Source organism: Hippopotamus amphibius, chromosome 12 (assembly GCF_030028045.1).
Source record: "Hippopotamus amphibius kiboko isolate mHipAmp2 chromosome 12, mHipAmp2.hap2, whole genome shotgun sequence".
Classification (NCBI taxonomy): domain Eukaryota; kingdom Metazoa; phylum Chordata; class Mammalia; order Artiodactyla; family Hippopotamidae; genus Hippopotamus; species Hippopotamus amphibius.
The window spans coordinates 43096421-43240599 of NC_080197.1; the positions used below are offsets into that span (position 1 = coordinate 43096421).

A 144179-nucleotide genomic window follows, 5' to 3' on the forward strand; every position below is an offset into this window, starting at 1 on the left:
GTAACCACGGTGGTGTAGAAAGTAAGTTGCCAGGCCAGAATTTGAACCCAGGCAATGCTCCAGGAACTGTTGTCAACTACACATGGCATCTTTCTGGGAACTGGAAAAGGAGAAATGGAGTCTTTCATCAGCAGTGCCCTCATAAACATTTTGCATCTCTGAAGTTAAGCTGCATGGTAGTGAAAAACCCTGGCTTTATAAAGGCTCTTCATTCCCAAGAGGGCATGCACAGTCTTTTCATCTATCACCACATTATTATGTCAACTTTTGAGAAACCAGGTTAACCGCCCAATGGAGACGTGGCAGGTATCTGTCCTGCGAGGTCCTTGGTGAAGCCCCACAGTTCTCTACAGAAGCTGACCACTGTGGCCTGAGATATCCACCATCAGTACCACGCCACTGAATTAAGGCACTATCGCCAGAAAGCCCTTGTAAAAATGGTCCTGTGTAACCTGTGAAAGTTAACATTAATTCATTCATAGTATGCAAATGTACATTAAAGCACACATACTTAGGGGCCAGCAGAGATCAGACACGTAAAGGAAATGATGGAAGGAGGCGCGCTGTAGTACAAGAGGGGGTGGTGGGGACTGTGGCAAATGGAGGCAAGCATGTCCACTCTAAATGAGCATGCTGGTACTCACATCAAAGTGACTGTCACCACGGCAATAACAGATGTGTTGTTTTACAAGCATCTAGATATCTGTGGGTGATCTCTCCCTAAACTATTACAAGGAAAAAATGGATCTGTGGGCTGGAATTGGTCTGCAGGAGGCTGGTGTGAAACCCTGTGCTGAGATCAATGTATCATTTCCTTAAAGCAGAGCTACCCAAGGTGTGGTCCCTGTACCAGTGACATCAACATCACCTGGCAGCCAGTTCGAACAGCAAGATCTTGGGCCCCATCCTAGAAATCTTGGATCCAAATCTCTGGGAGTGTGACCCAGGTTTCTGGGCTTAACAAGCTCTTCAGGTGATTCTTTCATGCACCAAGATACCAGTGGCCCAGATGCAATAAGTACCAGATGTACAGGGTGTGGGCAAGGAGTCAAGAGCAAGATCTGGGGCTCATCAGGAAGAAGGTCTCAGTCCTCACGGTCAAGGAACAGGAAAGGGAGGGCGACATCTCAGAAAGCATTCTGGGAGCTCAATGAACAGGACCATTACATGTGAGGCCCCCGGGCCCTTGCACAGCCTCTCAGTGGCTCCTCCTCCAAAGCTGAGATGTCGACTCTCTGAGCCTGGTACCCCCCCCCCCCCAATTCCCAGGAAAGTAACACTGTGTTCCCGTATTTGCACAGCACTGTCAGGGTGAAATCTGTTCTGAAGCATGTCTCCAAAGTTGTCACCGTGCTCAACTAATTAGTCAAAGGCTTCCATCTGCCTCGCGGCGCGCCCCACTTTTCATATTAATTTTTTATGCAAATGTGATTCTGGGGAGGAATGATGTCAAGCAGAGTGATAGGTAACTCACTGGAGCCAGGACAGGATGCATGCAATCTGCAAAACCTCCAGAAAGGTCGCTTTGAACTAAGCTTTTGTATTTGGGCTTCTCGGAAGCTTAATAATAACTTTAATTAAAGTCATGGGAATGCCTGAGATACATATATATATATAATATATACATAAAGGAGGTATTGACCTAACCTCCCCATTGTCATCTTAACTATATAAAAAGCTGGCCACCAAGCCAATCATTCAAGGCATAGTTCAATTAATTTCTCCTTCCTTCTTCTTTGATTCCCCCTCATTTTTTCTGCTTAGCCATGTAATCTTATTTTATTCCCTCTTTTTATTATTTGCTTCCTTCCTTTTAAAAAAGCTATCTTTCAGGAACAAATTCCATTGTAGCAGTGACCTCGAGGATGATAAGGCAGTAGATTAAAACCCAGGAATAGCTTGAAATGCCAGGGATGATTTGAAAGAAAGGGTCAATTGTCTAGTATTAATTCAGTAATAACTGGGGAGACATTATTCTTATTGCCTCCTTCCCGTCAGAACTATCTGGTGTCTGACTGAAGTTCAACACCACTGCAGGGGAGAGTAAAGCAAAACTTGGATAGAGGCCAATTCTGACTCCAATACTGACCCCATATTCAAATTCTAGCTACAGATAAGTCTTTGTGGTGATGAAAATGAGACTCAGAGTTCTGATCATTTTCTTCCCTCTGTATCAGGTAGCTAATGCTGCATACAAAGCATGCCAATAGCTTAATGGCTTAAAACAACAGTCATTTATTTAGCTAAAAATTCCCATGGTTCTGCTGATCTGGGCTGGGCTCTGTCACGTGATTCCATCACATGGTCAGCCAGTGGGTTGCCTGTGGAATCACTGGTCTAGGATGGCCTCACTTTCTGTTCACCACTGCTGCCTACAGAGCCTACCTAACTTCTGGGGAGACTCACAGAGATAGTACGACAGACACTGTTGGCACCCTGCCCCAATCCCTGGTATCCCTTTGGTGAGTTCCTTGTGCCCATCCCCCCAGGTGAGCAGTGCTTTGTTGCTAAGGAGCAGCCCCTGTGACTCTACTCAGAGGGTTGTCCTTGGGCTACTGGAGCTGGCAGTTGTGAGAACGACATCCACGTTTTTTTTGGCTGTGCCCCGCAGCTTGCAGGATCTTAGTTCCCTGACTAGGGATCTAACCCAGGGCCCAGCAATGAAAGCGTCAAGTCGTAACCACTGGACCGCCAGGGAATTCCTAAGTTACATCCTCCTGTCTGACCTCTACCCAAGAGCATGAACACCCAGATCACTTACTCAATGGAGATAAACTCTGGGGCATCATTAATGCTCCAGAACACCTCGCAGGATCAGGTTGAGGCTGGGAATTTGCTGGCAACTGCACCTTTGCTCTGCCTCTTCCCAGCCCCTTCCTGCTTTCCCACCTCCCTCCTGAGAGAACTTCCTTAAGAGATCATCGGCTCATGTACCCTCATCTCAGGGGCTGTTTCCAGAGAGATGGTCTAATTCAAACATCTTACATGGAGCACAGAGCAGCCCTGTTCACCTGTGGGATGTGTATATGGTTTCTTCACAAAAGTTCACACGAAGAGAAGTTTCCTAGCAATAAGAGTTGAAAATAAAACCCACCTCATAGAGCCTGTTTATGTCACTGAAAAGACAAATACACAAAGAAACGAAGCAACTTCTTGGATGTCACACAGCCCCCTGAGGATGGAGCACAACCCAGGCTCCATCAGCATGAGTCACATTCTGTCACTAACATGGGAACTCCCACTGGATTCCCCAGAGAGTCCACACCCCAGAGAGAGGGAAGGGCAGTGGTCTACAGCCTGGGAAACAGGCTTCAGAACTGGCTCAGCCCCTGTGAGCCTCTCTCCCCACCCCTCTTCCTTCTCCCCCTCTTCTCATCCCCATCCCTGCCCTCCTTCCTCCTGCCTCCCCTCCCTTCTCCAACTCTGTCTTTCTCCTTCCCCACCCCTTCCTCCTTATCCTCTTTCTTTCATTTGTGTTGTTTTCCACCTTTCCTCCCCCTCCTCCTCCCCTCCCCCTCTTCCTTCCCTCCCCATTCCTCCCATCCCACCTCCCCCTCCCTCCCTCCCCCGACTCTCTTCAGCTCACCATCAGCATCAGCATCTTCCTCATCATCTTCATGATCATCGCCATCTTCTCCAACATCCCTTCCCCAGAATACTTCTCCTTCTACTACTCTCTGTCTACGGTCACAAGTAAAGGCTTGTGAGCCAGTGATCTGGCTCAACACACAAATTTGGACTGACAGTTATGAGGTAGCTGCTCCAAGGCATTTCCGTCAGCAGGAATGCCATCTTGGAGATTCACGGCCACAAAACTGGAAAGGCAGAAGCAGCAGCCCTTCTCCGCCAGAGGAGTTCTGTTGGCATTGCAGTTTGCACATCCACAGATCCGCAAGGCTTGATTTATCGAAGGGGAGATCAATGTGAAAATACTGTCAAGCTTTGGGAACTTGGAAGATATTTAGATCACTCCCCTCACGTACATCATATTTATGAAAGGAAAAGGAAGTGTGTGGATTATAAATTAGAAAAACCTGGAAGGAAAATCTCTATCATTTCCAAACTCAGTCTTCTATGAACTTCTTTCCAAAAGGTTGAGCTTGATGGTAAATACCTTACATTGATCAAGTATGCCTTAATTTCTGGCTTCCAAACAGCCCTCTGCAAAAAAGGCCTCTCTCAGGAATTCCACCTGGGCTCCTCCAGATCTGTCCATGCCCATGTTTCTGCCCCTCCTCCACACCCCACCCAAGGGCAACCACCAAGTCCAACCCTTACACACTGAGAACTGTTGAAGTCAGAGAAATCAGTGTGTCTTTCCATCTTTCTGTAGATAAAGAAACTGAGGCGCACAAAGGCAAGGGTTATACAGAAAATCCAAGAAATGAACCAAGGGCCAGCCTGGTCTGAGGGTCCCAGACCCAGCTCTACTAAAAGTTTCCTTTGTGACCTCGGGCCAGGCATTGTACCCTTGGGGCCTCAGTGTGGTTAATCATAAAAATTGCCACAGTTGTTTGCGCTTCCCGGTATCCACGATCTTTGTGACTTTCCTGCATCTTCCATTGACACAAGGAGTCTATTTCCTGGCCCCTTCATCTGGGCTGGCCTCGTGATTTGCTTTGGCCAATGGAATGCAGCAGGATGGCAGTGCCAGGTCTGAGATGAAGCCCCAGGGCCCTTGCACACTCCCTTTCTTGGAACCCTGCCCTGACATCACGTGCAGAAGCCCAGGCTACCCTTTGAGAAGATGAGAGACCACATGGAACCCAGATAAGCCAGCCCAGCCCAGCTCTTCCTAGACTAGCCGGTTCCCAACTGAGTGGGTGCTGCCCACAAATGCACAAATTTAGCCCAGGCAGACAATAAAAACTGTCCAGACAATAAAAACTGCCCATCCCAAGTGTGTGACCCACAGTATCATGAACTAAATACATGATGGTTATTTCAAGCCACTGTCTTAGGGTGGTTTGTTATGCAGCAAGATGTAACTGACATACTCGGTTTCTTCATCTGCACAAAAAGGGCACATAAATATCTCATTTTTTTAAGGTGGTTTTTGAAAGACCAAGTCGATAAAAGGTTAAGATCCAAAGTCGAGCTATCGGATGTGGTAGCCTCTAGCCATATGCAACAATGTAAATTTAAACATAATTAACTGAAATTAAATAAAAGTAAAAATTGACTGCCTTAGTCACACCATTCGCATTTCAAGTGTTTAATAGTTACACGTGGCTAGTGGTCCCTGAATAGACAGCACAGGTACAGAACGTTTCCATGATCACAGGGCGCTGCACTTAATGGTGCTGGCCTGGAGCCTCCAAGGAAGCGAGCATCACAGCAGATCCTACAAGGACAGCCAGACCTCCTGTCCTCCCCCCTCCCCCTGCCTGGACCGCTCCCCCCCCCCCCCCCCCACCTCCCGTCTCCACTGGCTCTCCCAGCACATCCTGCTCCACAGTGAGCATTCTCATATATCCTTGGAATTTTCACACCTATATTTTGAGTCTTCTGCTTTACCTAAAATATCTAAATCCTCAAGGAGTCTTTGGATTGACTGCAAACAAGTTCAGTATTTTAGTAAGATAGTGGGGGAGTGAGGCTCTCCAGGTAGGAAGGTCTTCAGATAGATTACAAGCTTTCCCTCCTTTGGGGGATTGTCCTAGTTTTCATTTTCAGTATATTTTTTCCATGTTGATTAGCTTGATAGCTGACTTTATCTGCATTCAATCCTTAAAGAGGACTGACGATTGATTTTCTGTACTTGTGTGTGTACATAGGAAGTTTCCTCCCAATTCTCTTTCCATTTTTTTCCTCTCTCCAATGCCCAGGGCTTCCTCTGACTTCAAAGAACTAGAAAAGACTCAGAGGAAAATGGGTATCTGACCTAATTAAGCATATAGATTGAGATTTTTCTCTCTTGGTTGATAAAAAATTCCCTTTTCTTCACAAGCCTCATTCCGATTTCCTGGGTAAAGGAGACTCAGAGAATTACCTTCCTGCTACCCCCTGAAGAAGCATTGTCCCTGCAAGAAGCCCAATTCAGGGAGGGCAGGTGGGGCCCCTGAGACAGGGGAGGCAAGTGGGGGCCATTAACAGGAGGGTTGGGGACTGCACCGTCTGGCTGTGAATCCCAGTTCAGCCACCTCCTACATCTGTTGGGTCCTTGGTCTAATTACTTAATCTTCCTGTGCCCCGGGTACCACATTCATAAAGTGAGCATGGCAAATGCTCTTATCTGGTAATGGTTTGATGGATGAATACAAGAGAAGCCCTGAGAACAGTGCCTGGCACAGAGTGAGTGCTCAGGGTTGCCAAAATGGACATAGTGCACTGTCCAGGTCCTCTGGGATGCAGGGCACTGGTTCTGGGCATCCACCCTCCAGCTCTGTGTGCTTTGCTGCTAACAGCTTGCACATGAAACCTTCTTCAGAGCCCTGCCCAGAGCCATTTCACCCACTCAGGCAGGCAGCCTGGGTGCCAGGTGTCATCTCAAGCAGACAGTTACTGATGGGGCAGCAGTCACGAAGCCCAAGTACCTTGACAATGAGTGTAACTCACACTCCAGAGCTGCCCTTGGGGTGAGGATGAGGCTGGGGCTTTGCCTGTAATTGCTGTCTTGCTTCTTCCCCTTTTCTGTCCAGCTTCCTCTGCTCCCAGGTTTCCCCCTGAGAGCACTTCCTTAATAAAACGTGTGCACATGAATCCTTATCTCAGGCTCTGCTTCCAAGGAACCAGACCTCGATGGTAACTATTACAATTATTATTATGATAACTATTTTTTTAATATTTATTTATTTATTTATTTTGAGGTACACCAAGTTCAATCATCTGTATTTATACACATATTCCCGTATTCCCTCCCTCCCTCGACTCCCCCCTCCCACCCTCCCCGTCCCAGTCCTCTAAAGCATCATCCATCCTCGAGTTGAACTCCCTTTGTTATACACCAACTTCCCACTGGCTATCTATTTTACAGTTGGTAGTATATATATGTCTATGCTACTCTCTCCCTTCGTCTCAGCTTCCCCTTCACCCCCTACCCCCCCAAACTTCGAGTTCTCCAGTCCAATCTCTGCATCTGCGTCCTTGTTCTTGTCTTGTCACTGAGTTCATCAGTACCATTTTTAGATTCCGTATACATGAGTTAGCATACAATATTTGTCTTTCTCTTTCTGACTTACTTCACTCTGTATGACAGACTCTAGGTCTATCCACCTCATGACATATAGCTCCATCTCATCCCTTTTTATACCTGAGTAATATTCCATTGTATATATATGCCACATCTTCTTTATCCATTCATTTGTTGATGGGCATTTAGGTTGCTTCCATGTCCTGGCTATTGTAAGTAGTGCTGCAATGAACATTACAGTACATGTTTCTTTTCAGATTATGGTTTTCTTTGGGTATATGCCCAGGAGTGGGATTACTGGATCATATGGTAGTTCTATTTGTAGTTTTTGAAGGAACCTCCAAAGTGTTTTCCGTAGTGGCTGTACCAACTTACATTCCCACCAACAGTGCAGGAGAGTTCCCTTTTCTCCACACCCTCTCCAACATTTGTTGTTTCCAGATTTTGTGATGATGGCCATTCTGATCGGTGTGAGGTGATACCTCATTGTGGCTTTGACTTGCATTTCTCTGATGATTAGTGATGTTGAGCATCTTTTCATGTGTCTGTTGATCATCTGTATGTCTTCTTTGGAGAAATGTCTATTTAGGTCTTTTGCCCATTTGTGGATTGGGTTATTTGCTTTTTTGGTATGAAGCTGCATGAGCTGCTTGTATATTTTGGAGGTTAATCCTTTGTTCGTTGTTTCGTAGGCAACTATTTTTTCCCATTCTGAGGGTTGTCTTCTAGTCTTGTTTATGGTTTCTTTTGCTGTGCAAAAGCTTTTAAGTTTCATGAGGTCCCATTTGTTTATTCTTGATTTTATTTCCATGATTCTAGGAGGTGGCTCAAAAAGGATCTTGCTTTGATGGATGTCATAGAGTGTTCTGCCTATATTTTCCTCTAGGAGTTTTAGAGTGTCTGGCCTTACATGTAGGTCTTTAATCCATTTGGAGTTTATTTTTGTGTATGGTGTTAGGAATTGTTCTAGTTTCATTCTTTTACATGTTGCTGTCCAATTTTCCCAGCACCACTTATTGAAGAGGCTGTCTTTTTTCCGTTGTATACTCGTGCCTCCTTTGTCAAAGATAAGGTGCCCATATGTGTTTGGGCTTACTTCTGAGTTCTCTATTCTAATCCATTGATCGTCCTTTCTATTTTTGGGCCAGTACCATACTGTCTTGATCACTATGGCCTTGTAGTATAGTTTGAAGTCAGGAAGGCTGATTCCACCAACTCCATTTTTCCTTCTCAAGATTGCTTTGGCTATTCGGGGTCTTTTGCGTTTCCATACAAATCGTAAGATTTCTTGCTCTAGTTCTGTGAAAAATGCCATTGGGAATTTGATCGGGATTGCATTGAAGCTGTAAATTGCTTTGGGTAGTACAGTCACTTTCACGATGTTGATTCTTCCAATCCAGGAACATGGCATGTCCCTCCATCTGTTTGTGTCGTCTTTGATTTCTTTCATCAGTGTCTTAAAGTTTTCTGCATACAGATCTTTTGCCTCCTTAGGCAGGTTTATTCCTAGGTATTTTATTCTTTTTGTTGCAATGGTGAATGGGAGAGTTTCCTTAGTTTCTCTTTCTGCTCTTCCATTGTTAGTGTATAGGAATGCAAGAGATTTCTGTGCATTAATTTTGTATCCTGCTACTTTACTAAACTCATCAATTAGTGCTAGCAGTTTTCTGGTAGAGTCTTTAGCGTTTTCTATGTACAATATCATGTCATCTGCAAAGAGTGACAATTTTACTTCTTCTTTTCCAATTTGGATTCCTTTTATTTCTTTTTCTTCTCTGATTGCTGTGGCTAAAACTTCCAAAATTATGTTGCATAATAATGGTGAGAATGGACACCCTTATCTTGCTCCTGTTCTTAGAAGGAATTCTTTCAGTTTTTCCCCATTTAGAATGATGTTATGATAACTATTTTTATTATTGCAGTCATGCCATAAAAAGTAATTTTGATTCATAATTTCTGCAAGTGGACAGCATTCAGCACTTTCCAAAGCACTTTCCTTTTCCCCTGTGTCAGTCCCTTGTTAAGAGCAGATGTTTCTGGGAACAAGAGATTAAATGACAACCCCAGTCCATTCCCTCATCTCTTCCCTCCCGTGGCTCCTCCCAGCACAGCCAGGACCTCCTGTGCCATCGATGATGCAGACACATTAGTCCATATGACTAAGCTTGATCCTCTCCCAACCCTCTTTCAAACAGCAATCTCCTGAGCCCCAGGCTGCATACATTCTAGCATGATCCATCCTGAGAAAGACAAACCCTGGGGAAAGAACCCCATAGACCCTGGGTAGAAATGGTTCTGAATCTTAAGTATTCTTCAGAATCCTTGGAGGGGTATCCTTAGAGGGCAGTTAAAACACAGACTCCTGAATTCTGCCCGCCCCCCCCCACCCCCGCCCCAAGGGGTCCTGATTTCATAGGTCTCGGGTGGGACTGAGGATTTGGTACCTAACAAACAAGTAGGTGATGCTATTGTGCAGACCTAATTGGAGGAATATGGACCTAGAAGACCCCTGGCTCCATGGGGAGGGGCATGGCTGAAGGGGGTGGGGGCAAAGGGGGACTGTCTCTGAGGTGCAGGGTCCAAAGCAGGGCCTGGCTGCCTGGCTCTTGAGTGGTATATTCTTGAGCAAATAAGAATGTCCACAGTCATTCCAAAACTTATGAAAGGCAGAGTCTGCAACATGGCAAGAACATACTGTATCAGCTGACTGTTGCTGCTGTAACAAACTACCACCAACTTAGCAGCAAAGCAACACAAATTTATATTACAGTGCTGGAGGTCCCAAGTCTGAAAGGGGTCTGATGGGGTTAACATCAAAGGCTGTGCTCTTCCTGAAGGTTTGAGGGGAGAATCCACCCCTTGCCTTTTCCAGATTCTAGATTCCACTTTCCTTAGCTCCTGGCCACATCAATCCAATGTCTGTTTTATCATCACACCTCCTTCTCTGACTCTGACCCTCCTGCCTCCCTCTTGCCTCTAAGTCCAGGCTTCCACTTTCTCCCTCCAAATCATGTGAACAAGCTTGGGCTGGAGTGCTGGAGGGTGAGACACTGCATGGAGTGGGGATGAGATATCCCAGCTGAGGCCACCCTAGACCAGTTAGCCCCCAGACCTTCCAGATGCCTACAAATGCTACTGTGAGCCTAGCCAGGCTTAGGAGGAACAACACATGTTTACTGTATTAGGCCACTACATTTTGGGGTGGTTTCTTAGGCACAGTGGCTAATAGACACACACCCTGAGTGGAGGGACAGTGGGCAGTGTGGGTTCCTTAACCAGGCCCAGCCTGCAAATGTCTCTCACATGGTCACCACACAATACATTAAGAATCTGGGGGAAATTGCCTTAAATTTCAGACCTATAGCTTATTGTAAAATATTAGGAGAGCTCACAGAAAAGGAGAACACGGAGGCCTTCTGGGATACTGAGGACGTTCAGGTTCTTGCTCTGGGAGCTGGTTGTACTGAGTGTGTTTAGCTTGTCAAAATCCATCAAGCTGTACACTTAAGATTTTACCCTTTTCTGTAGATATGTTATACTTTAATTAAAAGTCAAAATAAAGTGAAATTAGTTAAAATAGGGCTCTTGTTCAGTCTGGAGCAATGACACAAATGGAGGGGCTTGATGAACTGAACTCCCTCTTCCAGAAGCCCAAGATAGAAAGGAAGCTTGAGCCCTGGCCAAGCAGCCACAGTTCTCCCTTTATCCCATTGCCCTACACTTGACTCATCATGTCAGCTGCCTGTTTCCTATAAGCACCTGAGCTTGCCAATTAATGAAGGAAACCTCTTGTTAAAGCATGTTACAGATGTACATTTTACTCAAAATAGCCATGTGTTCACCCATCACTAAGTTTCTGGATCCTTCTTTTTTTAAACTATTTTGGCAGTACCAACTGGCTCCCTCTTCCCTAGTGGGTCGTTGAAAGGCAGCTGCCTAAGGAAGGAACGTGTTCCCAGACCCACTTGCATCCAAGGACGGCCATATGACCAGGTCTCTCCAGTGGAAAGTGAGTGGAAGTGGTGAGGGTCCCTTTCCCTTCCAGTCCTGGGGGTAAGAAGCAGTTGGAGCTGATCTGCAAAAACACCAAGACCCAAGATACATTGGCCGGACAGAGCCTGGGTCCATGAATCAACATGTAGAAGAAAACCATCTGCTGATTGGCACATCCCAACTGGGCTCTCAGGTGGGTAAGCAATAAACCTTACATCCTATTCTGATAAGCCACTGGGATATATTTGCTTCTGCTGCTAGAGTCATCCTGATTAATACGCTATTTCATCCCATGGTTATTCATGCATTCACTCATTCAATAAATATTCATAAAATCTCATATGCAAGGCACTGTGCCAGCTTCCTGCCTTCAAGGATCTTATATGCTGGCTTAAACATAAGGCGAACACTGTTTGCCTTCCTATGTGGCAGCCCATGGATAAGTTACTTTACAGACATTAGAACACGCGATCATTATGCTCATTCTACAAGATGGGCGTCACAGTCCCTAATTTATTAATGAGGGACTCGAGGCTTAACGGAGTCCGGGAAACAGGACTTTCTGACTTAAACACTTGTGCTTTCCCCCATACATTACACTGCTTCCTGGACAGGAAGTAAGATGCACACACAAGAACTGTCAGATGAGTTACTGAGGGTTAAATGGCTCGAGAGAGCAGTGTTGAAATGCTGGCAATGCTCAGAGATCACTGACTATTTCGATATTCACACTTTCCCCGGGCAACCCTGCCCACTGATTTGGCTACTTCTGTCTGTGCTCTGGCTGTGCCCCATCTTGGACTTCTCTGATGGTGATACTTTGGGGGTCAGAAAGGTCCTGAAAAGCTCTGTAGCCACCAAAGTACATCAAAGTGGCAGCACGTTTAAGAACTCAGTAAATCAGTAACTGCTGCACCCCTGTTGTACTGAGCGACAGCTCTCGGCATTGCTTTTTGAAAACGCCCCTTTTCCCTCTATGAAATCGTCTTGGTAAAGCCTGGCTGGATGAGACTATATCTGAAATGTATGAAACCATAGAAAGCATAGAATGATCTTATAAATTATTCTCATTCATTCATTCATTCATTCAACAAATAATAACTCAATACCTCCCCTGTTCCTGGTGATATGCCCATTTTTTATCTGTATCTTAATTAATTTCAGGCACATTCTACTCAGGAATATTTTCAGCATCCTAAGTTGGCTGTAAAATTGGAGGCTTTGCATTGCCTTAGATGTAAATACCAGGGGAAAAAAAACCACACGCAGTTAACAGCATCCAGAATCTTCAGATCTGACAACTTTCCCCGTGATTGGATTGGAATTTTACGGAAATGGACAACCCATGGACTTCAAGGCTTCCGGTCTTAGTTAAAAGAGATACAAATTGCTTCCCCAGTGCCTTTCCTCGGGGGAGCTGCCCAGGATAAAATGCTGAGGTTGCATGAATCCATATCCAAGCAGAAATTTGAGGCAGATGCCATTATTTTTTCATGTAATTTTAATGGGCTTGCTTTGAAAAAAACAGCAGTGTGTTTGTGCTTGGGTCCCTGGTATTTTAAATTGGCTTCGGTAAGGACTCCTTATGACAGCAGAGCAAGACCAGTTGAGAACCAGATGTTACTTAGACATTTATCAAGAGTTCCCTTCCACGTAGGTACTTAGCCTTTCTTCTAATATGAGCCTTTGCTATTTGCTCAGCTCAGAACGATCTCTGTTTCCTCCACTCAGGAGTCAACACACACTTGAACTTCCCCAGTGGTGCACTGGTTAAGAATCCGCCTGCCAATGCAGAGGACACAGGTTCGATCCCTGCTCCAGGAAGATCCCACATGCTGCAGATCAACTAAGCCCGTGTGCCACAACTACTGAGGCTGTGCTCTAGAGCCCGCAAGCCACAATTATGGAGCCCACGTGCCACAACTACTGAAGCCCGCGCGCCTAGAGCCCGTGCTCCGCAACAAGAGAAGCCACAATGAAAAGCCTGCGCACTGCAACAAAGAGTAGTCCCCGCTCGCCACAACTAGCGAAAGCCTGCCCACAGCAACAAAGACCCAACATAGCCAATGAATGAATGAATGAATGATTTAATTTAAAAAAAAAGAGTCAACACACACTTACTGGCACCTGTTCCATGCCAGCTCTGCGCGAGTCTGGGGATAAAGTGTTGTGTGGACGGCGGTCACTGCCCCTGCCTTTTAAGGGGTTTGCCTTCGAGCCTGTGTTCTGCTAAAGATGCTTCTCCATCCTTCAGTTCATCCCCATCCCTCCTTGAGGACTGTCCTGGAGGGCAGTCCAAGTCTTATCTACGTTGTGTCTCTAGCGGGAATTACAATGCCTGGACTTTGGGGTAAGGGAGGCTGTTCAGCCCATATCATTGAATGAATAATTGAAGGTTCCACAGGATAGTTTGCCTAGATGGTATAAAAGGAACAGTCTATTTTATATGTCACACGAATAGCCTCAGTTTTGCTGCCTAGGGCCTAAAGATGAAAAATAAAAAGACTGAAATACTCTCCTAGAAGCTCTTATTTCTGTTCCGCAAGGGAAAAGATGTCTACTTGTTCCTTCATTCAACAAATATTTACTGAGTGCCTGCCAGGGGCCAACGCTGTTCTAGGGCTAAGACAGACACGCCCTGCACTAGCAGAGCTAACCTGCATGTGAGAAGGGGTGACAGGCACCAGTACATAAATCAATAAATAATGTAATTTGTGACGGTGATAAGCAGCACTATGAAAAAAACAAACAGGATGTCCCAGTTACTATTATGTCATAACAAACCACTCCAAAAGCTGATGGCATTAAACATACCATAATTACGCTCAGGGATTGGGTCGTTCAGACATTTGGCAGGGCACAGTGGAGATATACTGTCTCTGTCACGATATCTCGGCTTTCATCTGGGAAGATTCTAAGACTGGGGTGCTGGACCACTGCAGGCTGAAGGCGTCTCACGGGCACATCTGGCGGCTGATGCTGGTTGTCACCTGGGACGGGGGCTGTGAGCACCTACGGGAGCACCTGCTCTGCGGCTGGACCTTCCTCCCAGCATGGTGGCCTTGGGGTAGCTGGCCTTCATCCACGCAGGCTCAGGGCTCCAGAAGCAAGTTTCCCAGCAGGCAAGGCAGAAACTCTACCACCTTTACTTAATAACTTGACTTCAGAAGTGATGACTTATGCAGGCTCATTTCTGCTGCATTCTATTAGTTTGAACAGAGTCTTCAAGGTTGGACCAGATTCAAGGGGTAGGAACTTGGGTCCCATCTCAGAATGAGAGGAGTGTCAAAGAATTTGTAGACTTGGTTTAAAACTGCCACACAGATAATGTGACAGTGATGAGGAAGTCAGAGAAGGCCACGCTCAGAAGGTCACTTTTGAGCTGAGATGCAAGTGACAAGAAAGCTATCCATGGGAATTCCCTGGCGGTCCAGGGGTTAGGACTCTGCGCTTTCCCTGCAGGGGACCCAGGTTCCATCCCTGGTCAGGGAACTAAGATCCTGCCAGCTGCACAGCATGGCCACAAATATATACATATATATAAATTTAAAAAAGAAAGCCATCCAGAAAATGATGTGGGGGAAGTGCTTTCCAGACACAGGAAACGCTGCTTATAAGAAGCATGCATTTTGTTCAGTTCCCTGAGTAGGGCAGCTACCCAGTGCATCTGATCATGTCTAGGTGATTAAGCCTGTCTAAGGTTGAGGCTCAGTATACAGAAACCCTCTTTCCCACAGATATAAGCCACATTCTCCAATATCAGCTTTATTTAAAAAATCCACCTCCATCTGCCATTTTTAAAACCTTACTTCTCAGTTGGTTCAGAACTTGGGTGGGGAGGAGGGATAACCTATATGGGTGCCCCTCTTAAAACCTACAGCAAGTGGGGAACTGCTCCAGGAAGCTGGAGGAACATCCCGGGATGTAACTGGTGGGTCACAGCAGCAAATGGAGACGCTCAGGATGGGGGCTGGTGGACACAGCAAGTGACAGATGCCTGTGCGGCCCTGGGGCTTGGTTGTATCATTCTGCATTTGGGGCCTCAGTGTTATGATCCGTGCAGGTGACTTTAAGTCTCAGGTGCCAACCTCACCGGGCTGTCACCCTGATGGAGGCTTTGTCCATCGGTGAGTAGATTTATTTGTGGAAACAAGGCTGTGAGCAAAAGTGAGTGCCTGAGCGAAGGTGCTGACCTTTGCTCCAAGGCACAACCTTACCATATGCCAGGTAGACAGCAAGCATCATGGATAGATACACGAGCATGGTCTCAGCAAGGAGCAGCCTCATTAAAGGCAAGGTCTGCATGGGGTGGTCTCAGGTGAACGCTAAAGATTACATGCAGCTTGTTCTTGTAAAACTTCCATATATCCAAGGGACACCTGGGGAAGGTACTTCAATGCCTATAGTCCAGTAATAACCCATGGTCACTATGTCAGATTTCTATTGCTAGATAACCTGTGGATTGAAATAGCTATTTGTTCTTTTTCATGAGTTTCTGGGTGTTTCTATTGACCTGGGCTGGGCTTGGCTAATCTCAGCAGGGCTTCTTCGTGTGTCCACTCTCCACTAACTGGTGAGCTGGGGGCCGGCAGCTCCATCGTGGCCTTGGCTGGGATGCCTCCGCTCCACGTGCATCTCAGATGCCTCCAGGGTAGCTGGGCTTGTCCTCTCAGCAGCGGCGGGGGTTGCAGAAAGGAGTGGCATCGTCCATGTGCTGTTCAAGCCCCTGCTGTGTCCCATTTACTACTGTTCCACCAGCAAAAGCAGACCACATGGCCAAGTGCAGAGCCAGTGCGGGTAACACAGCCATCGTCACTGACCTGCCCTCTCAGGCACCAGGACCTATCAGCTGCGGGGCTTTGTTGAGTTAAGAGGCAGAAGCAGGGGTGGTTACAGTGGAAAAACTTGAGACAACCGAGGGGAGACTGAGAACCGCCACCAGCGGCGCCCCCCTCCACCCCCAACAGACTCTCTTTTAAATCAATGTTGACCCCATATTTAAAGAATATTGCCATGAAGGAAAGACATTGTGAGCTCGCCCCGGTGCCCACGTGTCTTGGTCCAGAGCCGGTTCTTCTCTCTGCACCGGGCCAAGCCCATCATGAAATCCCCAGGGACACAGAGCACAGGTCTGGGGAGGACATATCTTGGATCCTGTGCCAGTTGCGACCTAACCGACTTAGTGTCTTCAAGTTCATCTTTAAAAGGGGAGACGGAAAGCACAGCACGGGGCACCGAGTCAACAACAGCCTTTTACCCTTATGGTTATTATCTGGGAGGATGAGGGAAATGGGAGAGTGGAAGGAATGAAAAGAGAGAGGGGTGCAGAGATCCATTAGCAGCGACAGGAATTACTGGAGCTGATTTACTGATAGTGGGAAAGGGCTTGATGAATATTTGAGTAGTTTACTGGGATGAAGAAACACCTCGCTCAGGAAGGAGAGGCACTGCACACATGTGGCAGATAGCAGCCCATGCAAGAAAAAGCTGACTGGTGGACTTGAGATGGAAGCTTTCCCTCCCCTTTTCCAGCCCTCTCTGGTCATGTCCCCTGGGACAGGCTTGAGGATAACAGACCTCAGGACTTGGGCCCTTAGGCTTGGGGCAAAGGAGGGGTAATGATGTCCCAGGCCTATTTTTTTCCTTAATAGGGAAAAGCTTATGCTGGAAGACTGAATAGCCAAGCCAAGTAGATACACAGCTTCTGACATCGGACAGGGCTGTGCCAACCCAACTAACAAATGACACAAGGGACTCGGGCGCAGGGCTGCCATATATAGGTGTGTATAGTGTGCCTGAGGGAGCCATTCACATCACAGACTATGTAAACATTGCTCTCTGATGTTGTACAGTACACAAACTGCACAGCTGTGCACGCCTGCCCTGCTTAGGTGGAAACTTGTAAAGTATTAAGCTCACGTAGAAATTTTCCAGGTTCCTTTGGTATTAGTCCTTTGAAACACTAACAACTTTCTCTAGACAAGGCCTGATACAAACTGGATACAAAATTTAGAATAGTTTTTCTACTAAACAATTTTTCTTCCTGAGAATTCTGCCAGATCTGAGATTGTATATGATTTCCCAGGCTCTTTTAGAGTGTTTCCATTCCATGGTTGACGTCCCATCACAGCGGAGTGAAAATGACACCCTGTGTCTTCCCAGCTGTCACTGCTACTGCTGACGTGAGTGCTGTATTCTAAACTTCTTGCCTCTTGAGTTCAAGTCAATCAAAAGCACCTCTTCCTATTCTTCACACGAACTGCTGAGGTCTGTGAGTAAATGAAGGTGGGGCGATGATTCTGATTTAATCAACAAGGAAACTATCCCAGGGAGTTCTGATGTGAAGCCTAAGGCTTCAGAGCCCTTCAGCAGCACAAGTGGGTTTAGAAGCTCTACTCCTGGGCTTCCTTCCTGGTTCTTTCCATTGGAACTTAAAACTATGAATACGTGATTTAGGCGATGATGACTATACTAAGCTTTATGTATCCATTTGTTGTTCAAATGAATGGTAAATAGAGTAGACACTTGACACTTGGGAAAAATATGTTCCAAGGTCCTTTGTGAGTCTACAAATGTTCAAATACTATTAAAGCTATAATTTTCGAACTAGGTGAGGGAGGTGTGAGGTCAATGCCCTCTAGACATTTTTGTTGGAATCATGAAGAAGTGTGTATAGTTTAAGAAAAGAACATTCAACATACCAATAGTATTTTTTTTTTAGAGTGTACAATTTGGCATTTTTGTTCTTATTAGTAATGTATATATGGCAATCCCAATTTCCCAATTCATTACCCAGTGTTTTTAATATAAGCCATAGAATGCAAAGGTCAACAAAATCTTGACGGGTGGGAATAGAGAGAAAATGAACTGAGAGCACCTTTCAAAAGACATAATTTAAAAAAAAAAAAAAAACAGCTTGAGTAACTGTCTACTGAAACATGTAATTTTTCCCATAAGAGACAGTAAATTATAACTGAAAAATTTAAGTGACTCGTTCAGACTCTTGCATATTCCATAAATATAGGATTAAAGTCACAGATGTGAACTTCTGTTGAGTAAGATACTTCACTCTTTAATTTATAAGAAACTTTGACTTTCCTACTAAGAACAGTCTCCCACATATCTCTGTATTTTCTTTATTTCCATAGATGCACCAGCAGCTGAATTTCTTGGGGGAAGGGCAATTTTAAGGGAGAAGAAAAGCTATTGTTTGGTTGAATTGCAGTAGCATTTAGGTGTCTTTTTGTTCCAAAGAGAAAACTCCAATCACACAGGCTGGAATGATATCAGAATTTACTGGCTTAAGTATCTGTAAAGTCCAGGGGGACAACTGGCATGATTCAGATGTCCGCACCATCATGAGGGCTGTAGCACTTTCCTTCTGCAGTTCTAGTGGTTCTGTCCTTGTCTTCAGGCTGGCTCCTCTCCTGACATCAAGAAGGCTTCAAGCGGCTCTGAGGGCTTCCATCTACTTCCTTGTTGATAAAGAGAAGTGAGACAAGGAGAGAGTCAATCTTGATCTTGACATTGCACTCTGACTCCAGTAGACTGATTGTAAAAGGGGCCTCGATTCTCCACCTCTTCCTGAAACTATGCCCTCTGCAATGGGAGCTTGTAGGTCCTCCCATCATGAAGCCTGCTTTTCCACCCCTTGAATTTAGGCCACCTTCATGACTTGCTTTAGCCAATAGAATATGGTAGAAGTGACAAGGGGCTAGTTCTGAGCATAAGCCTCATGAAAATCAAATATTTTCACTCATTTGGAATGCTGTCTCCACCCTAAGAACAAGCCATGGTTACCCTGATGGACAATGAGCGACCCCATGGAGCAGAGAGGAGCCATCTCTGTTGAGGCCAACTTCAACCAAGCTATGGCCAACCAACCCCATACATATGAGAGTCCGGCCAGGAGCAGCACAGCCACTTCCTGACCTGCAGGGGACCACAGACACATAGGTAAGCCTGGCTGAGGTCAGCAGAACCATATGGCTGACTTGCAGTTATAACAACTGAGTTTTGGGGTGGTTCGTTACATAGCAATAGCTAAATGATACACAGATCTTCTAAGGTTGTGTTGATTGCATTGTTTTACATCACTTGGTCACCCCTAAACCAATCACTATGGTTGACTCTAATCTAATCAACGCTCGTCTTGAGCTGGGATGGGGAAGTAGAAGTGGGAACGGAAAGAACATCACAGATTATTCGCAAGGGGATAGGAAACAGCTGGGGAGTGGGGATGGCGAGGCTGTGGCAACAACCTATCTACTACCATTGCTTCAAAAGAGCTCCCAGCTGGGTGAAGATGGAATGAGACGAGGGTAACGAGTGTCGTCCCCACCACCTCCCCACCCCCCCACCCCGGCTGGGGTGGAACGGCTCTCACCCAAAAGCCAGGCTTGCAGCACATTCAGATTAAATGTCCTGCCTGAATAAAATTACAGGTTACTAACAGGTCTGAAATTTCTGGTTGCTTGAAAATTCTTGAAACGAATGTGTCAAATCCACCAACGTCAATGTTTTAAGTGCTAATGGTTTCTCACACTCCATATGAAAAAAAATTAAAAGACCAAATTCCATATCTTTTAAGCTCCGAAAGGCTTCGAAAAAGAGAGCTGACGGCACTAAGTAGGGCACATTTTCCCACGCGTATCCAGTGCAGACTTTCAAGGCCCGTAACTCACACATCATTTTTTCTAGGAGCTTTGCACAGCCAGGGATTCCTCCCGCAGTCCCTATCAGTGCCATGAAACCGCCTTGTAACTCTGTTTGGAGTTAAACTAAAACACCATCAGATTTTGCTTAAATAAGCTTTTTAAAATTTTCGGTTCTAGGTTTCATTGAAATGTAACTGGAAAAACATTAAAATCATGCTTAACATTTTAAAAAAAGGAAAAGAAAGCATATGCAATATAAGCACGCTAACCCGACAGGTATAAATGTTGCAAAAGAATCACCCAAGACAGGGACTTCCTGGTGGCGCAGTGGTTAAGAATCCACCTGCCAATGCAGGGGACATGGGTCGACCCCTGGTCTGGGAAGATCCCACATGCCGCAGAGCAGCTAAGCCTGAGCAACACAACTACTGAGCCAGCGCTCTAGGCCTGCAAGCCACAACTCTGAGCCCAAGTGCTCCAACTACTAAAGCCCGCATGCCTAGAGCCTGTGCTCTGCAACAAGAGAAGCCACTATGATAAGAAACCTGCGCACTGCAACAAAGAGTAGCCCAGCGCGCCACAATTAGAGAAAACCCGCAGCAACAAAGACCCAGTGCAGCCAATAAATAAAATTAATTAATTAATTTTAAAAATATATTAAGAAAAAAGAATCACCCAGGACAAAATCAGCAGTGGCAGTTCGACTTCAAAGGGCAAAGAGCTACCATTAAGGGGAACAGTATTTCTTTCCAGTTGGGGGAAGAAATAATCATAGGATTTCCATGTGTCCACATCCCATGCACTGAATTTTCTCTTTTGCATCTCCCCTATGCTTTTGGACAAAAGCAGAAAAAGAGCTAAAGCATGTGTGTACTGGGAGAAGTGAGCTGCAGTCCTGAGAAAACAGTTTAAAGGAATTTTAAAAATAGTATTCGTAAGCAGTCAGGCTTTTATTATTAGACAGCATATCAGAGCTTAGGGGAAGCCTCTGGTAACCGATGAAAGAAGGTAACTCCAAGGAATTTTGGTGTGAAAACTGGCCAGAGATTGGACTGGATTTAACATTAAAAATTCTGTAGACTGGCTCACTCATCAAAACTTAAGGAAAACTGGATTAGATAAAACAGCTGTGAAAAACAGGACATGTGAATAAGGGGTCTTTCATCTTGAAAATGTTCCTATAACAACATATTTAAAGCGACCTTAGTAGATTGTTGTGGTACATTAACTGTATTGATAGCCCAATTCATCACAATTGCCTGTCTCTAGGCCCTTGACTCTGTGCTATGACACGTGATGCACTTTGGCCAATGGGGCCGTAGCAAACCTGACACACATAGAGGCTTGAAAAGTGCTAGGTGCTTTCTCTTTCTCTCTTGAATCCCTGTCACCCTCATGTTGACAAGCCCAGGCTCGTCTGCTGGAGTCAAACGAAGCCCACAAAGTCATCTCAGCCTAGTGGGGTTTGAACCCATGAGAATATTGCATCCAGAGAATCTGTGAGAAGATACAGTCTTAAAATCTTTAAAGGATCTTTTGTCTGACTTCGCCTCTGCTACCAGAACCTGAATTAGTTATCACTTGGGACATAACAAATTATCCTAAAACATAGCTAATTAAAAAACAGTAAGCATTTATTATCCCATGCAGTTGCTGTGGCTCAGAAATCTGGGTGCAGCTTAAAGGGGTGGGTCTGGTTTGGGGTCTCTAATAAGGTTGAAATCAAGATGGGTGCAGGCAGCTGAAGGCTTGACTAGGGCTGGAGAACCTGGTTCCGAGATGGCTAACCTACAAGACGGTGTCAGGACACCTCAATTCTGCACCACTTGGATGTCTCCATTGGACAGCTTGAGTGTCCTCACTACATGGTCGCTGGTCTCCCCAGAGAGAATGATCCAAAAAAACAGCTCAGAATTTATGGTGTCTTACACCACCTGTTAACATCACAAATCGGTTTCACAGATTAGCCCATTTAATGTGAGTGGAACCTCAGAGTGATCTGAATTCGAGGACATCTTGGAGGCTGACTGCCACAGGCGATTTTGCAGATTTAGATCTACAAGTCAGTACTCAAAGCCCTGTATGCATCCCCCTTCGAGATCAGTCTTTTGCATTACCTGAATGGCCTCTCGCCTCACCAGCTTGCCCCAGGGAATGCGACTTCAATAGTTTGTCCTAAAGTCTGTGGACTCATTGGCTACCACAGCCAAATAGCAAGATCTCAGTCCATCCCTTTCCTTGTATCTCTCTAGTGGTCACTAGCATTGGCAGTGGGTAGTCTTTTTTGTTTCATGTTTAATCCTTCCTAACCACTGCTTCTGTCAACTGCAGTTGCCTCTCATACTCCACTGGTCCACGTGGCTATTTCTGCATGGACTTGTCTTGGGGACCTGTTCTCTCTGACGCTGCTGCTGTTGCTGCCCCTGCTACCTGAACCTCCATCCCCAGATGCTCTGATGTTGAAGAGGCTTGCAGTGGGTCATGTTCTCAGAGCCACCAGCCACTCCCTGAGCTCTGGTGAATGGAAGGAACCCTCTTTCACTTTATGTGTGTGCATGCATGTGTGTGTGTGTGCGTGTGCACATGCATACGCGTGTGTGCTTGTGTATAGAAGCACATGTCCCTTAGTGAAATGTATTTCACCATTTTAGTCTACACCTCCCTCCTTACTGTGATGCAGAGGAACCCCTACCAGTTGGAGCTTTCACACTAAACCTAACATTTCTGCTCCCCTCTCCAAGCCCAGATACTGAGAATGACCAATAACTTTCCTTACTTTTGGAAATTTTCTTTTCCCCTCTTAACCTTAGCACCACTTCCTGCAATCTGGCTTCAACTGTTCCACCCTTCAAGTCTATCTGCTGTGTCTCTACATGTCTGAAACTTGCTTGTGATTCATAAGTTCTTATTCTCTTTGTAGTACAAATAGATATATCTATTTGACAGATAGATTGATGGTAATAATATTGAAAGTCTTTGTTGGAATATCTTATAAAATTGTTTAAAGGAACTGAGCTTGGGGATGATTTGTTACACAGCCATAGCTAACTGATACACAGATCTCCATAGAGTGAACTTACCTTCTGATTTTTTTATTTTATTGTCTTTCTTAGCATTAGGTTATTTCATATGTATGAAACTTTTAGTTTATAGACAATTAATTGCTCCCCCAATACATATACCTTCCTTTTACGTGTATCCCTCCCTGTCTGATGCTTTTATAGTTGCTTCCACCTGAACCTCTGCTCCCGTAATTCAGGACTAGATCTGAGATGGTGGTACAGAGCCAGTGGGGCTCAGCTCCTGGTCTCAAAGCTGTGTCTGTGCCACCCACCTCCCCATGCCTGCACTTGCCAGCAGTGGGTCTGATAGAGGAGGAGGAGGAGACAAAGCTCTTCCCCATGGATCCCCTTAACCTTTGCAAATCAGTCAAGGGGACATGCCTACCTAGAACCCTTGCTTCAATCTCTGTATCATGTAGTATCTGGTTTTCTGGAATTCTCTGTCCTCATGGCCTCAAGCTCACTTCCTGATGAGGACAGGCCAGGCCAGGAGTTGTGCACCTCTAGGCCCCAGGTTGGCCAAGGGCTGGCTCTTTGGTATTGGACTGAGGTGGACAGAGTTGATTGTATGGTCTGAGGAGACCACACATGAACAAGGAGACTCCTTGTGCTGCAGGATAAAGACAGGGTTCTAGGAGAAAGGGTGTGGGCTTTGGGCAGGAGCCCAGGAGTGAGGGACCACCTCTCCTCCACCACCACATTCCCTGGTGCAGAACTCCGAGAGGGTAAGGATTCGAAATTTGAGCCTGGCTTTACAGCTTGCTACAAGGTCATATTTATCAAGGTAGAATGCTAGAACGTACTTTATTTAGTGGTTTGTTACCTGGATTTATAACTGGTAATATTTAGAAACATAATATGCAGGTACGATTTGTACCATTGCACTGGGTTGTATAACTCTTCAGGTTGGGTATGGCTAAATGCAGGGTTTGAGGTGGAGGGGCTGGTGGTGCTACTTCCAGAAGCCAGAATATCTCAGCCTCAACTCCAGGCCACATAAACTCTCACTGCACTTGCAATTAAAATTTACTAAAATTAGATCATGTTGCCACCAGGGGAACTGTAAGAATGCCCTAATGAAATCACGACCTAAACGTCCAGGCTTCTCCCAGATATGATTAACAAAGATCAAGAATGCAGAATGCTTTTCCCATTTAATTAAGAATTTTATGAAGTAGGAGTCTTCATTTAAGCAACTAAGCACAAATGTCAATCCCTGTATTTAAGTGGATGCCTAATTTGTTTTAAAATTCAAAAGTCCAGCATTTATGAAAACCTTAGTCTGAATTATATGATGCGAGAGGTGGGCTGATCACAGAGGCCCCTTTGTCTACATGTGCCTAAAAAAGCCAGGTTTACTTTCAAACATGCTTTTAGCTGTAAGTTATTGGAGTGGGTCCTGCCAGCCTTGGTAATTAAATTTAGGGGGAAAATGGTCTCTGCCTAGGAATTACCGTGCCATGTAGGAGCTCTTTGATCTAATTCCTACCACAATTTAAAGTAATTTTTATTATAGAAATTTTCAAACATATACAAAAACAGATTGTACAATGAAATGTATGTATCTATCCCAGTTCAAAGATTATCAACATTCTTTTCAATTTTTTGTTTGGTGGTATTCTACAATTCCACAGTTCTCAAACTGAATCCTCTTCCTGACTGAAGGGTTTCTTCTTGGTTTGGGATTGCTTTGACTTTATTTCTTTATTTTTCTTTCTCTTGCCACCTGTGTGATTTTTCTTTGTGCCATCAGAAGGATGGGGACGGCAACCAGCACATAAATACATGCCTTCATTCCAGTTAGGGGTTTTCACAGAATTCACGTTTGGACAATCTTCTCCCCTGAATCATTGTGCAAATGTTTCCATTGTTAACCAGAAAGGAAAATGCTTCCAGGAAGAAACTGGAAAGACGACATCAATTTAACACTGCCTTTGGGGGTTAGCTCGAAATGACAGGACAGCAGGAAGCAGTAGAAAAAGCTTCCTCCCAACAAGTGAAACTAAATGATTTTGAGAGCTGCTCCCAATCAGGCGTGGTATTGACTAGGCCCTGATGATGACCTATGAAAGACGGCCTTCTGGTTGCACTTGGTAATTTGTTTTTCTAACCAGGGCGTCTTAGCTGGAGTTTGGGAAGACTGAACAGCCCCTGCGTAAATGACAGTCACCCAGAGAAGCCCGAGAACTAGCTCCTTTCATTTATTTAGGCTGTAATAAGCCCTGTCCTGCCTTTCCTTGTCCAGGAGCCGGTCAGGGATCAGGAGTCTGGCTACCGTGGCCTCTGTTCCCACCTGCTCTCATCAAGGGGCAGGTTCCCACCTGTCCACGGCCTCTTCCAGGGCCCTGCTCCTCCCTGTTCTCCCACCCATTGCTGTGAAGTGCTCTTGCATTGTGAGAGGTGAACGCTGTTCTGCAAGAGAAAAAAACTCCCTCACCTCCACCAGTTTTGCTGACGAATGTGGGGGTGGGGGCGGGGTGGGAATAGACTGGATGGCCCAAGTTCAAGGACGAAAGCTGAAGGCCAGTGAGCAGCAGTGGGATGACGCCACTGAGGAAAGAAGGACAGGAAAGGCAGGGATGTGTACAAGCCAAGAGGGCCTCTGGGCCTCCGTGTGAGGCCGATGTCACCCGGCCTGAGGGGTAGGCCATCCTGGAGCAGGAAGGAAACCTCGACACCCGCCTCTGGGCTCCAGGTACGTCTGAGGCTGATATGAGCCAGACGTGGTTCTTTCTGGTGAAAGACAAATTCCACACATCTTTTCAGCTGCTGCAAGGCCTAAGGGAAATACTTCACAAAGAGGAGTCAAGGAGGCCTGGTTTCTCGCCTCATGCCTCGCCCCTCAGCCCTGAAATGGCTGCTGGGTCTGGCCTGCACTCTGGGCCCTACTTGGAGGCCCAGAAGTTGAAGAAGCCCTGAGAAACAGCCCTGAGAAGGCCATTCACGGGACTTTAGCTAAAGGTTTGGCAAGGCTACAAAGGCTCCTTAGAGTGTGGGAGGAGGGCCAGGGAGGTTTAAGAGAGCTACGTCCCACCCCATCCCCCCAACAGTCCCCCTCACCGCCCCACCCCCCACCCCCCGGCTTGTCACCATTCAGTGTCACTCCACCCAAGGGAGTCAGCTGCTTTCCTTCACCCTCCTTCCAAAGACGTCGCTTCTCACAGGAAACGATAAGCCGGCCTCTCTCTCTCTTTGCCCCCCAACCCCCCAATCCCTTCCTTGACTTATTTTGCCTGCACCATCCTATTTCTACTCACGTCCAAACTCATTTCTAAAGGTGTCATGAGTTGGAGGCCAAAGTGACTTGTGTATGTGGAAGAGTTGGTTTTCTCAGTCTAATACCCGTTTACCTGGAAAGGTGGGAGTTTCTCTGTGGTTACAGGGAATAGCTCTGTTCATTTCCTTCCTGACTTCTGAACTCGGTCTGAATAAATGAAATACTAAGGAATGGCAATAAAACTCCCCACAAACATCCGAAATCCACCCTAAATAAGAGTTTTCTTGCACATTTGGTCAGTCTGAGTGTGGGAATCTTACTAGAAATGGCTGCGGTGTGCTCTCCTTGATCAAGCTTTCTCAGGAGCTATCTCTACAGGGAGGTGCCTTCCTCTTGAGTGCGGTGGGAGGGGGCAGGAAGGAGGACACGAACCTTAAACACCACGTAGCTGGGAAGAGGTCTGGCCTGGGAGGCACTCAGATTCAGCCCAGGTTTCTCATTGGGTGAACAGCCAAGCTCTGGGAAGCCAGTGGTCCCCCGGCTCCCATTCACACTGCACGCTACCTCCAACCCAAACGACCTACAGTCATGGGATTTTTCTAAGGGGAAGCCTGAGTTTTCTAACTCATGAGCTGCTTCTCTCTTGATTTCTCATAAACCTGTGTGGCAAATAAATCTGAAATTCGGGGAAGGAATGCAGTTCTGCCCCCAGCTGAGCAACCCTTTCAGCTACCCAGGCTCTGGCGGGTTAACCAAGTACAGTTCTGCAGTTGGGAATGCAGGGTCTGGGATGCTCCACCAGCGAAGACTTTCTCTGCGGGAGGGGAACATAGAGAAAGCGGGGGCTCTGGCAGGGGAAGGGCTCCTCAGAGAAGAAAGGGACGGAAGCAGGATCAAGGGCATCGCCACATCTCCCCAAAGAGCAGAGAGCGAAGAGCTGGTTGACAAATGCATGTGTGAGGTGACAAAGCCATGTTACAAGGGCCATACGGTCACAAAATACAGAGCTGATTAAGCAAGTGCTCATCAAATAGAACTTAAGAGCCCAGGTGATACGCACTCAGGCCACCAGCTGATGGGTGCTCCCTAAACTCTCCCACCTGCTGAGCTTCTCCAGGGTGGGCCCCGGGTCAGGGGTTCCTGAGGAGGTGAGAAAATGAGAAGCTCCCAGCAGAGAAGCTGTGTGAGATTTCCTGCTCATGTGAGACCCCATCCTTTCTCCCTGCCCCAGCCAACCCTCTATCTCTATGCCCCAGGGGCTGGCTGAGCTGTTACATCAAAGTCCAACCCTCTTCCCTTCCTGACCCTCTGAGGGCCAAAGGCCCCATCTTCCTGTAGCTGGAAGACACTCTTGGACCATCTTAGGTCTCCTGGGTGGTCCGGACAGCGATGACGCAGACACACAGAAGGGAAAGCCTCCTTCCATCCTCCTCCACAACCTTTACTTCCTCTGCTAGGGTCTGGCTTTTTTTTTTTTTTAATCCATTCATCTGTTGATGGATATTTAGGTTGCTTCCATGTCCTGGCTATTGTAAATTGTGCTGCAATGAACACTGGAGTGCATGTGTCTTTTTTTTTTAATTAATTAATTAATTAATTTTATTGGCCATGTTGGGTCTTTTTTTGCTATGCGCAGGCTTTTTCTAGTTGCGGTGAGCGGGGGCTACTCTTCATTGTGGTGTGCGGGCTCCTCATTGCCGTGGCTTCTCTTGTTGCAGAACATAGGCTCTAGGCACATGGGCTTCAGTAGTTGCAGCACATGGGCTCAGTAGTTGTGGCACATGGGCTTAGTTGCTCTGCAGCATGTGGGCTCTTCCTGGAGCAGGGATAGAACCTGTGTTCCCTGCATTGGCAGGTGGATTCTTAACCGCTGCACCACCTAGGAAGCCCAGGGCCTGGCTTCTGAGTACAACTGTACAGCAGTGCGAAGGGGAAGGTAAAAAGAGCAGAAGTGATGTTGTAAGTGACAAGACAAATCTTACACTGAGGTGTTTACCAACTCCAGGTGAAGGCTCCAGTTTGAGGAGCTGAAGGTAGGGTGGCAAGATGTGGCCTGAGGAGAAATACAGCTGTGCCTGGTGGACTGGGGACAAGAAGCAGTTCTTGTTAGCAGAACCTGGGGAAGAGACCTGCTAAGTGAGTGCTTGGGCAGTTGATGCTGGGATCACAAGAAAGGGATTCCTTCTCCTCTCCCCTACAAAACAGTCATGTTCACTACAAAAAAGTCATGATGCTTCTTGCTCAAGTGTATTCTCCATGGGCAACTTTAGCAGGAATTGAGTCTGGGGTTCAAGTTTGAAAGAGCACACTGTGTTCACATGGGCCCCTCCAACATTCAGGTGAAATGTCGTGGCCTCATGATGGCCTAAGTGACCCAATAAGCCACCCTCTCTTTATCCACAGCCTTCCTTATCCACGTGACTCTGCTGTACTTTTCAGTAAAGAGGTAGAGTCTAATTCCCCACCCCTGGCATCTGGGAGGCCTCCTGACTCGTTCTGGTGGACAGGACACAGCTTAAGTGATGATGTGTAAGTTCTGAGCCCAAGCGTCAAGGGGCCTTGCTAGTTTCCTCCTGACACAGGTGACTTTCATGAGCCTCGGCTGTTGCCATGAGACCACGCCTGGGCTTTGCTGGAGGATGGGAGGCAGTCGAAGCAAAGCCATCCCAGCCAACCTTCACGCATGAGGCCGGTCAAGTCTGCAGAGCCGCCAAGACAGCCTGAGGCTGTTCCGAGACGTGGGGGCATACGCGTATTCCCGTGTGCTACTGAGCTTGTGTGTGTGTGCCATGTGTTACCGGGAACAGATGTATTTCATGTATGCCATTCTGGGAGTCAGGTTGGAGGTAAAAAGAAAGGAATAGGGAGTGGGGGTGACAGAACAACCTGGGCAGGGGCTCCACCAGGACCAGAGGGGCGGGAACATCAGCCTGGGTTTGGAGGCTGGTAGAGGAGGTCCTACAGGCCGAGTGGCCAGCACACACCCGAAGCAAGTGGAATGTTCCAGAGACAGGGCTCAAAACTGAAGTCCCCAACACAAGCAGGCACTGAGACCAGATAACGGTGATCAGAACATAAGCAGGCAGTGCGGTCCAGTGGGCCAGAGGGACCAGACACTGATGAAAGGGCTGGGTCTATGAACGTCAGGGATACAGGTGGAGGGCGGGGGGTACAGGGAGATTGACAAGAGTGAGCTCAACAAGCAGAGGTCAGGCCAAGAAGTCAGGGAGTCAGAGAGAGGTCGGGCCTTTTGAACCCCCTCATTTATTTCATCCACTAACGAGGCTTGGGTTCTGACTGAGGTGAGCTCCAGGGTTCCCGGGTTCAGAACATAAGCAGCAGATTGATTTCCAGGCGTGTGTGGTGCGGAGTCCCCAGCAGGCGACAGGGTGCTGGAGCTAGATGTCCATGTGGGTGCAGACGTCTCAGCAAATCTGTCTCCACCGGGGTTCTCAACCTCTCATGGACATCAGAGCCCTCATACCTGCTCTCAGTGTCACATGAAGGCGACTGGCCCTGAATGAGAACCTGGGGGGTGAGACTCCTGAGGGCTTAGTTTTGCAAAACAGAGAATCCAGAACAAGGGACCAGAAACGCACTTCCGGGCAACCAGGGCCCAGCACTGGCTCAGGACTAGGTGAGCCTGCAGATGGAGGACATCGTGGGGAGGGCAGGCGGAGAGCCACCCACACACAGCGGGGGACACGGGCTCGGAGCTGCTGGCGCATCTGACACACCTGTGTTTACCTGAATAAAAACAATTAGCCCTTCAAATATTCCCTGTAATATTCACATCACTCATAATAAAGGTCAAATCTGCTGTCGACACACAGTAAATAATGTCAAAGCTAAAACTGATTTTAATCCCCAAATATTTGGAGAAGGGGTTATATCTGAAATTATCTAAGACTGTAAGCCAAGAAAAAAAGAGCTTATTTTGACTCTAGCAGAACTAGTAAAAAAGGATATTCTTTTACCTGCAAAGCAGGCTCCTCCTGGAAAATGTCTTCAAAAGGTCTTTCAAAACCCCACTGTGTACTCTCATGCTCAGCTTTCACAGAGTAATTTTCTGAGGAATCCTAGATAATTTCCTAGCATAGAAGGCATCTCACAAACCAGAATCCACCTACCTCATCTCTCTCTCATAAACATGACAATTTAAATACTTATTAGAAATTCAGCTAAAATATGAGAATTCTTCAACAATACAGCTCTCTGTAACTTTATATATACTCCCTACCTACTGACCATAGTTTATTTAAAAGAACAGCAACAAAGTGACCCTTTTTAATCGTCTGCATTGACAACTTGTTAAGTGTGTGTAAACTAAAACTGGTTCTCATAAAGGCACATATTAGGGAAATGCATGGGTTTAATTTGTGGCCTTTTATATTTTGTTTCACTTAACACTTTTATGACACTTCCTATTTGCCAGGTACTGTCACAAGTGCTTTAGAAATATTAATTTAGTTAATCATCATAATAACCCTGTAAGGAAGCACTATTATTACCTTCTTGAGGGAACTGAGGCTCAGAGAGATTAAGTAACTTGCCTGAAGTCACGTGCAGCTAGAGCTTCAAGTCCAGGCAGGCTTCCTGCAGTCTCAGTTATGAGCCAGCACCCTAAGCTGAATCTCTTGTTTTTCCTTCTTCCTAAAAGAATCTTAGAGTCAAGGGTGGTACCTATAAACCATCTACAGAGGATGGTAGAGTAAAAACTGTTTTCCTTCCCTCTCCACAGGGGTAAATATAAGGCAAGAGGCTTCATTCCAACTTCACAAGCCTCCTTTTGCCTGAATGTCACAGTCACGGCACCCTGGCGTTCTGTCCTCCATGTTTCTAGAATCTTCTTGCTTCTCTCCATTCCCCGGCCCCCTTTGATCTTTGCCTGCATTACTCACAGCCCTACCCTCTCCTCCTACCTCCAGTCTGATCCAGTCTATCCTTCCCTATGTTCAGAAAGATGTTTTTAAAACACGAAACTGCTGTCTCGTTGATCTCAAATCTCTTCAATGTCACTGCTTTATTCTGTGGATAAATTCAGCCTAATACATGAAGTGCTCCACATTCCTGCCTGGCCCATTATCTCGCTCCGTGGCTGGCACACAGCAGACAGCCTCGCTCTCCCACCGGTACCCTTCACTGGAGCCGTATCAAGCTGTTCCCAATGTTATCCCCCTGCTGTTTCTCTCCTGGAATTCCCTTCATCCCTATCCCTTCCCTCTTATTTGCGTCATCAGTCTACACTAGGTAATTCTAATGCATCCTTCAAAAGCCAACCCAAGCGTCACCTTTTCTTCCACCTGAGACTGATCTAGATGACCCTTTCCACTGGTCCCGTAGCAGCCAAGGCATTTCTCTACTGCCCTTAACACTACTGGTTGATTCCTGTAGAGGCCCCTCCCTGACACACCACTTACTTAGATGGGTACTACTCAAAGTAGGACCTGCAGACCACAGCGTCAGCATCACGTGGATGCTCCTTGGAGAGCCAATTTCTCAGGCCGCGCCCAAGACGCACCAAATCAGAACCTCTGGGGTGGAGGCTGGCAATCCACGATCCTCTGCTAACAGCAGAGGAACATAGCACTGGAAGCTTCTGAAAGCACTCACCTTGTCTCCTAGCACCTCTTACTGCCTGGGATGAAGCAAAGAAATCATGAAGACCAATGAATGAATGAACGTTGAGTTAATCCTCTGAATGATTCATTAAACCTGATCTATCTTTCCTGGGGAGCTACATCATCCAGGAAACACTAAATACTTACACTCTTTAGTCCACTAACGCCTCCAAATATCCTTGGAATTGAAATTTTTCTTGAGTTTTGAATTGGATAAGGTTCAGGTGTTCTGAGGGTTTGTTTCAGCACTACTGGAAGAGGTGCTGAAATAATTTTAAGTTTAGAGCTGGTTAAGGCAAGCACAAAAGTAAAAATTCCATAAGATGCACAGACTGTCTCTCAAAAGTACATTTTTATGTATTCTATCAATACGATAGCCGAAGATGGTACCCTCCATGTCAAGCTTTGAAAGACCTCAAGCTTCCTTAAATAGTCATTATCTTCCTTTTGATTACTTTCTGATTAGTCTAGGAAGGAAAATGCAAATTGTACAGCCACAGGAAAGACGGCCACGTATCATAACATGACTTCATAGGCTTTCCCAGTTTCTCACAAACCAGTCTTTATGCTGTATGCTGGTCAGGAAGATTTACTGCAGCACTTCTTGTTAAAATTAACAAGGCCCACAGTGAGGTAACACTTCACACCACTTGGAATGGCCATCATTAAAAAGTCTACAAATAACAAATGCTGGAGAGAGTGAAGAAAAAAGGGAACCCTCCTACACTGCTGGTGGGAATGTAAGTTTGTGCAGCCACAGTATGGAGGTTCCTCAAAAAACTAAAAATAGAGCTGCCATATGATCCAGCAATCCCACTTCTGGGCATACACCTGGGCAAAACTAAATGGAAAAGATACATGCACCCCTATGTTCACAGCAATACTATTTACAATAGCAAAGACATGCAAGCAACCTAATGCCCATCAACAGATGAGTGGATAAAGAAGATATGGCATACTACCACACATACAATGGAATACTACTCAGCCATAAGAAAGAATGAAGTAACGCCACTTGCAGCCATATGGGTGGACCTTAGAGATGATCATACTAAATCAAGTAAGTCTGAAAGAGAAAGACAAATACCATATGATATCACTTACATGTGGAATCTAAAATATGACATAAATGAACTTATCCATGAAACACAAACAGACTCACAGACATAGAGAACAGACTTGTGGTTGCCAAGGGGGAGGGAGGGAGGGGAAGGGATGGATTGGGAGTTTGAGATTAGCTGATGTAAACTACTATATATAGAATGGATAAACAAGGTCCCACTGTATAGCATAGGGAATTACAGCCAATATCCTGCAATAAGCCATAATGGAAAAGAATATGAAAAAGTGCGTGTGTGTGTGTGTCTGTGTGTGTATGACTGAGTCACTTTGCTGTACAGCAGAAACACATTGTAAATCAACTATATTTCAATCAAATAAATTAAAAAAAATAAACTAATATTAACAAGGCCACTAGTATGACTTATTTTTTAATTTTCCCAGGTACGATTTCATTCCTCTAAAACAAACTAATGTAAAAGAGATAGTTTATGAAATACAAACTGTTCACTGAGGTTATAAAAACAAAAAATACTTAATTTTGAAATAATTTTCTGTGCTGCTCTTGCACGAAATGAAAAAATCATCCTTAAAGTCTAAAGCACAGCCCCTCTTCATTTCACTTAGCTTCGTTACTACCGAGAACAGCTTACGGAGCAATCAGTAGGAGCAAACTAATATTTCAGTGGTAGTGGTCTAATAGGCAACTTTAGTTACGTCCTATACGCAGACTTAAAAGTACAGATCTGACAAAGTAAACGGTTGGTGCTTTGTTTAACTATGTATCTTGAATGAGGGACTTGTTAGATGGCCAAGTATAAAATAGTGGCCTACGATGGTAAAATTGCTGTCCAATGGATATTTCAGTAAATGGGCAAATAGAAAACTACCATTATAAGGACATTTGAGATCTGCACAAATAGAACTCTACCTTCCCCAGAACCCTCACTCAAAAAAGGCTCAGAAGAAGCAACAGTGGGGAGATGCCCAAGTTGGGAAAATGTACCCAAAGATTCTTCAGTGACTCATCTACAGATGCCAGTCTTACATTGCCTGATGTGTGGCAAGGTCAAACACTGTCTTCCTCTCTTCCTCACAGGTATTTTATTCTCACCTACCTGACCATATCTTGGTTGAGAAACTTTTCTCACAGGTGCTTAGGTTGGTTACAGAAATAAATGAAGAGATTCTATTGCTGAAATTTTCCCTCAGTTTAAGTTTTGTTAGATGATCTATTTTAAAAAGCGGAGGACAGGGCTTCCCTGGTGGTGCGGTGGTTAAGAATCCGCCTGTCAATGCAAGGGACACAGGTTCGATCCCTGGCCCAGGAAGATCCCACATGCCGCTAAGCAGCTAAGCCTGTGTGCCACAGCTCCTGAGACTGTGCTCTAGAGCCTGCGAGCCACAACTATTGAGCCCATGTGCCACAACTACGGAAGCCCACATGCCTAGAGCCCATGCTCTGCAACAAGAGAAGCCACCTCAATGAGAAGCCCACACACCACAATGAAGAGTAGCCCCCCCCAACACAACTAGAGAAAGCCCGTGCGCAGCAACTAAGACCCAATGCAGCCTATAAATAAATATTTTTTTAAAAAGTGGAGGATAACATGAAGTTTTGAGCAAAGGAGTTGGTCAATAAATGTAAATGGCTCAGAAAAATATGCTGAAATCTATTAATTATTGATAGAAATCAAAAGCATAGTCATCTTCTACTGCAGCATCTCAAAGATACACACAGTCCTCTCTAACAAACACTCAAGGTACCACAGGTTTTCAGGGCCACTTGCTTGTTTTGGCCTCTAAGTTTCTCGCTATTTAGTTCCTTGGGAATGCTCTTCTCCTTCCTGTTTTTTCCCAAGTCCACGGCTTTTGTAGGCAAGCCAGAGTCAACTGGGAAGCAAGTGCAATTTCAGTGACATGTTGATCCTGAGTGCCAACAGAAGAGGAGGATCATTTCCAACTGTCCTGGGATACTGAAAACAGGCACATGTGGATTACATTTAAGGAGGACCAGATGAGATCATGGCAAAGACTTCCCAGGATTAAAGGTCTTTTCAGTTCAGGTTGTATCTGTAATTAAGTTGATGAGAATGGGTATTTCCAGTTCTCTTACTCTGGAATAATTCCAAAAATTCTTTGAGCAGGTATGCTATAGAAACTGAACCGTGAGTAGATGGAAGTAGTTAAGCAAATACACAGGGTTTAACAATAAACTCTAGTATAAAAGTAACAGAAAGCTGTAGTAAAAAAAATATATATGAACTACAATCTGTCATACAGAGTGAAGTAAGTCAGAAAGAGAAGGACAAATATTGTATGCTAACTCACATATACGGAATCTAAAAATGGTACTGATGAACTCAGTGACAAGAATAAGGATGCAGATACAGAGAATGGACTGGAGAACTCGAGGTATGGGAGGGGGCGGGGGGTGAAGGGGAAGCTCAGACGAAGCGAGAGAGTAGCACAGACATATATATACTACCAACTGTAAAATAGTCAGTGGGAAGTTGTTGTATAACAAAGGGAGTCCAACTCAAGGATGGAAGATGCCTTAGAGGACTGGGGCAGGGAGGGTGGGGGGGACTCGAGGGGGGGGAGTCAAGGAAGGGAGGGAATACGGGGATATGTGTATAAAAACAGATGATTGAACCTGATGTACCCCCCAAAAAAAATAAAATATATATATATATATATGTACATGTATATAAATATATTATGTACCTATATGTACATAATATAATTATATATGAGTGTGTGTGTGTATACATGTAGTTGATACAGGGAAATATAATGGAAACCTAGTTGAGGACATAAAAATTATATTCACAACTGTCATATGACATTGATCTTTTTTATTCCTCAACATAAGCTATTATATAACACAGCAGGAATAAGCACCTCTGGTCACCTCTAAAGCTAGATGTGACCTGGTATCAACAGCCCTGAGTACAGGGAGGTCTACAGACATGTGAGCGATGACACCATCAGAAGGCCCGCAAACCACAACCCCATGACTGGAACAGAAGAAAGTCCATTCACTCCTTTTCATCAACTTCATGTCAGCCTTCAACAATGCAATTAACATATTCATTGTTCTTTTATGCTTTTCCTCTCAGACTTTTACATCTTTAGGGATCAAGGATATGTGAATAACTCAGCAAACAAATGCTCCTGCAAAAACTATCTCTGTAAAATATAAGTGGCACCAAAAGTACCAGAATGAATTTTTCACTATTTCAAGAGACCTAAGAAAAATGCTAGTAAGGAAAACATCTATGAACCAGTTTTATTTTATTTTCATTTAACATGATTATACACATTCATGTGTCTAACAAGATCTGCACTGTTACATTAAAAATACAGTACAATAACATTCAGCATGAGGTACTTCATATTTATATATTTTTCCTTCATAAATAATGCTGTAAGCTACTGAATTCAAGCACTCTGATGCACAAGTGGCTAGTGTCTTGAATTAGCGAGCTTCTTTAAACACCTTAAAAAAAACCAAAAAGACAGTTCAGTGCAATAATTATGCAGAAATTAGACCATTTACTTAAATACTATATTAAGATATGCTTAAAGAATGTTACACTAGAACTGCTAGCCTAGTTCCCCTTATCCCCAGGATATAAACAATGACAAAGACTGCCAGGTACATTGGGAAAAGCATCTACAGGGCACTGTCTCATAACGTTGTGTTTATATAATATACTACAGTTGCCTGCCTTGTCAGAACAATGGTTTCTAGGTTTAAAAGCTACAAAATTTGAGACTACCAAAGAAAATAAAGCAAGCACACGAGCCTTAATTCCATGTCATTGAAAATGCAGAAGGGAGAATAGGATTTAAAAGATAAAATTTTCTTCTTTTAAATACAATTTTCAAATGTAACCCACAGCTCTTGGCACTAGCCAATCAGATTATGGACGCATTTTTTTCTTTTCTTTTTCTGGTGATAGTAATCAACATAAAATTAAGTTCTTCCACACCCAGTGTACAGGGTCTCGGGTGGCTCTCGCCCAGCAGTTCCCCAGCCTTTGAAGGGCAGCTACTAACAGGAGCAGTTGACCGTGGCTGTTACTGAATGAACAATCTTCCCTCTAAGGTTATCACACCCACCGCAACAATCTGATATGATGAAATTAGTGCTAAGTAAAGTTTCTTCTCCTCTGGCTTAAAAATGAGTGCCTTCCAATCAAGTTTATAAGTCTACCAATTTGTAAGGTAGTTATCTATGAGTTACTGAAATGTTTAATCATAATATATATATAAAACCCTTTGTAGAAGTATTTTCTAAATGGAAAATGTACCTTTGTTTCAGAGATGGTTTGCCAAAACTACTATCTGCCATCTTGCTAATAAGAAATCATTGTTAGATAATTTTGGAAAGTTGTCCTGGGAGTACTTGTCTATAATCACCATAACAGCTTTTGATCCTCTACGCTAACAGACATAGGTAATGGCAAAGATGATGACAGCATTTCCTGTCATCCAGTGTTCTCCTCTATCAGGGAAGCCGGCCGAAGCAACAAGCCCAGTCTACAGGGGGAGAAGTGGCCCAGAAGCACAGGCAGTCACTTGCTGGGGCCCAGCTGGGGCCAGCAGGGGGACAGTTTCTGTCCCCGCCCTTACTGGCCAGGCCGGGAGGAGACAATTCCTGAGCCGGCACGCACCTGCACGCGCACAGGCACCCACGCGTACACCCACCCCAGGACTAACCCCTGCTCCAGGGCCAGCTTTGGGCTCACAGAGCAGGAGAAGGAGGCGGCCAGGGGCCACACTCTGGGTGGCGGGGAAGCCATCTCAGGATCACACTGGGCAGAAAAGCTGCCCAGAACACATGGATACTTCAACTGGGAGTGAACACAGTGGACACCACCAGGGTCACGGGCACTAAGCCAGCACAAGCCTTCACTGAAGGAATGTTTTGATGAGCTTTTCCCTCCTTTGTTTACATTATCCATGGACAAATAAGAGAGCTGGATGTGACGTTGAGGCAGTGAGTATTAGGTATCATCAAGTGCATCGCTCTAACCATTTTTCAAAAACCCTGCAGGCATATATTGGCACTTTAAGATGGCCAGAGGCCAGATTCTAGCAGTCCAGGAACAGGACAGAATTATAATTAACTAAGAAAATAGAACGTGGTCAAAGAAGAGCCGGTGAAGTACATTTCAGATTAAAAACAAACAAACAAAAAAAATCAATGAATAAAAGTATCTTATTACATTAACATGTGGCACTACAAAACTAATTGTTATTCCATTCATCTAAAGAATCGTTTGGTCCTCTTTTCATGGGATAAAGGGAATAGGAATTCTATACAGTACAACTTTTGAAAACCAGTAAATGTCAGGGATCAGAAGCTAAACAGGGAGAAAAAAGTTTGACTTTCTCAAACTCTGTATTATAATATGCCATCAGCTATTTGTCGTATGGGACTTTTTTAGGCTTCCTTTTTAAACCATTTTAGTTTAAATTAACAGGCCTGGCAACTTTTTTCTAATGATAATAAAATTTTATAATTTAGTTACTTCTAAAAGAAGTCTCTGTACTGCAATATTTTGTCTTCTAAATTAAAATATAAATCTGTTTGTAGCAAAAGTCAGGACCTAAAACTTCCAATTTCTTACTTGCTTACTTTACATCGACACTTTGTGGTTTAAATCTTAATCTTGCGAATTTAGGATTTAAGAAAAAGTAATGCCCAAAAGTAAAATATTTAAAAGGAAATAAAATAAGAAGGTAAACATGACTACTGTCTACTTTCTACAGTATTACTTATTATCAAGCAAAACATCTTTCAAAATTGTACACTGAGGTTTATCTGTTTTGGGGGCAACGAGGGGTTCTGTTTAAAAATAATTCTTGTTATTGTTATTTTAGACTATTTCTATTTAAAATAAAGCCCAAAAGGGAATCTGAGGTGATCCAAAAATTTTCCTAAGAGGGACAAAACTGGGAGGTCAGTGGGGAAGTTGGAAAAGAACGCAAGATCTCCCCAGATGTACAGATGCAACTCTAAGAACAACAAGCCTTGATGAGAACTTGGCTCTTTTAGGCATACAGTTAAAAGCTGAATGCTGCATTTTTGCCTGTACATAATTAAAAGGTTGAAAGAAATTAGAACCTGCCTACAGCTCCATTCGGTACAAATTACCTGCACTGATCGCGTATCTGCAGCTGAGCTAAGCATCGAGCAAGTAGGAGCCCGGCGTGCCCCTCAGAGCCCGCACTGCTCGGGGAAGCGCGCTCAAGCATAGAATATAAGTTCTGGGATCTGCCCTCCCTGCACCCCGGTGCCGTTGGTGCTATCGGAGGAGCACTGGAACTGCACGGTGACTTTGCCACACTGAACTTCCGTCATGCCTTCCTGTCCAAAGTAGCTGAGTTCATTGCCGTCCAGGATCACGCTGGCCGTGTAGAAGGTGTCCGGCTCGATCTGCACCGGGTACTCAAACCACACGGGGAAGGTGTTGCTGGAGCCGTCTGAGAAGTACTTGCTCAAGTTCTGCCCCAGGACGACGCCCTGCCGCTTGAGTTCGATCTTGGCACTGTACTCGGCCGAGCCACAGCTGGAGCCGTACAGCCCGAAGCCCGCGATGAACACCCGCTTGTCGACGGCGAACTGGATGCTGTCGCAGCGGCCCCGGTAGCGCCACTGGTTGCTCCGGTAGGCGCAAGACTGGAAACGGTGGCAGCGCTGGGGGACGAGGCCCTTGCGGGCTTTGCTCACGAACTGCAGCTCGGGCTTCTTGGCCGCAGTGTACCAGAGGAAGATGTCGTTGGTCTCGTTCAGAGTTAAGACTCCGGACTGCGCAGCACCGTTTGCAAAATCGTCCAGGGCCATGGTCGGTATGCGGATCAAGTAGAGCGCCTTCCCGAGGACCTTGCGCTTGTTTTCGATGCTCAGAGCCAGATCCTGTCGCTGGCACTCCACTTCAGCCCAGTTGAGAGCTGCCTCGAAAACCACGATTTCTTTGGCATTCAGAGTTTCCCTGCGGAGAATACTTTCTAGTGTCTGGAAGTCAATATCGCAGAACCCCTCAGACTTGAGGGCCAGCTCGGCCTGGGCATCGATCACCTCCCAGCACCGCTGGGTCAGGTCTGGCTCCTCAAACAGGCAGCTCTGGGACAGGAGGACACAGGCGTTCTTGGCGCTCAGGCTGGTCTCCAGGAAATTGACGCAGGCCCGGGCGAGGTGAGGGACGATGTACTTTTTGGCAGCATAAAGAGTGGCCAAGACTGTGTCAGCAGCCAAGTCAATTTCATCACAATAGATGTATCTGCAAGAAAGCAAAGCATGTAAATGGAATTTTCACAAAATGAGCGTGTCCAGTTAGAAAAGATGCAACTACTTTCAAGTTAGTTCCAAGAAAATCACCTTATGTGACAGTTATTATAAACATTAGATGTTAAAGCAACACCTGAAATACATTCATAAATTATTAATATTTCAACTTAGTAGAAAGTTTGTATAATTAAAGACAGGAACTTCATGTAACCATTCTAGCCTCTATTTTAAAGCTATATTCTGTGTCCTCTCAAAGAAAAAAAAATAGAAGATACTATAACTGAGAAATGACGGAGATCAAAGATAGTGACTATTAGGGAAAAAAATAGCAAAATTCTATTATATATACTATATTATATTTACATAAAAATAATCCCCGTATGTTTTAGGAGAAATATATGTATATAGTTTTACTTAAAATTTTTTCTGCACATTCAGATGGAAACAAGAAATGATTGCATCTTGATGCTTTTAACTAAAAATGACTTGGATTTTCCTTAAACATAAAACTTGATCTTAAGATATTTTTCAAGTAGCTCTAAGTACAATGGATTTTTAAACATGGGCTCCAATGCTATCTTCCATTAACTTTACAAAGAATCCAACACAGGCTTTGTATCTGGCTTTTTTTTTTTTTGTAACTCTAAATTCTTTCTTCTCCCCCACACATTCCTTCCACCTTCAGAATTAAAGAATACATTATTTCCAGATATATTTAATTAAAAGACAAAGTAAGAATGTCTAAATATGCACTATTTGTGTGCTTCTGAGAAGCGTCCCCATTTCAGGAGATAAGACACTTCTTATTGTTTTGGGGGACAGTGGCAGTCTTCCAAGTTGGTATGTAAAGGTAGAAATCATCTGCTGCTTTTCAATGCTATGGCTGACTAAGAGACAGTCAGTGAGAACTGCACATGGGTAAAAAATACATACTAATAACATAATTTAAAATTTTTTCTAGCTAAGGTGTTTAGCTACTTGCTGTGAAGTTTTCCTTAGTGAAACACACATAACAGGAAATAAGCAATGGCTTCTGTAAGAAAGTACAAAAATGTAAAGATGGCAATGAGAGAAATGACCATAATCACAAATGGAATGTGCATTTTTGCTCCCAGGAAGCCCTTACTCTTCTCTGATAGACTAAGACAGCTACTGCCAAGACAGCAAGACCTCTTGACTAAATACCTGCAGCAGTGATGCTTTGAGCAGAGCACCAGGACCATGGGGAGCATTCTGCAGCACAGTCAGCACTTTGTAGCTCTTACCCAGGAACTGGCAAGTGAGCAGCCTTCCCTTTTTCTTGACAACCCCCTTTCCAGCAGTACTGGCTACTCACCCACAATGCAGGGGTGAGGAAGACCTGGCCTCCTCTATCCCCAGAGACCACGCAGTGCTGATCAAGCACAGCATGACAGGAAGTGGCACCTGCTCCATTTCTGATTCTTACCACTTTATGTGGACTGCACATGTAATTTAAAAAACCTGTATCAAGATATAGTCTAGGTAACATATTTATAAGAAAAGATGCTTGTCAAATGAATTAAATGGCTTAGGTGAAATGGAACTTTGTGACTTGTACTCAGGTTTCCTAATTATGTACACACATCTGCAGCAACACAACACTATTGACTACAGTGATGCCAAAATGCTGAACTAGTGTCAGCGTTCTCCTCTGCACCAGAAACAATGTCAAATATACAAAGCTAACTTCACGGGGAAAAACAACACACAAAAATCCTTACAGGTAAAATTGGTTTCTGTACATATATTTCTAAAAGATTACAAAGGTCACAAAGTGTCTGTTGGTTAAAAGTAGTGGACTGGTTTATGTTCTGGCACTTCACACACTCACTTGCCTTTAATTTCCCTATCTCCCACTGTGAAGATTCTAAATAGCAGCAAATGGATTTCAAAAGTATACTACAAATAACGAATTAAACACTTTAAAGTTCTGGAACTAACTATAATTCTTATTTTTCAGTAGTCAGAAGACAATATATATCAACATTTTAACTGTTTGTGGGGTTGCTGTCCAACTTGTTGACCCAATGAATAATTTTTTTCAACAAATATTTATTAAATGATTTTAAACTCAAAATTCCCATGGCAGCAGATAACCCTAAATTCTGCTACACTTTGGTATGCTAGAATAAGGATCAATAAAAATCACCTAAATATTACTTAGAATAATAATGCATCCTAACCACACAGTAGACCATCATACCATCCAGCATCAACACAGGTCAAAAAAGCAGATATAGGTCAAAAAAGCAGATTCTATTTATCTGGTTAACAGGTACAGGATTCTGAAAAAGACCCATGAGGTAGAAAACTATTTTTTACATAGATATACATCTTAGAACTTTACATTTCTGTGTGACCAATTAAAGTTTTTCTGCACAAATCCATATGAAACTATAGAAAATCATTCATACCTTTCAAAAATTTCTCCTCTGCTACAAATGCTTCTTATCCTTGAGAAACAGTATCTGACTTTATGTGAGAGCATGTGTATGTATGTACGTATCAAGATAGATAATTTCGACAGACAATAAGTTCTTTACTTGCTGACAGGAGACATAAACTCCTAGAAAACTTAAAACCTCCTAACTAGTAGTATTTAAATAATACATAAAATTTCTGGAATTGTGAAGCAAAAATATAATTTGTCTTTTTAAAGACATACAGTGCTTTCAGAGAGAACGTGCTCTATTAGAAAATATACCAGAAAATTATTTTTCTTCAATTATAAGTCATTAAAAATGAAATCACTATACGTGCCATTTGCCCCCAAATCCCATGCCAAGGTGTGATTATAAATGCCTGCTTCATTCCACATGCTTCCCACGGAAAGATGCACATGAGTTTTCTTCGAAAACATTTACAAGGTAAGCAGCACCCTCTTTCTTCATCAGCCTCTCTTTTCTATTACCTGGAAGTTATACTTAACTGTGAAGCCAGCAGAGCACAAATACAGCATAAGCAAACTCTTTCTAAACACACGCATGACACTTACTTCAGCATAGCAAGAAACGCAGCAGGGTCGACATCTGGTATACGGATCTCATCTTTGTCCTCAGCAAGTTCTCCATAAAACATTGCATGGAACACAGAGCTCCCAACAGCTAAAACATACTGTGGAGAAAGGGAAATCTTATTTCATGCACTAAATTGAAAACATTTTCAGCAAATCAATCCAGAAAAACAACTCTAAGCAATCAGGTTTAGCTCTTAGCAATCCAGAGCACCTAACACCTGCTTTACCAACAAATCCAAAGTGCAGAAGATCTGGCCGTGAAAGCAAAAGGCAGAAGTTCATGCAAACCAGTCTCTCTACTGCTAATTATCAAGCTTTAACAAATTAATGCCCAAGTTGCCTCATTATTAAAATAAATAAAATAAAAGCTTATCTAACTGATTTCTAGCCGACGGGTAAACATATGACTTTCCTAACCTATCACAACGAGTTCCCATGACTGGAGAGCTAAGAGGGCATGTTTTTGTGTGGAATATAAAGCAGGGGAGAAGGAAACAAAGAAAAAAATTAAGTGTGGCCAAGCCCCTCGGGAGAGGCTGTGCTCTCTCCGTGATCCGGTGAAGCACATACTGCCTGCTATAAGCTGCCCACCCCAAGTTCCAGACTCAGGGAGAGGGTCCTTCTTTGTACATCTCAGGACTGAACTGGTAATGCAGCTGTTGCTTACTTTGTGTCCTGGCAACCGCTGAGTCCCACCTGGTGGCCCAACCACAAAATGTACATCTGCCATCAAATCATTATTGAACATCACTGCATTTCTAGAAACAGAGGCAATGTATTAATTCTCAGCATTTTAACCACCCCCCCCAACACACAGAACCCACAAAAGAGTCACAAGCTAAACAACAGTTTAATCACTTCAGGGTAAAACTAGAAATAAAGGTTCCAACTATACAACTGTGTTTATAACCACTGCAAACACATGCAAGTAACTAAAGTTTAAAAAAAAAAAGTTATCCAAACTTTTCCTTAGACTTAAGGACAAATAAAAGGCTTCTATCTTCTATAGCCCACAGACACAACCCTGTCACCTAAATGGTACAGCTTCCAAAAACATTTTTATCTAAGAGGAAAACAGCTGTACTGTTCTGGAAAAGATACAAGGCAGTTTTCCATTACCAATATAGCTTCTGGTAAAAGAGGAGACACAGATTTACGTTAAAATACATTACAGGTTGTGCAAAAGCAGAAACTTCAACACAGGAAAACTTTTAAAGTAAATATGCTGGCCCAGCACTTACCTCTCTCTAATGGTGGGATAAAGACCCTGCCAATTCGGGGCCGGAATAAGGTTGTTGTTACTGAGATTCTGCTGGTGGTACTGCTGGACAGTAGTGCTGCTGGAGTTGGCTGGTTTTTTTCGGGGGAATATATCAGCAGCCATCTTCTTCTTCTTTTTAGTCTTCAAGGTAATTATTTCATAACAAACTGGAGGCAACTTGCTGCCGCTGCTGCCGCTGCCGCCGCTGCTGCTGCTGCTGCTACTGCTGGGATTTGTTTTCTTTGAGCTTTTCTTGGACCTGTTCTTTACCGTCTCTGGAAGCATCAAGAAGAAGGTGAGACATTTCATGTTCTTTTCCTTGTCATCTACCATGAGTACAGTAGGTCTCTCTTTATAGCCAGGTATCCCAAACTGACGCGAGCATCAAGGAAAAGAGGGCTAGCACGAGCTAAGATGAAAACAGAAACCAACAAGCTGATATTTTGCTTCTTTTCTCAGCCAGGCAAGGTGACCTTTTTACTATGCTGAATTAGAAACTGGTTTTAAGTTTTATCCAGTACTGGGTCTGTTAAATACATCCCCATCATGATTCCCGTTTCTCTTATTTGCTCATAAAAATAACCCAGTTTCCTAGATCACCTGAAAATGCTACACTGAGAGCAGATGACAGGCAGAGAACCGTAGCACTTGTTTTCTGAATTAGGTTAGCAAGATGTGCTGGAGCCGCGTGAGTCTGTTCAGCCGGCTGAAGTTGTGTGGTGAATGGATCGGAGGAGAGTAGGTATTACAGCCCTGCAGATGGAGTCAGACAGCCAGTGCTCGGAGCCAATAGCTGAAGTCACCAATCATGATTGGACCAAGCAAAACAGTGACACCTATTGTAGCGTGCACAGTTCTGATATTAAAGGAACAGCAGTTGCATTCTCTTGGCTATTATATTACTGTACATTTAAATAAGAAACAACCTATGAAATATATTTGAAAACAGGAAGAGAAGAGTTTGTCTACAGATTTCTCTTCAGTAGATGTGCATTTTTATTTCCTCAGTTAAAAAAGCAGCATCAACAAACAAAGAGTAGGGACTGATATCTACTCTATGTTTCTAGTAAAATCTTTATCCTGGCAGTAGTTAGTTTCTAGTCCTTCAAACAAAATCCTCCATTCTACCAGCTAAAAGGGATTATTAACAGCAAAATCATATTAAACACATTTACTACAGCTTAATGGGAAGGAATGAAATTTTTCTTTTTCCTTTTTTAGTCTCTTTGAATGCAAGTTATAGTCTAGTGTAAAATAAGAGATGAGGTCATGTGTTCATTTTACCTCCCAGTGTTTTCTAGCTCTATAATGATCTTTGACAGGAGTCCCAGATCACAAAACACTGTTAATTAGCCTAAAATGATACCGGTAGGCTTAGCTGCATTGAAACATAAGACACATTCTGGATGTAAAAGTAAGATTCAAATGAGACAAAGCTGGTAATCAGTGTTTAAAGGTTGTAACTCACTTAAAATATGTGAAATGGGGGCCTGTTCAGGACTTCAAAAAAAATCCAACCTAAATGCCATGGTTACATTTAGGCTTGTCGCAGTTTTGAAGAATATAATCCTTAAATTCTAACACAAAACCAATAATAAGGCTATCCAAAATGATACGTGTCTTGATGCTGCTAGTTAAGAGGCAAACAGGTTCTGTCTGCTTCGATTTGGAACAATGCTAATTACTATGTGGTTTTCAAAGATGTGACTCCTCCAACAGTTTCTCCTGCTGCAGGTCCCACACAGGCGCATTCCTTTCTAGAGGGGACTAATGAGGAGACTGACGCAGGATGGCTCTTGCTGGTTTGAAGGGCAGCGGCCACGTGCTGCCCCCACCTGACGCACCTTCATGACCACAGCCCTGCGTGCTGCACCACATCCACTTGAATGAGTTCCTGAGTGATGGCCCAACAAATAGGAGCTTTGGTTGCTGTTACAACCGACAATCTACTAAAGACAACACAACTGAAACCAAACTTGAAGTCCCTGGGACCCAAAATCACTAAATTGAACCAAGGAATATCCTCTTTATTGTCAACATTATTATTCTTAAACCTGTTTACAAAGCCACTGCAGGACAGACTGTGAGCAAAGAGAATCATGGTCTTTAACACAAGTTGTTCACCCCCATTTCACACAGGCCCTGAAGTGCCGCTTATTTACCACAAGTACCGTATTCCCAGTCACAGGGCTCACACACACACACTTCCAATCACCTGCAAACACATTTCACCACATAAGGAGGGGGGTGGGGGTGGAGGGGTGGGTGTGTGTGTGCGGTTAGAGAGAGAAACATGGAGAAAGGCACAAAAAAGAAACAAGTGAGTTCCTATTAGAGATAACTTTTCAGAATATGATTAAAACCAAAGGACCTCTCCTGCCCAAGTGCTACCGAACTTCCTGACCACCACCCTCCTAGGAAAGCCCCCATGACAGGGAGCTCCTTTTGACTGGGATTCATCCCCTGTGTATTTCTAACAAACCTAGAAGCTGGCTTTTCAGGTCAGAAGTAATCAATTAGAATGGAAGCGAAATGGTTTTGAGACAGACTTACCAGCAGCTGGAAAGACAAAATAAGAAAAAGCATAATAGGCAAACACAAGAACTTAGAAGTTTTGTGGTTTTTATTCATTCAAAACCCTTCACCAGAAAAGCCTCCCAAAAAACACTGCTTATATACCGCTAGAATAAAGGGAAACGTGCACATAATAGTTTAAGAAAATTATATAATATTTTAGAAAATGTTCTTTTATAAAATTAAAAGTTTCAGTTATTTAGAAAATTAAGCTTTGCAGAGCAGCTTGGAAATATGAGTTAAACTGCAATCACGTAGAACAATGCTGCAAAGAGGGGCCTTGTCCTTATTTGCAGGTGTGGGGACTGATGAGCATGGCTGTTTCAAAGACATGTTTTTTTCTGGTTTTGTTGTTTGCTTTCTAAATGATTTTTTTAAAGTTTTGTTTTCTTTTTTTTTGATGTGGACCATTTTTAAAGTCTTTATTGAATTTGCTACAATATTGCTTCTGTTTTATGTTTTGGTTTTTTGGCCGGGAGGCATGTGGGATCTTAGCTCCCCGACCAGGGATCGAACCTGCACCCCCTATACTGGAAAGCAAGGTCTTAACCACCGAACCGCCAGGGAAGTCCCGAAAAACATGTTTTTAACTACAAAAAAAATCCAGTTTTTAAAAAACAAGAAAGACATTTTAATTTTTGTAGCCAATCTGGAAAAGCATGAAAATGTTAATAAAATCAAGACAATGAAACGATTACTGAGATCCACCTTTCTGACCACGATGATAAGGCAGTTAACAAGGTCCCTGCTACTGCACGTGTGGTCCAAGGAGCAGCAGCAGCATTTCTTGGGAGCCTGTTAGAAACCCATGATCTCAGCCAGGTTCTGCATCAGAACCTGCATTTTAACAAAACCCTCCAAGTAATCTGCATGACACTCAAGTTTGAGAAAACCTCATACACACGACTAAGGGGATGTTACAGTGTCTTCCCCCGAGATCCAGTATCAACATCTGGAGTCACATCTCACACTCAATTTTCAAATGAATGGACAAATAATTGAAAATAATTTAATCTTGAACCTTCCTGTCTTGCTCTGAAATTCTGATTAGCCCCTAAGTATCAAATTCTATGATTCAGATGTGAAGACAGCCAACTGAGAGGCCCCCAAATATTTTTCAATTCTCAGGAAAAGAAGCTTAAGCCCAAATTACTTTAAAGGGCAATGACAGAGACAATTAGTAGGAAAAATAAAGGATTAAAAAATGCTAAGTGTGAAACAGATGAACCACCTAATATTTTAAATAATTTACTTCACAATTCTATTTCAAGAAACTAGCACTGTGGTACAGCACAATTAGCAACCAAATAGCCTGGTTCAGTCCCGGCTCAGCCGCTACAAATTAAAGAGCTGTGTGTGCGTGCGCAAGAAGGGGGTAGGGAGAGTGTCGGAACCAATCATTTAGCCTTTAAAGCACCTACACAACGAAGAGGTTCACCCAGAATTGATGACTGTTTCTCAAACTTTACCCTCAATCCACATTAAGAAATCTATTTTGTATTCAGACCTGGCACTAACACACATAAACACATATATCTGCACACAAATGGAAAGACAGGTCACAAAACAAAACTTACGGATAGCATGTTATGAAACACTCTGATATTCTGTTTTATTCTTTTCTTTTTAATGTTGGTTTTTATACAGTCCATTGATTTCATGACCACAGTTTAAGTAACACTGGTCTAGATTACTTCTAAGGACTTTTAAGGCTTAACATCCCAGGGTTCTTTCCTATCAGGAATTGGGACTGGGGGCCACCAGGTAAGGAAGAAGGCAAGGCTGCAGCAACTCAATGGAGCCCATGAAACCCCTCAAATCACATGCAAAATTGGGAGTTTGCATTTATTTTTGGGGGAAGAAGAAGCCATATCTGTCTTTCAGAGTAATTCACGATGCACCTTGAAATGAAACACAAATAGTTAAAACCTCACCTATTGAATCTGTAACCCATAAACATAACCCACTGGGTTGAAGAATAGAGTACCACCCCAATTATCTACTGTCAAATTTCACCTCTAAATTTTCTTTCTGACTAGCATATCACTTGTTCCTACACGTCCTGAATTTTAAAGCTGTTATGAGACATGGTTAATTTGCCCTAATAAAGTAAATAGGTCAAGTCAAGAAGCCCATTAATCTTTTATAAAAGTATTCTCAAAACACAACACGCTGATCGTGCAGTGTGTTAGGTGTCGGGCATGCAATGGTGAGAGGAACCAAGCTTAAAAGGATAGCTAATTGAAGTGGATTTCATATAATTTTATAACTGCCAGAAAGTTCCATCACCTGTATCTCTTTCCACTCAATTCCCAATAATAACAATATTATGAACAGAATTTAAGCTCTTTTAGATCATCCTCTTCACTACTAGAAGGTTTGCCAGACATCCTACCTTTATTTGGTATTGTAGAATCCTGTTTATTCAGTTTGGGGACTTGAGTAAGGTTTGGAACTAAAAGGGACTATAGAAATCATGTAATGCAACTCTGTGCCACAGATAAGGTAACTAGGGGTCCAGAAGATTAAGGGATTTGTGAAAACTCCACAGTTCGGTCGTGGGGCTATGTCTGGACTAGAATGCAGATTTCCTGACTGTTTGCTTAATGCCTGTTCCACTCACTCTAATTTTCACCCACAGTAATTACCCCGCATCATTATGTAATGCTTTATCTTCATATTTCTAATCTAATTAAAAAAAACCTACATGTCTAAATTTATAAATATGAAAACCATGAATATACATATACTCTGTACCCTGCAGGAGGCAACTGTTAGCAGAATGCGAGGAGGACACTTTCTGGAAAGCAGTGAAGAGGAACTGTACCAGGAAGGAGCACAGGAGCGCAGCAGCCATGAGGAAGCCGCAAAAGAACAGAAGAGGCTCTCCAGCAGAATGAAAATGAGAATACCAGTCATTCCCGGTTAACACCAACAGCTCCTATGTCAACAACTGACAACGCTGGCAACTCTCGTTTAACCTGCTCTAACCCCACACTCCTTGTCTGGACTTGTATTTGGTTTACTACAAGACACCTAAACAGCTACAGCAGCCAGGCTGACTGAGGTTTAAACAAGGTAGGGTGGACACTTCGGGAACCTAACAGAGGAGAGTAATGTAACCCGATAAATTACAATGAAACAGTGTTTTGGTTTTGCTTATCTTTCTCTTCAATACTGAGCAAAAGTTATGCTTGTGATTTGGGAGGTAAAAAATATAAGTGACAAAATGTTGGCAATCCCTGAAGGCAGCAGCAGCTGCTGGAAAACAGACGACATGCAAGTTAAATCTGGAAATAAACAGAGTCGAGCGTTGGCAGCGCGGTATAGTGAAAAAAGTAAGAGCCATCCCTTTCAGGCTTATCATGAAGGCGAGACTGCATGTTGGTGAAAGCACTTTGATAAAAGTTGAAAACACTCTGTAAAGGTAAACTTCCACTATTAGTAACAATTGTACCCAAAGCAGGAAACATCTGTGATACAATCTTCCAAGACACAAAAACCCAAAGGTTCATCAGGCTCCCTGAACTATAATCTTCCCAGCTTCCCAGTTTACCACGACTGACATTTCTGACATATCCTCCACAGGCAGGCTTGCTCCAGCACCACGGACCAAGCCTCGAGTTGCCGTGGCTCTTGTTCAGACTTCTCGGGAGGTTCAAAAGTCAAGATCTCTGTCGTGCACTGTGATCAGGTCGCCCCCCAGTGCCCGACTTTGCACCTGGAGCCCACACTCCAGGCTGGGTGTCCACTGGACTTAGAGACCACCTGTTGCTGGATACCCAGCTGCACCCACCTCTTGAGAGAGCCCAAAGCAGCAAGTGGCAGGTAGCCACTTGGCAAGGTCTACACTAGCAACTCAGTTTGGCCTCTTGACAATAACCCAATGTGAATTTTAGCACTGAGGCTGAAGATAACTAAGCCCAACACCTGGGCAAGGCATGCCTCTGTGTGGCTGGAAGGGTGAGGCTCATGGGCTGTTGCACTGAGTCATTTCCTTTTCACCACACAAAGTTCCAGTTAACCTTAAACCGTACATTAAATTTGGAGAAAAAAAATGCCCAAAGGTAGAATGTGAAAATTCTTTGAAGGCAGCAGCAATGATTCTTTTAAAATTTCATGTAGCAGTTAACATAATATTTGATGATTATAGCTATGTCTGTGTGTACCTTGTTTGGAGTATTAAAAAGCTCATCTAAATGCCAAATCATTCTCCAACATATGTTAAATGAAGTGATCCTGAAATGGAACATATAAAATATATCATGTGAGATGCTCTGATGATAGGTATTTAAAAGAATACTACTACGAATTCATTTGTAAATTTTAAGATACTTTAGGAAACAAGGTAATCGACTGCTAATTTTTATATACTCTGAGTGATCTCATTATGTTTCCTAGTGTGCAGTATTGACTACATGATCTCTCATCTTTTTCATTTCTAGATTTCTAGAGTTAAAGAATCTGTATAATGTTTGGCCAAAAAAAAGATTTATTTAATACAGTATTTCTTTATATTTTAATATTACGACCAAAACCCAACTAAACCTCTATATTTGTGTGTGTGTGTGTGTATATAATGTGCCACATTTTATTGATTATAAGGTTCCTTTTGCTTCCTCCCCCAACATTTTAACATCTCCGAAATTGGGTTGAATCTTATAATTGATGGCATTTTATGCTCCCCCTTCCTGTTGGTACATAAAATAAAGGCATACCTTACAACTGATAGCACCTAGTGAAACAAGGTAAAATACATAATTCAACAGAAAAAGAGGGCTCTCTTCTTTAGGGTGGTTAATTATTCCCCTAACCAGGCAAGATGTTGGCTCAGAATTCTGGCTGAACTATATTAGAATAACTGAGCTTTCAACAAGTAGTTATTTGATAAAGTATATAATCACAATTCTCAATTGAGACTGCTACTATGACAACCAATGACATGGCAAAGTCTAGATGGAAATTCCAAACTGAGACTTTCCATCGCCAGGACTGGTCAGAGCTCCAGCATTAATACAACACGGTTCTAGTAAATTCTCAGGCACACAACTACACATGTGCACGAAACTGATTAACAGAAGCATGTTAACTCTCCAGGTAATATCTGCTAATGATATTGTATCTATCAATCAATCAAAGATTTATTAACCTACAACAATGTTATACATAGGTTAAACCTGCAGCTAAATGACTCCTTTGATATTATTAATAATTTTCAAGTAAACAGAACCTAAATTAAAATGTTAGTTTTAAGAGGGAGAAATATTATTACTATATTACAACGATTCCATTATATGTATGACTTTCTCCTAGGTACTTGAAAACAATTTATCCAAAGAAAAGTAAAACCAGGCCTCAGGAGGTCTCTTGTGAGAAGGGCCCAAAGGGGGGCTGTTCCGACCTAACAAGGGACATTAATCCTATTGGAAATGCTAGAATGAATGACTCTGTCCGACCACAGCTGCAGCCTTCTCCAGGTTGGTTGTTGGCTTTAGCTGACAGAGGAGGGAACTAATAAGTTTTAGTGAAAGAAAAAATTGTTTTCATAGATTTTTTTACTTTGCCTAATATATTTTTTTTCTGATATTAAGAAGATAATAACCAAAAACGTCTCCCCAATCATTTTGTTAAAATCCAAAGGCCCTCTTCACTTATATACTTAACCAAAGAATGTCTGGCTTTATTTCATAAAGTCACACTTTTGCAATGAGCACATGGAACAGGAAGAAAAAATCCCGAGAACCTTCAAACCACCAAGTGTATCAGTCTTGATTATTAACAGGGTAGGTGTAAAAAACCAATTTCCCCAACATCCACAACTTAGTGAAAAAGCTCTGCAAGATAAAAACAGATTCCCAAACACAAGTCACTTCATGGTGCGTTTGCCCTCTGTCACTGCAGGACACTCAAAAATGAGCACTGCTCTCCTCTCCCTCAACATACTACCGCCCTCCAAAACATCTGAAGGAATGATATACATTACCTTACATTAAAAGTTTTTTATCACTGTAAAATCAGCAGGATAGATTTGGTAAAGGCAAGGCCAGAAAAAAACAAAAACCAAAAAACTTATACTTTCTATTTTAACAAAGCCACATAGAAAAGACAAGTTACCAATTTTGTGTTTTGACCATCACGATACACATATCCACAAGTACCTCAATTAACTACTATTTAATGAAACGCCTTCCTTCATTTTTACAATGCATGTGACTAGAATAAAATACAGTTATTTTAAGCAAACGATACAAGATCTAAAAATAAGAGATCTGCAACACTTGAGAGAAATTGCGCTACGGGAAAACACAAACACATCTGAAGTTACCAGGCATCTTCAGCCCAATTTTTAACATATCTTTTCTGGAGTAGAGCCCACCAAATGAAAATGAAAAAAGCACATACATGTCGAAACTGAGTCACAAAAACATGTTCTAACAAAAAATCCAAGTAGAATTAGAAGCCTGTGACAGAGGGTTATTATAGAAACCAGCTTCTGGCAAAATCTCAAAGTAAAATCTGTCCTTAGTCCAAATAAAAAAATATGTTTTACGCTACTTCTAATTAGCTTTAAAGTCTACAATTTCCCATGACTGTTGTGAAGGACACCATACAAAGGCACACGGTACTGGAAATGTTGGCATAACCTTAGCTACATCAATACCAAGCAACCTTCAGAGATGGCCACCATTTGCTGCAGGAAATAATTATTTGGCACCAATAAAAGTACCCCTTGTTGCTTCCATCTCTCATGCTGTTCTTATCAGAAAAAAATGTTGAGGGGTTTCTATACATAGTGTGTATATGCATGTGTCAGAAGTAAGAAAATGAGGTATTTCAAACAAAAATTCCATTCTAATAATATATTCAGCAAGTTCTTTTAATTAAGAGCTACTATAGAAGTACGTCAGTATAACCACGCTGAGGTACAGAATAAAATAATTTCTCATAAAATAATTCTCAAGTAAGTTTCACTTAGAAAGTCAAAACTATTCATGAAAATACGTTCACAAATTTGGGTTTCCCCAGGCTCTGCATCACACAACAATAAACAGGCAGACATGTGTACCCAACTACAATGAGCAGATTTAAAGCATTCAAGTCAAAATATATCTTCAAAAAGTGGCCACTCAACTGTTAGTGCTCCAAATTTTTTTAAGTTAACACTCAGAAAAGCAACGAGTTTACTACAGTCAAGGACTGCATGGACTCATACAAGACCCATGGTAACTACGATGGCTGGAACCAAACCAAGGAAGAGCTGACGGTCTCTGAAAATGGTAATCAAAATTTACAGGAGTCAGGTCTCTGCATAAGCATTTTACTAGTCAGCTGTAGGGATGCCATGATCCACTGCGAATTCAGTATAGGAGACCTGGATGATGTCCATATTCATTTAATGTAACACTCTCTCATAAAATTTAAAATATGGCATAAAAAAGAAAAGGAGTCTTTATTAAGTGGCATGTGGCCAAGTCTTAACCAACTACTCTGCTGCTCTTCCTAAAGAGGTAACCGTGTGAAAGGAGGATGGTCTCGCCTGTGGCTTCAGCATGTCCGGAGTGCAGACCTTGGTCTGCATCTATCCAGAAAAAAAAGAAGAAATTGTCTCACTTTTCTCGGTGAGAGGAAGCCTGCACAGATTGCAATGCATTTTGGATCTCCATGACCTGCCTGCAAACCCTGTGACTTGTCCTCTTAATTTGCACACTTTGCAAACAAGACTATTCCTGAACTGAAATGTGCCCACTGCTTCCCACCATCCTCCCTGCCCTCTCTCCCTTACAGCCCACCTGTCGGAAGCCTACCCATCCTTCACAATGCAGTGCAGACACCACAACAAGGAAGCGTTCCCGGCCTCTCCATGCCAAACTTCCTCACATTTCACCTGGCCTTAGGTGGTGCAATTAGGTGAGTTCTCCGAGGGCCTCATCTCCATGCCTCCCAACAAGAGCTAACAGCACCACACCCACACCTGCCTTCCAATCGTTCTGTAACGGGAAGGATCAAGTCCAGCACTTCTAAGTCCATCTAGAACCCTAGATTGCATTGTAGGGTGCAACTGGTCCTGGGCTGAAGTGATCTGAAACTGAGGGCTGTGAAGTTTCCAGCTGTCTGAGACACAGGTTTACACGAAGTACGGTGGTAAAGAACCGAGACATCTGTGAACTATGTCCTGAGGCTTCCCAAACATGTCTAAGCACAAATGAGGTTTTATAACACTGGACTAGCATCTAGTCCAGCTGAAAATACTAAAGCTCAAGTTCAAGCAAGTCCCCACATGTGCTCAGAGCAGGGCTTTGCTTCATTAGAGTCTAAAATTTAATGTAATAGAGATATTCACATACTCAGAGAGAAGTGTGGGCTAAAGAGGAGCAAGATGCAGTCACCAGGACAAAGCTGCCTTTATCAACTGGTCTCAATTCATGGCCAGGCATATTTATTTATAGCACCAGTAGAGAATTTTAGTGATTTAATGAACTAGAAAGGATAATAAATTCTCAGCAATTCACATGAAAGAAGGAAAGCAGTCATATGAATAATCTTAAAAAATGGATAATTAAAAAGACTTTTATATGTGGCTCTGAAATGTGTTTCATCTGTACTTAACACTGAATGGATGAATTTCCACTACATTAGACACACCCAATCTTCCAACAAAGTAATAAAACAGGCTTGTGTGCCCAGGGCTGAGTATATGAATAGTCTAGAAATTCACTCCTACCCTGCAAACAAACCACACTGCTAGGGATGGGCAATGTCCCATTTCAGATTATTGCAGAGCGCAAGCACAGGCAGAAAATGCACTTCTTAACACGTGTGTGTGTGTGTGCGCGCGTGCGCCCACGCACGCATGCACTGGAGAAACACTTTACTGAGAAGAACTGGAGTATTAAGTCATCATGTGTTTGATTTTTTCCCCCTAAAGAATTCAACTTCAGTCTATATATTATCTTACATTATTGGAGTAAGCATAAATGGAAATGGTCGTATCAGTAATGGAGGAGCTGAACACCCTAGCCATGGCTGCAGAGTCTCTTGCTGGGTTGGTATGTTTATGAAAGGAAACCTACCACCAGCAATGATTTTTTAAAATCATTGGTAGGGTTGATAATGTAAACAAACTGTTACAAGTAATGGCTTGAATTGTGTGTTGGCAAAAAATATAGCTTGAATTTCTAAATGAGTTCAACTGGTTATAAAAGTACATTTTTTGGAAGGTGGGATGAAGTAAACAAACTGTGCTGCTCCTGTTGGTTAAAGTGTGTATGTTTTAACACATTAAGTATTTTAAGCAGTTCTGAACTGCACTGGTTCAGAAGGTACTTGAGTAGGTGCAGTGGCTGAAGCCCTCTGAAACCTCCCTGTGACATCTGGCAGTGGTGATGCGTCACCAAAAGCCCGCATGGGAGGAGTCGTCTGCTCCGAACAGAAAAGGGGGCTCCAAACATATAAGGACTGGTCCACAGCCAGGCTCTGTGACTCTTGCCTTTCCACAATTGAAGCTGCCTGGTTCCTAAGCCTGGACAGTCATTCCAGTGGACCCTAAGCGGCCAAAGTGAACATTACTGAAGGACCTGACAAGTGACCTTGCCTTTCCCCACGCCTCCCCACACACACCTGGGGGGATGGGGGACTTAGGAACAGTGATGGAACCTCTTGTGTGAATGCAGATTAGCTACTGCGCATTCCTTTGCCATAATCAATGTATTATTTCATGGAGACTCTCGAGGAGATGCAGTAGTAAAAACTGTTGATTTTATTAAATCTCAACCCTTGAGTATACATTTTCCTAATTTCTATGTGATCAAATGTGAAGTATGCTTAAAGTATTTCTGGTGAAACTGAAACAGAATGGTTGCCGTGAGAAAGAAACATCTGAGCAACTGTTTACGTGAGAGCTGAGGTGGCCACCTTTTTCATGGGACGCCACTGCATTTGAGAAAATACGCAAAGTATGCTTGTTCACACTTAGGTATTTAGTAGACATCTTCTCAAAAATGAATGAAATGAACCTGTCACTTCAAAGAAAACTATTTATTGCCAAAGAAAAAACTCAAACCTTCAAGCAAAAGTTAGCATTTTGGAAATCTTGATTATGCCACTATGAGCTTGATTGCTTCCCAAAACTGCTACTTAAAGACTGTTTCTGATTAGCACTGGTGACACCAGATAAATGTAATTTTTTATATTGTATAACGAAACATGTCAACATTTTAAAGATTTGCATAACTTGGTGAACCAATGTTTTCTAATAACAATGCAATTACATTACAGAATTATGCAAGTTAGTAAAAGGTCCATTCAAAGTACAAGACAGACCAATGGATTTTAGTATAACAGGATACAAAAAGTTCACTGATGGTTTTAGGTTTTAGATTACACATAGCAATCAACCTTTAAGAAACTACCATTCAAGTTTTCATGAGGTATCATAGAATATTCACAATTATCTGATAAGACTATTAAAATACTCCTTTTTCCAGCTACATATCTGTGTGAAGCCAGATTTTCTTCATAAGCTCCATTCAAAACATTTATTTTTATTTGTTAAGCTCTTTATTGGAATATAATTGCTTTACACTGTTGTGCCAGTTTCTTTCTGCACACCAAAGTGAATCAACTGTATTTATACATATATCCCTATATGCCCTCCCTCCTGCAACTCCCTCCCACCCTCCCTATCCTCGCCCTCTAAGTCATCACCTATCATGGAGTTGATCTCGCTGTGTTATGCAGCAACTTCCCACTAGCTATCTATTTTACAGTTGGTAGTATATATATGTCAGTGCTACTCTTTCACTTTGTCCCAGCTTCCTCTTAGCCCCCCCACCCACCCTGTGTCCTCAAGTCCATTCTCTACATCTCCATCTTTATTCTTGCCCTGTCACTGGGTTCATCAGAGTCATTTTTTTTAGATTCCACATTTATGAGTTAGCATACAGTATTTGTTTTTCTCTTTCTGGCTTACTTTGCTCTGTATGACAGTCTCTAGGTCCGTCCACATCACTACAAATAACTCAATTTCATTCCTTTGTATAGCTGAGTAATATTCCATTGTATACATGTGCCACATCTTCTTTATCCATTCACCTGTTGATGGGCATTTAGGTTGCTTCTATGTCCTGGCTATTGTAAATAGTGCTGCAATGAACATTACAGTACATGTTTCTTTTTGGATTATGGTTTTCTCTGGGTATATGCCCAGTAGTGGGATTGCTGGGTCATACGGTAGTTCCATTTTTAGTTAAGGAACCTCCATACTGTTTTCCATAGTGGCTGTATCAATTTACATTCCCACCAACAGTGCAGGAGGTTTCCCTTTTCTCCACACCCTCTCCAACATTTATTGGTTCTAGATTTTTTGATGATGGCCATTCTGACCTGTGTGAGGTGATACCTCATTGTGGCTCTGACTTGCATTTCTCTAACGATTAGTGATGTTGAGCATCTTTTCGTGTTTGTTAGCCATCTGCATGTCTTCTCTGGAGAAATGTCTATTTAGGTCTTCTGCCCATTTGTGGACTGGGTTATTTGCTTTTTTGGTATTAAGCTGTATGAGCTGCTTGTATATTTTGGAGATTAATCCTTTGTCAGTTGCTTTGTCAGCAAATATTTTCTCCCATTCTGAGGGTTGTCTTCTTGTCTTGTTTATGGTTTCTTTCACTGCACAAAAGCTTTTACGTTTCATTAGGTCTCATTTGTTTATTCTTGATTTTATTTCCATGATTCTAGGAGGTGGGTCAAAAAGGATCTTGCTTTGATGTATGTCATAGAGTGTTCTGCCTATGTCTTCCTCTAAGAGTTTTATAGTGTCTGGCCTTACATTTAGGAAAACATTTATTTTTAAACAAATTAGTAAACATCAAAAATTTTTGTTTTCATTTCTATTCCAGTAAATATTAATAGATATAACCCCTACAAACAAAAGCTCTTTGGTTCCTTAAAATATTCAAGAGTATAAGAGTCCTGAGGTCAAAAAGTATAAGAACCACTGATGCCCACCTGGCATCATAAAGAGTTTGGTTTTTACTGTAAGTGTGATTGTGGTAATAAGCTACTAGAGGTTTTTAACGAAGACTGTTTAAAAAAAAAAAAAAAACCTATAAGTGATCAGGGCCAGGTTTTTATGCATACCTGCTTTTTGGTTCTACTCTTCTGGAAAATAATAATTCTCAGAGCATAATTCTCAACTATTTTTTGCACATTAGGTAGACAGAACAGAGGACATGAGAAAATGACAATCTCTGTCACAAAAAATTAACAGCAGTCAAGGAGCTAATAGTCTATTGGTCCTATGACACTGGCACCTTAGCTTTGCCCTAACCTCAGAAAACTCAAATAAAAGGAGCAAGATATATCAATTGACACCTTCTTCAAAGATCTTAAGAGAAAAATTCAAATGGACTTTCGATAGACAACTGTCTCTAGTAGCTGCACATAAACCAACTAGAAAGAAGCAAGTTTCTCTCTCTGATAGTTTGCTCTCTGGTATAGGACAATGAGAAGTAACAACTTCTGCAAGGTAAGCCCGGCTGCCAACATTTAAGAGAATTTGTTGTTCACTTTTTTCCTTCATTTAGAGACACACAGCAGATAGAAACTGCCTCCCCCTCCAACACATCATTTTAATATCCTCCTATATACTATTTCTATATAATACAATATCGGATATTATGTACTATTCAAATATTCCTCTATGTTAAGTAATTGAAAACTGTGTTGGAAATAAAGTTTAGGTTAGGACTTTGCAGAAATGCAGACAAAGGAAATACAGTAGTGACTTTTCATTTAAAAATTGCCTTTTTTTAAAGAGCTGGTGTTCACTTTCTCAGCTTCATTCTTAAAAAGATTTTAGAGTTTGTGCATGCTAGTAGGATTGTGACCCTCCCAGTTACCTGACATTCAGTAATTACATATTATCACAGAAAGACTGTAAAATCAAAATTCAGGTTGATCTGATCTCAAGCACCTGGGTTTCCTATAACCCAACCCAAACACCATTAGGTACTGACATCCATACGCGACACCCACCTGGTCGAGTACATCACTGCCTGGTGATTGATGATTTTGAGAATGTGTTGCGAGCTATATACTGGCCCAGAGTTCAGGATTGATTTTGGCATTCTGAGCAGTCTTTTATGACAGGAGAAAGCAGATAATAAAGTAATGTAGAATTTCAGCTAAGCATGGGCTGATCCCATAGGCCCCAAAGAAAAACCTGTTGAATGGTGTTAAATTAACTAGAAAATCTACTAATTCCCGTAAAGAAATTCTACAGCATTTACTGAAATATGTGCTGACATCCTTCGGGGGAGGGGTGGGGAGTCTGAAGGGAGATGGGTAGGGAGTGGAAGCGACTGCCCTTCCCTCTCCAGCAGCCCAGCAGCCAGGCCAGCTTCTAGCTCCTACTCACCTCATCTCCTGAGGCCACAGGAGGGGTGAGGGAAGAAACCCTGGGGAGGGAGCACTCTGGGATGCACCCCTGCCTGAGTGGGTGTCTTACATGGGGGTGGGGGAAGGGCTATGCAAGAGAGGAAGCAGCAGCTAGAACAGTGGTTTGGCTTCTGAACCTGCATCTGGAGCAGGAGGTGCTTCTGGGCAGCTGCTCCCATTTTTATAAATTTATTTTTTTATTTATTTTATTGGCTGTGTTGGGTCTTTTTTTTGCTGTGTGCAGGCTTTCTTTTTAGTTGCAGTGAGTGGGGGCTACTCTTCGTTGTGGTGCACAGGCTCCTCATTGCCGTGGCTTATTGCAGAGCATGGACTCTAGGTGCATGGGCTTCAGTAGTTGCAGCACATGGGCTCAATAGTTGTGGCTCACAGGCTCTAAAGCGCAGGCTCAATAGTTGTGGCGCATGGGCTTAGTTGCTTCGTGGTACATGGGATCCTCCTGGAGCAGGGATCGAACCCATGCCCCCTGCATTGGCAGGCGGATTCTCAACCACTGCGCCACCTAGGAAGCCCAGCTTCTCCCACTTTTAATGTGAATAGTAAGATTATTTTAAGAGAGGTGTGCTGAACCCTAGTTAAGAATTTTATCATTTTCTAGTCTTTCTAGGAATGTGATTCCCCAACAAGTCCCTCAAAACACACCTAAATGCAGTTTGACTAGTACACTTGGCTTTCCATTACACATCTCATGAACAAAGGTAGGTAGCAATCTAGACGTAAGCCCTTGTCTTTCCAGAGACCTACAGTGTAATGGCTGAAGGCCAAACACAGTCCCTCACTACAGAGTTTGCTGACGCTGGGTAGGCAACACCAACGCTTCCAAAAAACTGGGTAATACAAGAAAAGGTGGCAATTAAAAAAAAAAAAAATCTTCACAACGAAAGCAAATACTTATACAGGTCCCCAGCTCAGTTGTAGAACTATAAAAAACAAGGTGTGTTTTCCAACTGGGCTATCCATTAACAGCTTAAACTAAGGGATATTTTGCAATTCAGCAGCAGAAAGGTAGGTCAATGCTTTCCACTGAGTCTTGGCCAACAGTACTGTTTAGAGTTCACAATAAAATAAACTGTAACAGTGATAAGTCTTAAAGAATGAATGGAAACCAACAAAACACAAATACAACGATCCCAGCTTCAAAGACAAGGCAAATGCATCAGGGATACATTCACAACAATGGTGCTTGTGAAATTTTATTTCTAATATGTACAGTAACCATGGCTAAAATGTTTATACCCTCGGAATATGGGGACCTCCTTTGCTCATATACTATTACAGAGAAATTAAGTATATTTTAAAAAAATAAGGAACTTTTTTTTTTTTTAGGAAAAATGTTAGAAATTGAAGAAAATGTTCATGTTTCTGTGTTCAGGTTACTGGTATTGGGTTTCTGTATTCCTAGAGATACATACTTCATGGTTTTGGTTTACCATCTGTTCCTTGACTGCCTACGCGATCTAAAACAATCATTTTGTTCTGGCACATGAGTGCCCTTATTTGCACAGCAATTGCCACAATACAAAGCATACAAATATTTCTTACTCTACTGAAGGAGGAGAGGGAGGCTGACGTTTTTGAGATATTCTCTGATTTGAAGGACAGAAACAGGGACTCTATCTAGAAATTCTGTCTGATGACCGCAGCGGGGACAGCCACAATGCATGTTTGTCTGGGAAACTAAAGGTAAAGGCCTGAGAGCTTTTGATTTTGTGGATTTAATATCATGTTCAACTATGTACCTCTCCATGCCTCTGAAGGATTTTAAAATCGCCTTATAAAAGACCATATTTCAGCTAGAACCTCAGAGGAAAAAGGACTTAAAGGAGATGGGGAGAGGTCCTGAATGGCAAGATAGCACAAAAGCAGAAAACAAGTGGTTGCATTCCACTTTAACAGATGGGTTAAAGAATAAGTAAAAGAACAACATATCACTGATATTTACCAGGGAGCTCAGGCTCCCTGTATTTTGAAATGTTCCCAAGGTGAGGCCACTGCCCACTGTTGGTTAAAAACTGAAATCCAAAGAGAGCAGGTTCTAGAATTCAATTCACATCATTCAGATGTGAATCAAGGCAGTTGGCTAAGACTTTCTGACAGTTAAGTGACTGTTCCTATATACTAGCACAGTTTAGCACTTTGCACACAGCATCCTATTTAACCCTCATAACCACTCTCTGTATTATCACATCTACTATAAATTATACATATTCTGCAACATCCCCCTTGCTGATGGGATGCTAAGTCACCAATGTTGAATCCACAGATGCCAAAGGACCATACTGCTTTATGAGAAATTCGCTGGGGAAAAAAATGGAGAAGGCAGACTGTATTTATTTATTCAGAAACCATTTACTGACCACCTTCTAGGTACCACACACTTGGGTCACATTAAAAAACAGAGATAAAATACTTGGCCACAAGGAACTTACTGTCTAGCAGGGATGGGGAAAGAGACAATTCTCCAAAAATAAACAATAAATAAATAAGTCACACAGTAATTTAAAAGGTAGTAGATGCTACAAGAAAAGGAAAACATAATGCATTCCAAGAGGAATACTGGGCACAGTTTGCTACTGTAAATAGCACAGACATCAGTGAGGAGGTGGTAGCTTAGTGAAGACCTGAAGGCAGTGAGGGAGCTGGTCATGAATGTATCTGGGGAGAAAATATTACAGGCAGAGGGAAAACCCAGCACAAAGACCTCAAAGTGGGAATGTGCCTGGAGGGTTCCAGGATCAGAAGGAAGTGAGGATGGCTGGAATGGAGAGCATGCCATTCCAGCAAGAGGAGTGCGACGGGGGTCAGGGTTCTTGGTAACCAGAAAGTGCTGGGCTTCCTGAATCTTTACAAGGAATCTGACTTTTACTCTGAGTGACATGGAGAGCCAGCAGGTCGGTTTTAAGCACATCTGACTTATGTTTTAAAAACATCACTCCAGTTTGTTATGCTGATAACATATTTAAGGAAAGGCAGGTAAGGAGAAAGGAGAGGCCACTGCAACCACCCAGGCAACAGATGCTGGAGACTTGGAGGAAGGTGCTCACAGCAGAGATGGGAAAAGACGTTGAACTCCTGGATTTATTTGGAAGACAGGATTCTGGATACATTTGGAAGATAAAGCAGCAGGATCTGCTAACAGCCTGAATGTAAGTAGGAGAGAAAGAGAAGAGTTAAGACGATTCCCAGCTTTCTGACTTGAATAACCTGAAAAACGGAGCTGACCCAGCACCAAAATAGGGCGGGCTACAGGGAGAGCAGGCTTGAAAAGGAAGACCAGAAATTCCATTTTAGTCCTTAAAATTGAAGTATCTTTTACATATTCAAGTGAAGTCAAAAAAGTAGTTGGATATATGCATCATGAGTTTAAGAGAGCCACCCCAGCTGGAAATATACATTGGGAGCCTTAAGGAGCTACATGGTATATTTTATTAAAATCTTACAATTGTTTGTGACAAGAGTCCTACAAGAAATGAGCCCTGAAGCATTCCAAATTAATAGGCTGATGTGGAGGGGGGGAGGGGAAAGCACACATTTAAAAAAAATGACTGAAAAGCCAGTGGTATAGAATGAAAAGCAGGAGACTGTAGTGTCCTCAAAATCAAATGAAGAAAGTCAAATCAAAAAAGAGGGAATGACCAATTATATTAAATGCTGCCAAGAGATAAAGATGAGACTTGATTGTTGGGTTCTGCAATTTACAATATTTTCTTTTGAAAAAGCCCTGGTGACTATATCCCACTCAGGCCCCACCCCAGAAGACATGAATATGCATTGAATGTGGACCTTATCTTTTAATTTTGTCACGAACTGAATTCATTCTTCTAAGAATTATTCAAAAGGAAGAATTTACTCCAGTTTACTATTTGGGACTCATGTCAGTAGATTTAAGAAATACCAGTGATAAACTGTAGCTGCTAACAGTAATCTGCTAACATTCAATTCCTATCCCTTAAAAAAATAATAAAAATACTTCTAGGTAAACAAGAAAGAGAATGATACATTTCCTCTGTCCTGATAAGGAATTATGATAAACCAAAAGCCAATATTGTACTACTGTTTTTCCTATCAAAAAACAAAAGTTTGCACATTATTGCCATTACTATTTGATAATGTTCCAGAAGTATTTGATAACGTTCCAAAATGCTAACACTAGTGCAGCCTGCCATAAAACCAAAATAAAAGGTATAGTTATTAGAAAGAAGTAGATATAAATGTCATTATATACAACTAGTTATATAACTAGGAAACTCAAGAGAATAAACTGCAAAGCTCTTGGAATAAGAGCCAGCTCTAAAATAAAGATAGAAAAAATCAACAACCACCTTATAAGAACAATAGTCAATTTGAAGAATCCATCACAACAGCAACAAAAACATAGATACCTAAGAAGAACCCTAACAAGAACTATTAGGACTTACATAAAAATTAAACAAACAAAACACCACTGCTAAGAGGCAGAGGATCTCACATCCTTTCAGACACACTGACCACACTCTACATGTACATGACAGTCCTTGACAAAGAACCAAAGTAACTGGATACTTATCAGTTCTAAGGATTCATCTGCAGACCCTTCCAGGTTAAGACGGCGCTTTCAACACAACATTCAAGCACATCCTCTCTCTAAACTCCACAAAAATGGCAGTGAGGAGTTCTTTCCAGAAGACAAAGATGCAAGGACTTAAAGAACTGTAGTGGAAATTACAACAATATCATGAAAGTGGAAAGCAGATGGACAAGTAGCTGAAATTCAGCAGACCTAACAGTGAAATGCTTCACTACCAGTGAAGAAAGCTGAGAAGCACTCCAGTTTGCTCCAAAACTGGAGGAGAAAGGGTGGCAGGCTAACGGAAGGTTAGCAGCCTACTTTCCAGATGCCCTGTCCACCTCCTCACTGTGGAGCTCTGGCCCACGGTCCCTGAGCCCATCAAGACTGGAGACTGATGCCTGGGAGAGCAGATAAAACAGGTAAGTCTTTGGACAGTGAGAGCACCAGAACCCAGCCAGATGCCACACTCCAGCCAGATGCCTCCCGAACACTGGCAGCTGGACTGTTTCCTCAGAGCAGGGTGCCACCTGAAGACAACCCTCTGCCCAGCCCAAGAGGAAAAGACCTTAAATGTGGCGCCAGTGAAAAACTCAAAAGAAACCAGGAACAGTCAAAAGGTTGCCACTGAGGAGCCTAAGGGGATTCGGGGGTGGGGGAGGGGACAGGGAGAGAGAGGGGACCATTTACTTTACAGTAAGTATTTTAGTACTCTTAGATTTAAATTATGTTCATGTATTAGTATAAAGATAGTAAGATAATCTTTATCTGAAAGGACAGATGGCTATAATTATGGTTTTTAAAAGAACAGCGTGACTCACTTTAGCAAATATTTCTATATATTCTAAGTGTACATTTAAAAAGATTTAGCATTGATTAAGATAAGGTCAATGACAGATGATCTAAGAACTAAAACAACCAGACCCAAGTCAAGATCTTAAAAATAAGAAAGGGAAGACCACAACCCAATGAGGAAAGGATGGACTGTTTAACAGATGGTGCTGGCCAAAGGGCTGGTCAGGAGGAGGAGGGGCTGTAAGACAGTTCACACCCAGGTGCTATGAAATGTACAAATCAAAGATACTTCCAAAATTCTTGTTTCATTTACCTCACCTCTGTTTATATTTTCAAATGTAAATATTTACAAGGAAGAGTCAAAAAGGACAAGATGGAGAGAGCTGACTACATAAAAGTGAAAATATCTTGTAGTTTGGAAAACACCATAAAGTAAGTTAAAAGACAAACAACGAGCTGTGGAGGAAAAAAAACACCACAAATATGATAAAGGCATAATACTGTTTATATAAAACAGATATTTTAAATCATTTAAATCTCAGAAGGCCAAATAAACAAATAAAAAGCAAATGACTAATTTCACTAGTTACCAAAGGAAAAAAAAATCAAAATCAGATCACATTTTTATAGAAAATTAGGAAAGATTAAACACTGGAGCGCTGACACTATGGGAAGACCATTCAGCATATCAGGGAATCGATGCATCCTGGCATAAGCAACTTGGCAACAGGCCTCAAGAGTCATGAAAGAGTTCACCTCTGCCCCAGGAATTCTGCTATAAATCTAGCCTGAGCAAGTCAGAGACTGAGACTTTTAGACAAGGGCATTTACCCCAGCTCTGCCTCTGTCTGTTACTTTCTGAGCCTACCTCCTTTGCCAGATTCTGTTGAAGACATTCCCCTATTTGGTTCATTCCACTGCTCCAAAACTCTATGTTGCCGGCGTAATTATGACCCCTGTTCTATGGATAAAGGAAGCACAATTAAATAATTAGGTAATTAAGGTCACTTAGAAGGGAAGTGGCCAAGCTAGTATTTACAACCAGAGTTTAATAGCATATTCCCAAATACTAAAAGGGAAATATGTCAAATAAGAGAAAACTACTTAAATAAACTTTGGCATACCCATCATTAAAAATCTTATTTTCAAAGATTTAAGGGCACAGGAAATGTCTGCAATATATTAACCAAAAGGGCAGTATTTAAAACTACAAATGAAGTCAATGTGCTGATTTAGCTTAAAAGTATATCTATGCAGACAAAATGGGACAAATAGAAGCATATCAACCCATGAACAGGTGATTATTTCTGGATGTCGCTGTGATTTTTACTTTCTTAACTTCTTTTGGTTAAAGAATGTAGACATTCCCAAAATGTCTACAATGAGGACAATGGCTTTTTATTTTTAAATGTTTAAAAACCATAGAAAGAATAGAAATTCTCAACTGTAGTTGCTTAGAAGGCCTCAATTTTTAAACATGCAATGAAAAGATTAGGTGAGAAGTTACTGCCTTAGCTGCACAGCATTACTGTTAAACTATAAGGTCCATCAAAGGAGAGGATTTGCCACTATTATTCTTTTCTCAGAGTGAAATGGGGAAAACTAGCTTTACAGAATTTGCTTGATAACCTGAAAGTTAACTAGCACATAACACAAGAGTAGAGAAAATCTCTGCAATTCCCAATACATGCTGGGAATCACTATACTACCATAAGCATTCCGAATTGACTGATCAAATTCTGATTATTATTTACCATAGTAAAGTTTGAAAGGTTTTAAAAAACAAAAAGCCTGAAGACAGGTAAATATAGACTACATAGTCTGTACTACTTTGTGTGGAACACTTTTAAGAGTTCCTTGCAAGGTAAACTGGAATTAGCTGGCTGTGGAATATCTGTTTTGAGCATAAAACAATGAACATTTTAGTAAATTATCTTTGGACGTGTGTGTGTTGGGGAAAGGAAGGAGCAGGGCGAATCCGTAGACAAACTGTCTCTCCTTTGTTATCTTAAAGTATAACATTACCAGTGGTTTAACATTTTTGCAAAGAATCATGGCAAAGCACTTTCTAGGAACGAAACAATTTACAAACTGACAATGACATTTTTTGGCCACAAATTAGTAAAGGCTTTTGCATGAATATAGGATCATATTTCACTTTTTAAATTTCTTAAATATGTCTTCGGACTTTAGAAAAATGATGCGTACACTTCGTAGATTTGTGTGCCCCAAAGAAAAATCATTTTTTAAAAAAAGTTGCTTCCACCTCTTCTGGAACTTTGTTACACAAGTTCTTAGTGCAAATACTGGTAAAGAGAGAACAGCATAGCTGCTGGCATTATCCCTCCATACTACAGCATTAATAAATAATTCTGTAATTACTTAGAAAGACAAAGTATAATTGGGTGAACTCACCCTTACCTGAGCCGAGGCCAAGAACTAAAAAGGGTCATTCAAAATCTTTAGAAAAGGAAGAGTCCTATTCAGAAAACCAAAGGTAGACCCGCCCACTTCCCCTGGAAGCCTCGTTGCTATGGTAACCCACGGTCACCCCTCAGAGTCAGTACAAGCTGGGGGAAGGGATCCTCCCAGAGGCTGGGGGGATGGTTAAAAGAGGCGAGATGGGGAAAGGGTGGAGAGGGAGGCTGAGAGAGGGTTAAAAAAAGATGAAACCTCTTGGCTGGCTGTGGCAAGGGTCACGGAAGATGCGCTTACTACTAGGAAATTCAACACACCCAAAAGAAATTCAAAACACCAGTTATAACAATGTCTGGACGCTGGAGTCGTATTATATAGTTCAGCTAAAGTTTGAACCGTTAGAGACGCTTCCCTCCCTCCTCCCCGGGGGGGTGGGGGACGACAAACCACTCTTTGTGCGTTCCTGTCTATGGAAAACCAAGCCAGAGTTTCATCTCAGCAGTTACAAACTGAATGCTACTTTGCAAAACTAAAATCTTGACTTTCTTATATTAAACCAGTGCTTCCCAAACTCTGCTGCACTACTGGAATCACCGAGGCAACTTTAAACTGCACACTGTGTTTTAATTGGTCTGGGATGCAATTCTGAGCAGAGTTTTAAAAAACTCTCCAGGTATCCTTTTGTGCAGCTGGTTTTGGAAACTACAGTACTCCAAGACGTGGCGAGGTGGCGGAGAGTATTTAAACCAAAGGGTGAAAAAAAGAGAGAGAGGGGGAAAGAAAGGAGAAAAAAAAAAAAAAAAAGCACAATTATCTCCCTGTCTTTTTACGGCTAATAATAGAAATGAGCTGGCTTTCTCCAAGCACACACAGGACAATAGGTTTCTTGATAAACAGGAGTCCCCGGCATGCCCTAACGATACTTTCTTTGAAATAAAAAAACCGGGCAATATAAACCTTTCCTTCCTAAGAGAGCACATATCCTTCTTACCAAAACACCAAACTTACACATCTATTTTAAGAGCGAATGGGCCGTGAACGCCGCTCAGAACTCGGAGGACGAGCTCCAGAACCAGAAGGCAAGCGAAGCCGCAGAAGCCCACCAGCACTCGCCGGGGTCCCGCGGCCACCAGGGCCGGGCGGGGCTGGGGTGTCGGTCCCCGGAGCCCCCAGCGCGGGCCCCGCCCCTGCAGCCTGCAGGCAGCGCCCCAGTAAAGTTACTCGCGAGAAGTTTGCTCCCCTTTCCAACCCGCGCCTCCCTGCGCGAGGGGCGCGGCCCCGCCACCTGCTCGACGCCCAGGCTGCCCGGCCGCGCCCCCTCCCTGGACCTCGGCCACCTCCGGGGTCGCGCACTCGGGGGGCGCCCCGACGGCCGGCAGGAACCGCGCAGGGCTCGCCTCGCCCCTCCCCGGGGTCCTCGGCTGCAGCTGGCCCTGCCCTCGGGCCCGGAAGCCAGGACCCCCGCGCCGGGCCGGCACCGGCCCGCCTGGGGCGCCTCTGGGAGCCCGCCCGCGCGGCCAGCGCCTCTCGAGCCGGGACGGGGATGCCGGCGCCCTCACACCCCCCGACCCGACGCCGGCCGGCAGACCCGTCCCGGCCCCGCCGCGCTTGGCCCCTCCAGCCCGCGGCCGGGAGCGCGCCCTTGGCCCGGCGGTCCGACGCTGCGCACGCGCGGAGGCGCCCGCCCGCTCGCCCGCGGCGCCCTCACTCACCGCTCGCGGTCCTCTTCGCCTCAGGCAGCGCGGCCGCGTGCGCTGCTTACCGCTCGCTGTCCCGGCCCGGTGCCCGCTTCTCAGGCCCCGGCCCGGGCACTCGGGGATCCGGCGCCCGGCGGGCTCGGCGGGCACCCGCACGCAGGGCACGCTCCGCGGGGCCGCGCGCGCGCGCGGCCGGGCGACTGGAGGGGGCGGGGCCGAGTGGGCTGCGCGCCCGGAGGCGCCCTTGGATACCGGGCATGCGCACTGCCTGTCGCTTCCTGGGGTCCAGTGGCTGAGCGGGCAGTGACCATGGACCTGTGAAAGGTAAGGAAGTGGAAGAGGGCCAGTAGTCACCCTTCCCTGAGAAGCAAGTTCGCCCTTGTTCCACAGGCTGCAGTTTTCTTCTCTGTATCATTCGTCAATTAAGGTGTTAAATATTTATTGAGCACCTACTTTGGCAGACTTTGTGCAGAGCACAGGGCATCCTCAGGTAATGGTGAACCTATTGAATTTGACTTTGGGATTCCTTTTCGGGCACTGATTCCAGCCCTCTCTTTGAACAGATGACAAAAGTGCATTGAGATTACTCAGTACCTGAAACTGCAAACCTTAACCACACTCTTAAGCAATTTCGGGAAGGAGAGTTGCCTCTGGCTGGGGTGATGAGAGAACTTTGAGAAGCCTGGAAGGGTAAGAGATGGATAAGAGATAGAGTCGAAGATAAGCTCACCTGGGAGAAAGGTCAACACAAAGGCAGAAATGGAAAAAAAAAAAAATATCAAGTAATATATGAGCTCCTGAACTTTCTTGGGGGACTAAGTTTTACCTGAGTGTGTTTTTCATACTGAAAGGCAAAAACAGGGGCTGGAAGGATAATTGAAGCTCATCTAAAAAAGATTTTTGATGCTTCACTTCAAATTTTCAGCGTTCTTGAGTGGATAATTGATAAACACTACAGGTGTGGGGGAGAAGGGTCTGGTGGTTGTGGTGGTCTGATTAAAAGCAGAATTTCGAAATACAAAGTGAAGACTAGACATGAAATCCTGTAGAAGTAGTAGGGTCCTGAATTCAGGTGTTGGCATCAGAAATAAAATACATGGAAATGTTTTCAGAGATTGTGAAGAACAAGATTCCCTAGTTTTTGCCACTGCCTATTTGGGTGTAGAAAGCTGCTTCTCATGATAGACACCTACTTCATTAGATTAGGGCATCATCCTTGGTAGGGATTTATTAGTGGATAAATTAGACCTTTAATATATACAGCTACAGTTACTAAATGCTTCCTTTAACGTGAGTTTGGTCCTGGTAGAATATATGTCTACTTAATTAGAAAAACATTAATTTGAGAGACAGTATATGTAGTGAAAAATACATGGACTTTGGAAAACAAAAACCCCTTTTATAAGGTCCAGATGCTCCAAAACAAACTGTCTGATGTCGTGCAAATTTCTCAATGTCTGTGAGCCTTACTGTGGTCGTCTGTAATGTCAGGGAGGAAGAAATTTTCTCCTTCCCTTCTAGGCTCTTCTGGCTGGTCTAAGAATTTGATTGAGACAGATTAACAGGAGAAAATCAAACAACAGTTTAATAACGTGCACATGGGAGAGAGCCAGAAAAACTGAGTAACTCGATAAAATGTCTGACACCCTTACCTTAAGTACCATCTTCAGTTTAAAGACAAAAGATGTTGCGGGTCATGGTTTGGGACTTCGAAGGGGAGGAACACAATTGATATAAATGTTTGGTAAATAAATGTTGGCTGGGCCTGCAGAAACAGTGGGACACAGAGTGGACTCCGATCTCTAGGCCCTATTCCCCTACCACCCCTGGCCCATATTTTTTTGCGGTTATCTCTGGTGAGAGCTCTATTTTGGAATAGGCCCTCTATCTAAAATTTTTAGGCAGTTAGGGGAAAGGTCAGGGTTTTTTCCTGAGTCTTTCGGGTCATGATTATTTTCAGTTTGAAAAAACATCTGCGTACCAAAGAGACATTTTTGGGGTGGCAAGTTTTGTTCCCATCCAGTGGCATGGAATCATAATATTTACCTTGTATGATGGTTAATTTTATGTGTCAATTCAGCCAGGCCATAGTACTCAGATATTTGGTCAAACATAGTCTAGATGTTTATGTGAAGGTAGTTTTTTTTCGGGTGAGATTAACATTTAAGTCAGTGGACTTTGAGTGAAACAGATTGCCATCCATAATGTGGGTGGCCTTTATCCAATCAGCTGAAGGCCCTCCTAGAAAAAGACCGACCTCCCCTGAAAAACAAAGGAATTCTGCCAACATACTCCCTCTGGACTTGAACTGCAACTCTTCCCTGGGCCTCCAGCCTGCCCGCTCACCTGCAAATATTGGACTTGCCAGCCTCCACAATCACATGAGTCAATTCCTTAAAGTAAGTCTCTTTCTCTCCCTCTCTATTCCCCCCACCCCCCACCCCGGCAGGCTGGTTCTGTTTCTCTGAAGAACCCTGACTAATATACCTTGCCAGGTTATGAAGATTATGTAAGTTATTATCATCTGAATCTGAAAGATGGGGATTGTAATCTTTAATTTATAAGGTTACGACAAATTAAATAAAAATGGGTAAAGCACCCAGCACATGCTAGGGTCTGAATAAATAGCAACTACTATTGTGAATGAATACTAGGGGCAAAAACCAAAAGAGGAGAGAGTGTGAATATTGGCACTGTGACATTTTCTCAGTTCACTGGGTAATACTATTAAATTTAAAAATGGATTTAGGAGGTTGCAAAGGTTTGGTCTCGCTAGCTATGATATACCAAAAAGGTGATACCTATGAATATTTTAATTATTTGCAAATAAATGCCTAATGAGCCTAATTAAAGGTAGACTTTAGCTATACTCTTAAAACACCAAACATGCAAAGCAGCCGCATGAATTCACATCTGAACATTTTGTTTCAATTTAAGTGCCAGTTCAGTTAACTCTACTTGCTACTAGGAGGGAGAAACCTAAGGAGAGTTTACACTGGAAATAATTCTCAGTCTCAGAGTAGATGCATGAAATAGCACTCAATCAGTGTGTTTATTGAATCCCTTTTGGGGCAAGCCTAGAGCTATTGGGAGCATGCAAAAATGGATAAGATATTCCATTTAATCTACAAATATTGCCATTTATTTTGCACTACACAACATCCCTGCCCTTGGGGAATTGATCAAATAGCCTGTGAGTAACCATAGCTATAATTTAAGGCAGAATGTGGCAAGTGCCTTAGGAGGGACATAAATGATTGAGCCACTAGCATCTTGTTCGGGAAGTTGATGCTAGGGGCTCCCTCTCCTCACCCTTCCTCCATGTGGCCCCCCGTTTTGCACAGTCTGGTTTGGTGCAAGCCAGTGGGGTAAAGCAGCATCCTTTAAAAAAACATTTGAGCAAAGCTAGCAAATATTAAATAAAATAACATTTTCATTCTCCTGACTTGCTTCAGAGCTCACAGGATGTAATGAGAGAGGGTGAGGCAGGAGAGGCCTTTACAAGCCATTCAAAGGAAAAAGCTCCTCTTTCCCTCATTTTCTCTTTCTTTTTCTGTCATGGCAGTTGTTTAAAGGAGAATTTAACTTTAGAGTTAAAAAAAAAAAACAAAAAAAAGGTAAGGTAAATCGCCCTGACCTCATGGAGGTTTATGAGGAAAATACATAAAAAACTAACATGACAGTAACAAACAGTGGGAATAGGAGTTCATAAAAGGACAAGGAATAATTGAGTTGGAAACCATGAGCCAGGTGGACAGAGATGGCCATCGCATTTGTCCTGTCGCCAGTGTTGTCATGATGTGACCTCCTTTTTCCTTTTGGCTGAGAATGAAATATTCCACTGCGGATGACAGTAAGCCAACTGCAGGACTGACAAAAGCAAGTGATTTGGAGAAAATACACGGCATTTTAGTAATTTTTAAATAATCAGGGTGTGATTTTATTATAAGAATTTGTGCATATATTCATTTCAGGAGCTTTGCCACAATGAGTGGGAAATAAATTAATCTGGGATTAAAGGAAACGCTATACTAGAAAAGAAAGAGTTTTAATAAAATCGAAAGGAATGGCCTCCAGCCATGGAGGTTAGTTATCATCTGATGAATAATAATGATGATAATAGGAGATGTAAAATAAGTGAAAATACATCCTGGGCCAAATTTTTTAAAAAATTACCAACCCTGGAATGTTGCCTTGCAGATTTAACCAATGTGCTTGCATTAAACGGTTTAAACTTAGGCTTAAAACACAATTAGCTCTACACTACAGATTCATACACAGCATCCTCTTTCCATGAGTTTTTAAAATTAATGCTATTCAAAAGAATTCAACCTGATGAGTATCACAAGTAGAATGTTGCCTACTCAGTAAAGAGAATGGCAATATAAGCATTTCTTACTGTAAGAATATTTGATAATGAAAAATCAAAATTTAATAAGATGGCTAGTGGGCACAATATCTGTTATTTTTTCAGATTCTACCTCCTTCTTGCCTTTAATATTTTCTCCCACTGACAAAATGTCATTGATGACACACAACTTTTCAGTAAGATGAGTTTTGCACATTTTAATTATACCTGTAGTTTTAAATCCTAAGTAAACTTTCCATCAATATGATATTTAAAATATTAAATTGAGTATAATCATAAAAATTAAATGCAAGTAAATTACTTTGCATAAGCAATGACAAAAACAGTGCAACAAACTCAGTTCTGGGTGACAGGGGGTTGCTTCTTTAAAAATGAACCTCCTACAGAACATTATATCCAGTTTTCCAGAATGTAAACACATACTCCACTGAGCAAGGTTTTGTAAAGTCACATGAATATTAAAATTATTTATATACCTATATTCTAATTTAGTGGGACATTCTAGGTCAGTGCTGTCTAATAGAAATATTAGGCACAAATTCGAGCTACATATGAAATTTAAAATTTTCTAGTAACATTTTTAAAAAGTAAAACTAGATGAAATTAATTTCAATAATGTATTGATCCAGATATTCAAAATATCATCATTTCATAATGTAATAAATATAAAAATTATTAATGAAATATTTTCTGTTTGTTTTCATACTTCATAATCTGGTTTCTATTTTCCTCTTATAGCTCATCCTAATTCAGACTGCAATTTCAAATAATTAATAGCTGTATGTGATTAGTTGCTATCAAACTGGACAGCACAGATCTAGGACTACGCCACTGGTCCTCAAAAGTGGCTGCACATTGGAATCACCCGAGAAAAGATGAAAAAATGTTGATGCCTGCGTCACGGTCCCGTGATTCTAGTATATTTGCTTTAAGGCATCACCTGGGCATTGGAATTAAAAAAAAAATTCAGGTGATTCTAATATGCAACGAAATTTGAGAAATCATAGTTTTGTTTAAGGCATTATCAAAACTTTAATATTATAAAACCAGTGTCAGTTGTTCTTGGTAAAGATTTAACTTCAGTGCTTGGTGAGAACTGTTGAGCATTGGTACTTCAGTATTTGCTCTCTGGAATTTTTACTTTATGATTGTTTAGCAAATCTCCTAATGGAGAAATCATGTCTGACAATGGGATCACAAAACTTCTATGATGCCTATGTTTATTTAATATGTTTAACTCTTACATCCAACATCCTACTGCAAATATAAGAGCTAACTCACATTCACGACAAAAACTTCCCATCTTGTTTTCTACTCCAGTGATTGTTGATTATTTGTACCTAATATATCAGGTATATCTAATACTGCTCAGGAACAAACCACTCTAAGACATAGTGGCTTTAACACAACAACCTGTATTACCTCTATCAGGTCTGCAGGTCTGCTCCGTAGTTCTGCTTCTGGGCCAGGCTTGGCTAATCCTATTTGAACAATCTCAAGCATCTGCATTTAGCTGGTGGGGTGCCTGAAGGCTAGTTGGTCTAGGATGGTCAGCTGGAATAACTCAGCACTGCTCCTCATGGTCTGTTAGCCTCCAGCTGGCTAGCCCAGGTGTGTTCTCAGAGCGGTGGTGGCCGTCCAGAAACTGTGTGAAAATACCCAAGCACATTTTAAAGCTTCTGAGTACATCAAGTTGACGCTGTTTCACTAGCCAAAGTAAGCCACATTGGCAAGCCCAGAATGGATACAGGCATTAATTCATTTAATCTGCTGTGCCTAGGTCTTATTTGATTCATCCTATCACATTTGATTACATACATTTCCAGTTGTTCTTACTCTGCAAGGTTTTTTAATGTCTTAGGAATTGCAGTGTTGAATATCTCTCCCTGTTATAAATGAGATCTCTCCCTAAGTTTTATTAGTATCCTTCTGTCTTGCAGAACTTTTCTTTGAGGTTTAGTCATTTTTACACTTTTAAAACCACCTTTTAAAATTGATTATATAGATAAATACCAAAAATGAATACAATCTTTGATCAACCCAACAATCAGTAAACAGATACAATATGTTTAAAAGACTGTGCATTGTATTGAGTTCCCAAAAAGTTTTTGTTTTAATATAAATTTATTTTTATTTATTGACTCTTGGATCTTCGTTGCTGCGTGTGGGCTTTCTGTAGTTGTGGTGAGAAGAGTCTACTCCTCGTTGTGGTACATGGGCTTCTCATTGCGGTGGCTTCTCTTGTTGCAGAGCACAGCCTCTAGGCACATGGGCTTCAGAAGTTGTGGCGCATGGGCTCATTAGTTGTGGCTCGCGGGCTCTAGAGTGCAAGCTCAGTAGTTGTGGTCCACGGGCTTAGTTGCTCTGTGGCGTGTGGGATCTTCCCAGACCAGGGCTCGAACCTGTGTTCCCTGCATTGGCAGGCGGATTCTTAACCACTGTGCCACCAGGGAAGCCCTCTCAAAAGTTTCTTTCTTTTTTTTTAAATTAATTAATTAATTTTTATGTATTGACTGCGTTGGGTCTTCGTTGCTGCATGTGGACTTTCTGTAGTTGTGGAGAGCAACCTCTCAAGAGGTTTTGAATGCTATATATTTCTTCAAAATTCTAAACCTGATTTCAGAAAGCTTAAGTAAACAAGTTCTCATATGCATAGTGTTGATAAACACTTCCTACTTGTCTCTTGTCCATTTAACATTTGTAGTTCACATATGTGTTTTTCACTGTATTTCTTCGTAATTGAAGGCTCAATTCATCATGTAAAACCATTCCCAGTTGAATTTTTAGGAAAACATACTAAAGAGTTATATAGAGAGATTTTCCGAAACCCAGACATTAAAGTAAAATGCATTGTATTTTATCACTTGGTTGTATGACTGAGCTATGTGTTTAAGAAATAAAAACAAGTACATTTCCTTCTCTGGGTTTGCTTACTTGGCATCGGTGGAGGTTCAGAGTCCTATAGAAACCTTTTTTTCTTTTTCCCTTTAAACAGGCATTGTAAATTGTTTGTTACTAGATTATAACCTTATAAGAGTAAATTACAGTTCATAGAGCTGTGAATTACCACGCAACATTCTGTGCCTACATGAGTAAATGACAAAAAATAGGCGAAGAGAACACCACCTACTTGTATTGTGCTGTTTGTCCTTCTAAAAAGGGTTATTACTGTGCAACTCCCTGTAATGCTGGAGAAGATATTCTTTCTGATCAAATAACTTGGACCAGGAGAAGCCCCGTGGAGTCTAATTCTCCCAAGGTTAGCTGTGTGGGTTTGGATTATTCTGGAATGTGATCACAAAAAGTCATATCCCAGCAGACCATCTTGCTTTGATTTTCCTCAAACCCAAACCTTCAAACAGAATTCAAGTACAAATAGTGTGTTTGGGGGTGATCCAAGGAAACACTGAGGCTGAAGTAGGGAAGTGAAACAATGAATGGGATGCTGCCAGGTTACCAGCTGGAGCTCAGTCCTGTGGGGACTGAGGGGACCACTGAGGAGCACACCCCGGGGGAGCCGGGATTGTTAACCATCAATTCTCATCTAGTCCATTAAAGACTGAGGTTCTGCTCCCAGGGAGACCAATATCCCTGCACTTTCGTTCAGCCCTTGCTCATGAGCCGAAGGTGGTTCTGTGGCCAGAAAAAAGGGTAAAGAGTCTCAATTGCTGGCAACTGGAAGCCAGGCGTCTGGTACCAGTAAATGTGAGGGGACTTGAGCAGGGCGGCTCCACGTGCACCAGGTAAACACAGCCACGGAGCGGCGTCATCAAGCCCCTTCCCAGGCAGACCTGAATATGACCTTCACTCCCCTCAGCGATGGACTCTTGTCCCCTGATTTCTAGTCCTCTCTGATCTTCTCAAAATGTGATGCTCTCAGTGGACGTGTGCTCTAAAGGTGTGCACAGCTAACAGTGACCGACTATGCCCAGAGGACAACATGGGTTTGCCAAACACCCGGTTACTTGCATACCTGAGCAGGGCACCTTGCATCCAGACTGTTTCCAGAACGTTTGGGAAAATTGTACAAAGTTGGCAGTGTCTTGGAGAAGATCTGAAGACAAAGACATCAGCAGATTTCCACCCAGAGCAGTTGTTCTCCTGGAGGAAATCTTAACCCCCTCTCCTTTCCTGGAGATATTTGGCAATGGCTGGAGACCTTTTTGGTTGTCACGATGTGGGGGAGGGGACTATTGGCATCAGGTGGTTAGAGGTCAGGGCTGCTGCTAAACATCTCATAATGCACAGGATAGCAGCCCCCACCCCACAAAGAATTAGCCATCCTAAAAGTTCAATTGTGATGCTGTTCAGGCACTTTGATCTAGAGGAAAAGTGTCAGTGGGGGAGAGAGAATGTGCAGGTCATTCATTCCAATTTCCTCTCCTAATCTTTACTCCCAATTTTTGCTCTTACAAAGTTTCCATTGATTTCTAAAGTTGTTTCTATGTATGTTGGGAGGCTCATTATGTTTGTGAAACTTTAGTAAATTGAATAAGAGGGTAGCAGTCTGACCTTTTAAAATGTTTCCAGATGCTGAGCACTGGATTGAAATGCTAAATCCAAAGAACCACCGAATGCTGATTAGTAGCGATATGGCAAAAGGGCAGTTTTCTTTTGACAAACCAAGTCACCAAAGACAGAAAGACACTGACACTCAGTGATTAATTTCTGGAAATGTGGCTGAACGAATCAAATTATGTATCATTTGATGCCATTAAATTTGAGTTCCTGCATGATATGTGGACCTTTTGCTTTTCAGGCATTCTCAGTGTGTGAAATTGAATGTGCCCTTTACAGGCTATCATGTAATTTTCTGTTTTCTGAAACAAAAGCAACAATCTGGGTACATTAAAGACCATTATATAATTGACAAACCTGCTTTTTAAAACTTGATCGAAAACACTTACAATGACTATCATTTGCCAAAGGGAGTTATTCCTTAACAAGGAAAAGTCATTTAAAAATTAAAATTAAAAGCCCGTTTGCTTTGTTCCAATAAGAACATCTTCCATGCATATACATTTTCACAGTTTATGAGGTTTCTTTTTTTCACACCCATTAACACACTTGATTTTCAAATAAACTGTATGACAAACAGATATCATTTTCCCCGTTTTTAAAAGGAGAAAGCTAAAATTCAGAGAGCATAATTTACTGGAACAAAAATTTGGTTGTCGGGAATTCCCTGGTGGTCCAATGGTTAGGACTTTGCACTTACACTGCCGAGTGTGCGGGTTCAATCCTGCATCTCGCAAGCCTCGCGGTGTGGCCAAGGCCAAAATTAATTTTTTTTTGATTGTCTTGCAAATAGCCAACACTATCAACACTACACAGCATCAGCTATTTGTAAGACAACCACATTTTTATCATATCATCACATCATATTACTTCGACTTGATGTTTACTGTCAAATTTTAAAATTTTTATCAAAGCATAACATACACATGGAAAGGTATGCAGATCATAAGTGTACAACTTGGTGAATTTTCACAACCTGAAAGCATCCATGTAACCAGCACTCAGACCAAGAAACAGAGCATGATCAGCATCTTAAAAGCCCACCTCATGCCCCTTTTGAACACCACTGCCCAATTTCCCTGGATAACAGCATCCTCATTTCTGACAGGGTGGATTCATTTTGCCTGTTTTCAAATTTTCTATAAATGGAATCGTACACTATGTCTCTTTTGGGTCTTCCTGTGCTCAGTATTAAGTTTGTGAGCTCCATTCAGGTTACTGGGTGTGGTAGGACACTCTGATTGTTGTATAGCAGGGGTCCCCAACCCCTGGCCGTGGCCTGTAAGGAACCAGACCGCACAGCAGGAGGTGAGTAGCGGGCAGGCGAGCCAGCAAAGCTTCATCAGTATATATAGCTTCTCCCCATCGCCCGCATTACCGCCTGAACCATCCCCCCTCCCCTACCACCTCCATGGAAAAATTGACTTCCATGAAACCAGTCCCTGGTGCCAAAAAGCTTGGGGACCACTGTTGTATAGTATCCCATGTGTGACTGTTTCAAAATTTAATCATCCAGTATGATCATCGACGAACATTGTGGTTGTTTTCCAGTTTTCTCCTGTTGAAATAGTGGTGCTGTGAATTTCCTTGTACATGTATTTGGTGAACACAGGGAAATATTTCCATTGTGCTTATACCTACAAGGAGGATTGCTGAGTCAGAGGATTAGCGTATAAGTTAGCTTTAGTAGACATTGCTCAACCGTGGTAGTACAAATTTATACTCCCACCAGCATTGTGTGAGAGTTCTTGTTTCTTATCCTCGCCAACACTCCATACTATCTGTCTTTTTTCATCTTATTCTGTCTGTCAGGTGTATCACATCATGGAGATACAACATTTCGATTTTAATTTAATTTAATTTTTTAAAACAGAATGTCTTTTATTTGAATACTGAATAAATTCTGTTGGTACAGAGTGTGCTGACGATGAAGTTTTTTTAAGAAAAAAAAAAAAAAACCAACACAAATGACACATTAGCATCCTGTGAAGCCCACATAGGGCATTTCATCATATGATAAGTTGTCACTTAATTTAAACTTACTTCAGATATGAGTATTTGGAATTGTCAAAAAAAAAAAAAAAAGCAATACCACATCTATAAAACATGACACAGGAAATCAGAGGGTATCATGATGTATTAAATATCTTTAATGAACCAGTACCTGACAATTAGAAAACAGTTAAACCATTTGCTTAAAAAAAAAAAAATCCTCAAACTAATGTCCATATTAGAGGTGACAGTGTTTCTTTCATAGCTTGTAACATAAAATAAGACCACCTTGAATATTCCATATTGAAATTTATCTTTTCAGTACGAAGAATAATAGACTCTGCCCATTGGGGCAGAAATGACACAAATTTAGTTTTCAGTTCCTGTGGATTCTCAGAGCAGCAGTAAGACAAGTCTCAGGGTCATCAGAAGGCTTAAACCTGCAGCCGGCCCAGCTGACATGATTTTCTTGGATCTCTTAAACCTCACCCCCATTATGGTGGCCAGGAAGCAAGCTGTAAACAGGGACAGTTCTACATCTTGCTTGTCATTAGAGACACAGTAAGCTCCATAGCCAGCCAAAAATCCAACAAAAAGACGAGCATCATGGAACACAACCTCTCTGCTCATGCCCCAGATGCTTCCGAATGTCACCAGGGCTGCATAACCAAAACCAGTGAGGTCCATTGGCAAGGTTCAAGTCTGGTGTAGAGTTACTTCCGTTGAGCTTCTCTCCCCTCTGGGACAGTCAAGCTCCTTGAGGACTGAGCTCAGGTTCAGTTCATCTTGTCTTCCTCACAGCATCAAGCTCACTGCCGAGCACTAGGAGGGTGCTCAGTAAATACTGGCTGCAGTCGGGGAGGCCGACTCGGCCGCCTGCGCCTTCTGACTCTGCACGCTACCTCCCAGCACTCTCAATTTTAACTTTAATAGTTGGAAGCTGAGCCTCTTGGCCTCACTAGCCTGTAGGTTAAACACTGATTTTCACACTAAAATTGGTTTTGTTGTCCCTAATTCCCACCTACACAAATGCAGGGCCGCAACACTACTTCAGAGCCACCCGATTATTGCTGATTGTCCGGTTAGCCCAGAGGACACTGCTTCTGGATTTTGTCTCTCACCCCTCATTAGAGTTTGGTGCCCATGAGGCATGTGGTGAGGTGTGAGGCGTGGTTAAATCAGAGCCACGGATGCCGAGCCCCTCCGTGTACCGTGTCTCCACCAAGAGTGGTTCTGCCCAGCACAACAAATGCTGCCAAGGTCCAGGGCTACCGAAGAGCACGTGCCGTGTTCCATTCTGTTATCTCTTCATGAGAGTCGTATTCTGGGTTCCGCTATGAGAGAGTCTTTGTTACCTGGGCCCCAAAGCATTATCTCTGCCTCCACCGCCATCCTCTTGTCCTGATCCAACTGGCCAAATCCCACATTCCGGATCTTGTGTCATGATGTTCCTCTTTCGCTGGGGTCATTATACTTGATTGCTAGAAGCGGGTGGAAGAAACATCCCCCACTGGCCTCTTCATCCGTCTCTTCATTCCTCTTGTTTCTGACCCAGGAACTGCCTCCCATGAATGGGTGCCTTCATCTAACTCCAGCTGGTCTCCAAACCACAACTTAGCATAGCCTGGGATATTGTGCTATAAAAACATCGTTTTTCTCATAGGAGGGATACTTTGGAACCTAGAAAATCATGAGCTGTCCATAACATAAAGAAGTATATCTGCACTCTCTCACTGAGTCACAGGACTACTCAAGGTGGATAGGCACCAGGAAATGGAGAGGTACCTGGACTCTTTAGCCTGGATATGTTTAACCTTCAATACCCAGGCCCGTAATGTCCTACAGATTTGCCAATCTCTGTAAAGAATGACTGCAATAAGAATCTTTTCTAGTCCTGGTTTTAATTTTATTAACTGGGTGGATTGTCATAGTAATCCCTTATAAATACCTCGCCAAATTAAGTGGCTTAAAATAATAAGCATATAGTTAGTTCGTGAATCTAAGGGGCGTGACTTAGTCTGGGCCGAACCAAGCAGTTCTTCTAGCCTAGCCTGGGTTCACTCACGTGTCTGGATTCTTAGCTGTCTACGTAGTCATGGTTTGGATGGCTGAGGTGACTGGTCTCTGCTCTGGGTGTTTTCCTCCTTCCTATGGGACCAACAGGCTAGCCTGGGCAGGTGCTTCCCATGGTGATGGGAGAGGGCAAAGCAAGGAAGCACAGGTGTGCGTTGGCTTCTCCAGCCTCTGCCGGTATTATGCTTGATGACATCCCATTGGCCAAAGTAAGTTATGCAGGTAGAGCCAGAGTCTGAGTGGAAGAACTGCCAAGTCTGATGGCTAAAGGGATGGGTTCAGGAAAGGGTAAAGAACTGGCCAACGCACGAAGTAAACTTAGACAAGCCACTTAATCTTTCTAAGCCTCATTTCTGTTGTCAATAAATTAGAGACGATGGTGACCCAGAACCCCCCTCCCAAGTATTTCTAATGATTGAAATTGTGATCAATAGGTTGCAAACATCTAAGTGCTTTACAAACTGTGAAGTGAGGTACACATATGAGATGCCATTATGATGATAATGGCAATGTGCATTTTTCTCTTCATTTGTGTGTTGTCCCTAATAACTGGCCTACGTGGACCCTGAGCAAAATTCTGAGGCGTGTTGGCTTGGCTTTCAATGCCTCTGGCCCGACAAGTGAAGTGGCCTCGTTTTTACTAAGCCTCTCATGGGTGTCCCTGACAATAATCTGCCCATTTTTAGGAAGCAGTCAACAAATGGATGAATACAGTGTATGAACAGATGAATACATGATGAATGGGTGAATGAAGTTTTCAAGGACATGACTAGTCCACCCTTGTCCTTTCTTGCATTCAACCAAGATGAGTTGAGTGCCTTCTCGGTGCAGAGCTCCCTCAGCCTGTTAGTAACAAGTACCAGGGATGCAGATGAGAACAGAGACAGCTATTTCCCTGGAGGAGGTCACAGTCCACGAGTGAGAAACGCGTCCAAACAAATCTGATTACAGTGTGAGGCATATGCTATTGGAGGTGTGCGCCAGGGGAAGTGAGGTCGACTGTGTCTTGTGGGAGAAGGGAAGGAAGGTTTCAGAGGATGCTGTTTGGAGCTGCGGGGAATGAGTGGGAGTTGCCCAGGCCCACAGGCAGGGGTGCACATTCCAGGCCAAGGAAACAGCCTACATGAAGAAAGGATCCAGAGAGGTGGCATGTTGGAACATTGTTCAGTTATACTAGAATTTATAATAGGATCCAGGGCTTAACAGGAAATATGTTAGACAGGTGAGCAGGTGGGCGGACCTTTTATATTACCCCAAGGATTTTCATTTTGTAGGGAGGGGAGGACACTGAAGAGTTTGAAAGAGAGCAGATGTTCAGTAATTTAGTATGAATTAATTTAGTATTAGAAGGACCACAGTGGCAGGGAGGACAATAGGGATAAGATTGCAAGAGTCCGTGAGAGAGGTGGCCCATCCCTGATCCTCGGCCAAGGAGGGAGGGATGAGGAGAGAAGGGTGGATCTGACAGAAAGTCACTAGAGCTAAGGGGTCACTGGGATCAACTCGGCAGAGGATAGATATTTACCCGCCCACAACAGGCACATAGAGTGTTCAGTCAGGCACTGTGTGAGTCAGTCAATGCATTGCTGGCATTTACTAAGGGCTTACTTTGGGCAGACCAAGGAGCTAGTTACTGTGGCGCATCTAAAGATGCTGAGGATGCAGGCCTCTGACAATTAGCGCACGAGCCACTGTAGTAAGTTACAGAATAGAAAAAGAGCTTTTACCGAGGAACACTCATTGTGCTATGAGACCGTCAAGAAAGGGGTGAATGACCTTGATTAATCAGCTTTCATTTTGGGGCTGGGGAGTCTCATTCTAAGCTTGCATTGTTCGCGTCTCTACGGTCCTAATGGAGTCTATTCCTTGAATGGAAAACCAGCTAAATGCCTTTCTTTCTCTCTTTCTAACATTTGAAAAATGAGTAAGACTCGAAAGTAGAGTTCTTCTAAAATTTTTTACAGAAATGGCTGAACCAGGGACTTCCTAGGTCATGCAGTGGTTAAGAATCCACCTGCCAATGCAGGGGACATGGGTTCCATCCCTGGTCTAGGAAGATCCCACACTCTGTGGAGCAGCTAAGCCCATGTGCTAAAACTACTGAGCCTGCACTCTAGAGTCCGTGAGCCACAACTATTGAGCCCGTGTGCCACAACTACTGAAGCCTGCGGGCCTAGAGCCTGTGCTCCACAAGAGAAGCCACCAAAATGAGAAGCCTGTGCACCACATTGAAGAGTCGCCCCCACTCACCACAACTACAGAAAGCCCACGTACAGAAACAAGGACCCAATGCAGCCAATAAATAAATAAATAAATTTTTTAAAGCTCTTTATTGGAATATAATAGCTTTACACTGCTGTGCCAGTTTTTGAGGTACACCAAAGTGAGTCAGCTGTATTTATACATACATCCCCTATCCCCTCCCTCCTGTGACTCCCTCCCACCCTCCCTATCTTGGCCCTCTAAGTCATCACCCATCATCAAGTTGATCTCCCTATGTTATACAGCAACCTCCCAGTAGCTATCTGTTTTACATTTAGTAGTGTATATGTGTCAATGCTACTCTCTCACTTTGTCCCAGCTTCCCCTTTGTTCCCCCCACCCCGTGTCCTCAAGTCTGTTCTCTACATCTGCAACTTTATTCTTGCTCTGTCACTGGGTTCATCAGTACCATTTTTTTTATATTCCATATATATGAGTAATTTATTAAAAAAAAAAAATGGCTGAGCCAATAGAGTGCCCTTCTTGCTTGGTGATGGTTGTTTTGAAGAACATATAATAAGTAAGAAAGTAAAGGTACTTACCTAAAACATGTATTTTGAGAATTTTGTCATAGCCCAGGCGATTCTGAAGCAAATCATTTACAGTTAGAGTAGAAGAGCATAATCCTTCTCAGAGGATGTTGAAATTTTCTCACAAAATATTGAGAGTGACTTCAGGCAATTTATACACTTTTCTTAGGGAAAAGCAGACTAGTATTGGTGGGGATCATACACGAAAGGACTAGGTTTCTCAGCTACGATGCAGATCACACTGGTATCAAGTCTGATTAGTGCTTCCTTCAGGACCATGGAAGATTTGGTAGAAATCTATGTAACCCCTAAATATTGTGTTAACTCACAGGGTTTAGGTCATCTGTTTGGGCAGCAAGTCAGAAAGAACTTAATGGAAAAATATTAAAGAAAAAAAATCATTTCCCTGAAATAAAATGTCTAAAGAGAGTGATAAACGTACTTGCTGTCCCTTTCAAATACAAATGATATGCTATCAGAGTTCCTAATAAGTTTTCATTTCTTTCCCCTAGAAATATAAATGTATAAGGAAATTTGAGATTGATTTACTCTCTTGAGCAAAAGGTAGGTGAGAAATGTAAGTGAATAAAGAAAGTAGGCTAGAAACTATGGACCTTACCCCTTTGTAAAGGAAGCAGCTACATTTCCAACCCATCTATAGCTGGGAATGAGAGGTCTCATGTTATCAGACCTTCTAAGGATTTGAGAAAAATTGGAAATTTGAACACTTCTAATATTAAAATTGTGTTAATTATTAAAAAACTACTCTGCCAGCCAAATGTCATAAATTTCAAGGACATTATTTCACAACAGAATAAACTATGAAGTTATTGCTTAACTTTAAAATTGTTATTATATATTAAAGTTTATAATTAACCTTTGGATATTGAAGTAAATTTGATTTATTGCTTAGTTTAACTCACATCTACTTTTTTTTTTCTCACCCCTTTGCATTCTTAGTGTTTACAGTCTTAATGTAAAACTAATCCCTTAACCAATATCTATTAATGCCTATTCTCTTTTCTGGGGATTCCAATGTTAGAAGCATCTCTAGTGTACATAGACATCCATATGGACCACTATGAGCATCTAAACATCTGAAGCCAACAGGCCAGTGAAAAGAACAATAAACAGAATCCAAAACTTGTATTCTGTTCCTGTGTAACCTCTGTTTTTCAGTCCATGAAGACAGAAGTATCATCGATTGCCCTGCAACAGTTAAGGTCTTTGGAGAACTACAAAAAGGCCTCATTGAGTATATGTATCTCTAAACTATCTGACCTAAAAATGTATACCTCCTAATGTAAAATAGAAATTTGCCGTGGTCTCTTATTTTGCTCCAATACAAATTTAATTCAGTCCAACAACTGGAAAAATGCAAAGAACTATTCTACTGATTGGTTACCAAATATTAGAAAGATTAAAAATACCAACTGTTGATGTGGATTCTGAGTATTGGGTTCTTTTTCATTGCAGGAGGAGGCGTAAATTGGTGTAACTTTGGGAAAATCAGTTCAGTATTGTGTTATTTAACTAAAAAACACAGACCTACCCTTTGATTTAGGAATTCTACTTTTAGGAATCACATTGTAGCACTATTCATAATCATAAAGCAAAAGCAAGAATTCAAATGTTTTCTTAATAGGAGAATCATTACATGAATGTTGAGACAGCCAGTGGAATATTTTGCATTCACTGAATGCAAAATGGTGTTTGTTTATATTTGTTGACATGGAAATAATATATGTGAAGCAAAAAAGTAAGATTCACAACATTTCTATTATGCGATCATTCTTGTTACAGTGGCCTGTATGATATGAGATAGACGAGAAGAGAGAGAATGAATGAGAGAGAGAACAGGCAGCTCTTGCATTGCATGGTAGTGCGGCGTGTACGACGGACTGGGCAAGAATTTCCTTACTACCTCTCTTAATTGTATAAAGAAATGAAAAAATAGTAAAATTAATCTCTAGTACACTGTAATTTACAACATTAGAAGCATTGGGAATTAGTGTTTCATTTCTTTAAAAAATTATCAGCAGCAGTTTGAATAGCGCTTGTCTTCTTGCCATATAACTTACAGCATGAAACAAGCATCTTTTCTGTGCCTTGGTGAATTGTCATGTTCCTTTTAAAGTCTGGGTCCTCTTCCAACATTTTATTCTTTGCACCATCCAAGTCATGACAAATGTCTGAAGGTTTCCTTAATGAAAGACTTACTGGCATCACTTCCTTTGGGACAGCTTCATCCTTTCATTAGAAATAGCAGCACATTCCTCATTTTTGTCTCTAAATGGACCTTCACTTAGTTCCCACTCTGTGGCAGCAGTGTCAACATTCCAATTGTCCTCTATTTCTTCCATAATCCATTTACATTCTCATTTCACTTCCAGCGTCATCTCTTAAAAAAATTGTTTTTGCTGAACTTTCACATTGTTAGCTAATTTCCTCTTCCAGTTATTCGTTTTTGAAAAATGCAACAGAGGTTTATCCCTGAAAGACAAGGAGGCAACACGGCTACAAACTTTTCTGTCTGTGTGCATGCAACAACAAATGCACAGTGACCCATCCCTGACAGGCTTTGCAGGAAATAATATCATTGGCCATTGATTATGAGGCATACCTGTTATTTGTGAAGTGGGTGGTGGGCCCAAGAGCTAGAAGCAAAGTTTGCTTTTTACTCACAGTTAATACAACGAGAAAACAGAAATTTGAACCATCTTGTTGGGGAACTGAATTATAACTAAACCATGGTAGCTGGAAGTTTTGCATATTGACACCATGCAGGTCAAGGACTGCAAACTAGAAAGAGCCTGGAAGAGCTTGTAGCAAGATGTTAAAGAGAGAATGGCTGTCTCCGGGTATTGCATTTGTAGGTGATTTTATCTTATTTAAAAAAATACATCTTTATGTGTATTCTAAATTCTTCTACAAATGATATGTATTATTTGTATAACATAAAAATAGACATTATTAACAAAAAAAATGAAATGCTTACATTTTACTCTTATAAAACCCAGTTAGACTTTGATGTGAACTACAGATAGATGGAGACTTTGCAGAGCATACAGGAAGTACACAGGAAGGAGAGAGATGCACGACGGAGGGGAGATGCTGGTTGAAGGAGAGTTATGTTTTCAGTGGGACAGACACTTGAGCATGTTTAAAAGCTGTTGGGAGTCAAGGAAGGGAGGGAATACGGGGATATGTGTATAAAAACAGATGATTGAACCTGGTGTACCCCCCCAAAAAAAAAAAAAAAAAAGCTGTTGGAATGAGTGTGGTTTAGACTGTGAATAGGAGAAGCAGGATAACTGATGATGTAAGACCCCTGAGAAGCTGGGTGGGGCAGGAGTTCAAGCACGGGGTGGGGGGGGGGGGGGAGGCTTGGTCTTGGTTGGGAAGAGGGACACTGCTTTCATTGATTCAGAAGAGAGTGTAGAGAAAATGAGTTCAAAGGGTGGGGATGTGCATACCCCGAATCTACTCGCTCCTCAGATGTATTTTGAGCAACAGCCTTGAGCCAAACACTGTCTTAGGTGCTAGAAATGCATGCGTGAATGACACAGACAAAGATCTTGTGGGGTTAGTCAGTTTGGGTTGTTTCTCCCTATCATATTTTTTGGTTTTACTACGTGTTAAAGAGTAATGTGGGTGAAATTTTTTTCTGAGCCGTCAAAGGTCAGGCTATTGCTATAAGGAAGCTGGCAGGGACTTGGGGAGGCCAAAGTGAAAGTGTCAAATCTTGTCATTGAAGGCAGGACAGAGAAACTTACCCCATTTGGGGGGCATTGGGGAGGTCCGTTTGAAGTTGAACTTTTGCCTTAATGAGAAACCATTGTGTAGACTGTTGTGCAGCTCTCCCTAGCCTAGCTTGGCTCCTAGGCAAAGATCTAGAGAAAGCAAAAAAGAAGGTTTAGCTAAAAGAAGACTCTTAATTTTCTCCCTGGGCATTTGTGCCCAATTTTATCTCTGCTTGTTTACTCTTTATCTCATTTTTCTTGAGTGCACTTAACAAAAGTTTATCTACTTTATTGATATGTTCAAATAATTTTCTTTTTTCCCCTTTTATCTCCAATATATTTCTTTACCTTGATTAATTTAACTCTCATTTATGTTTGTTCATTTTGGTGCTTTTTTTCTTAGCTTTTTTTTCATGAATACATACTTAATTTATTTTCATTTTTCTTGTTTAATAACAAAAGCATTTAAGACTATACATTTTTCTGAAGATAACTTTGGATTCATACCGTTGATTTGATGTATAATGTTGTTTAATTTCTAAAATGTTTGTAATATAATTGTAATCTTTTATTTTCTCTTTTTTTCCCCAAGAGTTGTTGAAAATAGACCCTTTTAGATTGGGTTAGAGTCAATTTTGTTTGCAATGGGTTAGAGTCAATTATTACAATTCGATTTCTTTCCATTGTGGTGAAAGAATGTGGGTGGTAAAATTATACTATTACTGAATTAATTAAGGTATATTTATGACTTTATATGTTATCAAATTTTGTAATCGTTCCACAGACAGACACTTGGAAATAATGTACATTGTTAATAGGCTTAGAAAATTTGATAATCATTGGTATAACCATCCTCACTGCATGTCTAATATGTGCAAGGAATCACGGTAGGTACTGGGAATGTAGGGAGAGCAGTCAGGATCCCTGTCCCGATAGAACTTATGTTCTAGTGCAAGAGACAGGGGAAAAAGTACATATCAAATAAAATATTTATAAGTTGCCATGAATGCTATGAAAAAAGTAAGGAAAGGAATTGAGGTAGAGATAGCAGGCTGCACTCCGTTTGCATAGGGTGGTCAGGAAAGGCCACCAGAGGAACTTATACTCAGGCAAAGTCCTAGAGGATCATAAGCTACTGGCCAAGTAAAACTTTGGAGGGAGATCTTTCCCTGGAGAGAGAAGGGGAGAGAAACAGGGAGCCGGCTGTACTAGGGAATGATTACAATGAAAGGTCACGGGCCTGGGGTTAGACAAAGAAGGGAGGAAGAAATAAGCAGTCAGAAAGTTACAGGGCCAGTATTTTGGCAGCCTCAAAGAGCTGAAGAATCTTGGCTGTAGGGGGTTGTGACTTAGCAAGGTAGGTAGAACAAAGGTGGCAGACAGAGAGTGCGGTATTTAAGCTGAAGATTTTAGAGACAGTGCAGGTTTTGGTGATGACAATATCTAAGATGTGACCAGGGGAGGAGTTGACTAAGTTGGGCTGGAGAACACATTGGTGATGAAGGGGTAAGGATCCAGGGGTCTGGAGTGTTGGAAAGTTCATCTCTATGGACACTGTTGTAGGACTTTGGGCAGAGAGGAGAACTAGAGGCCAAAATGAGTTTATTGTACTTTATTATTAGATTCTCTATATTTTAAATAAATTTAATCTAATTGATTTGTTGACTTCTCAGAGTCATGTTAAATCCTTCTGCTGTGATTATGATTTTTTTTACTTTATATGGTTGATTCTCATTATTTGTGTCAGTTACATTCTAAAAGCCCGCGAAAGACTGAATTAGCAAATACTGAGTCATTGCTCCCAGGGGAAATGTTAGGTTAGGTTCCTGCAAGCCTCTGATCACAACATTTTCTTCCACCAATCAATATATTATCTTGTTTTATGTGTGTTTCTGTTTAAAGACTCCTTTTTTAATATGCATTTTGGATTCATTAGCACTGAGCTCATGGCCAGCAGCACCATAATTTATATCCGAATGAAGCGTATCTAACACCTATTTCCTCCATAAGGCACATTTAGCCTTCTTGCACTTAGGGATGCTACTGGCACTTCAGCTCTTTGCTTAGAGCCATTTTAAACAGTGAAATCACCAACAAAAGCATAAAAATGTGAAAAACATGGCACTAAATAGACCATGAAAAGGACACTGGTGTACAGCCTGAGAGCTGAAACAGGGAGGCAGAGCAGAATCCTGTCTGACTTCAGCGGATAACTGCACATCAGGAGACCCAATTTTCATGCCACTCTGTGCATGTTTGTGAAAGGCTAAAAAAGAGCCACAAGTATTCATTTGGGGGTTATAAATAAATTTTTGCAACTAGGCAAATTCACAGATATGGACTCCATGAATAATAAGAAACAGCTGTATATGGTGAGATTATTAATTGGCTGATTCATGACTATACACTTTTCAATGAAGTTTTTATAATTTTGGAAAATTAAATGAACCCCTTTGCCCAAATTGGAACTTTCTGTCTCAAAAGCTTTATTTTGGCTAGTGTTTATACTGCCATTCTTTGTTTTGTTCTACTTGTTTGTGTTTTCCTGGTATATACATCTCCATATAGCTGAATTTTGTTTTTTGAAACGATCTGAGAATTATCGCCTTAAAATAAGCAAGTTTAACGAACACTACTTGTTATAATTGTTTTGGCTAATTTTATTTGTGCCACCTTCTATTTTGACTTTAGAATTTCCAGGGTTTTTTTGGGGATTTCTTTATTTTCTTTTTCTTGACCTTTGCTACATGATCAAAATCTATTTGTTCCTTTTTTCCTTCTGTGGTCACTTGAAAGTTGTACATCATAATTCTCCACTACTAATGATAACTTTAGCATTCATTGCTGTTGTTTTTTATCAAAAATTGAGTAGATCCAATAAATATGGTATAAAACATATGAAGAGACAAAGAACAGTAATGCAATGAACACCCTAGTATCAGTGACGCAATTTGATAGATGCAACATTTCTGTTAAAATTGAAGTGCCCCATTCCTAGTTCTAATCTCATACCAACCATTTCCCTTAGACGTAACTACCTTGAATGTGTTATTGCATCATTCTTCTATTTTTCCTTTTCATTTTACCGCGTACATTTATATGCCTAAACAACATGTTGTTTTCATATTGCATGTTTTTAACTTTATATCAATGGACTCAAACTGCATTTATTTTCCTGTGGCTTGCTTTTTGGGCTTAACGTTGTGTTTTTGAGATTCATTCAGGTTGATACATTTAACTGTTCATTTTCCAAAAACTGAATTACACAACTTATTTACTCAATTTACTGTTGACGGAAATTTGCATTGTTTTTTTGGTTTGTTTTTGTTTTGTATCGACAGTGCCATAAGCATTCTTCTATAAATCTCCTAAGTGCAGGAATAATGGTTTCTCCAGGGTATATTCTAAAGAGTGAATTTACTGGGTCATAAGATAAGAGCATCTTTAACTTTCCTAAACAATGATGAATTGTCCTCAGTCTTTGTTTCCTTCTGTGTGAAGTGCCTGTTATGTCTCTTGCTCACTTTCTTTTAATTTTGAGTTGTAGGAAGAGGATGGATGGATGGATGGGTGGGTGGACGTAGATAAATAGAGAGAGAAATTCTCTAAGCTTTGGGTCAGTAAGTGCTGTAAATTTCCTCTCCCAGTTTTTAGCTTGACTTTTAATTCTCATTGATGTCTTATTTAAAACTTTATCTTTTAGACATTTACATAATGACATAACACTTACTATCCTATTATAACTCAGTCCTCAAATCAACTCTATGATGTAGGAACTATTATCAACCTCGCCTTACTTTTTTTTTCCTTTTATTATGAGAGTATAATTGCTTTACAAAGTTGTGTTAGTTTCTGCTGTACAATGAAGTGAATCAGCTATATATATACACCTGTATCGCCTCTCTCTTGGACCTCCCTCCCATCCTGGCCACCCCCCCATCCCACCCATCCAGTCATCACAGAGCACCGAGCTGAGCTTCCTGTGCTTTCCAGCGTGTTCCCACTAGCTATCTGTTTCACACATGGTACTGTATATGTGTCATTCCTCATCTTCCAAGTCGTCCCACCCTCCGCTAAAAGAGAGGCAGGGAGTGTAAGTAATCCGCCCAAGTTCACAATGGTAGTAAGTGACAGAGCCGGGATTCATACCCAGGGCATTCATCTCTCGAGTGTGAGATCCCAACTCCTGGTGAGTGCGGCTTCTCTATGTGCTGAAAATCAGAAAATTCTAATTTTAGTATATCCGAATTCATTAACCTTGTTCTTCATCAACTGAATTTTCTATATCTTGTTTAAGAAATCCTTTCTTATTCCAGTGTCATAAATATGATTGTCTGGACTGTTTCCTGAGAGTCTCATAATTTTGCCTTTCAGACTAAAGTTTTTAATCCAATGGAAATTGTGAGTGAGTGAGTGTGTGTGTGTGTGTGTGTGTATAATAAAGGATTCAATTTCATTTCTTTTTCCATAAGGATAACCAGTTGGTAAAATATCGATGTCTCTCTGCTGATGTACAACACTGTTATTTTTGTGATAACCATAGGGTGAAAACTACTAGAAAGAAGCGAATTTAGTGATGAACCATTTGGAAATGAAATGGAAAAAATCTACTGTTTACAGTAGCATAAAAACATGAAATAATGATAACTTGAACAAAATAATATATGATAGACCTGTACAATGAAATCTCCGAAACACTGCTGACAGAAAGAGAAAAAGGAGAGGTATACCGTTTTTAAGGATCAGAGGACTCAGTATTGTTAAGATGTCAATTCTGACCAAAATAGATGTATAGATTCAAAACAAATTCAATCAATATTTCAGCTAGTGGTTTTGTGGAAAGTCTCAAGCTAGTACTCAATTTTAAGTCATTTTTGGCTAATCATGCTTTCTCTATCTACTATTGATGGTTCTCAGAAATAATTAAATTCTGTATATTGATTTTTTTCCAGCAAACTTGCTAAACTCTCTTATTCATTGTAATAATATGCCTGTAGCTTTTTGGAAGAATTTGTTTTTACTAGACAATCATATTAGCTCTGAATTATGACAGCTTTACTTTTTTCCTTCCAATTCTTATGTTTTATCATGTTTGCCTTATTTCACTGGATAATATCGAATAGAAGCGGTGACAGCAGGCTTTTTTCTTGTCTTTTCTTGTCCCTGTTCTTAAACACATTAGAATTTTCACATAAAATTAGATGCTTGTCACTGTCCTTCCTTCTTTCCTCTTAAGATACAGTTTATCAAACTAACACAATTTCTTTCTATTCCTAATTTGTTCAGAAGCTTTTCTTAAACACATAGGATAAATGTAAGCTTAACATCATGAAACACCCTTGCTAACTCTACGGAGATTATTTTAATATTTTTTCTCTTTTAATCTGTTATTCTTTTTAACTTTTACTTATTCCTTCCCTAATGCTTTCCTTTCTTTACGTAAATCTGAGTTTCCGACCTATATCATTTTCCTTCTCTCTAAAGAACTTCTTTTGACATTTCTCGCAACAGGCAACAAATTTCCTCAGTTTTTGTCTGAGAAATTTTAAATTTCTCCTTCAGTTTCAAAGGATACATTTTGCAGGACACAGAATTCTAATGAGGTGGGGTTTTCCTCTCAACACTTTAAATATTTCACTGCATTCTCTTCTTGCTTGACTGGTTTCTGAGAACCATCTTATCTTTTTCCCCCCTGTAAATAAGGTGTTTTCCTCTCGCTTCTTTCAAATTTTTTTCTTTACTTTTGATTTTTTTGCAGTTTGAATATGATATGTTCAGCTGTAGTTTTTTGGTTTGTTTCTTTCCCCCCATACTTTTCCTGTTTGTTGTTCTCTGAGCTTCGTGAATCTGTGGTCTGGTGTCTGATATTTGGGGAAATTCTCCATCATTATTGGTTCAAATATTTATCTCATTCCTTTCTCTCTTCTCTTTCTGGTGTTCCCATCATGGGTATGTTATACCTTTTGTAATTGTCCCACAGGTCTTGGATATTCTGTTTTGTTTGTTTGTTTGTTTTGTTTTAGCTGAGCAGTGCGGCAAGCAGGATCTTAGTTCCCCGACCAGGGATTGAACCTGTGCGCCCTACAGTGGAAGTGCGGGGTCTTAACCACTGGACTGCCAGGGAAGTCCCACACTCTGGGGTTTGTTGGTTTTTTTCAGTCTTTTTTACTCTCAGCTGTTTGGTTTCTATTCACATACCCCCAAGCTCAGAGAGTCATTCCTCAGCCGTGTCCATTCTACTAACTAGCCCATCGCAGACATTCTTTGTTTCTGTTTCAGTGTTTTAGTCTCTAGCATTTCTTTGTGATTTTCTTAGAATATCCATCTCTCTGCATATATTACCCATCTGTTCTTGCATGTTGTCCACTTTTCTCGTTAAAGCTCTTAGTATGGTAATCATAGTTATTTTAAATTGCTGCTCTGGTTATTACAACCTTCCTCGCACATCTCGCTCTGGTTGTTATACTTGCTCTGTTTTTGCTTGTTTTGTTTTGGTTTGGTTTGTTTTATTTTGCCCTTAGTATGCCTTGTCATTTTTTTCCTGAAAGCAGGACATGATGTAGTGGGTAAAAGGCACTGCAGTAAATAGGCTTTTGTAATGTGGTGGGGAGGGGTGGGGGAGAGGAAGCGTCCTACCGTGCGATGATAGGTTTCAGTCTTTTTAATGAGTCTGTGCCTCTGGACCGTGGACCTTACAAGGGCCTCTTAGTTTTCCCCACTCTTTGATAGGGCGGATGGCTAGAGAAGACTGGAGATGGTTATTTCCCTTCCTCCAGGTCTGCTAGACTCTGATAAAACCCTAGCAATTTAGGCTCTGGTTAAACAGTTTGTCCAGAGGGCAGGCCTTGTTAAGAACACAAGGCTCTAGCATATTTCAAAATAGCTACTTTTTCCCTTCCCCCTCCGCAGGAAACATGAAGGGATTTTTCTCCTGTCTTCACTGTGAGAACCTGGTAGAGCTCCAGGAGATGAAAATGTGGTGTCCCGGAGTTTTTAACTCTCAGACTTATCTGCACTGAGCCTCCAGCAATTCATCAATTACAGTTGAGATTTTCCTACCCCTGAACTGCTTCTTGCAGAGGTTTCTGCTCCGGTAAGTTGTGATCCTCTTTACCTCCCTGTCTGTGTCTCCAGTATTTAGGGCAGCAGTTTGCCCTGCTGGGTGGATCAATTCGCTGATGGATCTAAGAAGAGTTGTGGGTTTTAAGTTTCTTCAACATTTTACTTGTTAGGGCGGAGTAATGACTTCCTTACATGCCAGACTGGAAACCAGAGTCTTTTAAATGTGTCAATATAGTGAGTTTTATTAATTTAATTTAATATGTAAATTATATATATAATTACATATATAATTTAATGTATAAACATAAATATAATTTAATTAGATATAATCTTGGACCAACATTCTATTCCTAGAATAAATCTGACATGGTCATGATGTGTCTGCTTTCTATACTCTCCTCAATTCAGTTTGCTAAAATTTTCTTTCACATTTTTAGACATATGTTCATGAGTGAGAATATCCTGTAAATTTCCATTCCCTGAGCTTCTTGTTTGGTTTTTGTGACATGAGTATACTCACCTCATAAAAGGTTAGAAGATATCTTTCTCTTGCTGTTCTTTAGAAGAATATGAGTAATATTTAAAGTATCATTTCTCTGAATGTTTGTTACAGCTTGCCCACACAGCTGTCAGAATCTGGGATTTTCTTTGTGGAGAAGCTTTTAAGTGCTTATTCCTTATCTTTAATGATTATAGAGCCACTCAGATTTCCTGTTACTCTTGAGTCAGTGTTGTTACATCATATTTTGGGGAATTGGTTTATGTTTGGTTTTTTTTTTTTTTTTTTTTTTGGCACTACATTCTTTTATGTTCTTTTTAAATAGCTATAATAGGCAGAGTTGCATCTCCTTCATCTTTAGGCTTATTTCAAACTTTATTCTGATTCTTTGAAGTCTGAGGGTAGGTAACTTTCTTCAGGCTCTATCTGTTCTGCCAATGCTAAGTGCATGGCAACAACAGAGCAGGGAGCATTTCTGTTTTAGAAACAAGCTAGCTGTCCACCAAAACGTTTTCTTCCTCATCCTAGTTACATAACAAGACTGTTTCCCAGTCATCCTTGGAGATGACTATGGTCTTGTGCCTGGGTCTTGTCCGTGGAATATGAGTGGAGCGATGCACCCATTTCCAAACCTGGTCCACGGAAACCTTGCCATTGAGTGAACACCCATCTCGGTTGTCTGTTGTTGTGTCACAAACAACCCCCAAGATCTAGTTGTTTAAGACAGCAACTATTTCATCATTTCTCATTAACCTGTCAGTTGACGGGGCAGTATTTCGCTAGTCTTACCTGGGCTCAGTTATGCAGCCACATGAGGCTGTAAGTTAACTTGAGCTGGAGAGTCCAAGATAGTCTCTCTTACCCATCAGGGGCCTTGTTACTCTCTGTGAGCTGGGGCACCATGATTCTCCCCTTCATGGCCTGTCTCTCCATGTGATGTCTCATCCCTCATGGCCTCTACTTGACCCTTCTCTCCAGCAGGACCTGGACATCTTTCAACTTGGCGGTTGAACTCCAAGAGGGAAAATGTGGATGCTGCCAGCCTCCTTAAGGCTTGAGCTCAGAAGACCCAGGAAGCTACATCCCCCACATTCTGTTGGCCAACATGCGCATCTCAAGTCCAACTCAAGTTCAAGGGGTGGGGAAGTAGATTCCCACCTTTTATGGGAAGAGCTTCAAAGTCGAGATGGGCATGGGCACAGGGAGACATGATTCATTGGGACCATTTTTCATATTTTGCCACATCACCCCTGAACATCCACACACAGCATGTTCTCTCTGTCCCCCGGACAGGTAGATGCAGATGCTCAGGGAGCCTTTATGAGCCAGTAATGAAGACAGAGGGGCCTCTGTTAGAGAGCTCCTTACCTCCAGCTCCCATTCTCTGGCAACTACATAAGCAAGAAATAAACATGGGTTGCATTAAGCCACTGATATTACAGGGTTTATTTATTAAAGCAGCTAATCTCACTCTAAAAATAGAACTTGAAGCTCAATTCACAGCTTGAGGTTTTTCAGACCATGCAGGTAGTATGAATTGGACTGCAAACCCGTGAGAGGAATATCTTGTGACTACAGTCTCGCAGGGGATGTTTTGTCCTTTCTGCCCAATGCCAAGGTCTGAGATGATCCACTTGCCTTGCTGATCCATGTAGTGTGAAGCATGGGAGGGTTTGGAAACAGTAGGTGGTGAGGACAGTTTATATCTTAGATTATCTTTACTCTGAGGACTCCATTTAATGTGGGTGAGCTCTGGCCTTGTCTCCTGATCCCAGCCATACCCCCAAATCAGGCTGTGAAAGCCACCAGCTCTCAAGTTTCCTTGGACTTGCAAACACCCCCAGCCTGAAGCTGGCCTTGACTCTCTGCTGGCCTGTCTGGATTCCTGCTCCCAGTCAGTGTTTGGCCTCTGAGAATTCCACACTTTCTCACCCACTCATGCTTGCATTTAAAAATATGTTATTTATATTTTAGTTAGCATTTTAAGTTGTTTTCACTAAAAGGGTCAGTCTGGTTCTGTAAATTTCAATACTGCCAGAAAAATAATCAGACATTTGTTTGTAGAGGCATTTAAATTTATGATAAATTTATGTGTTTCTCATGACTTCTACAGATGAACTCGTCTCAGTCTGCTTGTGTGAATTCCCTATTCACATAGCCTGCTTTTTTTTTTTTTTAAATGGACAATAGTACCAAGTGTGCTCCAAGAGAAGTCCTGATGATATTCCTACTTGCTGTGTTCTCTGGTGGCTAGCTTGCATCCCACAACCTCTGATAACATCAAAATCAACACCACCCCCACCTTTCCTTGCACACAGGGACTTATTGAACAACCTCATTCTTGCCTTCAAGTCCTGCTTTTCAGAGTTAAGTGATGTTTGTTTCATTCCATTGAACTGTCTCCTACTTCCTGGGTAGTCTGCTATGAATTTTAGTTTTATCCGTGTTTCCTTCAATTTAGCATTCTCTGCATTAAATCTGTCTCAGTCTGAGATCTCCCAGAAGCAGACCCTGAGACAAACATTCAGGGACAAGTATTTATTTGGGAGGTGAGCCCTGAAAGCTGGATCACCCACCAAGCCACACCATTTGCATCATGAGAAGAATATAAACGAGAATGTCCAGGAGGCAGAACCAGTAAGAAAAGAGGATTAAATGAGTAGCACCCTGTCCTATAATCACCTAAAGTAACCAACGTGATTATGGTGATGATGAACACCTACTGAGTATTTTCCATGAGCTTTTCACTAAGTTTAATTCATTTGAACCTCAAAAAATCCAATGAGGTAGGATACTTCTTATATTCCCATTTTACAGATTGGCAAATTAAGGCATGGATGGATTAGTTATTAGCCTAATGTCACATAACTAGTAAGGAGTGGAGCAGAGTGTGAACCCAGGCACTCTAAAGAGGTCCACACTTCTAAATACTAAGTTGTGTATTGCCTCTCAAGTGTATTCTGGAAATGAATGTCTGCTGTAGAAAATTTGGGAAATATAGAAAAGCAGAAAGGAAAGACTAAAATTTCAGACAATGGTTTCAGTCAAACCTCAATCCCAATAGAACCTGTGAAATTTGTGAGGTAGGAATTTTCAGTCTGTTTTAAAAGTCAAAGAGCTAGTATATTAGGAAAGCTACTCAAGGACTTGCAGCCAGAGAAAGAGGGAAGAGAAGGAAGGAGGGGAGAAAGGAGGGAAGAAAGGGAGAGGTAGAACCAGGATGTAGGGACTTCCCTGGTGGTCCAGTGGGTAAGGCGCCATGCTCCCAAAGCAGGGGGCCTGGGTTTGGTCCCTGGTCAGGGAACTAGATCCTGCATGTGGCATCTTGCATGCAGCCAAATAAATAAATAAATATTTAAAAATAAAAATATAAAATAAAGAGAACCAGGATGTGAACCAGGTTTTTCTCCACTTCTTTATTTTAATACTCCAGTTGGCATGGGAATTTATTTCAGGAGCACATTATGAGATCTAAGGACAATTCCGTTAGAGTGTGTGGGTGCATGTTTAGTTATAGGACTTCATAAATCTTTGAGTCTGCACATGGAGTTTGTGGGATTTCTGTTTCAGGTCACCCCTCTAAGTTCTCACATCACAGAAACTAGCATTCACTTTTAAATGTATGCTTTGGGCTGGACACGGAAGTGACCGTACATTCTCCCGTAGCCTTTTAAGAGCCTCTTGCTCTTTGAGGCTTATTCCATATTTAAAATCGACTCAAAATAGTATTCAGGTCATTTTCCTACTAATAAAAGGGGTATGATCTACATGAGCAAGATAAAATGAGGGTACATTATGCAATTTTAAAAGGAAGTGATTTGCTCTTTTTTATTTTAAGCACTGAAGTAGAAAGATGGATAGAAGAAAGAAATCATTGAAGGAAATTACATTAGGAATCAAGGAAGGGTAGGCTATTAACAACCAGCTTAATTATAATAATGTATGAAGATGCATTATACAATGGTTTTCAAATATCATTCATTCGTCCACAACAGATCTGACCTGGTACATCTTAAGTAAGCTGCTCCCTTATCCATCAGTCTGGAAGCTTGAGGACTGCCAGGCAAGCATCTGCAGTTGTTATTAGTGGGGGAAAATATAAGTTATTTTGAGCCATGGAGTATGTAGTTGTCACTTAGTGCACCATTATTAGATATTTTAGAGAGAATTGGACAAATGGCACAATTAGGAGAAGCTAAACCTTCTAATTTAACCTTGAGATGGATTTTTCATTTTGTGCACAGGCTAATAATTAAAGCCTACTTTACATTCTTTATTTTGTCTTTGTGTTTAGATTTCCTACTTTGGCTGGTGGTTACTGTCTCTGGCCCAGATTAACTTTTTCCTTCTGTGAATAAACATGAATTATCCATAAGGAAGCTCGTACTTCAAGTGGCTTGCAGTTGTTAATTGCTCAGTTCCTGAGACTTTTTGAGTTTTTCACAAAGTGGCTTCAGTTTGTATGAGTTTTCAATGTGCTAATACCTCGCCATTTAAATCATAAGGATTTAACACAATTAAGCTACCTCAGATGGTTAGCGCAGCACTACTTAAAGTGTGGTCCGCAAGCTGGCAGCATCAGCATCACTCAGGTGCTTGTTAGAAGCGCAGCTTCTCAGACCTCACCTGGACGTATTGATTCAGAATCTCTGGCAGGCGGGACCCAAGAATCTGTATCTTAAACAAGATTTCCAGGTGCTTTTTATGTGCAACAGAAATTTGAGGTACCGGAGGTCATTGCTGGGGTCAGCAAGCTTTTTCTCTAAAGGGCCAGCAAGCTTTTTCTCTAAAGGCCAGCCAGATCATGAGTCTTTTAGGCTTTGTTGGGCTGTATAGGTTGCTCTAACTACTTGTCTCTGTCACTGTACAGCAGAAGCAGCCATAGACATGGGTATGGCTGTATTCAAATGACATTTTATTTATAAAACACAAAATAGGCCAGATGTGACCCAGGGGCCATAGCGTGCCAACCCCCTAGGGTTAAAGTGTGGCGTGCTCGTTGTCCCAGGGTTAATAGTATGTCTGGAAGTTGGGAGACAGAAGGAAGGCGAGCTTAACTTGTAAATGCCTGCTGTGTATAAGGCATCTCTTATTTACCCCCGAAACATGGGTCTGCCATATCTAGCCGTGAAGATCGTGTTCTGAAGAACAACAGTTGGTGATATTTGGATTTGCACAATACACAACCTGGACAGCTTTGTGTGGGGGTCCTAGGTTTGCATCATTTTCATTTTACAGGTAAAGAAACTTGCCCAAAGATATACTACCAGCTGGTGTCAGAACCAGGATTGATTCTGGGTCTGTCTGAATGTGGAGGCTGTGCCCTGCCCATTGATTTTGCTGAAAAATAGGTGACATAGTTCACCCGAGCTGTGGCCTATATACATTCCCCTTTCAAGAAGCACAAAGGCAAAAACTTGCCACTGGACATTGGAAGAATGAGAAAGAAAGAGAGAGACTGTGTATTGATGAGAAACTCCAGGAAATACTGTTGGCAATACATTAAAAACAACAGCAACTGAAAGATTACTTTAGAACAAGGTTGATATTAGTGTTTTGGCAGGCTGGTAATAAGTTCTCTATCAGTTAGCTACCAATGCGTAACAAACCACCCCAAAACTGAAAATAAGGGTTTATGATTGCCCTTGTGGTCTTGGCTCAGCTCACTCATGCTGGCAGGCTGGTAATAAGTTCTCTATCAGTTAGCTACCAACGCGTAACAAACCACCCCAAAACTGAAAATAAGGGTTTATGATTGCCCTTGTGGTCTTGGCTCAGCTCACTCATGTGTCTGTGCTTTGCTGTGGGTTGGGGGGCAACCCTGCTGGTCCTTGCTGCACTCTCCTTCGCATGTGAGAGTTAGCAGAGTGTAGACTAGTGTAGGATGGTCTCAGCAGGACTCTTTTCCACGTGTTAATCTCTCCCACAGGTCAACACAGGCTTTCTCTCGTGGTAAGGCCTCAAGAAAGAGAGCAGGAGTGTGCAAGGCCCTTTGAGGCTAAGACGTAGAACGGGCACACCATTGTCAGCACTGAATCTCCTCCCACCAAAAGATGGGGTCGTTTCCCCACTTCTTGAGTTTTGTCTGCCCTTGTGATTTGCTTTGGCCAATAGATTGCGGCAGAAGTGATGGTGAACCAGTGTAAGCCTAGCCCTGCAGTGGTCTTGAGCTGTGCCCAGTATCTGTGCCCTGGCCAGCCTGCTGGAGGTGAGGGGTCACATGGAACAGAGACAGGCTATCCTAGACTAGCAGCTTCTTGCCCACCCACAGCTGACCAGAGACGTGTGGGCGAGCCTAGTGAGGCCAGAAGAGCCACCCCTCTGAGCCCAGCTGAAACCGTCGACACACAGAGTGCTGAGCTAACCACAAAGTGGGTTTTTTATGGCACAAAAACTAGATGTCATACCTGTAAAATGACCACCATTCTGTATCCTATTCTGTGGATGAGGTGGGTAGTATTTAATCTTTCACTGTAGCCTGAACATCAAAAATCATCTAAATACCTTTGTGGATCTCCTGGCTTGTCTGTGGGCTACTATCAGTTCAACCAGCATCTTTGGAGATGTACTGAGAAGTCTTCAGAAAATAATTCTTGCCTGCAGGAAATTCGTAGTCCTGTGGAGGAGCCAGCTCTGTAAACAGATACATGACAATGCAATATGATACATGTTGACATAGAGCTTTGGAAGCACAAGGCTGTCAAAGAAGAGAGTGTGATTTACTCTGCTTGGAGAAATCGAGAGTGGCTTTCCAGAACTATTTCCTGTGCAGGGGAAGTGAAATTCCAGCTTAAATGGCATGTGCAAAGGTGACTAGGTTCCAAAAAACACAATAGGTTCAGGGAATAATAAGGCTGGAATCTAGGATATTTATAGGAGCCTCTCTAAGCTCTTAGGTTCTGGGATCCCTACTTTTCCCTCTGTTTATTCCAGCCTTTGGGATAGTAACTGCATCTTTCACATATTCATGATCTAGATTGTCTCAACCCTAGAACTGATAATGGCGTTGAAATTGCTAATATCTGATTTTATCTCTGTGTCTCCTTTGTGCTTTGAATATAAAGTTCCCTTTATTAAATCCCCTCGGACAATACTTAGTGTGCATTCTTGTTTCCTAATCGGAGCATGACTGATCCATTTTTAAGGGAAATGATTCTGAGATTTACGGGATAATATAGAGGGTAATTTTGAAGAGAATTGGGTGGGGAGAATGGGAGACAGGAAAAAAATGAAGATCAGGACAGAACTGCAGTTTCTTCCAGGCTGGAGATATAGGGAATCTTAACTAAAGCAGGGGCCATGGGAGAGAAAGCATTTGCTCAGCCCAACATAAAAGAGTCATCTTTGATTCTCCTTCTCCTCTCTGTACACACTCAATCCCCACCCCAGTACATGCACAGACAGCAATTCCGTTAGCAAGTACACTCAGTTCTCCACACAGGAACGTTGCGAACCTGGCAATGCTTCACTACATCTGCTGCACAAATTCTAGTCCAAGCTGATGCCTTTCCTGCCTTGATGATGCTGATAGCCTCCAGCTTTCTCCCTTTCTCACTTCTATTTCCCAGATAAGGCAAATCCACAGAAACAGAGTACTGTATAGATTAGTGGCTGCGTTATTCAGAGGGCAGCCAGGGTCATTCTTGAAAAACCATAATCCAGACCATATTGTTCCCTGCTTAAAACTCTCTAATAGATTCACCTGGTAGGAAAGAGAATTGAAGGTTCTCCAAGAGCTGACTCCGCCCTTCTCGCTGGTGTCATCCTGTGCCTCTCTCGGCACCCTTAGTCATCGTCCTCCATCAGCACTCGTTTTCCTGTTCCCTAAACTCACCGGGCAACATCCTCCTCTGAGCTTTGCACTGGCTGGCTGTATCCTGTGCAGAGAACACTCTCCTACTGGCTGCCCCTCGGCCGCCTTTTTTTATCCTTCCAATCTCAGCTCAAATGTCATCTATTCAGGAGACCTTTCTTCTCTTTCCTTTCTGACATAGAGCTTATCTTATGTCATCATGTTCCATCACATCACTGTTTAATTTTCTTCATAGCATTTCTCTGAATACATTTCAGCTCCTTTCCTTCCTCCTTCCCTCCCTCCCTCCCTTCCTTCCTTCCTTCTAGTTTATTTTCTGGCTTCTCTCATTACAATGTAATCTGCACATAAACACAAGGGACCTGGTACACACTCAATAAGCAGTTTTTAGAGGGATGAATGATGAGTTTAAGGAAACATTTCTGAGGTCAGATCTACAGGCTGTGGCAACTGGTTCGAGCGTGGGAGAAAGGGGGGAATGGAGTAAAACTCCTAGATTTCTTGTTTAAATCAGGCTACTGGGTGATGATAACACTGTCAGCGAGATCAGGACTATCCTTAGAAGAGTGCATTTTGGAGAGAAAATGATGAAATTGATCTGGGGCTGTGAGAGTTTTTTTTTTTTAATATAAATTTATTTATTTATTGGCTGCATTGGGTCTTCTTTGCTGCACACGGGCTTTCTCTAGTTGTGGTGAGCAGGGGCTACTCTTCATTGTGGTGTGTGGGCTCCTCATTTTGGTGGCTTCTCTTGTTGTGGAGCATGGGCTCTAGGCATGCAGGCTTCAGTAGTTGTGGCACACGAGCTTAGTTGCTCCGCAGCATGTGGGATCTTCCTGGAGCAGGGATGGAACCCGTGTCCCCTGCATTGGCAGGCGAATTCTTAACCACTGCACCACCTAGGAAGTCCTGGGGCTATCAGAGTCTTACATGCTATAGAAGACTTGGGGAGAGGTCTGTTGCACAGTGAATTTGGGTCTGGAACTCGGGGGTGGGGGGTTGGGGGAGATGGGCACTGGAAGCAGAGCATTCATCTTCACTATAGATTATTTACACTTTGGCAACCCAAATTATAACATATACAGTCATAAATATAAGCATTTAAAAGAGAAATATATTCACAGATTTGAAAGATCACATGTATATTTATGAATATAAAATTTAATGTATAAATATATCCATAGGTACGAGGATATATGCAAATGTCTACTTCATAAATGTATATGAGAAAGGACTTTATATTCTAGGACAATAGCAAATGGGTTGGCCAGGTAGATGGAACAAAAGATGGGATTTATGAATTTTAGAGTTTTTAGAATCATTTAGAATCATTTTAAAAGCATATTACTTTGAGGCCACTCCAGGATATATTTATGCCAGACTTCTGGCATTTGGTATTGTAATAAGCAAACAGTTTGCATTTTTTGTTTCTTTGGTTTTATGTCCATTCCTTGGTCCTCCTGAGAATCTGAAGTTTTAAGCCAGGGAATTAGAGTGGGATTGTTTATTTCAGTCATCCCACTCTTCTCTGCTGGTTTTCCTGCCAAACAAATCTCACCAGATTATGTGTAAACTGATGAAAAATCCAAAGTGAAATGTGTATAATTGTTCTATTTTAATGCTGTTACGGTGGAGATAAAAGGGTTCCCCCTACGTCATGACCCTGAGTGTTAGAAAAAGTGACCTTCTTTATTTCACTGCTTGGAAAGGACACTGAACTTGTAAAATAACCACATTTATCATTAAGTAAAACACTCTTTCACAGGTCTTTACTGTATTTTGGTATTTCCAATGTAACCTAAGTTTCTTCCTGATAAATTTCTTACAAGGAGGTACTGCCTGGCAGGTACAAACAAATAAGTAAGAGCCCTTTAGCTTGTGCACATTCTGTTAATAGGATGCTCTCTGAAAATTTGCAAGTGATTAATTTTTTCAAGTACACTGAATATTTTCTCCAAAATATATTTTATATAATTAATTTGTTAAAAAAAACCCATCTTCTACATTTAATTCAGCAAATGTTTGTTGCCTGTGTATTAAACAGTTCATAAGTATGGGAGGAAGTGGAAAGGGAGTAACACAAGACCCCAGCCTCCCAGACTCAGAACAGGAGTATCTGAGTCACCACAGGATAACGTATGCTGTGAACACATTATACCAGGCTTATATTATCTCCATGAATGTTGGATTCATCTAACAATCCCAGAGGGATTATTATTCAGAAAAGGAAGGGAGAAGATATACATTTCTGTTAAGGGCATAGACTCTAGTACCAGATTCCCTAGGCTTGAAATTTGGTGTATTCATCAAAGTAAGTGGTATTAGCTGCTGTAACAAAGAGCCCTGAAATCCCAGTGACATGATACAATGTGACTTAACTCATGTGCCACTGCCCAGGGTGAGTCAGGAGGACTTCCTGCTGCTTCCCCCGCTCCCCGCAAAAGGTGATTCAGAGGCCCAGGCTCTTCACGGTGTGGCTCTGCCTTCTTGGGGTCATTTGCTTCCAGCCAGAGAGAAAGAGAGAGAGAGCAGAGAAAAGCATGCCACATATCGGAAAGGCCAGATTGGAAAAGTGGCCCTCACCACTTTGGCCCACATTCCAGTGGCCAGAATCAGTCACATGGCCCTGCCTTGATGCAGGGGCAGTTGGAAATCAAGTCTTCCTACGGCATGGGAAGGAAAATTGGCTTAGCACCCACATGTCAGCTTTGCCATGCCAGATTCTACCATTTGTCAGCTTATGAGTCTCCCTATGTCCCTTGTTTCCTCATCTGTAAAACGGAGATAGTAATAGTACTGACCTCAAAGTGTGTTATAAAGATTAAGTGTGTCAATATATGTAAAGTGCTTAGAAGAGGACCTGGTAAGCACAATTGGAGTAAGTTAGCTATTCCTGCTTTATATGTGAGAAAAATTATCATAAGGGAGATAGAAAGGGCTATAGGATTTCAGAGTGAGAAGAGACAATTTTTATGGGGGAGGTTGGCTAGCAGAATAGCCCCTGCAAATATGTTCACACTATAAACCATGGAACCTGTGAATATGTTATGTTCCCTGGCAAAAGGGACTATGCAGATGTGATTAAGGTTATGGACCTTGAGTTGGGGAGATTCTCCGGGATTATCTGGGTGGGCTCAATCTAACCACATGATCCATTAGGAGCAGAGAACTTTCTCAGTTGGAGGCAGAGGGGATGTGACAGAAGGGGACGTCAAAGAGAACCTAAGATTGACAAAGACTGGCTTTGACAACAGAAAGGCCAGGGATCTCAGTACTATAACAACAAGGAATTGAATTCTGCTAACAACCCAAAGGAGTTTTATAGTAGATTTTCCCCCAAGAACCTCCAGGTAAGAGCCCAGCTGGTCAACACCTTGACTTCGTCCTTGTGAATCTTTAGCTGAGGACAGAGGCAAGCCTGCCTAGATTTCTTACCTACAGAACTGTGAGATAATCAATGTGTGTCATTCTAAGCCATTAAGTTTGCAGTAATTTGTTGTGACAGCAATAGGAAACTAATAAAAAGGAGGATCAATAAAGTATTCGTAAGAGGAAAGGCACTTGAGACGGACTTGATTGACAGGCAGGATTTTGTTACTTGGATAAAATGAGAGGACGTTTCAGATGGACATAACAGCTCTGAGCAAAGGAGGGGGCTGGGAAATTGGGGTGGGGGGTTGTCACGGTCGAGTTCTGTAGGATCTCAGGGGTTTATCTGTGGGGATTAACAACTGGTAGATTGGAGTCGTGGTGTGGAGGGCTTTAACTTTCAGGCTAAGGAGTTTGTCCTTAATTCCACAGGAAATGAGGAACAATTGCTGGATTTTCATCAAAGAAACAATGTGCTCAGGGGTGTACGTTAGGAGGATGCGGAACAGTAGGTGAAGAGGAAGAGTCATGAGCTGAGATGGCAACCCCAGTGCTTATACAATAGATAGTGAACTGAGGTGTTAGCTTTGAGAGTGGAAAGGTGGACACTCAGGTAAGACTGTCCTGGGCCGGGTCCTCCGGAAGCAGACCCTGCGGTGAGGGGCCATGGGAAGGTAGTTTAGTGAGGCGCTGCTCTCAGTAGAAACCAGTGAGAAGGTGAGGGAAGCAGGACAGGGAAGGAGAAGAGACAAGTGAGGGTGAGTCTTCAGGGTGAGCCCCAGCCTCGGCCTCGTCCCGCGAGGAGCCCTGGGGCATAAACATCCCTGCAGAGTTTGTTTTGTTTGAAGGTAAGAAACTGGGCTTTCATCCTTCTGCCCTGGTCTCTCCCTGGCTGTGGGCCACCCCAGGGTGATATGAACCCCCAAGCATCGGGAGTAAAGAGTTCCAGTAGTCTCAGGGCAGCTCTCTGAAGCAGACCTCAGGTATGAACCATTGGAAGCAAAGCGAGGCTGGTTGACAGACAAGGGGAGCTGGTGAGAGGGACTCCCATGGGTCTGGGAGCTCACCAACAGAGCCAGCTACAGACGTAGTGTAGCTTGAGGATGGGGCAGTTGATGGGATGTGAAGGTGAGCGAGAAGGAAGGGACTTGAGGGTGGGACAAATTCCACAGCCCTTTGCCCTGGGAGAATGATGGTACCAGGGATGGGAATAGGAACATCAGGTAGGAAAGTTAGGCCAAGTAAAGGAAGACAGGGAAGATGGTGGCATCCATTTGGGATACAGAATGTACAAAACTCTCTTTTCTGTAGACACATTATTTAGAACACCAGAGGCTCAGCTCCATTTCCAAGTGATGCAGAGGCCCTAAAACTTTCTGAGTTCTGTATGAACGCAAGCTCCTGTGATGGTGGGGCTCCATTTCCTACCTCAATGCCTTGATTTCTTTCCATTTTCCAAAACTATCTACATTTCACACATGAGGGTGATCAAAATGAAGTGTTATTAAATGCTTTTACTTACTGTAAGGAAACATAATTAGATGGCAATGTTTCATTGCTACTAACGATGAAAGTCGAACTAGATATTGATCACATTAGTATATTGTGCAAATTAAACAGGAATGAACAAGAAACCGTTATGCATTTTTCTCTAACCCTCCAGGGTTAGTCTAAATGAAAAAAAAATAAGTGCTGTCGGTTATAGTATACACAGAAACACACCGTGGCAAACAACCTAAATTGTGATAGATGAGAGAAAGGACCAGGCACTTGAAGAAAACAACAAGCAAGTACTTCCTCATCTAACAAATTACTGAATCATTACTCTAGGGAGAAGAGTGGGGAGAATACCATGTTCTAACTTCAGTTCAATTTAGCAAATAATCCCTGGGTGCTTTTTATATGCAGGAAGCTATTCTAGATTTTGTGGGAGATGGAGAACACCTGAACCTTGGCTCCTTGGATGGCTTGCTGGTCTAATATGTGAGAGGTATATTCTTAAAAAGCAACCTGGAGAGTCCTACAAGCGTTGTCTCTGGAATGACAGAGAAATTTGATTCTTATGGTGTCATTAAGCTACATGATCGTGTGCAAATCACTTCACTGCTTCATTCAAGATTCATTAACTGACACCTGCAGCATGCCATGCATTGCAGATAATGTAACCTTTAGGCCACCCTGGAACACAGGGAGGTGATAGCATCTTTCTCAGAGGGGTGCTTCGAGGATAAAATGACCTCCCCTCGAAGTGCAGTTCCCGGATGGGCAACATCCGAAAACCTGGGCGCCTGCTCAAAGTGAAGATTCTTGATTCCACCCCACACCTGCTGAATCCCAGGCTCTAGGGTCGGGGTCCTCAAATGTGTATAACAAGCCCTCCTCCACCCCACGTGCTTCCCAGGTAGGCTGAAGTTTGGGAAGCACTGGATCCAATGACAGAGTGTGTAAGAAGCAGCATGCCTTGGTGACTAGGACTGCAGTGTGGAGCTGGGCTGCCTCCCCATCTTCATGTTGGACAACCTTGGAACAACATACCTGAAGCTTGGTGTCTCTGTTACTCATCTGCTCAGTGGTGAATGGTGATGTAGGGGGTATGTAGGCACTTAGAACAGGCCCGTCGTCATTATTAAAGGACTTAGCTTGGTGAATATTGGCTATTTTTTAATGGGCGGGCATGCTCAGTGTATTAAGACCTTTGGGTTCAAATGAAGATTCCAATTCAAGTTAGCTCTAAAGCTCAGGCAAGTGCTTAGCTTTAGCATCTCTGAAATGGGAATGATACTGGCAACTCTCTACTGGTGCTTTCATGAGGATGTAAAGGATTTTTTAGTGTGGTGCCTGGGACACCAGCACCTAATAATATTAGCCATTACCTTAATGCAGTTTGTAATTATTCGTGCTTAATACAGCCTATGTTGTAGGGCGGTATGCAGACCCAATGGCCATGCTTATCCTCAGAGGGACTGTCAGCAGGTTGGGGAGAGATCCAACTCATTTGGCTCAAGGCCCACTACTCGGATCTGAGAATTATCTAGCCATTGTTCTCCAACTGAGAGTTTGATGACTACAAAATATTAGCAAAAAAGTTAACAGAAAAAAATCATAAATTCACCATGAGGTATCCATGATTAGGATGGTAGAAATATCATACTATGGACCTGTAAGTTGCCTCCTCTCCACTGCGGAAACCAAGTTTTTCCTCTGGTCCGTCCATTCCTCCCTCCCTTCCTGTCTTTTAAAATAAAAGATATACTGAGGGCCCACTATGTACCAGGCATTGTGCCAGACATGTGGTTCATTGGCAAACAAAACCAGACACAGTCCCTAACCTTGTGGTATTATGGGAACATAGATGTCCATTCATTCACCCATTCATTCCCTTGAAAAATATTTATCGAATATTAACTGTGTTCCAAGCACTGTTCTTGGCATGCGCAAGGTAAACCCACAAAAGAATATAAAATTTTAGCTGGAGCAAATACAATGAAGAGAGGTCAGTCATGCTATAAGACATTATAATAGGGGTAGTTGAGAAGATCATGGGATATAACCAAGAGAAAAAAGAGTGCCAGTAATTTTGTTTTCTTTTTCCCCTTAACTCTAATGAAAGATAATGTGAACACAGAGGAATGCGTAAAACATAAGGGTATAGCTGGAAGAACTCTCAGAAGTGAACCCTTGCATGTTATCCACGCCCAGATCAGGAAACAGGACATTACCAGCACCAAAAGCCCTCCTCGTGCCCCTTCCAAGTCACCACTCCCTAAAAGTAACACATAGCCCAACTTCTCGTACTGTACATTAATTTTGCTTGTGTTTAAACTTCATAAAATGGACTCGTACAGTATAAACTCCTTTGCATCTGAGTTTTTTTCCCACAACATTATACCTGTGAAGTAGATTCATGGTGCTGTGCATGTAGTTGTAGACTGTTCATGTTCATTGCTGGATAATATTCTATTGTATGAATATACCACAACTTTATTTTCCATTCTACTTCTGTTGGGAATTTGGGTAGTTTCCAATTTGGCACTATTATGAATAATGCTGCTATAAATATTCTATTATACTCTTTTGGTAAAGATACGTATGCTTTCTATTGCATATATACCGAGGAATAGGGTTGCTGAGTTATAGGGGATGCAAATGTTGAACTTTCATGGATAGTGTCAGTTTTCCCAAGTGGTTAGACCAGTTTTCACTCCCATCAGCAGTGCATCAGCGCTCCAGTCAGCAATGGTTTCTAACCAGGTACATCTCTGTGTTTGACCTTGTTCTTCTGAGTACTAGGATCTCCTCGGTAACCTTGCATCTAATCTCTCCTGAGTTGGGGAACTCAGAAGAGGATAGACTCTTTTCTCTAGCTAGTGAGAAAAATGTTTGATCACAGCAGATCTTCCAAAGCAATAATGATACTCTACATTAATAAATATAATGGGGTGGCAATTTCTTTTAAAATTTCCTATTTCTTCTACTCTTCACTGGCTGAATGTCTAAGCATGTTCTGGATGGTATAAATAAAGAATCTTATGCAGTGCTCTGATGGCACCTATATTTCCCTAGAAAAGATGAATGGGCTCTTTCAAATTTTCCTCAGTAGCAATTTTACAGCTCCTTGAAAAGTAGAATAAAAGTCATGGTTTGTTGGTTGTTTGACACTACACTTTAAATGCTCTTGTGAATCAAAATAAAAGTAAGTGAATTTTAAAAGTAATGTGCAGATGGCCCCCAAAAGTATGACTTTGGCCTTGGTCTTGCAAACTCATCACTAAACAAAGTACACAAATTTCCAATTTGGTAAAATCCAGTCTTGTGGCCCAGGGATCTTAGAATACAAGAGAAAGAGATAGATCTTAAGGTCTAAAGTCAGGAAAAATTCAGAATTAATAACAACATAAGAAGCAGCTAGATACTGATATCATAAAGAATATGTGCAAACCCAATTTCTATGGAATGGAAAGCATAGAAATCAACCAGGGGGCAGGGGGAAATAGAAGTGGAGGAAGTATGGTTAGGAACGTTGATTGATGTATTAGTCTTCATGGTCTAGGCTATTCTGGGTAACAAGCAGACCTTGTATCTCAGTGGCTTACAATCAAGAAAGGTTAGTTTCTTGTTCATATAATACTTCATGCCATTTGTATGCTGGCTGTAGCTTTGTTCCACATCCTTTACACCCTTAGGTGCAAGCTGACTGATCTGTGCACTAGTTATCTCTGGACACATTAATGTGCTATTTATGCTTCTTGCTGAGTCTACATGCCTGCTGGTCCGTTCTGCTGATCTAGGTTAGGCTTAGTTGATCTCAGCTTGGTTCCCTCACATGTTTTTTTTTTTTTTTTTTTATATCATGTTTTTATTTATTTATTTATTTTTTTGGCACACGGGCTTAGTTGCTCCACGGCATGTATCGATCTTCCTGGAGCAGGGATCGAACTCATGTCCTCCGCATTGGCAGGCAGACTCCCAACCACTGCGCCACCTAGGAAGCCCTCCCTCACATGTTTGATGGTTGAATTGCAATAGGTGGTTGACCTGCAATAGGTGGTTGACCTGGTCTAGGATGGTCTTATCCTAGGCATCTTGCTGGGACATCTTGTCTGTGGTCCCCTAGCTCTTCGTCCTTATTCTTCAACAGGCTAAGCCAGGGTTGCTCACATGACAGTATCCAGGTTCCAAGACATTGAGTGAAGCCATCCTGCAAATTAGATTATGAAATAGCACATCATTGCTTCTACCATATCCTGTTGGCCAAATCATATCATGGGCCAGCTCAAATTCTAGGAAAGAGGAACTCCGCCTTTGACGGAAGTTGCTACAAAATCACATTATGAAGGGAGAGGTGAAGAGTTGAAATTATTTTTGCCATCAATGTCCTAAAATCTAGAACATTGATGCTCAAAAAAGAAGTGGACATAGGAAATATTTTCTTGTGTCGCACATTGCTTCTCTCAGATTTCTTTGTCAGAGCAAGTCATATGGCCAAGCCTGATGTGAACAGGGTAGGGAAATAGAATACTCTATCACAGAAGGGCAATGAATATTTGTAAAATTAATAGTCTCCCAAATAGAGAGAGAGAAAATACAGTTTTCTTCAAGTGTGTGGGTGCCTCACAGACATTGTCCTGGCATGCAAAATTTTCCCAGATGTTAGACATGACAAGAAAATGTTAATACCCCTTTGGGTTTCCAAAGGGTTTTCCCTTAAAAGTCCCTGGAGCATTTAGGGACTCCCACTGTCATAATATCTCGTTCAGTCAATACAGCCTATTATTAATCTGACCCTTGGAAACAACAGGCATACTTTCTGTGCCTGATGGGGCAAATAGTAAAACAAACCCCAAAAGAACCCTGAAAATAGGTATGTTTTCAAAAGTTGATTTCCCATGCAGTCAAGGTGCAGCAGGTACTAATCCAAGTTCACAAACTCAGGTGTGCAAGAAATTCAGCTCTTTTTATTTCCTGTAACTCTGGTTAATTTCTAGTATGAGACCCTATTCCACAATGAAGTACAAATTTGATTTTAATTAATTTAGGGTTTCCACATGCTTGCCTAGGACTGGATGTCAGCCCTGGGGCTTTCTCTGTGCCATGGCTTGAGTGGCATGATCAGGGATATGGAGTCCTTGTGTTGGCATCTGCTGAGCCATCCTCCATCCTAATTCTCATCTTTGGTCCTACAGACCACTGCTGCACAGTCCTAAGGTCTGTCTGTAAGATCCCAGAGGGGGCTCTTTCTCCCCCAGCTTGAGTTTGCTGGACACATGGGCTCCTGGGCCACATCAGCAGTGGGCAGCCTGGGTCTCTGTGTGAATCCCTGCACTATTGTCATCTCATCCTGAGTATTCAAGAAGCATTCTTCAATTCCTACCATGACAGGGTCAAAGGCAGGGTCTTTGTGAGGTTGATTGGGGCCAACTGTCTAGACATAATCTGCCTCCTTTTCCATCCCAGGTTCTTACTGAACACCTAGGATTTTACCAAGGAGATCTAACCCCTTCCTTACTTCACTCCCCCAAATCTATCCTGTTGTTGTTAATCAGTCCTGTCCCAAGGAGTTGAGTCTAAGATTTCATGGTTTTCCTTTCTTAGGCAACCATCCCCATGCTCCTTCTTACCCTCAAGTCCTTTAAGCTTTGCTTCTACACATCATAGGATGTCCAAAATCTATTTTATTATCTTTGTGTGTGTGCTTTTTTCCCCCCCACAGGACCTAAGCTTTTAAAACTCAAAAGCCCAGAAAGCAGTTGTTGTTTCTCCCCTTTTATCTTCCATTCCTTGAGGCAATGATCACAAAGATGATGCTGCTGGAATGGGGGTGAGGGAAGGAGATAAGAGTTAACAGGGATTAGCAGGCATGAAAATAACAAAAGCAAAAATGATTGTTGGTGTTCTGGTAAATGCTTAATAACTTGTTCTTAAACACACACACACACACACACACACACACACGCACACACACAAAGCCTGCATTTGTAGTGTTTGTTGGCTGCTGTGGCATAAACACCTCTACCATGGCTGATTTCAAGTTACCAATGTGTCATTGCTGAATAAAGAATTGGAAAGAGATAGGCAGTAGTTTACCATTATGTAGCATTTTTGCCATGTAGATAAAAAAGGCAATCTCAAGAGCATACATAAGAGCAAATGTAGTAAACTAATTAGAAAGTGATGAATTGTGAGTGCTTCTTAACTTTGTTTTTTAATATAATTTATTTAATTGTAAGTTTATGATTTAATTTTTAATAGCAGCTTTGTTTAACCAGCTAACAAAATTGCCGAAAATTTAACAACGGGCTCCCAGCAAACTGCAGTTGTTAATATTTTGACTACAATTGTTAATATTTTATAACTGTATTCCTGACACAGAGGAAAGCAGCCTTTTATTGCTCAGAGAGTTGAATGAGTCATTTATCATTATGAAGTGTTTTGTATGCCTCTGAGCCCTACCTCACACCCTTTCAGACTCACTTGTGATTGCAGCTGTTGGCATCAAACTCATGCTTGTTTTGCCTTTTGATTTATGCTCAGCACATTTTTGTTTAGGTCCTGATGTGGAAGTTTGGGGATAGTCCACACCCACTGGAGTAAACCTTGGCTGATGGGGAAAGAAGGTGATGGATCATTACTCCTCTCTATCCATCCTCATTTACAACAAGCCCCAGTTTGCCACAGTGATGATAACTCCACAATGGACAGTTGGATTGAATATCCCCCATCCTCTTACATTCTCTGCTCCCCTCACTCCTGGTCTCTGAGAGAACCTCCCAACAAACTACCTATACCTAAACCCATGTCAGGCTCTGTTTTCAAGAGGACTCTCAATTTAGTTGCTAACAATGTCACACTGCTATTTTAGAAGAGCTTCTGTGACTCAAGGTTATCTATAGTCATTTAAACCAGGCACGTGTACTTTTAAAACAGAAAGACTATGATATTTGGAGTAGGAATTTGATTTTGTAGAAACAAAACAGAGCAAAAGAGCAATGATTTAGGCACTCTCTGGTATAGCAACAGATCACTTTGTCTCTGTATAGGCCTGAGGAATTCAGATGACCTAAGGATAGGCCTCAAGTTTTCGGGAAATAGCCTTATGAGGCCATCTGTAATCATCTGGCTTTACAAACATGTATTAGATGTGACAGAGTGTAGTTTTCAGGATGACTGTAATAAGATCTCTCATCCCACACGCTCTTCTTACAGTGTGAGTTTGACACACTTGCTTTCAAAAAGTGGGGTCTGTGTTTCCTCCCTGTGATCTGGCCAGGCTTGCGATCATGTCAGAAGGAATGAACACTGTGGATTTCTGAGGCTGTTCAATAAATGGTGATGTGGCTTCCACTTGGTTCTCTTAGGACAGTCTCTTAGAATTCTGAGCCACCGTGCAAGCAGTCCAGCTGCCTTGAGGCCACCGTGTTGTGAGGAAGCCAGTTTAGCCCATGTGAAAGATCACAGGGAGAGTCCCTGGAACAGCTTTGAGAGAGAGAGAGGCCCATCCAATTCCCAGCTGCTCCAGTCTCTTGAAGTTCCAGAGGCCCCACGCCAGAAGCACCCAGGTGAGTCCTTCCTGAATTCCTTTCCACAGAAACCATGAGAGAGAATCACTTGATTGTTTTTGTTTTAAAATTACTAAATTTTCAGTGTAATGAACAATAGTAATTATCATGAAAGAGTTGCTCAATTCTTGTACCTCCCTTCACTTGGTTGGGTAGCCAGGCTTATCTCCTATTGTGAGAATAAGAGACAAGCTTACAGCTCAGCTAGGGAGCAGCTAATTACTATAAATATATATGGTCTTAAGTTTGGAGATAATAATCACAGCTCTTGATGACTGAAACAACAAAGTGGCATATAATGCTGAAGGCATCTTGAGTTCTATATTTTTAAGTAGAGGCTTTTTTTAACTTTATAATTTTTATATACTTACAAATTTACAGAAAGTTATAAGAATAGGACAAATAGATCCCATATACCCTTCATCTAAATTTACCAATTATTGTCTTGCCACATTTGCTATGTCATTCCCTCTCTTTCTGTCTTTCTCTCCCACTGCACACGCACAAATACACACACATGCTTTTTTACTGAACTACTGAGAGTAAGTTACAGAAGCTATGCCCATTTGCCTCTAAATCTTAGGCATGTATTTCTTAAGAACAAGGATATTCAGTAACCAAAGCACATTATCAAATTCAGGAAATTTAGCATTGATAGAATACTAATATCCAATCCATAGATATTATCTGACTTTCTGAAATCATATCAATAAGGTCCTTATTAATTTTTTTCTCACCCTGGTCCAGGATCCAATTTGGTTCACACGTTGCATTTAGTTTTTGTTTTTCTTCATTCTCAAAAAGAAAGTAACTCTATTTTTCAGCTTTCTAGAAAAATGTCACTTTCTTTGTCTTTACGATTAAAGACATATAGAAGTTCATCTGGCCTTCTTATGCTTTTGCAAGACTGTTTTGGACACTGCTCTCCAATACTGTCTGTATGTCTGGCTTTCAAAGCTAGAATATAGAAAAGCCTTTGCACAGTTAGGGAAGGTCTAGACGTGGCTGCTATGCTGTTAGCAGCTACCCAAGTAAACCTAGTTTGTCTTTGGAATTGAAAACCACCTGTTACCTGATGTTTAAGAATATTACTCAGCTATAAAAAGGAATGAAATGGAGCTATATGTAATGAGGTGGATAGACCTAGAGTCTGTCATAGAGAGTGAAGTAAGCCAAAAAGAGATAAACAAATATTGTATGCTAACTCACATATACGGAAACTTAAAAAAAAAAAAAAAAGCTACTGATGAACCCCGTGGCGAGACAAGAATAAGGATGCAGATGCAGAGAATGAACTGAAGGACACGAGGTTGGGGGGGTGGGTGGCGAATGGGAAGCTGGGACGAAGTGAGAGAGTAGCATAGATATATATATACTACCAACTGTAAAATAGATAGCCAGTGGGAAGTTGCTGTATAACACAGTGAGACCAACTCGATGATGGGTGATACCTTAGAGGGGCCAGGACGGGGAGGGTTGGTGGGGGGAGTCGCGGGAGGGAAGGAATATGGGGATATGTGTATAAATACAGTTGATTGACTTTGGTGTACCTCAAAAACTGGTACAAGAGTATAAAGCAATTATATTGCAATAAAGAGCCTAAAAAAAAAAAAAAGAATAGGTCAGAAGCTTAAGGGTTTGCATTTCTTATGAATAAGTAATTAATAATTACTACTGTTCCTTAAAATTGGAAATATTTGTGTGTGAGGCTCTGAGAGGGTTGTGAATGTACTTGGGTTTGAAAACCCAGACCCTCATTCTCTCTTCATCCACCAACTCTTCGAGGCCCCATCCTGTTTTCTTTCTTACTTGTGAATTGAGAGTGGTGCAAGGTAACTGGTTTCTCTTTTTCTAACTTTAGTGAGGAATAATTGATAAATATAATTGTATATATTTAAAATGTACAGTGTGGGACTTTCCTGGTGGTCCAGTGGGGAAGACTCCACACTCAGTGCACGGGGCCCAGGTTCAATCCCTGGTGAGGGAATTAGATCCCATATGCCACAACTGAGAGTCTGCATGCCACAACTAAGACCCAGCACAGCATAAATAAATGAATGAATGAATAAATATTAAAAATAAAATTAAAAAAAAAGTATACAATGTGATGATTTGACCTACACATGCACTGTATGATGACCACCAAGATCAAGGTGATGAACACATCCATTACTTCACATAGCTAACATTTTTTTTTTGAGGTGAGAATGCTTAAGATTTGCTCTCAGCAGCTTTCAAGTGTACAGTAACATATTATTAACTAGAGTCACCCCTCTATACATTAGAACCTCAGAACTTCTTCTTCTTATAACTGAAAATTTGTACCCTTTGACCTACATCATCCCATTTCCCCTCTCCCCCAACCCCAGCAACCACCATGCTATTCTATATTTCTCTGAAATCACTTTTTAAATGATTCTACACATAAATGCTACCATACAGTATTTGTCTTTGTCTAGCTGATTTCACTTAGCGCCATGCCCTCCAGGTCCATCCATGTTGTCACAAATGGCAGATATTTTTTCTCTTCTCAAGACTGGATAATATTCTATTACATATAAATATATATAAATAAATACATAAATATACTATACATACTACATTTTCTTTATCCATTCATTCGTCAAAATATTCATTCTGTAACTTGGCTATTGTGAATAATGCTGCAATGCATATGAGGGTACAGGTATTTCTTTGAGATACTGATTTCAGTTCTGTCGTGTATATGCTCAGAAGTGGGACTGCTGCATCATAAGGAATTTCTAGTTTTAGTCACCTGTTTCTTCTTTTTTTAATTTTTTTAAGCTCTTTATTGGAATATAATTGCTTTACACTCTTGTACCAGTTTTTGAGGTACACCAAAGTGAATCAGCTGTATTTATACATACATCCCCATATCCCCTCCCTCTTGCGACTCCCTCCCACCCTCCCTGTGCTGGCCCTCTAAAGCATGACCCATCATCGAGTTGATCTCCCCTTGTTATACAGCAACATCCCACTAGCTATTTTACATTTGGTAGTGTATCTGTGTCTATGCTACCGTCTCACTTCATCCCAGCTTCCCCTTCGACCCACACCCACACCCCCCCAGCCCCATGTCCTCAAGTCCATTCTCTACATCTGCATCTCCACTCTTGCCCTGTCACTGGGTTCATCAGTACCATTTCTTCAGATTCCATATATATGAGTTAGCATGCAGTATTTGTTTTTGTCTTTCTGGCTTACTTCGCTCTGTATGACAGACTCTAGGTCTATACACCTCATTACATATAGTTCAATTTCGTTCATTTTTATGGCTGAGTGATATTCCATTGTATATATGTGCCACATCTTCTTTATCCATTCATCTGTTGATGGGCATTTAGGTTGCTTCCATGTCCTGGCTATTGTAAATAGTGCTGCAATGAACATTATGGTACATGTTTCTTTGGATTATGGTTTTCTCTGGGTATATGCCCAGTAGTGGGATGACTGGGTCATGTGGTAGTTCCATTTTTAGTTTTTGAAGGAACCTCCAAATTGTTTTCCATAGTGGCTGTACCAATTTACATTCCCACCAAGAGTGCAGGAGAGTTCCCTTTTCTCCGCACCCTCTCCAACATTTATTGGTTCTAGATTTTTTGATGATGGCCATTCTGACCAGTGTGAGGTGATACCTCATTGTGGCTTTGACTTGCATTTCTCTAAAGATTAGTGATGTTGAGCATCTTTTCATGTGTCTGTTGGCCATCTGCATGTCTTCTTTGGAGAAATGTCTATTTAGGTCTTCCACCCATTTGTGGACTGGGTTATTTGCTTTTTTGGTATTAAGCTACATGAGCTGCTCGTCTATTTTGGAGATTAATCTTTTGCCCATTGCTTCATTTGCAAGTATTTTTTCCCATTCTGAGGGTTGCCCTCTAGTCTTGTTTATGGTTTCTTTTGCTGTGCAAAAGCTTTTAAGTTTCATTAGGTCCCATTTGTTTATTCTTGATTTTATTTCCATGATTCTAGGAGGTGGCTCAAAAAGGATCTTGCTTTGATGTATGTCATAGAGTGTTCTGCCTATGTTTTCCTCTAGGAGCTTTATAGTGTCTGGCCTTATATTTAGGTCTTTAATCCATTTTGTGTTTATTTTTGTGTATGGTGTTAGGAAGTGTTCTAATTTCATTCTTTTACACGTTGCTGCCCAATTTTCCCAGCACCACTTACTGAAGAGTCTGTCTTTCTTCCATTGTATAGTCTTGCCTCCTTTGTCAAAGATAAGCTGCCCTTATGTGCTTGGGTTTACCTCTGGGTTCTGCATTCTGTTCCATTGATCTTCCTTTCTATTTTTGTGCCAGTACCATACTGTCTTCATCACTGTGGCCTTGTAGTACAGTTTGAAGTCAGGAATCCAAATCCACCGACTCCGTCTTTCCTTCTCAAGATTGCTTTGGCTATTCGGGGTCTTTTGCGTTTCCATACAAATCGTAAGATTTCTTGTTCTAGTTCTGTGAAAAATGCCATTGGTAATTTGATAGGAATTGCATTGAATCTGTAAATTGCTTTGGGTAAGATAGTCACGATATTTTCACGATATTGATTCTTGCAATTCAAGAACATGGTATGTCCCTCCATCTGTTTGTATTGTCTTTGATTTCTTTCATTAGTGTCTTATAGTTTTCTGTGTACAGGTCTTTTGCCTCCTTAGGCAGGTTTATTCCTAGGTATTTTATTCTTTTTGTTGCAATGGAAAATGGGAGAGTTTCCTTAATTTCTCTTGCTGCTCTTCTGTTGTTAGTGTATAGGAATGCAAGAGATTTCTGTGCATTAATTTTATATCCTGACTACTTTACTAAATTCATCAATTAGTGCTAGCGGTTTTCTGGTAGCATCTTTCGGGTTTTCTATGTATAATATCATGTCATCTGCAAAGAGTGACAATTTTACTTCTTCTTTTCCAATTTGGATTCCTTTTATTTCATTTTCTTCTCTGAGTGCTGTGGCTAAAACTTCCAAAACTATATTGATTAATAATGGTGAAAGTGGGCACCCTTATCTTGTTCCTGTTCTTAGAGGGAATGCTTTCAGTTTTTCACCATTTAAAACAATGTTGGCTCTTGGTTTCTCATATATGGCTTTTATTATGTTGAGGTAATTTCCTTCTATGCCCATTTTCTGGAGAGTTTTTATCATAAATGGATGTTGAATTTTGTCAAAAGCTTTTTTGCATCTATTGAGATTATCATATGGTTTTTATCCTTCAGTTTGTTAATATGATGTATCAAATTGATTGATTTGCGCATATTGAAGAATCCTTGCATCCCAGGGATAAACCCCACTTCATCATGGTGTATGATCTTTCTAATATGCTGTTGGATTCTGTTTGCTAGTATTTTGTTGAGGATTTTTGCATCTATATTCACCAGTGATATTGGCCTATAATTTTCTTTTTTTGTGACATCTTTGCCTGGTTATGGTATCAGGGTGATGGTGGCCTCGTAGAATGAGTTTGGGAGTGTTCCTCCTTCTGCTATATTTTGGAAGAGTTTGAGAAGGATAGGTGTTAGCTCCTCTCTAAATGTTTGATAGAATTAGCCTGTGAATCCATCTGGTCCTGGGCTTTTGTTTATTGGGAGAGTTTTAATCACAGTCTCAATTTCCATACTTGAGATTGGCCTGTTCATATTTTCTGTTTCTTCCTGGTTCAGTCTTGGAAGATTGTACTTTTCTAAGAATTTATCCATTTCTTCCAGATTATCCAATTTATTGGCATATAGTTGCTTGTAGTAGTCTCTCATGATCTTTTGTATTTCTGTGGTGTCCGTTGTTACTTCTCCTTTTACATTTCTAATTCTGTTGATTTGTATCTTCTCCGTTTTTTTCCTGATAAGTTTGACTAATGGTTTATCGATTTTGTTTATCTTCTCAAAGTAGCAGCTTTTAGTTTTATTGATCTTTGCTATTGTTTCCTTCATTTCTTTTTCATTTATCTCTGATCTGATCTTTATGATTTCTTTCCTTCTGCTCACTTTGGGTTTTTTTGTTGTTGTTGTTGTTCCTCTTTCTCTAATTGTTCTAGGTGTAAGGTTAGGTTGTTTATTCGATATTTTTCTTGTTGCTTGAGGTGGGACTGTATTGCTATAAACTTCCCTCTTAGAACTGCTTTTGCTGCATCCCATAGGTTTTGGGTTGTTGTGTTTTCATTGTCATTTGTTTCTAGGTATTTTTTGATTTCCTCTTTGATTTCTTTAGTGATTTCTTGGTTGTTTAATAGCATATTGTTTAGCCTCCATGTGGTTGTACTTTTTACAGTTTTTTTTTTTCCTGTAATTGATATCTAGTCTCATGGCATTGTGGTCAGAGAAAATGCTTGACACGATTTCAATTGTTTTGAATTTACCAAGGCTTGATTTGTGACCCAAGGTGTGATCTATCCTGGAGAACATTCCATGTGCACTTGAGAAGAAAGTGTATTCTGTAGTTTTTGGATGGAATGTCCTATAAATATCAATTAAGTTGAGATGGCCTAATGTGTCATTTAAAGCTTGAGTTTCCTTATTTATTTTCTGTTTCGATGATCTGTCCGTTGATGTAAGTGGGGTGTTAAAGTCTCCTACTATTTTTGTGTTACTGTCGATGTCCCCTTTTATGGCTGTTAGCATTTGCCTTATGTATTGAGGTTGGGAGCATAGATACTTATAATTGTTATATCTTGTTGGGAGCATAGATACTTATAATTGTTATATCTTCTTCTTGGATTGATCCCTTGATCATTATGTAGTGTCCTTCCTTGTCTCTTGTAATAGTCTTTACTTTAAAGTCTAATTTTTTCTGATATGAGTATTGCTACTCCAGCTTTCTTTTGACTTCCATTTGCATGGAATATCTTTTTTCCATCCCCTTACTTTCAGTGTATATGTGTCCCTTGGTCTGAAGTGGGTTTCTTGTAGACAGCATATGTAAGGGTCTTGTTTTTGGATCCATTCAACCAGTCTGTGTCTTTTGCTTGGAGCATTTAATCCATTTACATTTAAAGTGATTATTGACATGTATGTTCTTATTACCATTTTCTTAATTGTTTTCAGTTTGTTTTTGTAGGTCTTTTCCTTCTCTTGTGTTTCTTGCTTAGAAAAGCTCCTTTAGCCATTGTTGTAAGGCTGGTTTGGTGGTGCTGAATTCTCCTAACTTTTGCTTGTCTGTAAAGCTTTTGGTTTCTCTGTCAAATCTGAATGAGATTCTTGATGGGTATAGTATTCTTGGCTGTAGGTTTTTCTCTTTCAAGGCTTTCAGTACATCCTGCCACTCCCTTCTGGCCTGCAGAGTTTCTGCAGAAAGATCAGCTGTTATCCTTATTGGTTTTCCCTTATATGTTATTTGTTGCTTTTCTGTTGCTGCTTTTAATATTTTCTCTTTGTGTTTAATTTTTGTTAGTTTGATTAATATGTGCCTCAGTGTATTCCTCCTTGAGTTTATTCTGTATGGGACTTTCTGCACTTCTTGAAGTTGATTAACTATTTCCTCTCCCATGCTGGGGAATTTTTCCACTATAACCTCTTCAGATATTTTCTCAGACCCTTTCTTTTTTTCCTTTTCTTCTGGGATGCCTATGATTCAAATGTTGGTTCACTTAATGTTGTCACCAAGGTCTCTGAGACTGTCTTCCATTCTTTTTATTCTTTTTTCTCTTTCCTGCTCTGTGGCAGTTATTTCCCCCATTCTATCTTCCAGTTCACTTATTTGTTCTTCTGCCTCAGTTATTCTGCTGTTTATACCATCTAGAGTATTTTTAATTTTGGTTATTTTGTAATCTATTACTGTTTTTTTGCTCTTTAGTTCTTCTGAGTCTTTATTAACTGTTTCTTGTATTTTCTGTATTTTGTTATTGAGATTTTGGATCATCTTTACTATCATTACTCTGAATTCTTTTTCAGGCAATTTTCCTATTTCCTCTTCATTCATTTGGTCTTGTGTATTTTTAGCTTGTTCCTTCATCTGTGATATATTTTTTTGTCATCTCATTTTCCCCCAGTTTGGATGGGTGGGATTGTGTTCCTGTACCACTGGGTGTTTGGCCTGAGGTTCTTCCTTCTTAAAACTCATTCAAAACCTCCCAGGTGTCAGATCTGAAGGCTCCACTGGGGGAGGATCTGCTTGCAAGCTCATATATGGTTGCAGGCAGGATTCAGTTCTTCAAGGGCTGTTGGACTGAAGGCCTCAGTTCCTCAAGGACTGTGTATGAGAGGCCCCCCTCAGTTCTTTGCCATGTGGACCTCTCCAAAGGGCAGCACACATATGGCAGTTTTTTTTTCTTCTTCTTAACATGGTGGTCACCCAAGGTGGGTTGAGTGTGGGATTTCCCAGGATGGCAAACAGCACAGTCGGAACCCGCAGGCGGCGCTGTTACCGCAGGTGTGTCTGAGACTAGGCACGGGTCTAGCTCTGATGCACCCATAGGCCCTCAGTATCTGGAGCAGCTCGGAGAATGAATCCTGTTTCTTCTTAATCTAGTAGCTCCCCACATTTCTCCCATCCAAGTACTAACCAGGCCCAGCCCTGCTTAGCTTCCAAGATCAGACGAGATCGGGCGCATTCAGGGTGGTATGACCGTAGACTCCCCACATTTCTAATGTGTCTATGTCTCTAATGACATATCAGAGGCTTACATCGGGATGGATTCTAGACAAAATGGGAAAATCTGATCCTGCAGAACTTGAGTACTGAGCACCACAAACATATTCGTGAAATAAATAGGCAATACTACTTGCATGTTAGGTTTCAAAATTATACTTTTGTCTTCAGTAAAACACAAATTATTTTGTTGAATGAACTGGATAATATATTTTTGTCATCCTCGATTTTATCAATCAATAGATGTTAAAGTATAACACTATCATGTACAAGACCCTCCACTGATTTTTCTTTGAAAGGAGAGTCTATTACATTAAGAATTATTGACATTATTAAGTAGTTAATGAACTATCTCCATTAAACAAGTCACAGTCAATATTCTACTTCCCAACTGCTTCTCCCAAAAGCAGCATATTCCTTGAGTTGGAACATTTTAGTTCTATAGGAAAAAAATAATTTAAAAAATTTGACATGCGGCTTGGTGATGAAGTTAGTGAAGAAATATCATCATGCATTCTTAAAAAAATAAGTGTAGATTATGAAATGCCTTTAAATGCTAAGAACACTGTTATACTTTAAAAATGACTGGGGCATAAAATTTTGACTTCAGCTCAGTTTTACATGTGTACTGTCCTATAACATAATCTTCAGAAGAAATACTGCAAATTCATTGCCACACAAATAGGAGTAAGAATGTTTTCAAAGTCTTGTCAGAAATAAGATAAACCTGTACATACAGTTTAAAAGTGGAAGAGCTATTTTAAGCTCAGCTCTGTGTCACAAAGCTTGAGACTTCAATTTCCTATCATGTCACTGAATGGAACAGTCCAATAATTAAGAGTAAAATGCAAGGAAAGGAGAACGGAAAGTTGAAAAGTTACCAAAACATTAGTACTGCTTTCAAGAAACCTGCAAATGCAATAGTGTTAAGCCCAGTAGCCTTTCAGAGCTGTGTGAAGGTTCTCCTTTGTATACAAGAAGAGCCACCACTGCATCCAGCTGTTTTTATTGTCGTTATTTTGTTCTCACCATTCTGCATAAAAAAGAGAAAATGTTCTTAAATAGTGTAAATAAGCTCTAAGAGCTAATGGATTAAATAAAGCTGTTGAAACCATAAAATTTGAGATGGAGCCCTGAAGCCTTACTCTGGCATTATCTGAAAATACAACAGTTTTTCCCTGATAAAACATTTCATACACATACATTACTTCTGTCTCTGTCTCTCTCCCTCCCCGCCCCCCCCGCCACCCACACACTTTTTGGTGATGGCTAGATTAACATAAAATTTTTCCTTCAGGATGCTTATAAAAATGCAAACCTTTAGAAAGGTAATTTAAATTTATATTTTAAACAGATACTTAATGAAACCAAAATATCAACCAAACATGTTCTGATGTGAACTAATTGAATCTGAAAAGAAACACCAACAGATTTAACTGGGCTGAAAACATTGGAACAAAGTTTATATTCTCCAAACTTATTGAACAGAAACAAAACCTTACCATCAATATCTTTTTTGATACAAACCAATAATTCATATGGAATTTCTATTCCTGCTTTTGTTTGAAAATTTTTCCTGAAGGTGTCTTGGGTTTTATGTGGCTGTTTGGCCAGGTTGCTTACTCCTTCCAGGGAGCCCCAGTTTTCCTTGGACCTCCGTTTATAGGGAAGCAGCTGTGAGGACCCTAGAGAAGGTGTGGGATTTTTTTTCACAAAGCAGTGATTAAACAGAATTGTCATAAATGATAATAATTCCCACTGTTTTCTCAATTATTCCTAGTTTTTCTCCATTGGAGAACCTTTTGAACAAATATCCGTCCCACTGGCAACCATTTTAATTGGAATTTAGGAGATGGCTAATATTATACACAATAATGCATCCAGATAAAATCAATGGTCCTAAAAGGCCAACTTGTCTTTACCACTGCTCCAATTAAAGTGCAGCAGTAAAGAGCAGAACCAACATTGATTTTCCTTTTACTTTTTTTTGAAAATAGATTTTTTCCTTGATAAGCAATGAAAAAAATATATTCTATAAGACCGTTTTTCTTTGTGCTGTATAAGGTTGCTCTTAATGTACTCCTGGTTAGCTATTTAATAATGAGCAAAGTGTAGTACCAATTAATCCACTGCTATGATATTTCCTTTTGCTTCTTTCCATTCAACTCATTTCAAAATACCAAGGAGGAAAAATAAGGAAAAAAGCAAAGACAGGAATTGAGGCTTGTCAGCTGCATTGAATGTGTCACTCAGAGGCAGGTTAACCACAGCAGTTTCTCACACGATGGGGGGAGGGCATGCCCAAAATTATATTCAGGACAGTGAATGAAATATACCAAGGTATTAAAGATTTTAAAAGAGGCTGTAAATTACAAAGAGAAAGTACCCATTATTTTATATGAGTATAGCACACCAAAGTGATAACCTAAAACTTAAAATCAAAATGTAAGTGTGACTTTGGAATACTCCTTTCAACACTGTCCTACACAACTGTGTCTATTTATAACATGAGTTCTGGGGGGGTGGGCAGGGAGAGGAAGTGAATCATCAAAGATGTTTTGATTTCATGACTAAGATTCAATTGGAAGCTTATCTCCCTGATGCACAGTACTATACCATATGGGTGCATACCTCGAGTTACAATTTCCTGTTATTCTGTATTCCTGTAAAACAAATGCAACCCAAACGTGGAAGAGAGTTATAGTGGGTATAACATGTATCTCTCGCTATGGGCTATGACAGAAAAAGCTATCCAAACCTCCATCCTGTTTCAATAGTATCTGCTTGCATGCATCAAGGAAACACAGGATTCTTTGTGAAAACCTCCAATGTGCTTGGAAATGTTTTATGGTCATAAAGTCACTCTTTTCCTGATTTAATATTAGCTCCAAGGGAAAGGTTTTTTTCTGCTGAATGGTGGCACCCTTTAGGACAATAAGGATCCTTGAAGGGTCTTTCATCTCAAAATGAGTTATGCCCGGACCTAGTGAAGGCTGATGGGGACACCTGACCAAGGGTGTTTACAACCCTGGGTCACTATGTTAGACAAGGGACCACACGGTTAGCCTCCACTCTCGTTTGAGAGACACAAAACATTCCCTTCTATCAAGTTGGGAAACTTCCATTAGTACTCATTTCTCAAAAAGGAATTATGTCTGCATCTAGAATATACACATTACCAAGATGAGCTTGAAATTGGGTCTTGTTTAGGCAATCAAAACATTTTTGGTGATTCACTTCCCATCACTGAACTAAAAACGTGAAGGCACAAATAACCACACTTCACATATAATTATCTCAAAATGCAGCATTTTGTTGATTTGAAAGTCATTTCTGGATCTCAGCTTCATAGAATTCCCTCTTCCTCCATCCCACAACGGCCTGGCTCCCATCCGCCTTCCCCCTTTACTGCCTACGTGTACAGGATGCATGTGGCGTGCCTCATATAATTAACTGCAACTGAATACTCAGTCCTGGAGTAGGCATCTTGCTTTGTCTATAAGATACGGGTTTAAGATGAGGAGGAAGATTAACTATGTTACGCAAAAATATAATCAGTATGTTGAAAAGAATTGGGATCCTCAAAAAAGATGAATTGGTCCATTTATACAAGATACAAAAATAGTCAAAGCTTATCTGTGCTGTTAGATGTAAGCACAGCGGTATCCATGGTGGGGATAGTTACAGGAAGGGAACAGATAACATTCTGTTTCTCGGTTGGGGTGCAAAAAGATGGAACAAGCTCTACACTCCATGTGTAATTTTGGAAACTTTCTTTCTATTCAATAATGAGAGTAGAAAATTTACAGGTATATCTAAACATGCTGTTTGCTTTTAAATCTGGTCATGGAACTGCTGATGACACTTGATATTATGATTTTTAAAACTTTTATTTTGAAATAATTGTAAATTCATAGGAAGTTGAAAAAGATAGTACAGGGAGTCTCCTGTAACCTTTACCCTGTTTTCCTGAGTGGTTAAATTTTACATGATTATGTTATAATACTAAAACCAGGAAATGTACATGGGTACCGTGTGTGTGTATAGTTCTAGTCATTTTAATCACATGAGTAGATTCCTGTGATGACCACCACCCAGAGGCAGAACAATTCCACCACCGCAAAGATCTCTCCTCCCGCCCGGAGTCAGCCTCCACACTTCCCTCCCCACCATTCCTAAGCCCTAGTAGCTACTAATCTGTTTCCCATCTCTATAAATTTGCCTTTTTGAGATTTTTATAAATGGAATCATATGGTATGTTACCTTTCCAGATTGGCTCTTTTTTTTTTAACTTAGCATAATGCCCTTGAGAGCCATCCACGTTGTTACGCGTATCAATAGTTCACTCCTTTTTATTGCTGAGAAGCCTTTCACGGTATGATGTACATAGTTTGTTTAACCATTTAGTTACTGAGGAACATCTTGGTTGTTTCTGGTTTGGGGATATTACCAGTAAAGCTGCTGTGAACTATTATGTATAGGTTTTTGTTCAGACATAAATCTTCATTTTTCTGGGATAAATGCTGAGGAATGCAATTGCTAGGTTGTATGGTAGACATATGTTTTGTTTTTTTAAAAGAAATTGCCAAACACTTTTCCAGAGTGGCTGTACCGTTTTGCATTCCCACCAGCAATATGTGAGAGATCCAGTTTCTCTGCATCCTCGCCAGCATTTATATTATCATTTTTTTTACATTTTAGCTCTCTTAGTAGGTGTGTTGTGATAGCTCATTGCAGTCTTAATTTTATTTTCCCTGATGGCTCGTGATGTGGAACAACTTTTCATGTGCTTATTTGCTATTCATGTCTCCTCTCCAGTGAGATGTCTCTTCATATTGTTCACCTTCATTTTCTTTTCTTTATTTTTGCTATTCTGCCTAATTAATTCCCTCAATGTTTTTAGCTTCTTCTTAAAACAACTAAAAATGTTTCCCCTATTCCAGTGTCTACAGGTTGTTATTTCTGCAAGTGATGACTGATCCTTCCCGCTTGTGTCCAGAGTGCCTCTGCTTTCCCACCCCCTTTATGTCACTCATCCTCTTCACTCTGTCCAGAAAGCCACTCTCTCTAGACTCTTTGCCTCTCTTATACTCTGGTTAGCGATGGAACTTCAAAGTCCTAGTGCATTCAGATCAAACGACAGCTCTTCCAGGAAGCCTTGACTTTTCTTACCCAGTAAACATAATCATGAATCCCTTACACTGGCACTACTCTTTAAAAAATAGTTCCAAGTGGCACCTTGGCAAACGCTGTGGGCACCCTGTCCATATGGCGCTTGGCATTTTTTCCACACTGACTGCTGTGGCAGCAGCCGCTCCTTCCCATCTTCCTCTGCCCAGAGGCTTTCTCTGCCTACCAGAGGCTGCTCTGCCCGAGCAGAAGCGCTGGGAGTGGCCCTCCATCAATGGTGAAGAAACACTCCAGCTTCCTTGCTCCCAACTTGAGATTCCTGACTGACAGAGTCCCCACGTGGGATTAAGCCCCTGTTGCCCACGGTGGTAACTGGCTTGAAAACACATCTCTTACTGACTGCCTTCCCTTCTCACTTTCCTGATGATATTTTCTGAGGTCCCCTTCTGCATAAACTCAAACAATTGTCTAGGTTCTTCTTTGGGAGAACCCTAAAGTCGGCAGCAAGTATCACCTTCTACCTTGATTGATAGTAACCCACAAACTCATGGTCTTTCATACTAAACTGACAGCTTTTGCAGGAAGGAAACTAGAAAAAGAAACAAGGAAAAAAAGAAAAACCCCAAGAGGATATTATGGTAGAGAGAATGGCAAGTTCAGAGGCCATGATGCCAACATATTCCTGGTGGGTTCAAGGAAGAATAAGGCATCAGTCGGGGATGTGGGGCGATCTGGCTGAGCATCTATCACCCCACTGATTGCCAGCGTTGATTTGGCTGATCTGGCTGGCTAGGCGGGTGTCCCCTCCTCCCTCACCACTCCACGTGTGTCCCTCCTGAAGCTGCGTGCTCAGTGGAAGAGGACCACCTTCCCTGATAGAGGAGGACCATTCATTCTTCCGTCAAGGGTACATGAGTAGCTGCGCTCCCCTGCTAGAACCTCCAAACAAGCTCTCAAGGTATCAGCTGGGCTGCAAGGATAAACGTGGCTGGAATTGGAGATGAGCTCACGTAGAAAAGTTCCGAGTTCCCCTTCTTCAAATAGGGAATGAGAACAAGTGGCTGAAGAGAGTTTTATGGCCGAATGGCTTGGGAAATGTAATATTTATCATTAATGTCATCAGTGTCTAAATCTTCAATATATCATCAATGCACACAGGCATCTCCTGGTATTTTCATGTTATTAATGCACATAGTCAAACTAATTAGAAACCTTAGGATATTCTTGTTAAATGGAAAATTGGATACATGAACAAGGTTCCAGGTTATATAATTATTCATTAAACAGATATGAAGGCAGCACGCATTGTTGGGTGAGGTCTTGTGGTGGGGTTAAAATGATGGTCTGTGAATTGGGCAGAGATACTAGCCCTTTTCAGACTGGAATGTACGTACCGGTCATTGAGTTTTGGTTAGACTTTACTTGTGCTACATTCTCATGTTATTAATCTCAAAGATGAAACAACCTAAATCTTGACATAAATCCTTCCCACACGAGGGGACAAGAGCATTAACACCAACCAGCTGTATCTGTGACCAGAGGCCACGAACCTTTTCCACAGAGCTGAAAAATAGATTTCATTCTTGACCTGAGACATAGCCATTTATCTAAGAATTGATCAAAGTCTGTAAGACTCAGTGACTTTGAGGAGGAGAACGGTCCCTGGAGACCAAGCTGAGAGGTATCCAAATCCATTTCAATCCTGTTTGAAGGTAGACTTTCAGGATTTAAATTACGCCATGAACATGAAAAGATGCCTGTCATCACTAATCATTGGGAACATGCAAATCAAACCACAAACCTCACACCTGTAAGAATGGCTGTTATCAAAAGGACAAGAGAGAGCAACAAATGCTGGGGAGGACGTGGACAGAAGGATGCACTGTTGGTGGGAATGTAAACTGGTGCAGCCATTATGGAAAACAGTATGGAGGCCCCTCAAACAATTAAAAATAGAACTACTATATAATTCAGCCATTCCACTTCTGGATATATATTTAAAGAAATGATATCAGGACCTCAAAGAGATATTTGCACTCCCATGTTCATTGCAGCATGATTCACAGTAATCAAGACATGGAAACAGCCTGTGTCCACTGACAGACGAATGGATCTATACATATGGATCTGCGTAAGTAATGGAATATTATTCAGCCACAGAAAGGAAATACTCCCATTGCGATAAGGTGGATGCACCCTGAGGGCATTATGCTGAGTGAAGTAAGTCAGACAGAGAACGATGAATACGATGCCATATCATTTATATGTGGAATCTAAAAACATCGAACTCATAGAAACAGAGAATAGAATGGTGGTTACCAGAGGCTAGGACTGGGGAAATGGGGAGATGTTGGTCAAAGAGTATGCATTTTTAGTTATAAGATAAATAAGTTCTAAGGATCTGAAGTACAGGATGGTGACTACAGTTAACAATACTGTATTTTTTTATTTTATGTTATTATTTATTTATTTATTTTTAGCTGCGTTGGGTCTTCTTTGCTGCATTTGGGCTTTCTCTAGTTGTGGAGAGTAGGGGCCACTCTTCGTTGCAGTGCGCAGGCTTCTCAGTGTAGTGGAGAAGCCTTCTCTTGTTGTGGAGCACAGGCTCTAGGCGAGTGGGCTTCAGTAGTTGCAGTGCATGGGCTCAGTAGTTGTGGCTCACAGGCTCTAGAATGCAGGCTCAGGAGTTGTGGTGCATGGGCTTAGTTGCTACATGGCATGTGGGAGCTTCCCGGCCCAGGGCTCAAACCTGTGTCCCTGCATTGGCAGGCGAATTCTTAACCACTACGCCACCAGGGGAGCCCAACAATACTGTAATGTATACTTGAAAGTTGCTATGAGAATAGAGCTTTAATGTTCTTACCATAATAGCAACACCAACAAAATCTTAATTATGTGAAGGATGTGTTAACTAACCTTATTGTGGTACCCATTTCACAATATATACATGTATCAAATTATCACATTGTGCACCTTAAACTCATACAGTGTTAAGTATCAACCATATCTCAATAAAGTTGGGGTGGGGAAGAGTTATGCCATGAATAGGGAAGAGAAATATAAATACAGTAAGCTCATCTTGGCATCTTCTTTATATGCATTTTCAGGAATCAAATATTCAAGAAGGGATCATTTATTTACATTAGACTAGCTTTCTCTTAGTTATGTACTTTTGTTTTGTAATCCTGTTATCATTCTGCATAACAAATTACCCCCCAAACAGTGGTTTAAAATGACAGAAGGACTTATTTTGGACAGAGTTCAATAAGGAATAGCTGTCTCTGCTTCACTTGGCTTCTGCTGGAAAGGGGGCTGGAAGCTGGAATCATCTTCCGGTCCTCTCCCTCATGTGTCTTGCTGAGAAGATGAAAGAGTTGGGGCTGGGAAGGCCAGGGCTCCTGGAGTAGGGCTGTCTATCTCTATGGGAGATCTCCACGTGCTGGCCCCTACTTTGTAGCTTCAGTGTAGCTGAACTTCTTACATATTGGCACAGGGTTCTCAGAGTATACATCCCAAAGGATTGAGTCAGAAAAGCCATATTGCCTTTTATTACCTAGTCTCAGAAATCATACATTACATCTGCCAAAGTCTGTTGACGAAGACATTTACAAGGTTTACTCAGATTCAAGGGAGGAGACACAGCTGGAGGAGTGTCAGTGTCACACTGTAGGAAGATGTTTGGCCATCTTTGGAAACTACTCCCTGCCATGTCTTGTGTTTTCTAATATGAGCTGAACTGCAGACCTGCAGGCAAAATAACACAGCTTTTGAGATCTGAGTCTGCCTCCTTCAACAGAACAACTGGAAATGATAAAAAGATTAAGAAAACACTTGTATTGCATACCATACTTAATATTTTTATACCTGGGTGTTGCACTGGAATCAGACAGAACTGAGTCCAAATCTCAGCTCTGCTATTTTCAACTCAGGTTTCTTCATCTGCTAAAAAGTGTGGAATTCCTATCTCAGGGTAGTTACAAATGAGATAGTTCAGGTAAACCCTGAACAGAATGCCTGCCCATGTGGTTACTGGTTTTAGAGGGGAGCGTTAGTGATGGAAATAGAAATTAGTAGCAGTGAAAGCAGGGAAGTATTTTTAAAATGTCTGTTTTGAATCATCTCTGAGGGTTTTCTCCTGTGGTTCCCCTAAATTACACAGTAAGTGAGCTTCCTTTAGTTTTATACCACTCAAGTTCCTGAACATTAGTGCTGTGTATTTGATGAAGGCATGTGGATTTGAATTAAACAGAATCAAATCAAGCACACTCTAAAAAGAATACCTCAGCTCTGTTCTTGGTTCAGCCCATGAATCACTGTGGAATTTGGCCCTGGTAAGCTTTGTGCATTTTGCACAGCTATAACATTGCTTTAGGGTTGGCCTCTCCACTGTAGAAGGTCTATTAGGATCAACAGTGAAACCCACAAATAGCAAGTGTGAGGCATATGACCTCCAAAGGAAGGCTGCTGCCCTTCAGGAAGCCTGTTAGCCCACCGGGGGCCCCATGCTCTCTCCTTCCGTCCAAGGCCTTAACACTGCTTGCTGTTAAGGTTGTATCATGAAACTGTAACTCTGCCGGACCTCTTTCACTGCTGTCTTCAACTGTTCATCTGCTCTTGCTCTCTAGATCGGCATTTTGTTGAAAGTTTGTAGAATCTTTGAGGGCAAGTAATGTGTGTTCTACTTCACTAATTCATCCTTACATGTATTTTTAACACCCACCACTTCCTAGACACTGTTCTCTGCCCTGGAAAGTCACCGTGAGCTACAGAAGTTCCCTGTCTTGGGCTGGGCTCCCCGAGAAGCATACCGGGAGACATGGATTCATTTGCAAGCAGTATATTTAGGAGGTCATGTCAGGAAACACCAGCAGGTGGGTGGGGAAGTGGGGCAGTAAAGGGAGGAGCTGCTAAGGGGTATGTTTTCCAGCAGGTTCAACACTGTAGACAAGTGGAGCTTGATCCTGCTGAGGAGCCCTGGGAAACAGTGCTGGGTACATTCCTCAGCGTGATCCCACCCAAGGCGGGAAGGGGCTGGGCTGCCTATACGCCTGTCAACTCCCATCCGGGCCCCTCTGCAAACGTTGGTCTCAGCAGCTAGAGAAAGCTCTCAGGCGAATACCTGTGTGTGATAAAAGGTGGTCCAGTGTGGACCGTGGTAATGAGTTGAGGGGGTGTATTAGTATCACCAAGTGGGTGGCTCAGACAAGCGGCAGTTTATTGTCCCACACTTCTGGGGACCTGAAGTCTGAAATCAAGCTGTAGGTAAGGCCGGACTTCCTCCAGAACTACGGAGGAATCCATCCCTGCCTCTTCCCCGCTTCCAACGGACTGCTGGCAATGATCGACCCTCCTTGGCTTGTAGGTGCATCCCTCCAACCCTGTGTCCACACGGGATGTTCTCCCCACGTCCTCATTTCGTCTTCCCTCTGTGCACGTCTATCTTTGTGGGCAAATCCCCCTTTTTTATGAGGATATCATTTAAATCAAGCCCACTCTAATGACGTCGTTTTTACTTGATTATCTTGGTAAAAAGCCTATTCCAAAAGACGGATACATTCTGAGGTACTAGGGCTTAGGATGTCAACATATCTTTGGGGGAGACAATTCAACTGGTAACAGGGGATAGAAATGGGGTGCTGGCATCATCTGATGTAGTTTCTGCTTTAAAGAGCCTATACTCTAGTGGGAGGAAATTAACAATAAAGAAAACATATAAGTACAGTATATAAGGTATAGGATGGTCATAAGTGCAATGGAGAAAAATATAGGAAGGAAGTAGGATATTTCCTTGTTATCCCTAAAAGCCTTAGCACAGTTCTACACACAAAGTTGGGGTTAAATAAATGTTTTTGTCATGACGATGCCCATAAATATAGGGAGCATCACTAGTCACGTTGTTAGTCACTGGACCTTTAATATCCATCAGAGACCATGCAGTTAGTGCACTGGGTCTTTGTGGAGCTTCTGTGTCTTGTTATTTTAATGGTTTGTTTATTTACTCACTAAGGACTTTTAGCAACTCCATATGTGAAAATGTTGACATCAGTAAAGTGATCAATTAGAAGTAAATTGTAATCTCCCCAGAGAATTATTTTGAGGACGAAGGGTTAGCATTTTGATATATATGTTGACATAAGCTGCCTCCAAAAAAAGCAATTTTGTAAAACATTAGCTTGAAAATGGAATGTCAACATGGAAAAGTCTCCTCATTTACCTAAGGTAGTCACAGTAATACATCTTTCTAGCTATCTCACGAGGCTCTCATTTGGCGCATTTAATTTTATTATTATTTTTAATGCAACTCCTTAGCGACTCGGAAATGTGCAGTCTAAGCACTGAAGGTATAATTATATAAAAATGCACTGGCTTTGTTTCAGTTTCACAGTGGTAGAAATTATAGCAATAAAATCCTTCTAACTCTGTGTATTATGGGTAAAAATGACATTAATGCTAAACAATGGGTAATAATTGAGAGGTGTTGTCAAGCAGTACAGTGACAGAAAAATCCTCTTGCTGATTTTCTTTGTTTCTTTGAATAATTACCGGTTATAAAAAAGGGAACAGGTCAATACTATAATCCCTTCTGTTATTAATTGGAAGAGGGACGATTTTAATCTTATTTTGACAGTCCTTACCTAAACTGTTAACAATTTCTTTACTCTACATTATCAGGTTAAACCACCAATTGTAGTTGTTGATGACCAGGCATCCTTTCTCTGCTCTTTCAAGTCTTGCTCCCTGGGCTCTGTGCCCTGAGACCCATGGGGTTCCACTCAATACTGGTCTTAAATACACAGTTTTTTTTTTTTTTCCCCTGAAAGCTAGTAAGCACAGTTTGAATGCCAGTGCTCTCAATTAAACCTTCTAGGTTTTGTACTCGTGTTAAATAGGCCACAACCGGGGTTGGTTGCTTCCAATAAATGTAGAACTAAGGGAAACTGTAGGGTGTGGAGACAGATGATCTTTTTAAACAGTATAATGGAGATAAAAGATTGAGCAAACTGCTCTTTTTCTTGCTTGAGTTAGAATAGAAACGTTGTAAATGATACTCTTAAACAACCGAACCACAGTAAATATATCCACTGACTGAGGGAAAAGAAAGAAAGGAAGAAGGGCCTTCAGTTAACTGTTAGTGATTGGAAATACATATGTTCAAACAGGAGAGACAGGCGATCTGATATTCAGGGTTGATGTCATACTTAACAGGATACCACAGTGGAGAGACATTTAAATGGTTGTCCTTCCCCCCTGTCCTTCTTGCTGTCTTTTTGTGGCCTGAGTAGAGGACCAGGTCAGCTTCCTCTAATTGCCATGCACACTGGAAGGCCAAAAGGACAGTCACCAAGCCTGTGTCCCCTGGCGCCCCTCACCCCCTGCACGCTAACTGCTTCTCGCTGTAAGCAGGTATGACTGTCTTCCTGAGCACTCCACCTGTGAATGGAAAGCAGGCTTGGCCCACTCACAGGGCAGGTGAGAGGTAGGGTGAAGTCCCTGTCTGTGGGGGCAGTGCTCAGTCTTCCCCCTTCAGAGGAGTCAACTCTGAGTGAGGTGTGTCCTACACTCTCCCCGGATGTCCGCAGTGGGAGGGAACTCCACTTGCTCACAGTGATAATCTGTGTATAATGCACCCAGTATTGGCTTCCTTCCTTGCCTTATCTTGTTTCCTGAAATCGCCCCCCACCCCAGCCCTCCAACATAAGCTCACATCCTCATGTTAACATCCTTGTGTTACCATCACTATGAAGATTTTCGTGTTTTAGGTATAAAGGAGCTCTGTGTCCTTTATAATTGCCCTTTCCTTCTTTCTTTTCTCAAAGCGATATTCACAGCCAGTCCAGATTTTTCCAGACATCTTTAATATTACTTAACATTTTAATTCTGTTTTTTTAAAAAACCAGGCCAGGTTGGTTCTGTCCTCTAATCCTATATGGTCTTTTCAAGCTCTCCCTTCTATAGGATTCATTGAAGCACTTGCTTCACAATCCAGAGGTTAAGTAAAGTAACCTGGGTCATACAGACAGTATTCAAGTTCAAGTTGTCCTGACCAAAACTTCCTTCCCAATCCCCAATACACACTATCTCCCAGCTGTTTAGGGTGTCAAGTAGCACAGTGGTAACTGGTTTGATCGGAAGTTGTTAGCTTCTTCTTTTCCCTTAAACAGCACAAGAAAAAAGGAAAATCAGTGCCAGGGTCCAGGATCTTGCCTGAGACCATTGTGCTTGAGCTTTTATAGTCCAAATGGGTTGACCCATTACTTGTGTGTGGTTAATAATCTTTCTGCAGGCCTTCCTCAAAGGAGAGCAATAGTGCTTAAAATTATACCTTAGTAATTAAAGGTAGGAGTCTCCATATGGTTTCCTAAATCTTAGAGATGAAGGTGTCATATCTTCTGGAAATTCAGTAAGCTATCTGTGGTCTAAAATATCCAGGATTTTGACATGTACATATTCTGGTTAATACATGAACAATTTTTTTAAAAATTGGTCTGTGAACAATAGTAGCAATAATAGTTTTCTTTCTTCCTCCAAGGAAATAATTATTGAGATCCTACTGTATACATGTTTTAAAAGCTGGTCCCCTATGCATGATGGGACCTCACCAAAACTCGAGGCTGGGGGTGCTTACTGCATCCTGGAAAAGAGTCTGTTCCCTTCTTCTCTAAGTGTCCTTGCATTGTGGAGTTTGCAGAAGTGACTGTGTCATGCCCAAGTAAGAGAAGCTCGCAGGACAAAGTGGAGGCTAAGCTCTTAAACAAATGCAGCTCATTTTATGGCCAGGATCCCAAACAAGTTTGCCCAAGAAGCACTCCAAAATGATTTTTGGTGATTAGCTTTCATATAGAAAAAGAAGTAAGATAATTGACCTGTCCTTTGTAGAAATGCTTCAACAATAGGATGAGGTCCTACAAAATCTAAATATTAGTTTATTTCCTCCATCTACCAAGTTATCATTGTCCACCAAGGCCATGGAGATAGAATGTTTAAGGATTAAAGATAGGCACCCACAGAAGTCATTTCTCTAATTTGTTCCTTCAGGAGTATTTTATATGGTATAAAAATACTACAAAAGTAAATACTGTAGCCAATACCAAAGTAGCATATTTCCCATGATAGGGAAGGCCTTAAAGTAGATAGAAATGTGATATTATCAGGGCAGAAATGTAGAAAGAGAAACATCATGTAGGATATATCCTATAGAACTATATAGGTAGCTGAAATATAGAATTAGTTTAAGAAATAATACATTTGGCTCTAAAGCATTGTAGCTCAAAATGTACAGCCAGTATCACTAGAGTGACCTGGGTCCCTGCAGAGATCTACTGAATCATAATCTGAATGTTAAGAAGATACCCTGTACAGCCTAAAGTTTGAGAAGCATTGCCTTAGAGCCTAGACTTATGCTGTTCAATACAGTAGCCAGTAGCCATGTGTGGCTACTGAGCACTTGAAATGTGGCTAGCCTAAATAGAAATATGCTATAAGTGAAAAATATACACCAAATTTCAAACATGTAGTACAAGAAAAATAATGTAATAAGTATATTTCAATAATTTTTATGTTGATTACATATTGACATATAATATTCCGAATATATCTGGTCAAATGAAATATAGTTTATACAAACAATTTTACCTGTTCATTTTTACCTGTTTAATGTTGTTACGAGGGGATTTGTAATTACATCTGTTTGCTGGCCAAGATGAATACACTTACTATATAGCCTGATTCTCCTTCTGATTACAATTTAAAGCTCTGGATAGAATCTGAAAACAAACAAACTACTTGAGATCTCTGCAAAGGAACAATATCAAATGGATTGTGAATTTGCGTCAAAAGGTGAGTAAGGACACATATGGGGATTAGAGCTGAGGGCTGGGATGTGGGAGGTGAGTTTCATGTTTTCTTTTTTCTCCTTTGCCAGCCAGCTCTGTCCCGAGGGAGGGCGGAATCCCAAAATTGCATAGCAGATACTGAGAGCAAAAACTTCAGGGCAAATTCCCTCTTTTTGACCAAAGGACTCGAAAAAAAGGGACCCCTGCATGCTGGATGTTGTGGGGAGAATCCTTGCATCTTCTTTTTTTCTACCTTTCTCTTCCACCCTAGTCACTGAGCTGTCAATATATGTGGTGGTACAGGGAGGGACCTCAGACTTGAGAGAAGCATTGTGTCTATAGCCAAGAGAACCAGAAAAGGAGCTGCTGTTGTCTGAAAGGTGTGCACAATCCGTGATACTTTTCTCTGCCTCTTTTCTTTTGCCACTTAACCTCAGAGCAGCCCCATTTACACAGCACTACACAACACCGTGGGAGGCTGAATATCTGAAGAGGCTCTATCTTTCTGGCTAGAGGAACCAGGAAGGCAGCATCTGGGAATTAGAGAGTGTGGGAGGAGCCTCAGAGAGGAGAGCTGGAGAAATGGGTTTCCAAAGACTGGGTATGTAATGATACAAGTTCTGGAATCTCCCCCTGAGCTGAGTGTGTATGGAACAGTTCTGCCAAACCATAGCAAAGACTCTGAGGATGAACTACAATAACAAACCATGACCCAAATCTCAGACTATCCTCTGAGCAGAGCATGCACCAAGCACACCCAAATCACACAGCAAAATTTTTGAAAACAGAACTGACATTGTGACTATCACCACTGAGGGGGAAACTTCTTGGCCGTCTCAGGCTTATTATGTTGATTACCAGTTATAAGAAGAAACCAGCATTTCTCAGAGGATTTTAATGGGGCCTAGAAACTTGCAAGGAAAAAATATCCTGGATACAATCCAAGATTATGTGACATACTAAGAATCACAAAAATCTGACAAATACTCAAGGGAAAAGACCATAAATAGATGCAAAACTCAAGATGACCTAAATGGCCATTATAACCATCCTGAGCAAGATAAAGTTAACAATCTTTAAGTTCTCAGTAGAGAAAGAGAAATATTTTTTTAAAAGTACCAAGTGTAAATTTGAGAACTGAAAAATGTAATATTTGAAATAAAGAAGACTGAGTCTCTGGACAGGCTCAATAGCAGGATGGAAGGGAGAGAGCAAAGAGTCCAATAGAAATAAAACAATCTGAAGAACACAGAAAAAAAAGATTAAAAAAAAAAAAAAAAGAACAGAGCCTCAGTGTCCCATGAGACAATATCAACAAGTCATGTCATTGGAGTCCCAGAGGGAAGGGGAAAGAGTTTGATGCAGAAAAAATTTTTTTGAAGGAATGAGGAATAAAAGTTTCCCAAATTTGTCCAAAGTCATAAATTTACAAATTCCAAAAAAGCTGTCTGAGATATATAGTAATATAACTAGTGAAAACCAAAATAAAGGAAAAAAACTTGAAAGTAGCCACAGAAAAGCAACACACATTATAAATAACAACGATTCAAATGACTACATATTTCTTATCAACCATGGAGGCCAGTAAACTGGAATAACATTCTACAAGTGCTTGAAAGAAAAAAGATAATAATGATAATAATAATAATAATAATAAAAACAGTCTACCTAGAACCTATTTGCAGAGAAAATACCCTTTATGAATGAAGACTGAATAAACACATTTTCACATGAAGGGAAGACTAAGACAATTTGTAGCCAGTAGACTTACAGTAAAAGTAATGCTAACAAAAGTTGTTGACTAAAGGGAAATGATTCCAGAGAGAAACAAGAAACATCAGGAATAAAGGAAGAGGAAAAGAAATGCAAATACCCGGGTAAGTATAAAGGACTATATTTTTCCTCTTAAAACTCTTTAAAACATGTATGACTGTCAAAGAGATATAGTAAAAAAAAAAAAAAGTAGGTAAATTTACATAAATATTAAAACTGTCCAAATAATCCAAAATTAGGCAAGAAAAAGGAAACTAAAGAATCAAAAATGTAGGGGGCAAAGAGGAACTAGATGGTAAAATGGTAGAACTAATCCATTCAATCCTCATCAGATCAGATGGGAAATTAAGACCCAGCCAGGTGCTGTATACATGAAACGCACTTTAATAAAATGATATAGTTAAGCTAAAAGAATGGAAAAAGATGTAACATGCAAACCCGTTTAAAAGAGAACCGGAAGGCCTAAGAAAAATTAGCATAAATAAGCAGATCGATTAATCAAGAAGACATAAGAATCTTAAATGTCTTTGTACCTAGCAAAAAAGTTCCAAAATACATGAAGCAAAAAATTGTAAAACTGAAAAAAGAAGTAGACAACTGTTCACAACTGTTCTTGGCAACTATAATACTTCTTTCTCAGAATCTCACAGAGCAATTAGACAAAAACTCAGCAAGGATAAATAAAACTGAAAAATATTATCCATCAACTTGACCTCATTGACTCAAACAGAACACTACACCCAACAGCAGAAGAATACACATTCTTTACAAGCACTCTTGAAACATTCACCAAAGTACATCATATTCTGGGCCATAAAACAAACCTTAACAAATGTTTAAAAACTGAAATAGTGTGTAATAGTATTCTCTCACTGTTCAGAATTAAATTAGAAATCAATATAGGGACTTCCTAGGTGGCACAGTGGTTAAGAATCCTTCTGCCAATGCAGGGGACATGGGTTCAATCCCTGCTCCAGGAAGATCCCACATGCCATGGAGCTACTAAGCCCATGTGCCACAACTGTTGAGCCCATGTGCTGCAACTACTGAAGCCCATGTGCCTAGAGCCTGTGCTTGGGAACAAGAGAAGCCACCACAATGAGGAGCCCGTGCACCACAATGAAGAGTAGCCCCCACTCACTGCAACTGGAGAAAGCCCATATGCAGCAATGAAAACCCAACACAGCCAATAAATAAATTAATTAATTAATTAAAAAAAAGAAATCAGTATAAAAGAGGTATCAGGAAAATCTCAAATATTTTGAAGTTAAAAAAAAAAAAAAAACATGGGTTATTGGCAGAAAAATAGAAAAAGGAAACAAAGATCTAATGGGACAAATAGAAAAACAGCTAGCAAAGTGATAGATTTAAACTTCATCATTATCAATAATTATATTAAATGTAAATGGTATAATCCTCTCACCCCCCCCACCGCCCCATTAAAAGGCAGAGATTTTCAGATTGATGAAAAAAATCATGACCCAACTATCTGCTGCCTATAAGAAACCCATTTTAAATAGAAAGATACAAAATAGATTAAAGTCAAAGTTTGGTAAATGATATATCATGATAATACTAAGCAAAGAAAGATGAAGTGGTTGTATTAATACCAGACTAACAATTTAGAGCAAAATATATTACCACAGATAAAGAAGGCCACTTCATAGTGATAAAGGAGTAACTTCATCAAGAGGACATAATAATATTAAAAAGTTTATTTAGTTAATAATGAACTTCAACA

At 41.6% G+C, this 144179-nt stretch overlaps 2 protein-coding genes and 1 long non-coding RNA gene across 9 annotated transcripts; 1 reads left to right on the top strand and 2 right to left on the bottom strand.

Moving 5' to 3' along the window:
• Positions 1–36021: 36021 nt before the first annotated feature.
• BTBD3 (BTB domain containing 3) lies at positions 36022–70004 on the bottom strand. 7 transcript variants are annotated; one of them, XM_057701959.1, is made up of 5 exons: positions 69840–70004; positions 44323–44751; positions 43749–43839; positions 43061–43179; positions 36022–40036 (listed from the first exon to the last, which is right to left on the bottom strand). In XM_057701959.1, the coding sequence occupies exons 2-5, from the start codon at positions 44673–44675 to the stop codon at positions 39004–39006; spliced, it is 1596 nt and encodes a 531-aa protein (XP_057557942.1). In that variant the 5' UTR covers positions 44676–44751; positions 69840–70004; the 3' UTR covers positions 36022–39003. The 7 variants fall into 7 exon arrangements, with proteins under 7 accessions (XP_057557942.1, XP_057557944.1, XP_057557943.1 ...); XM_057701961.1 differs by having other exon boundaries at positions 44323–44617; positions 69840–70003; XM_057701960.1 differs by lacking the exon at positions 69840–70004 and adding an exon at positions 44943–46944.
• A 2070-nt stretch (positions 70005–72074) lies between these two features.
• LOC130833498 (uncharacterized) lies at positions 72075–98335 on the top strand. The gene is made up of 3 exons (XR_009048488.1): positions 72075–72223; positions 96221–96404; positions 97851–98335. It is a non-coding gene; the product is annotated as an uncharacterized LOC130833498 (long non-coding RNA).
• LOC130833497 (transmembrane protein 14A-like) lies at positions 81041–81640 on the bottom strand. Its single transcript, XM_057703204.1, has one exon. The coding sequence runs from the start codon at positions 81388–81390 to the stop codon at positions 81097–81099; it is 294 nt and encodes a 97-aa protein (XP_057559187.1). The 5' UTR covers positions 81391–81640; the 3' UTR covers positions 81041–81096.
• Positions 98336–144179: the final 45844 nt, after the last annotated feature.

Coding starts and splice junctions, on each gene's coding strand:
- BTBD3 (XM_057701959.1), bottom strand. CDS start 44,675: ATGGTAGATGACAAGGAAAAGAACATGAAATGTCTCACCTTCTTCTTG. Junction 43,840..44,322: donor TATCCCACCATTAGAGAGAG/GTAAGTGCTGGG, acceptor CTCTGTTTCTAG/AAATGCAGTGATGTTCAATA. Junction 40,037..43,060: donor GCGTTTCTTGCTATGCTGAA/GTAAGTGTCATG, acceptor GCTTTCTTGCAG/ATACATCTATTGTGATGAAA.
- LOC130833497 (XM_057703204.1), bottom strand. CDS start 81,390: ATGGACCTCACTGGTTTTGGTTATGCAGCCCTGGTGACATTCGGAAGC.